Below are 117,303 nucleotides of genomic sequence, written 5' to 3' on the forward strand. Positions count from 1 at the left end.
TAAATTGAATTTGTATTTGCACTCCTTTTGTCCATTATTCTTACTGAAAATGTTAGATTACACATTCACATCTGACTGAAGATTGGCCCCATTTATTTGTGACGTTGCAAACTCTGCGGTACAAGGTACAGGTGTTGTGAAGCTCATAAAGTGAGGCAAATAGAATTAATCAGCTGATGGAGTGTAGATGTGGAAATAGGTGCATTCGATCAGCTGACTTCACAATAAAAGTAGTTTCTTAGTGAATGTCCTGTACTGGTCTTAACATCTCATAACATCAGCTTTTAATTTTCCTCTTGGATGTTCTTCTTGACCCTCAGAGAAGGAGAAAATGTTGAGTCGTGTCTTTCAGGCATGTCCTTTCCTAACAAAATTACAGGAAACATAAAGCATATTATTGCAGAACAAGTGTGTTATTTATGAAAGAGGTGTGTTTGTGTTTAGGGGCTGTAGATATAATTATTTTGTAATTGTAATGTTTTTTTTTATTTCAACAGTGAGCTACAAAGACAATCAGATTATGAATGAACAGTATGAAATTCATCAACATTGAAATGTATTTTATTATCAAAATAATATTTAACTGTTATTAAAACAAGCTTGCTCTGTTGTCTCACTGAAAGAATAACTTTTACCACGTTTTTACAGACAATATTGAGAGATAAATAGCAGTTGTCACTATGCGTTAAATATCTTTGCCTTCAATAGCTTAAATTAGAAAGCTGACAGTCATATTGCTTGTTAACATCTAAATGTAACCCTTTGCATGGAAAAAACCCTCAACTTCACTGATGTGTAGGTGATCTAGTATTTAGTATTGTTTAATGGAATGTATATCAGTGTATTAAAGTCAATACTTCATTTATTTAAACAACAAGGTTTGGGTTCGTTCTTCAGATGACTGTGACGTTAACGTGTAAGCTCAATAATGAACTCCAGCTCAACCAACCATATTGTAATATCTAAGTAATCATCTTGAAATATGACATTAATAATTGTAATATACACACATCTTATTGTGAGGTTGATTTCACATACACTACTTCGACGTTAGCTTGTCTACATACTTGAGCATAGCCAATTTAAATTAACCTTAGGATGCATAAAGTTCCTACCTACATAATAAAATATCTCTCTAAGTTACAATGATGACCTTATTTTATCAACCTCAAACAGAAGCCTTTTGTTCTACAGTATTATCCCACTTAACGCTTAACACTTGTCTATTTCGTTTTAACCTTTATATATACAGTCTATGGTTTTAAGTTAACTTGGAGGCTAAGATTAGCATCGTTAGCACCGATGTAGCTACCACTCGCTTACATGCTAACCCAAGCCTTAACATTCATTACGTAGCTGATTGAAATCATAAACACATAAATAAAGTACTCGAATTTCACTTACCGCAAAACGGCATTCATGCACCGTCTGTTTTAACCGCAGAGCGAGTCACAATAGTCCCATATATAAGCATGAAGAACAAACAAACACGGCCGGGGTCAAGTTGTGTTCCCTGGATGAACTGACCAGGCAGAGTCGCTGTAGCTTCACGGAGACGGAGCAGCTAGCAGAGAGACAAAAAGCTAACAGCAGCAGTCACTTGACAGAGCTGTCACTCAATGTGACCACGCCCTAATTTATGCAAAAACTTTAAGACCTAATATAAATAAAAGGGTCATGCTAGAAAACAATTCACTCACAGATTCATAATCATGAAGGTGGAATCTAACTATATACATAATAAAATGTATTGCAGCCAGGGCTAGAAACGTTTTTTTTCTGCTGTGAAAATGGGCATTTTAACATGGGGGTCTATGGAAATTGCTCCTTTCTGCAGTCATCGCCTATCGGCCAATATATGAACTGCAGTTTGTGGCACTTCCGTATTGGTGTCCCGGCTCTTCCCCAGAGTTTGCCGCTTGGTTTGAAAGGTCATTTGCCCCCTACTGGCCATCAAGTGATAAATAAAGCTTTAATTAAAATAGTTGGTTTTTTAAAATGTTATAATAGTATAAACATGTTCATTCAATCAGACAGCAATACCTTGTAGTAACTCCTTTATATGTAATAGGCCTTTTCCTAAAATCTTACATTTCCTCCGTGTTTTATCAGTTCTCCCAGTTCTTTGTTAGTAAATCAAACACACTCTCCCATGGACTTCTGATTGTTCATGCAAGTTATTCTATGCAGAGAGATATCGGCAGTCTCTCAACTTGTAAAACTGCTAATCTGTCCCATGGTTCTTGAGAAGAAACCGACAGAGATTGAGCCTCTTCAAATCATTAGTAGAATTAAAACAACAACCATTTCCTCATCAAATTAGGATGCCCATTAGCTGTTGTAATGAATACACTACTTTTGATTCTCCTGTTGAATCAATTTAGTATTTTGTTCTGCATATTAACTCTAAAGAGTCTCTTGTGTTAAAGGTGGGGTATGTAATTTTGAAGAAACCAGCTCGAGTGCGCTATAATTTGAAAATACACAGCTGGAAAAGATCTGCCACTTCCTTACAGAGCCCCTCCTCCAACACACACGAACGCGCACATGACCGATGAGGGCACGAGATAAGTCTGTGCACAGATGGAAGGCTGACAGGCAGGTAGGCCATCCAGTTATTTTAGCCGGGCCGGCTAAAATGATTGGTCGTGCTTTTTACAGTACTACGGCTTCCACAGATGACATTTTGTTATGGATTTTTTGTCAAAGCACTTAAGATATTCATTGCTATCGGGATGTTAAGAGCATTTCATGGAATATAACAAAAAGTGTATCTCTTGCCGGTTTCTCAAACTTACCTACCCTACCTTTAAACTAGGAGGTTCCTGATGAAATGTAGGGCAACAATTATCACAGTGTGCAATTAACGTGTAGTTAATTCCTCTGCAGTTGACTGCTGTTTCTCTACATGAATTGGAAACTTTTATCAGTAATTTACCGATCTAAATTGATTAAAACTGACACATACAATATGTATACCACTCCACAAGAGTCACAAGAAATTAAATAATAATAGTTATAGCTGGAAATAATTGGTTTTCTGCTTGTCCATGTGTCTTTGTAATTAAATGCATGAATACTCTTGGTTTAGGAGTGGGAGTAGTGAGAGCTTTGCATGTATTTACTCATAAACTGAAGTATAATGACAATATATAAATACTTTAAAAAAACAATACTCTTAAAGCAAATAAAAAAGTATTAAAAAAAAAATGTTAGGTACAAAACTCAACTTTATAGCAAATACAAATATAAAATGAATGCAACAATAAACTGAGACTAGAGACATAGAGACTAAGTCAATAATGTTAATGTTAACTATAATGTTAACTCACGTAAAATATACTGAATCACAATTGACATTGACGGTAAACTATTTTAGGGCATGTCAAGTAAATAATCGCTAAAAGTTTACAGAAGGTGCAGAATTATCCTTAAACAGAATGAAATGCACATTGATTATACGGTATGTGTAATATATTAATATATGAATAATGTACACTATAAAGATCATTGAGTCTGTCCTTGTTGTACTATAAAGTGAAAGAAGGCGTTACTGTCAGTAGAGTCCTCTGTTGTTGGAACTTAAAGATTATAAATCATGTTGCTTGGACTTTTTATGTCTATTCATGTAATTTCACTCAACCACAAATATAAACCTGTTTGACGCTACAGGAAAAAAGCCAGCAGGTCATCAAAGTTATGGGATGTAATGTCTCAACACCATGAATATGTGTACACATTTTCATGGCTGTGTTCTTCACTGTTCTTTCTTTTCTTGTTTGTTTTTGATTTGTAGTTGTGACTAAGCAGCTCAAAGTCTATTTTGATAAGTATAATATGCCGTATGAACACCATGAATTGCTTACAAGGAAGCATAAAAGAAAAAAACATGAAGATAAGAACCAGAATAAGGAAGAAGCACTCATAAAAGCTAATCAAATAAGTGAGAAAGATTATAGAATACCAAAAAAGGTTACGTTCAAGAACTGAACAACTAAAATAAATTGATTAACACAAATTGAGACGAGAGAGAAAGTCAATATCGGAAAAGGTTTTACAAAAATGTTCAGTTATCCTTAAACAGAATGAAATGTACATTTATTATATGTGTATTATATTAAAATTAAATAATGTACACAATACGATTTGTATTAGAGATATGATATGATAATAGATGTAGTCAGTAGTATTACAAATGCCCCTTCAATCACATTAGTATGCATAAAAAGTGACAGGTCACACCTGCCCTATCAGTACTACTACTTATGCTAAGTCCCGCCCCCTAATTATGTTAATGAGCCCCTTTGTTCGAGGTGTTATCACATGTAGGTGTGATATTCCCCCATTGTAGTAGATCCTTTGTTGTGTAATCTAATTAGCCTTTGATGTCTGATCCCTTTGTTGTCTATCCTTTGATGTGAGGGGTGAGGTGTTTGTGACATGTAGGTGTGATATCCCCTGTTGTAGTAGATCCTGTGTTGTATAATCTAATTAGCCTTTGATGTCTGCCCCCTTTGTTGTCTAATCTAATTACCCTTTGATGTCTATCCTTTGATGTGAGGGGTGAGGTGTTTGTAACATGTAGGTGTGAACTCCCCATTGTAGTAGATCCTTTGTTGTCTAATCTAATTAGACCCTTTGATGTCTGTCCTTTGATGTAAGGTGGGAGGTGTTATAACATGTAGGTGTGTGTGTGTACCGGTGTGTTATAAGCCTTTGATGTCAATCTAATTAGCCCTTTGATGTATGTCCTTTGATCAGTGTTTGTAATTAGTGTTAAGGTAGTCTCTTTGAAGTTGTGTGAGACTGTCTCGCACCCCGTCCTCCTCTCACCTCTACCCCCTCTCACCCCTTCCCCCTTCCTTTTGCCGTGATGTCAGAAGATAGAGGTGGAGGGTGGAGTTAGATGAAAAATAAATCCGTGCAAACTAGATAAAAAGCCACTCACCAAGTCACCTAAACTTTCAAAAACGAAAATGGCAAAGAGACGCATCGATATGGGTTTAATCAGCGAGACGCCTGTGACAACTTACCGCCATCCGTCGCGAGCGCCAGTCAAGAAACGGGTGCAGTATCTGTGCCGGGTTCAGACCCTCCGTCTGAGGCTCTTCATGAAAAATGGAGTCTGGATGTGTGAGACTGTCTCCCCTCACACCCCCTAACACCCCATCCCCTCCCCCCTGCCTGTCACCTCCTGATTTTCCTAACAGCCGTTAATTCTCATTCACTAAGTCACCTAAAACTTTTATTGTCCTCTCTAAATTAGATTAGTTTTTTAATATGATTTGTGTTAACTAAGGATGTTCTCTTAAGTTGTATGGCTTGTGAACTAATGTTTAATTACTTTATTAACTACAACAAAGTCTCTCTGAGAGGAAAATAATAATTTAAAATATGTTAATGACCCCCTGATATTGTATTTTGTAATGTTTAATTACTTCACACAACTATTAATGAATCCCTATATGAAGTTACATGAGGCTACATTTACTTGGGTTGAGCCCTGGATGATGAAAATAATCTAAGTGTCATGTTAGGGGGGCATTACGGAACTCAGGAGTCCGCCCTTTGAGATGTTGTTAACATTAATGCTTTTGTTTTTGTTACTAAGATACTTTTTAGATACACTTTTGAAGTGAGCAACACTTTACAACTGGTAGAAAGTTAAGTACTTTGTATGGAATTGGGTTTTCTTTAGAGCTGTTTTCAGTGAGACAATGCAGTTTCTGATCATTTTAAGTTTTCAAGTTTCAAGGCTTTATGGCATATGCCCATTAGCTACAGTGTAGATATGTCAATGAAAAACATAGGTCACAGGCTCCTCCAACAGTGCACATAAAACAGATAAAATACTGCAATAGAATGTTTTGATATGACAGATTTGTGCGTAATTCTCTCACAAAGGAACTGTAAGATATACGTTTATGTATGGAAAACTTCATAACTTGGTAAAATATTCATTCATTTGTAACGAATTGAGTTTTCTTCAAGAATCAAACTCTAATGGAGAGTTTATGATTTTTAACACTGTTTCGATGAAACAATGCAGTTTTTGATAACTTGACTTGACTAACATTACTTTTTTTAAATATATGTTTTTAGATGCTTTACTTTTGATTTCTTTCATGTTATTTTAACACATTACTTTTTTCATATTTTTCAACATACTGTGATATTTGTTTTTTTCTCTCCTTTTTCCATTATATTTTGAATATACAGACATTCAACGCAATAAGTCCCACCCCAATTAGCAAATCATCCAAAACTAAGGACCCCCACTAAGACGAACAGATTTTCTTTAAGACTGTGACTCTTAAAGGCACTTTGGGATTTTAGTAAAACAATCCAGTTTTCTGGAAATAACTTAAATGATTTTCGTTTTTTCTCCTACAAAGATACTTATAGTTACACTTTAATGGATGCAAAACTTTATAACTTGGTAAAATATTCATTAATTTGTAATGAATTGAGATTCTTAAAGAATCAAACTCTAAATGGAGAGTTTGTGATTTTAACACTGTTTCGATGAAACAATACCGTTTTGATAACTTGACTTGACTAACATTACTTTTTTAAATATATGTTTTGTTAGATGACTTTACTGATTTTTTCTTTTTTTTCTTCCTTGCTTTTGTTTGTGTTACTAGGATACTTTTAGATACACTTTGAAGTGTGCAACACTTTACAACTGATAGAATAGTACTTTGTAAGGAATTCGTTTTCTTGGTAGAATATAAAGTACTTTTGTAAGGAATTGGGTTTCTTAACAATCCTGCTCCACCATTAAATCACTTAATCTGCTACTTCCAGGCAAAAGCTTTTAAAACTTGCATCGTGTATTAAGTCATGTCTTGGCAAAAATGAGAGTCCTGGGTGCTTTAAAACATTTCTTAGAACATTTTGATATATTCAAACACATAATGAACTGCAATGACTCACTGCTGCATCAAATTGATTTTACACTGTTGGGAGGACAAAACTGTGAGACTCTCAGACCCTTTTGTTGTCAATCTAATTAGCCTGTCCTCATTTTAACTAAAGTAATTTAACCTAAGTGGAGCCAACCTAAGGAGTGGGCCCTACAGTCTGGGACTAGCTTACTTTTTAACATTCTACTCAAAGGGCCCGTAAATATTATCTCAGCCAATATGCTATATTAAAATATCATTTAAAAAATTAAATTAAACTCATTTCATGTTGAAATGATCAAGGAAAAGCCTGTCAATGTTATGTTAACACAAACAAAAGTTCTGTTTTATATGTTGAAATATAATTTACAAAACAACGATATAGTATTTTCAAGTCTTACTTTAGTATGGTAAAATTAAGAATAAGTCACATTAAAGTTTGTCATGATTTTCCGTAAAAAAGTCAAGTATAGTTTGTCAAAAGAATATGAAAAAATCATTTTGTAGAGGAGCATGTTGAAAATCTCAGTGTTTAACTGAACACATCTACATGTGATAACACCTCGAACAAAGGGGTAATTAGCATACAAAGGGGGGTCACTAGCATCAGTGGGGGAAAGATGCTACGGAAATGAACTTTGAGGAGGGGGAACTTGTAAGAATTTCCAAGGCGAGAGGGTCTTTGATAAAAAAAAAAATATGAACAGAGTTATACCGACTAATTATTTACGGCGTCCGAACGCATACCTCGTCAACCATCTGTTTACAAACTCAAAGATTATGATGGAGAAGAGATCAAGGGGACTTTTTTATGAGAAAGAGTTAAAAAAGTGAAGGTAGTACTTTTTTCTGAACAGATTTTCTTTAAGACTGTGACTCTTAAAGGCATTTTCTAGTAAGACAATCTAGTTTTCTGGAAATAACTTGAATGATTTTTGTTTTTTCTCCTACAAAGATACTTATAGTTACACTTTAATTGATGCAAAACTTTATAACTTGGTCAAATATTCATTAATTTATAATGAAATTAGTTTCTTAAAGAATCAAACTCTAAATGGAGAATTTGTGATTTTAACACTGTTTCGATGAAACAATGCGGTTTTGATAACTTGACTTGACTAACATAACTTTTTTTTTTTTTAAATATATGTTTTTAGATGCTTTACTTTGATTTCTTTCATGTTATTTTAACACAACATTACTTTTTTCATATTTTTCAACATACTGTGATATTTGTTTTTTTCTCTCCTTTTTTCCATTATATTTTTGAAAAACTACACAGTGATTTTTATCAAAATACACCATGCAACTAATACATTATACAATATTACGACTTTTTGCGATATTTTCAACACAATATACTTATACCTTTTTCTGTAGGGCTTCAGGATATTTGGCATGTCATGCATAAAAACCGGTGTCATCTTTCCTGAAACTGACGTGCTGTCCGTTTTACAAACAAGTTATCTTTCTGCTTCTTCACCCTCTGAATTTTCCTCCCCCGTCCCTATTCCTTCAGCCATCACAACAACAATCAAGTCAGATCTGTGAAATTAAACACCTCTCCCCAAAGCGTGACTTCCCTATTGAGGGAGTGGGGCAGTAGGGCCTAACCCGATTGGCCTAATATACTAACATGCAGAACGTATGGTATGTTTGAAAAAAGACTAACCATCTATCCAGTTCAAGCTGTCTTTAAGATGCGACATCGCGCTCTGACTTTTTCCGTAAAATCGTGACAAACTATTACTTATTCTTACATTTGACCTCTTGCTGCTTGGTTGAAAATGATAGATGAAAAAGCTACAACGCTTAAAGAACTTTCTAAAAACTCTCAATTCTACAGATGAATCCCCACAATCAACGCAACAAGTCCGCCCCCCACTCAGCAAATCATCTAAAACGAAGGACCCCACTAAGACGACCGTGGAAAACTAGCCAGGGATCTGAGAAAAACCAAGTCTCCCCCGCGAGTTGCAGCCAGGAACAAACTCCTGTCTCCTATCATCACCACCATTGTGGACACCCACATATTGCAGTACTACTGCTGCTGATGTTACTCCTGGGGCCAAGACGTCTCTGTTTATGAACATAGTGAAATCGGAGTTGGTTGATATTCTGGAGAGGGTGCTGCATCGGTACAGAGAAAAAATCTGCAATGGATGCCGAGTCAGTCACCCCGGCCAGAGGCAACACGATTGTCTGAATGACATTCCAGAATATTTCTTCAGAAACAATTACAACGCGTTAATGAAAAGTCTTTGGCTCGCCGACTTCATTACAGTGAATGACCAGAGTCTTAATGATAAAAAACAAAACATTTACACGGCTGAATGGAGGATCCAAGGCGCTTCGGAGGCTTTTCTGTACAATCTCAAAAACTGCAGACGCCTCAAGGAGAGACTTGAAAAGATCCATGCCGAGCTGGATGGATAGGAAGAAGACTAATAACCAGCGGTTGATTGAAGCCGGGGATTTTTTTTTTTTTCGATACTTTGACTTTTCTTTAAAGTAAAATAAAAAATGGGTAACTACTATGGAAAACAATCTGTATATATCTATCAGAATGCAGTCAATACCTGTTTAATAAGTGTGTTGTTGATGACGATTGAAAACAGAATGAATAGTGATCCCCGTGTAAACAGAACGGCTGAAGTTTGTAAACTAGAAGACATTTTGGATATCGTTCATTCTGGCAGTACTATTCCGGGTCATTGGGAAACGATTGTAAACGAAACTTTTAAAGTGGTACTGGAATCTTCATTTTCCGAAACATTCTGTAACATTACCGAAGAAATGAAACAAACACCAAAAGTGTATCATGTGCTCGCATTGTATGCTCTGTTTGTAGATGTAATGCATCTTTGTGTCAAAAACAGCATACACATGAATACTTTGGCCGAAGTGCAAAAACTCCATTATAATATTTCCCTTCATCTGGGGGATTCTGTGCTGGAGAAGATCATGGGGATGTTGCAATCAGTATACATGTATTACTGCTTCCTATGGGGTGAAAACAATAAATTGTAAATATGAAATTCTGCAAATAATAAAAAGTGTTTTTACATTTTTAAAAAACTGTTGTCTTCAAATCATAGTATAGTATTTCCTACATATCATTTTTAAAAAAAGAGTCACAGTATAGAATGTCTGAACATTTATTTTTAAAAGTACTAGTATAGTATGTTAAAAGTATCGTGAAAAAAGACCAAGTATAGTATGTAGTTAAGAATTATATTATATATTTTGTCTGCAATGTCAGTATAGGATCTCAAAAAAAAACAAAAAAAAAAAACAAAAAAAAATGAGAGAAAGTCATAGTATAGTTTGACAAAAAGATCTTGAAAAAGTCATGACATTGTGTGTTGAAATGGTTTTGAATAAACACATCAGTATTTTTAAAAAGTAAAATGGTATCAAGTGCATCAGACAACTCAAATTACTCAATTTGAACCATATTATAAATAAGTAAAGAATGGTCATAGTATATAACAGGGCTGTTTAATAGTTTTCGGCGTTTCAGTGTTTTAGTGTTTTCAGTGTTTCAGTGTTTCAGGGTTTGTGTGTCAGTGTTTCAGTGTTTGTGTGTCAGTGTGTCAGTGTGTCAGTGGTTCAGTGTTTTGTGTGTCAGTGTTTCAGTGTTTTGTGTTTTTGTGTTTCAGTGTTTTGTGCTTCTGTGTTTTTGTGTGTCAATGTTTTCAGTGTTTCAGTATTTCAGTGTTTCAGTGTTTTGTGTGTCAATGTGTCAGTATGTCAGTGTTTCAGTGTTTCAGTTTTCAGTGTTTCAGTGTTTCAGTGTTTTGTGTGTCAGTGTTTCAGTGTGTCAGTGTTTTGTGTGTCAGTGTTTCAATGTTTCAGTGTTTCAGTGTTTTGTGCTTCTGTGTTTTTTTGTGTGTCAGTGTTTTCAGTGTTTTCAGTATTTCAGTGTTTCAGTGTTTTTGTGTTTTGTGTGTCAGTGTGGCAGTGTTTCAGTTTTCAGTGTTTTGTGTGTCAGTGTTTCAGTGTGTCAGTGTTTTGTGTGTCAGTGTTTTTGTGTTTCTGTGTTTCTGTGTTTTTGTGTGTCAGTGTTTTGATGATGAAGAAACAAATGTTTCCAGCATCCGTTTGTAACTTTTTAGGAATCTGACTATCTTTTAGAATTGCATCAGATGCTATAGCCACCTCAAAGATACGTTTTTTTTTAAAAATGTTTTTCTCTCGTCCTGACTGAAACACTGAAAACACTGACACACAAAACACTGAAAACTGAAACACTGCCACATTGACAGACGAAACACAAAAACACTGAAACACTGAAATACTGAAAACACTGAAAACACTGACACACAAAAAACACAAAACACTGAAAACTGAAACACTGCCACACTGACACACAAAACACAAAAACACTGAAACACTGAAATACTGAAAACACTGAAAACACTGACACACAAAAAACACAGAAGCACAAAACACTGAAACACTGAAACATTGAAACACTGACACACAAAACACTGACCCATTGACACACAAAACACTGAAACACTGAAACACAAAACACTGAAATACTGAAACACTGAAAACACTGACACACAAAAACACAGAAACACAGAAACACAAAAACACTGACACACAAAACACTGACACACTGAAACACTGACACACAAAACACTGAAAACTGAAACACTGCCACACTGACACACAAAACACAAAAACACTGAAACACTGAAATACTGAAAACACTGAAAACACTGACACACAAAAAAACACAGAAGCACAAAACACTGAAACACTGAAACATTGAAACACTGACACACAAAACACTGACACACTGAAACACTGACACACAAAACACTGAAACACTGAAACACTGAAAACTGAAACACTGAAACACTGACATACTGACACATTGACACACAAAACACTGAAACACTGAAATACTGAAACACTGAAAACATTGACACACAAAAACACAGAAGCACAAAACACTGAAACACAAAAACACAAAACACTGAAACACTGACACACAAAACACTGAACCACTGACACACTGACACACTGACACACAAACACTGAAACACTGAAACACTGACACACAAAACCCTGAAACACTGAAACACTGAAAACACTAAAACACTGAAACGCCGAAAACTATTAAACAGCCCTGTTATATACTATGACCATTCTTTACTTATTTATAATATGGTTCAAATTGAGTAATTTGAGTTGTCTGATGCACTTGATACCATTTTACTTTTTAAAAATACTGATGTGTTTATTCAAAACCATTTCAACACACAATGTCATGACTTTTTCAAGATCTTTTTGTCAAACTATACTATGACTTTCTCTCATTTTTTTTTGTTTTTTTTTTTTGTTTTTTTTTTAGATCCTATACTGACATTGCAGACAAAATATATAATATAATTCTTAACTACATACTATACTTGGTCTTTTTTCACGATACTTTTAACATACTATACTAGTACTTTTAAAAATAAATGTTCAGACATTCTATACTGTGACTCTTTTTTTAAAAATGATATGTAGGAAATACTATACTATGATTTGAAGACAACAGTTTTTTAAAAATGTAAAAACACTTTTTATTATTTGCAGAATTTCATATTTACAATTTATTGTTTTCACCCCATAGGAAGCAGTAATACATGTATACTGATTGCAACATCCCCATGATCTTCTCCAGCACAGAATCCCCCAGATGAAGGGAAATATTATAATGGAGTTTTTGCACTTCGGCCAAAGTATTCATGTGTATGCTGTTTTTGACACAAAGATGCATTACATCTACAAACAGAGCATACAATGCGAGCACATGATACACTTTTGGTGTTTGTTTCATTTCTTCAGTAATGTTACAGAATGTTTCGGAAAATGAAGATTCCAGTACCACTTTAAAAGTTTCGTTTACAATCGTTTCCCAATGACCCGGAATAGTACTGCCAGAATGAACGATATCCAAAATGTCTTCTAGTTTACAAACTTCAGCCGTTCTGTTTACACGGGGATCACTATTCATTCTGTTTTCAATCGTCATCAACAACACACTTATTAAACAGGTATTGACTGCATTCTGATAGATATATACAGATTGTTTTCCATAGTAGTTACCCATTTTTTATTTTACTTTAAAGAAAAGTCAAAGTATCGAAAAAAAAAAAAATCCCCGGCTTCAATCAACCGCTGGTTATTAGTCTTCTTCCTATCCATCCAGCTCGGCATGGATCTTTTCAAGTCTCTCCTTGAGGCGTCTGCAGTTTTTGAGATTGTACAGAAAAGCCTCCGAAGCGCCTTGGATCCTCCATTCAGCCGTGTAAATGTTTTGTTTTTTATCATTAAGACTCTGGTCATTCACTGTAATGAAGTCGGCGAGCCAAAGACTTTTCATTAACGCGTTGTAATTGTTTCTGAAGAAATATTCTGGAATGTCATTCAGACAATCGTGTTGCCTCTGGCCGGGGTGACTGACTCGGCATCCATTGCAGATTTTTTCTCTGTACCGATGCAGCACCCTCTCCAGAATATCAACCAACTCCGATTTCACTATGTTCATAAACAGAGACGTCTTGGCCCCAGGAGTAACATCAGCAGCAGTAGTACTGCAATATGTGGGTGTCCACAATGGTGGTGATGATAGGAGACAGGAGTTTGTTCCTGGCTGCAACTCGCGGGGGAGACTTGGTTTTTCTCAGATCCCTGGCTAGTTTTCCACGGTCGTCTTAGTGGGGTCCTTCGTTTTAGATGATTTGCTGAGTGGGGGGCGGACTTGTTGCGTTGATTGTGGGGATTCATCTGTAGAATTGAGAGTTTTTAGAAAGTTCTTTAAGCGTTGTAGCTTTTTCATCTATCATTTTCAACCAAGCAGCAAGAGGTCAAATGTAAGAATAAGTAATAGTTTGTCACGATTTTACGGAAAAAGTCAGAGCGCGATGTCGCATCTTAAAGACAGCTTGAACTGGATAGATGGTTAGTCTTTTTTCAAACATACCATACGTTCTGCATGTTAGTATATTAGGCCAATCGGGTTAGGCCCTACTGCCCCACTCCCTCAATAGGGAAGTCACGCTTTGGGGAGAGGTGTTTAATTTCACAGATCTGACTTGATTGTTGTTGTGATGGCTGAAGGAATAGGGACGGGGGAGGAAAATTCAGAGGGTGAAGAAGCAGAAAGATAACTTGTTTGTAAAACGGACAGCACGTCAGTTTCAGGAAAGATGACACCGGTTTTTATGCATGACATGCCAAATATCCTGAAGCCCTACAGAAAAAGGTATAAGTATATTGTGTTGAAAATATCGCAAAAAGTCGTAATATTGTATAATGTATTAGTTGCATGGTGTATTTTGATAAAAATCACTGTGTAGTTTTTCAAAAATATAATGGAAAAAAGGAGAGAAAAAAACAAATATCACAGTATGTTGAAAAATATGAAAAAAGTAATGTTGTGTTAAAATAACATGAAAGAAATCAAAGTAAAGCATCTAAAAACATATATTTAAAAAAAAAAAAAGTTATGTTAGTCAAGTCAAGTTATCAAAACCGCATTGTTTCATCGAAACAGTGTTAAAATCACAAATTCTCCATTTAGAGTTTGATTCTTTAAGAAACTAATTTCATTATAAATTAATGAATATTTGACCAAGTTATAAAGTTTTGCATCAATTAAAGTGTAACTATAAGTATCTTTGTAGGAGAAAAAACAAAAATCATTCAAGTTATTTCCAGAAAACTGGATTGTCTTACTAGAAAATGCCTTTAAGAGTCACAGTCTTAAAGAAAATCTGTTCAGAAAAAAGTACTACCTTCACTTTTTTAACTCTTTCTCATAAAAAAGTCCCCTTGATCTCTTCTCCATCATAATCTTTGAGTTTGTAAACAGATGGTTGACGAGGTATGCGTTCGGACGCCGTAAATAATTAGTCGGTATAACTCTGTTCATATTTTTTTTTTTATCAAAGACCCTCTCGCCTTGGAAATTCTTACAAGTTCCCCCTCCTCAAAGTTCATTTCCGTAGCATCTTTCCCCCACTGATGCTAGTGACCCCCCTTTGTATGCTAATTACCCCTTTGTTCGAGGTGTTATCACATGTAGATGTGTTCAGTTAAACACTGAGATTTTCAACATGCTCCTCTACAAAATGATTTTTTCATATTCTTTTGACAAACTATACTTGACTTTTTTACGGAAAATCATGACAAACTTTAATGTGACTTATTCTTAATTTTACCATACTAAAGTAAGACTTGAAAATACTATATCGTTGTTTTTTAAATTATATTTCAACATATAAAACAGAACTTTTGTTTGTGTTAACATAACATTGACAGGCTTTTCCTTGATCATTTCAACATGAAATGAGTTTAATTTAATTTTTTAAATGATATTTTAATATAGCATATTGGCTGAGATAATATTTACGGGCCCTTTGAGTAGAATGTTAAAAAGTAAGCTAGTCCCAGACTGTAGGGCCCACTCCTTAGGTTGGCTCCACTTAGGTTAAATTACTTTAGTTAAAATGAGGACAGGCTAATTAGATTGACAACAAAAGGGTCTGAGAGTCTCACAGTTTTGTCCTCCCAACAGTGTAAAATCAATTTGATGCAGCAGTGAGTCATTGCAGTTCATTATGTGTTTGAATATATCAAAATGTTCTAAGAAATGTTTTAAAGCACCCAGGACTCTCATTTTTGCCAAGACATGACTTAATACACGATGCAAGTTTTAAAAGCTTTTGCCTGGAAGTAGCAGATTAAGTGATTTAATGGTGGAGCAGGATTGTTAAGAAACCCAATTCCTTACAAAAGTACTTTATATTCTACCAAGAAAACGAATTCCTTACAAAGTACTATTCTATCAGTTGTAAAGTGTTGCACACTTCAAAGTGTATCTAAAAGTATCCTAGTAACACAAACAAAAGCAAGGAAGAAAAAAAAGAAAAAATCAGTAAAGTCATCTAACAAAACATATATTTAAAAAAGTAATGTTAGTCAAGTCAAGTTATCAAAACGGTATTGTTTCATCGAAACAGTGTTAAAATCACAAACTCTCCATTTAGAGTTTGATTCTTTAAGAATCTCAATTCATTACAAATTAATGAATATTTTACCAAGTTATAAAGTTTTGCATCCATTAAAGTGTAACTATAAGTATCTTTGTAGGAGAAAAAACGAAAATCATTTAAGTTATTTCCAGAAAACTGGATTGTTTTACTAAAATCCCAAAGTGCCTTTAACCATTAGTTAATCTCATTTATCAAACTATAAAATCAAAACCAGCTTGCAGCTTAAAGATTTACTTCAAGGCAATAACTAGTCAAAAGCATTTTAAACTTAGGATCATAAGAGATCCAGCTAAGGTATAACAATTCACAGTGGTGATTTGATCAATCTGTAATCTGCAAAGTTGCAGTCACGGTGAGAGTTGGAGCTTTTGATGTCAAACACTGATGGGTTTATTCAGAGTATCGGCCGGAGAATTCACATCACAAGTCACGAGCACAGCAGCCAAGGTTACAGGTGTGTGTGCTCAGTCAGGACAGTATGAACTGATAAACTGGGTCAAAGTTATGGACTTTGGAAAATATTTCCCCAACAGTTTAAGGAAGCAGACAAAAGTATAAAACTCACAAGTCAGTACAGTGTTGCAAAAATCACTCTGACACAGGATTCAAGGTAAGATCAAAGCATGACAAACAATGCACAATAGAGAATTTAAACATGACTGAATTATCATTATTATCATTATTATTATTGCATTAAGTTTCAGCATGTTGTTTTGTTCGTCTTTGTCTTAGATGGCGTTGTATCTTCTACTGCTGATGCTCACAGCCTGTGCTGCCACTCCTCAAGGTGAACATTTCATCTTCATTTAAAAAAGAGAAAACCAAAGTAAAACATCACAAGAAAGATACATGCAAGTGGATCTTGAGTACAGGAGTTTGTTATCTTTAGACTTTTTGTTACTTACTTTTTGGGTATGTACAACATATTTAATCTAATTGACTAGGATTAATCAAATATAAGATTTACATTAATAGCAACAATTAGGCAACATATATCAATCATATGAGTAAGTTACCAGTAGGTCAATAAGAATACATCTAATGCGTTTGTCATAAAAAAAACCCGCAAATTCAACAATTGATTGTTGGCTTCAACTTCACTAAACATCTTTTTATGAAACATTCAGATCCAATTTGTCAACTGAATGTTTTTTGCTGATCCTACTTTCATATACTGATTTTAAATATCTCTCTTTTATAAAGATCTGTCAGGTCAAATGTTTACCTTCCCGAAATAAACTAACTCAGCTCATGTGAGGCTGACAACATCAAGACAGGTTCTGAGTGCTGTAACCCTCTGTTTCAGGTAGTGTTCAATATGAAATGACAAAGAAAGGAACATACTGTGTCTCTGATGGGAATCATCATGTGTGATGATGTCTTTGTTTTGCCTACAGGTCCTTTTCAGATCTCCGTAGATTCATCGCCTTTTTCTCTTTGTCCACACCTTCCACTGCCAATGATTTTGCAATTTTTAAGCTAGCTGCAACTGATGAGTTTAGCATGTGGATCAGGAATACACACATGGACTTCATAGGGCAGGACTACAAACTGAATACTTGGCACTCACTTTGTTCCACCTGGGACTCTGGATCTGGACTGTCTCAGATGTGGTTAGACGGACAGCCCTCATCTAGGAGATTCATGAGCGCTGGATCCAGCATCAGTGGGCCCATTATAATTGTTTTAGGCCAGGTAAAGTTTAAAGCACTTACAGGAATGTTTCTGCATTATGGGAAATGTGCTGACTAGCTTTTTTTGCATAGAGTTATATAAGAGGAATAACACCATAGTCATACAATAGGTTAATAAAGCTTTTCTCATCCAACTCGAAGGTCAGCAAATACATTCCCACAAATGTCAACTCATCCCTATCTTGTGATGTGTTGTATCTGTTTAAACTATACAGTAAATAATAAAAACCTAGCATTGCAGAACAAAGCTGTTGGCTCACATTTTTTTTTATTTCACAGGACCAGGATTCCCATGGTGGAGGGTTTGACATTGCTCAGTCTTTTGTTGGCATGATGTCTGATGTCCACATGTGGGACCACGTCCTCTCCCCCTGCGAGATCCAGAACTACGTGCATCATCTAAACTTCCCCCCAGGGAACGTGCTCAACTGGTACGAGCTGGAGTTCCAGATCATCGGAAGAGTGCTGATAGAAGATAAACAAAAAGTCGAGACCTGCTATTAAACCTTATGCATAGAAAGTCAATAAACAATATGAAAATACATTCACTTAAGAGAGAATAACATCAATGCATTCAAATGAACTTTGAATACATAAAACAAAGGTTTATAGATAGTCACCAAATTATTATTATTTATTTTATATCAGGCATTATTCATATTTGTATAGTACAGTTGTAGAGTTGTTTTGTGTTTAATAATAATAATAATAATAATAATAATATACCTGTACTACCAAAGCTTAACAAAACAATGTCAGGAAAATATGAGTTTTATAAACACCACAGATTATCTAAACTAAATGTCTATGTATGTCGTTTGCATAGGTAAGACTTTATAACTCTTTGACCATTTTTAAGCTTATTGTGTGATTTTTTTTAACTATCTTTAGTTGTTCGAAAATCTTAAGAATCGGATGGAGTTATTACAACCATATAAGTGTGTTTTTGTATACCATAAAAATAATATATAGTAAGTGTACATTTTACAATTCTGGGTAATTTCTTCATAAAATGTGGTCCGTGATCATTCTCCACAATGTCACCTGTTTATGTGGGTGCAGGGTTGCTTTGCTGTTTTAAAATAAACATGAGGAATTTCAACAACACTGTTTTATAACTTTTCTGTGGTAGATCTACATTCTTTGACCGGGAAATGTTGGAATATGTATCTAATCTAACACACACACACACACACACACACACACACACACACACACACACACACACACACACACACACACACACACACACACACACACACACACACACACACACACACACACACACACACACACTCACAGCAGGAAATGAAATCAAGACTAAGATCAACAGCAGTTCTTTGGTAATAGGAGGATAACACAAAGCGAGAGGGTGTAAGAGATTGCAGATTGTGTGCAGATAATGCTGTTAGATGCTAGATAACAGGAGGCCTCTGACTAAATGTTCTGCTTTGGTCAAAAAAAGGCGTTGCATATTTCTCTTGCTGCACCATCCAGTTTGCGTCCTCTGCATCTCCATCATCTGATTCATGCATGTATTTACTCATAAACTGAAGTATAATGACAATATACAAATACTTAAAAAAAACAATACTCTTAAAGCAAATAAAAAAGTATTACAAAAACTAAAAAGGTTAGGTACAAAACTCAACTTTATAGCAAATACAAATATAAAATGAATGCAACAATAAACTGAGACTAGAGACATAGAGACTAAGTCAATAATGTTAATGTTAACTATAATGTTAACTCACGTAAAATATACTGAATCACAATTGACATTGACAGTAAACTATTTTAGGGCATGTCAAGTAAATAATCGCTAAAAGTTTACAGAAGGTGCACAATTATCCTTAAACAGAATGAAATGCACATTGATTATACGGTATGTGTAATATATTAATATATGAATAATGTACACTATAAAGATCATTGAGTCTGTCCTTGTTGTACTATAAAGTGAGAGAAGGCGTTACTGTCAGTAGAGTCCTCTGTTGTTGGAACTTAAAGATTATAAATCATGTTGCTTGGACTTTTTATGTCTATTTATGTAATTTCACTCAACCACAAATATAAACCTGTTTGACGCTACAGGAAAAAAGCCAGCAGGTCATCAAAGTTATGGGATGTAATGTCTCAACACCATGAATATGTGTACACATTTTCATGGCTGTGTTCTTTACTGGTTTTTCTTCTCTTGTTTGTTTTTGATTTGTAGTTGTGACTAAGCAGCTCAAAGTCTATTTTGATAAGTATAATATGCCGCATGAACACCATAAATTGCCTACAAGGAAGCATAAAAGAAAAAACATCAAGATAAGAACCAAAATAAGGAAGAAGCACTCATAAAAGCTAATGAAATAGGTGAGAAAACGATTATAGAATACCAAAAAAGGTTACGTTCAACAACTGAACAACTAAAATAAATTGATTAACACAAATTGAGACGAGAGAGAAAGTCAATATCGCAAAAGTTTTACAAAAATGTCCAGTTATCCTTAAACAGAATGAAATGTACATTTATTATATGTGTATTATATTAAAATGAAATAATGTACACGATACGATTTGTATTAGAGATATGATATGATAATACATATATGTAGTCCATGTGAGCATTCTGTCATCGTTGTACTATAAAGTGAGATAAGGTGTTTATTTTCATGGCTGTGTTCTTTACTGTTTTTTCTTCTCTTGTTTGTTTTTGATTTTAGGTTGTGATTAAGCGGTTCAAAGTCTATTTTTTTAGTATAATATGCCTTATGAACACCATAAATTACTAACAAGGAAGGATGAAAGAAAAAACATGAAATTAACAACCACCATAAGGAAGCCAACAAAAGTATAAAACTCACAAGTCAGTACGGTGTTGCACAAATCACTCTGACACAGGATTCAAGGTAAGATCAAAGCATGACAAACAATGCACAATAGAGAATTTAAACATGACTGAATTATCATTATTATCATTATTATTATTGCATTAAGTTTCAGCATGTTGTTTTGTTTGTCTTTGTCTTAGATGGCGTTGTATCTTCTACTGCTGATGGTCACAGCCTGTGCTGCCACTCCTCAAGGTGAACATTTCATCTTCATTTAAAAAAGAGAAAACCAAAGTAAAATATCACAAGAAAGATACATGCAAGTGGATCTTGAGTACAGGAGTTGTTATATTTAGGCTTTTTGTTACTTACTTTTTGGGTATGTACAACATATTTAATCTAATTGACTAGGATTAATCAAATATAAGATTTATATGAATAGCAACAATTAGGCAACATATATCGATCATATGAGTAACTTACCAGTAGGTCAATAGGAATACATCTAATGCGTTTGTCATAAAAGAAATTACGCAAATTCAACATTACTCAAGTGATTTGATTGTTGGCTTCAACTTCACTAAACATCTTTTTATGAAACATTCAGATCCAATTTGTCAACTGAATGTCTTTTTGCTGATCCTACTTTCATATACTGATTTTAAATATCTCTCTTTTATAAAGATCTGTCAGGTCAAATGTTTACCTTCCCGCAAGAAACTAACTCAGCTCATGTGAGGCTGACAACATCAAGACAGGTTCTGAGTGCTGTAACCGTCTGTTTCAGGTAGTGTTCAATATGAAATGACAACGAAAGGAACATACTGTGTCTCTGATGGGAATCATCATGTGTGATAATGTCTTTGTTTTGCCTACAGGTCCTTTTCAGATCTCCGTAGAGACATCACCCTTTTCTCTTTGTCCACACCTTCCGCTGACAATGATTTTGGGATATATAAGCTAGCTGCAACTGATGAGTTTGAAATGTGGATCAGGAATACAAAAATGGACTTCATAGGGCAGGACTACAAACTGAATACTTGGCACTCACTTTGTTCCACCTGGGACTCTGGATCTGGACTGTTTCAGATGTGGTTAGACGGACAGCCCTCATCTAGGAGATTCATGAGCGCTGGATCCAGCATCAGTGGGCACATTATAATTGTTTTAGGCCAGGTAAAGTTTAAAGCACAGGAATGTTTCTGCATTATGGGAAATGTGCTGACTAGCTTTTTTTGCATAGAGTTATATAAGAGGAATAACACCATAGTCATACAATAGGTTAATAAAGCTTTTCTCATCCAACTCGAAGGTCAGCAAATACATTCCCACAAATGTCAACTCATCCCTATCTTGTGATGTGTTGTATCTGTTTAAACTATAGAGAATACATCATAAAAACCTAGCATTGCAGAACAAAGCTGTTGGCTCACATTTTTTTTCATTTCACAGGACCAGGATTCCCATGGTGGAGGGTTTGACATTGCTCAGTCTTTTGTTGGCATGATGTCTGATGTCCACATGTGGGACCACGTCCTCTCCCCCTGCGAGATCCAGAACTACGTGCATCATCTAAACTTCCCCCCAGGGAACGTGCTCAACTGGAACGAGCTGGAGTTCCAGATCATCGGAAGAGTGCTGATAGAAGACAAACAAAAGGTTGAGACCTGCTATTAAACCTTATGCATAGAAAGTGAATAAACAATATGAAAATACATTCACTTAAGAGAGAATAACATCAATGCATTCAAATGAACTTTGAATACATAAAACAAAGGTTTATCGATCGTCACCAAATGATTTTATATCAGGCATTATTCATATTTGTATAGTACAGTTGTAGAGTTGTTTTGTGTTTAATAATAATAATAATAATAATAATAATAATAATAATAATAATATACCTGTACTACCAAAGCTTAACAAAACAATGTCAGGAAAATATGAGTTTTATAAACACCACAGATTATCTAAACTAAATGTCTATGTATGTCGTTTGCATAGGTAAGACTTTATAACTCTTTGACCATTTTTAAGCTTATTGTGTGATTTTTTTTAACTATCTTTAGTTGTTCGAAAATCTTAAGAATCGGATGGAGTTAGTACAACCATATAAGTGTGTTTTTGTATACCATAAAAATAATATATAGTAAGTGTACATTTTACAATTCTGGGTAATTTCTTCATAAAATGTGGTCCGTGATCATTCTCCACAATGTCACCTGTTTATGTGGGTGCAGGGTTGCTTTGCTGTTTTAAAATAAACATGAGGAATTTCAACAACACTGTTTTATAACTTTTCTGTGGTACATCTACATTCTTTGACCGGGAAATGTTGGAATATGTATCTAATCTAACACACACACACACACACACACACACACACACACACACACACACACACACACACACACACACACACACACACACACACACACACACACACACACACACACACACGGCAGGAAATGAAATCAAGACTAAGATCAACAGCAGTTCTTTGGTAATAGGAGGATAATACCAAGCGAGAGGGTGTAAGAGATTGCAGATTGTGTGCAGATAATGCTGTTAGATGCTAGATAACAGGAGGCCTCTGACTAAATGTTCTGCTTTGGTCAAAAAAAGGCGCTGCATATTTCTCTTGCAGCACCAGACTCTGTCATGGAGACAGCTGCTCCATCCTCCTAGTTTGCGTCCTCTGCATATCACCTGATTCATTTCTGTGTTACCTATTAACTTTTCCTCTTATTCCACTCCTGCTATGCTGCACCTGCCCACAAGTTGTCCCTACTGAGTTTGAAGTCACCAAGCACCCAGCTGTTCATTGTGTGCTACCTAGTGCACTCCTCCGTTTTGCTTATTTGTCTTGCTTAGTGTGCATGGGTGTTTTCTGTAATCTGTTGTGAACTGCTTTATTTCCCTGAATTATTTTGTCTTGATATATATATTTAAATGATCACATGTGTTACATAAACCTCCAGTTACTTTTACGTAGTAACTAAAGAGCTCCAACTGGAGGTAATTCAATGTTATATGGTTGATAAAAGAGCATTAACTCCACACACACACACACACACACACACACACACACATCAGTGTCAGCAAGGTAATGACTTTCACTGGGTATAGAAGCAACGGTGTCTTCCTCCCTTTTCAAAGTCATATTTATGTCGGCCTCACTTTTGTTCTTTCAAGGAGATTTTCCTAAATGTGTTCTTGAATTTTTTCATAAAGGGGACCAATTATGCAAAATCCACTTTTTCATGTCTTTTATACACAAACATGCGTCCCCTCTGTGTAAAGAGATTCTGAAAGTTTCAGGAAAGAAGATTAGCTCTCTTTTTGTCCTGATCCATTTATATAAAAACCTGTCTGAAAATGAGCTGATTAGATTTTGGCCAATTTATGATGTCATAACGATGTTTTGGCTTGTGTAACCATTAGCCAATAACCAACCAAGGTAACCCCCGCCCACCTTATCACCTGAATCTCCTCCTAGAGCACCATTGTGTTCTTTTTTACCAAATATCTCTCAGAGGGGCGTGGGGAGTGGCTCCTTATTTTCATCTGAAGTAATAGACAGAGAATCAGCACTTTTGAAACAGGACTGAAACAGAGGGGATTATGGGATGCTACAATGCATGATCTGTTTGGTGTTTGGAGCCAAACACCTCAGAGACAGGTTTATATATATCTGAGAGCTATAATATATTGATGAAAAACAGTATAATAGGGGACCTTTAATTTGTTTGTCCCATTTTTTTTTATTCATTGTACAGTACATGTTTTAGTTATTGGTTGTATCAGCAGCAATGTGATTGGGGAAGTTCAATGGCTAAATATTAAGAGTAGTGGCTTTTGGATACTATATATATTCCTAATGTAGGAACAAGACTTTTCTAATATAAACGTATGTACTGTGTCTTGATTTGTTGTCCTTTTATTTGCATTTTTCTAACCAAAATATAAACATATCTTATTACAACTTTACTGAACTTTGACAAGACATTTCCAGTAAAACTGTTTTAAGATCATGATGCCAAGAAAATGTGCAAACACTCAAGGTATGTTCAGAGCACAATGTGGTAATTGTGATAATTGTGGATAGTTACGGGAATAGGTTGGAATCTTGTGTTACAGGTTGTCTCCATGTTGCTACAGGCACACACACGCAAACACACACACAGAGATACACACAAACATGTTTTACTTTTGGCCTATGTGTTGCTATTATTAATTGTCTAATGTATTCACTTGTACTCATTATGTCAAACAATCATCTGTCACATTTAAACTGCATTTCTCGACTTCTGTTAGTCCTTTTTCTTAAGATATTACTTTTGATAGTCACCCAATGATTTTATATCAGGCATTATTCATATTTGTATGGTACAGTTGCTTTGTGTTTAATAACATGTATATTAATATACCTCTACTAGCTTAACAAAACAATGACTACTGTAAGTCAGGAAATTGTAAAGAAAAGTACGAGTTTTATAATTTAACCTACATTTCTGTCAGTTGCATAGTTAAGACTTTATAACTATTTTAAGCTTATTGTGTGAGTTCTTTAACTATCTTTAGTTTTTAGAAAATCTTAAGAATCAGATGAAGTTATTACAACCATATAAGTGTGTTTTTTTATACAAATAAAATATTACCAAAGTGTACATTTTTCTATTCTGGGTAAACATTTGGTCCGTGCTAATTGTCCTTACCCACAATTCCATCTGGTTATGTGGGTGCTTTGCTGTTTTAAAATAAACACGAGTGAAAATCATGAATTTCAACTACACTGTTTTATAACTTTTCTGTGGTAGATCTACATTCTTTGACCGGGAAATCACACACACACACACACACACACACACACACACACACACACACACACTCACACACACACACACACACACACACACACACACACACACACACACACACACACACACACACACACACACAGAAATGAAATCAAGACTAAGATCAGCAGCAGTTATTTGGTAATAGGAGGATAACACAAAGCGAGAGGGTGTAAGAGATTGCAGATTGTGTGCAGATAATTCTGTTAGATGCTAGATAACAGGAGGCCTCTGACTAAATGTTTGTCACGGCTAGGCAAACCAGTATGAACCCAAAAGCATGACTCGACAAACAAAGTACAAAAGAAAGTCTTTTTTTGAAAAAAGTAGCACTGTGAGCTCTCCGTAGCGGTAACAGGTTAAGGTAACAAAAAACACTCTTTCGAGGAAAAGGTTAACATAGTATCAAAAATGCAAAGGATAAAATTAATTCCAAAACTCGGTTCTTAGCTCTTAGCAGAAAAAACATGGACTTCACGCTGGCAGTCAGGCACATGGGACGAAACGAACTGGCAACAAGACAAGGGAGACAGAGGGTGTTTCTCAATCGCGAGTACGCTTGCTTGGTAGCACATGTCTGCCGAGAATCTTGCTTCAGAAGCGAGTCAAGAATACTTCCTGGCATTCGGAAAACGAAGTGTGGAACACGCTAGCAAGTGTGCAGGTGTGCGTCATATGAGAGGCCCCGCATTACATCTTCCGCCACAGATTTGGGGAAATTGGTCCGTGCGCAAAGCATTGTGGGGATTTTAAGACCGCGAAGTCTACTCATGTGCAGACTCGATATTTCTCCAAACGGAGTACGCCGGGCTCGGTAGATTTCCAAGTATACTGGAGATTGGAACAGTACTTCGGCGGCACTCAATGACGTAGTATGCTTGAAATAGTGGCTCTGAAGCAGCTTTACTCGCGATTGAGAAACACCCCCAATCTATATATAGGCAGGCTAAGGGGGAACAGGTGCAGACAATTAGGGCGGAGTCGACAATCACAGTGGAGGGAAAACACACAAAGGGAGGAAGTGAGGTAATCTGCAACAAGAAGGAAAGGTTACTACAAAATAAAACAGGATACAAGACTGAACTAAAAACATTAACTTAACAGATTTTACGAGACATAACAGTACCCCCCTTCTAGGGACGGCTCCTGACGGCCCAGGCACTTGTGGATGGCGTCGGTAGAAATCGTCAAAAAGATCCTGACCCACAACAAAACTTGATGGAACCCATGAGCGTTCTTCAGGCCCATAACCCTCCCAGTCAGAGACATAACAATGTTCTGCTTTGGTCAAAAAAGCTGCTCCATCCTCCTAGTTTGCGTCCTCTGCACATCACCTGATTCATTTCTGTGTTACCTATTAACTTTCCTCTTATTCCACTCCTGCTATGCTGCACCTGCTGCAATAACTCAAGGTAAAATCAAATATATATTCTTTATTGAACAGAAAGACCCCATTTTAATTTGTTTGTCCGTTAAAGAAAATTCACAATCACATTTTTTTTTTTTATTGTACAGTACCTTTTTTAGTTATTGGTTGTATCAGCAGCAATGTGATTGGGGAAGTTCAATGGCTAAATATTAAGAGTAGTGGCCTTTGGATACTCTATATATTCCTAATGTAGGAACAAGACTTTTGTAATATAAACGTATGTATCTTAATTTGTTGTCATTTTATCTGCATTTTTCTAACTAAAATATAAACATATCTTATTACAACTTTGTTGAACTTTGACAAGACATTTCCAGTAAAACTGCTTTAAGATCATTTTGTTGCCAAGAAAATGCGCAAACACTCAAGGTATGTTCAGAACACAATGTGGTTATTGTGGAAAGTTACGGAAATAGGTTGGAAGTGAAAGATTATCTTGTGTTACAGGTTGTCTCCGTGTTGCTACATCTTAATTCTTTACCAGGGCGGTGTTGATTCTACAAACACACACACACACACACACACACACACACACACACACACACACACACACACACACACACACACACACACACACACACACACACACACACACACACACACACACACACACACACACACACACACACACACAGAGAGAGAGACAGACAAAAACACATACACACCACACACGCTCACACAAGTGTATGTGGAGTGTCCACAAATCTAAAGCATTCATGAATGGGAACATTTATTGATTGTTCATTGTGTTATTATGAGGGGTGTGTACAAGGAAGCAGCATTTTAAAATGTTGAGAGGAATGAGGTTGCAATGAGGGTATAAAACTCACTCAGATTCACTCTCCAGAACATCCTGACATAGACTTAAAGGTAAGATCTTAACATGATATCTAATGCAATATGCAGCACATTTGTATTTTACAGAAGAGTATGCAAGTTAATAGCAGCACAATAGAATTTGATTTTGTGCATGTGAACGACCATTTTCTGTCATCTCTTTTTATTTCTATCAGATGGAATTTGTGCTTCTCCTGCTGATGGTGACAGCATGTGCTGCAATAACTCAAGGTAAAATAAAATATACATTATTTATTTAACAGAGGTATTACATTAGGGAATTTCAAAGTGAAGCACGTACTGTACACAGTATATTTTAAAGTAGTAGTCTGAAACAATTATATTTTTGCCAAAGGGGAAGAAATTAATGTTTAAGTGTTTGAACCTTATTGGAGGATTTTGTTCAACTCATCAAAACTTTTTTGGAAAGACGCAACCAAGGAATGTAGTTTGTATGTGTGTGTGTGTGTGTGTGTGTGTGTGTGTGTGTGTGTGTGTGTGTGTGTGTGTGTGTGTGTGTGTGTGTGTGTGTGTGTGTGTGCGTGTGTGTGTGTGTGTGTGTGTGTGTGTGTGTGTGTGTGTGTGCGTGTGTAAACATACTGTAAATGACATTAACCTTAAAAACCTTTGATAATATTCCAACTGGACATTGGGGGACATTTTCAAACAGTAGGCCATTCATTAGGTCACTACAGTATTTGCACAATAATGTATAACTGTATTGTAAAACCTTCACAAACATTTAACTTTTATTTTTTGTTTTTGTTGATCTCACCGATAAAATGTTTACCTTCCCTCAGGAAAGCAACACAGCTTATGTGAAACTGACACCAAAAAGAGTGGATTTCGGAGCTATAACTGTCTGTCTCAGGTAGTGTGCAAAGTGTAAAGCTAATGAACATATCTATATAGAGTATAACTGAAAATGAATGTATTAAATTCTTTTTTTTTCAATTCCTTTAGGACCATTACAGACCTCAACAGGAACCACGGCCTTTTCTCTCTGTCTGCACCACCCTCTGATTCGAATGCTTTTCTCATATTCAATCCTGCTGCTGGTGGGATTCAAATCTATGCTCATAATAAACAGGGAACATTTCGGGGAGACTACAAAGTGAACACGTGGCACTCAATATGTTCTACATGGGACTCTGTGACCGGTTTGGTGCAGCTGTGGCTAGACAACAAGCCCTTCATTAGGAAATATGTTGGTGGAGCAAGAATCAAAAATCCTGTTATTATCATTGGACAGGTAAGTTTAATTTATAAGTAAAATAGTTGATAGAATTCCAGAAATGTCTCTTGATTGGTTAAATTCTGATTCATTTAATCTGTGAAGTATTGATTGTAAAACAAAACATTTACTGCATGGCAATGTTTTTTTCACAGCTCATTAAAGAGCGTTATCCCCATGGTGGAGGATTTGACAAAACACAGTCTTTTGTTGGCACGATGTCTGATGTCCACATGTGGGACTACACCCTCTCCGCCTGTGAGATCCAGAAGTACATGCTTGACAGAAACCTAACTCCGGGTAATGTGCTCAATTGGAAGGCGCTGGACTACACAACCTACGGAAGAGTGCTGACAGAACAAAAAACCACTTGCTCATGTACAGAATAAATACAAACAAATATATAAATGTCATACTCCTTATGAGGCTTTTTCTTTTGAGTATGAAATTCAAACACCCTGTAAACCTGAACAGTGCATTAATCAGCTTGATCAACACAATTACCTAATTTCTGAACACCATCTTAAATGTGTGTGTTTAATTTTATTATTAAATCTGCAAATTGTTATTTGTAACTAGATGACATTTGTGATATATCCTTTTGTCTGCCATGTTTGCTGCAACTTGTATGATGCTCTTCCTGACAGTTCATTAAAAATGGCACATTCTGCAGTCCTGTCTCCTGTCCGTCATTCTGACATAAATCATTTAATAATCTTAATTTTTCTTGCATTTATTGTATAGTTTTGACATTTTATTATTATATCATGGTCTTACCAGAATCAATGTTAATACAAAAGTTCAAGGCCCAGACCTTAAGAGAATGGCTTGTGACTACAACTATTACGTCTAGATATTGATCCTTATTTTGTGGGTTTTTCACCCAGCATTTTATAACTCCATTACATTTTTGTTCACAAGCCTTTTTCAAAAACACATGTTTAGATGGATTTAGGTTCAAGCTCTAACGGTTCAAAAGTGGTGTCAATCATCAAAATCGACCGATGGGTTCCAGAGATATGGCAAATCCACCCAAATGACCCCAGAAGTGGGTTTTTTCCCTAGACCTCTCTGAAAAAGTCATAATTCACTTGTTTTGCATCAATCTTGATACAGGGTACTTATTATATGTTATTGTTTGGATTCTTAAAGCTTTTAGTCTACTATCCCATCATTCAAGGGTGGTTTTCACTATAAGTAATGGTTTCTTTTGGGACGGAAACTATAATTTACATTTTTTTTCTATGTTCAATCTGAATTTACTTTAAAATAAAAACATCTATATAGATTCTGAATTTTCTACATCCAACTCACAGGTTTATTGTCACGAACGAGCTGAGAACCAAAATGCAACACACGGGAGACCAGGGAAAGTCGGTAACCAGCTTTATTATAAAATGTTTCCAATGAAAAGTTCTGGTGTAAGACAAACCAGCAGACAGTAGGCAAAGGGCTAGTCGGGGACAGGCGAGGGTTCCAGGAGTAGGCAAGACGGGAGACGCAGGTACCGGCAGGGTCAGGGAGCAGGCGAGGCAGAATAGTCCGGGTACAGGCGGGGTCAGGGAACAGGCGAAGCAGGCTGGTCAGGGACAGGCAAGGTCGAAACCGGGAGAGCAATCTGGGAGGTAATGCTGGAAATAACTGCATGCTGCGAAATACGATCTGGCACTGAGGTGAGAGTGAAGGGGGCCTATACTAGTGGAGCTGATGGGTGTAACAGAGTGTGAGAGAGAAACCGGGTGTGACTACCAGGTGACTAAGGTGGCTGAAAGATGCTAATGCAGAAAATAGGTGAGTGAGGGAGCAGACTGTGACATTTAGCATTGCTTTGAGAAAAGAGATTATTAATGTATCCCTTTTAGAAGTGAAGATATAGTCATTTGTTCTGGGAATGTCACTTTCCAGCCTGAGACCTGAAAAACAGGGTTAGGGTTAAAACCTGTTAAGCCCCAAGCCTGTTTTTCAGGTCTCAGGCTGCATTGAGGGTATAAAACTCACTCAGATTCACTCTCCAGAACGTCCTGACATAAGCTTAAAGGTAAGATCTTAACATGATATCTAATGCAATATGCAGCACATTTGTATTTTACAGAAGAGTATGCAAGTTAATAGCAGCACAATAGAATTTGATTTTGTGCATGTGAACGACCATTTTCTGTCATCTCTTTTTATTTCTATCAGATGGAATTTGTGCTTCTCCTGCTGATGGTGACGGCATGTGCTGCAATAACTCAAGGTAAAATAAAATATATATTCTTTATTTAACAGAGGTATTACATAAGGGAATTTCAAAGTGGTAGCATGTACTGTACACAGTATATTTTAAAGTAGTAGTCTGAAACAATTATATTTTTGCAAAACGGGAAGAAACGGGAAATTAATGTTTAAGTGTTTGAACCTTATTGGAGGATTTTGTTCAACTCATCGAAACTTTTTTGGAAAGACGCAATCAAGGAGTGTAGTTTGTATGTGTGTGTGTTTGTGTGTGTGTGTGTGTGTGTGTGTGTGTGTGTGTGTGTGTGTGTGTGTGTGTGTGTGTGTGTGTGTGTGTGTGTGTGTGTGTGCGTGTGTAAACATACTGTAAATGACATTAACCTTAAAAACCTTTTATAATATTCCAACTGGACATTGGGGTTGTTACCAACTTTTATTTTTTGTTTTTGTAGATCTCACCGGTAAAATGTTTACCTTCCCTCAGGAAAGCAACACAGCTTATGTGAAACTGACACCAGAAAGAGTGGATTTTGGAGCTATAACTGTCTGTCTCAGGTAGTGTGCAAAGTGCAAAGCCAATGAACATATCTATATAGAGTATAACCGAAAATGAATATATTCGATTTTTTTTCTTTCAATTCCTGCAGGACCATTACAGACCTCAACAGGAACCACGCCCTTTTCTCTCTGTCTGCAACACCCTCTGATAATGCTTTTCTCATATACAAGCCTACTGCTGATGGGATTCAAATCTATGTCCATGGTCAAGCTGAAACATTTGGGGGAGAGGACTACAAAGTGAACACGTGGCACTCAATATGTTCTACATGGGACTCTGTGACCGGTGTGGCACAGCTGTGGCTAGACAACAAGCCCTTCATTAGGAAATATGTTGGTGGAGCAAGAATCAGAAATCCTTCTATTGTCCTTGGACAGGTAAGTTTAATTTATAAGTAAAATAGTTGATAGAATTCCAGAAATGTCTCTTGATTGGTTAAATTCTGATTCATTTATTCTGTGAGGTACTGATTGTAAAACAAAACATTTACTGCATGGAAATATTTTGTTCACAGCTCACTACAGAAGCACTTTCTATCAAAGCTGTTATCTTATCAGTCTGATCATTTTACAGGAGCAGGATTCCCATGGTGGAGGATTTGACAAAACACAGTCTTTTGTTGGCACGATGTCTGATGTCCACATGTGGGACTACACCCTCTCCGCCTGTGAGATCCAGGAGTACATGCTTGACAGAAACCTAACTCCGGGTAATGTGCTCAATTGGAAGGCGCTGGACTACACAACCTACGGAAGAGTGCTGACGGAACTAAAAACCATTTGCTCATGTACAGAATAAATACAAAAGAATATATAAATGTCATACTCCTTACGAGGCTTTTTCTTTTGAGTATGAAATTCAAACACCCTGTAAACCTGAACAGTGGCATTAATCAGCTTGATCAACACAATTACCTAATTTCTGACCACCATCTTAAATGTGTGTGTTTAATTTTTCTTATTAAATCTGCAAATTGTTATTTGTAATTAGATGACATTTGTGATATATCCTTTTGTCTGCCATGTTTGCTGCAACTTGTATGATGCTCTTCCTGACAGTTCATTAAAAATGGCACATTCTGCAGTCCTGTCTCCTGTCCGTCATTCTGACATAAATCATTTAATAATCTTAATTTTTCTTGCATTTATTGTATAGTTTTGACATTTTATTATTATATCATGGTCTTACCAGAATCAATGTTAATACAAAGTTCAAGGCCCAGACCTTAAGAGAATGGCTTGTGACTACAACTATTACGTCTAGATATTGATCCTTATTTTGTGGGTTTTTCACCCAGCATTTTATAACTCCATTACATTTTTGTTCACAAGCCTTTTTCAAAAACACATGTTTAGATGGATTTAGGAACTCCGGTTCAAAAGTGGTGTCAATCATCAAAATCGACCGATGGGTTCCAGAGATATGGCAAATCCACCCAAATGACGCCAGAAGTGGGTTTTTTTTCCCTAGACCTCTCTGAAAAAGTCATAATTCACTTGTTTTGCATCAATCTTGATACAGGGTACTTATTATATGTTATCGTTTGGATTCTTCAATCTTTTAGTCTACTATCCCATCATTCAAGGGTGGTTTTCACTATAAGTAATGGTTTCTTTTGGGACGGAAACTATAATTTACATTTTTTTAGTATAATATGCCTTATGAACACCATAAATTACTAACGAGGAAGGATGAAAGAAAAAAACATGAAATTAACAACCACCATAAGGAAGCAGACAAAGTATAAAACTCACAAGTCAGTACGGTGTTGCACAAATCACTCTGACACAGGATTCAAGGTAAGATCAAAGCATGACAAACAATGCACAATAGAGAATTTAAACATTATTGAATTATCATTATTATCATTATTATTATTGCATTAAGTTTCAGCATGTTGTTTTGTTTGTCTTTGTCTTAGATGGCGTTGTATCTTCTACTGCTGATGCTCACAGCCTGTGCTGCCACTCCTCAAGGTGAACATTTCATCTTCATTTAAAAAAGAGAAAACCAAAGTAAAACATCACAAGAAAGATACATGCGAGTGGATCTTGAGTACAGGAGTTTGTTATATTTAGACTTTTTGTTACTTACGCTTACTTTTTGGGTATGTACAAAATATTTAATCTAATTGAATTTATATTAATAGCAACAATTAGGCAACATATATCAATCATATGAGTAAGTTACCAGTAGGTCAATAGGAATACATCTAATGCGTTTGTCATAATAATAAAAAAATGCAAATTCAACATTACTCAAGTGATTTGATTGTTGGCTTCAACTTCACTAAACATCTTTTTATGAAACATTCAGATCCAATTTGTCAACTGAATGTATTTTTGCTGATCCTACTTTCATATACTGATTTTAAATATCTCTCTTTTATAAAGATCTGTCAGGTCAAATGTTTACCTTCCCGCAAGAAACTAACTCAGCTCATGTGAGGCTGACAACATCAAGACAGGTTCTGAGTGCTGTAACCCTCTGTTTCAGGTAGTGTTCAATATGAAATGACAACGAAAGGAACATACTGTGTCTCTGATGGGAATCATCATGTGTGATAATGTCTTTGTTTTGCCTACAGGTCCTTTTCAGATCTCCGTAGAGACATCACCCTTTTCTCTTTGTCCACACCTTCCGCTGACAATGATTTTGCAATTTTTAAGATAGCTGCAACTGATGAGTTTAGAATGTGGATCAGGAATACACAAATGGACTTCATAGGGCAGGACTACAAACTGAATACTTGGCACTCACTTTGTTCCACCTGGGACTCTGGATCTGGAAAACAAAGGTTTATCGATAGTCATCAAATTATTATTATTTATTTTATATCAGGCATTATTCATATTTGTATAGTACAGTTGTAGAGTTGTTTTGTGTTTAATAATTATAATAATAATAATATACCTGTACTACCAAAGCTTAACAAAACAATGTCAGGAAAATATGAGTTTTATAAACACCACAGATTATCTAAACTAAATGTCTATGTATGTCGTTTGCATAGGTAAGACTTTATAACTCTTTGACCCTTTTTAAGCTTATTGTGTGATTTTTTTTAACTATCTTTAGTTGTTCGAAAATCTTAAGAATCGGATGGAGTTATTACAACCATATAAGTGTGTTTTTGTATACCATAAAAATAATATATAGTAAGTGTACATTTTACAATTCTGGGTAATTTCTTCATAAAATGTGGTCCGTGATCATTCTCCACAATGTCACCTGTTTATGTGGGTGCAGGGTTGCTTTGCTGTTTTAAAATAAACATGAGGAATTTCAACAACACTGTTTTATAACTTTTCTGTGGTACATCTACATTCTTTGACCGGGAAATGTTGGAATATGTATCTAATCTAACACACACACACACACACACACACACACACACACACACACACACACACACACACACACACACACACACACACACACACACACACACACACACACACACACACACACACACACACACACACACACACACACACACACACACACACCACACACACACACACGGCAGGAAATGAAATCAAGACTAAGATCAACAGCAGTTCTTTGGTAATAGGAGGATAACACAAAGCGAGAGGGTGTAAGAGATTGCAGATTGTGTGCAGATAATGCTGTTAGATGCTAGATAACAGGAGGCCTCTGACTAAATGTTCTGCTTTGGTCAAAAAAAGGCGCTGCATATTTCTCTTGCAGCACCAGACTCTGTCATGGAGACAGCTGCTCCATCCTCCTAGTTTGCGTCCTCTGCATATCACCTGATTCATTTCTGTGTTACCTATTAACTTTTCCTCTTATTCCACTCCTGCTATGCTGCACCTGCCCACAAGTTGTCCCTACTGAGTTTGAAGTCACCAAGCACCCAGCTGTTCATTGTGTGCTACCTAGTGCACTCCTCCGTTTTGCTTATTTGTCTTGCTTAGTGTGCATGGGTGTTTTCTGTAATCTGTTGTGAACTGCTTTATTTCCCTGAATTATTTTGTCTTGATATATATATTTAAATGATCACATGTGTTACATAAACCTCCAGTTACTTTTACGTAGTAACTAAAGAGCTCCAACTGGAGGTAATTCAATGTTATATGGTTGATAAAAGAGCATTAACTTCAAAACACCGTTCAGGGTCAGGGTCCGGATTGAATGATGATCAATAATGTTTTAAATGAGGGTGAAAGGATTTATAGTAATCAAAAGTCTTCCGTGCTTCCCTTACCAGTATCACAGAAGTGATCATTTAAAACATTGTTGATCATCAGTTAACCCATGACCTCTGACCCTAACCTGCCTGCAGATGGAGTTTGTAAGGGTTACATCTGCATGTCTCCTTCCCTTAATAACATGCATCAACGGCTGATCTAAACAAGCATAACCGGTAATATGGACTGTGTTTTCACAAGGAAATAAAACAGATCGAAGTTTCGAACGCAATTAGACACCGAGAAGGAATGAGGAAGCAGCGGGGGTTTAAAACTCTCCTATTCACTGTTGTGCAAATCATCATGACACAGACATATTGAAAAGGTAAGATCACAACATGATATCCAATGCAAATATAGAGCCAATTACGCTGCTTTGTGTCACTGCATTGCATGCTGTTGAAGTGTTAATAGCATTTTATTGTAAACTAGGGGTTCCCTGTAAAATCTTAGGCCCTTGGTAGTAGCTCAACAAGCCTTGCCACTTTTCTTTTAATCTTAAGCATGTTTCAGAGGCCCAATCCAGCTCTCATTCCCTGAGGTGCCACAAAGGCTCGATTTCATACATTTCATCTGTCTTCTTCAGCCTAAAGTCACTTCATGTACATTATAAGCAGGTGTGCACATAACTTTTTGAGTGAGTTACTCAGATGAGTACCAGGAGACAGCGTTTGGTACTCACCCCACATGAAGCGTGGTGTTAATAAGTGCAGTCTTCCTCACTGTCCTCCTCAGTGTCTCCTTCACTGTCCTCTATTTACACTTCTTGCATGCTAGATGATGAAGATGATGAAGATGCACCTCCCTGTCTCTTTGTAAGCCTCCGATTTGCTTTCTCCAAAACTTGTTGCCAAAACTGTGAAGTCCTTGCATTTCCTGAGGCCAAGTTGAAGGATCAAATACTAAGAAATTATCACATGACTTGAAGTCATATCTGATTTCAGAGGTGGGAAGTAACAAAGTACACTTATTCAAGTACTGTACTTAGGTACAATTTAAGATACTTGTAGTTTACTTGAGTATTTCTATTTTATGCTACTTTGTACTTCTACTCCACTACAGTTCAGAGGTAAATCATGTACTTTTCTTCCACTACATTTATTTAATACCTTTAGTTACTTTACAGATGTGGATGAATGATGTGAAAATATAATCAAGTGTTAAATCAGACTTTAGTTCCACCTGGAGTAAATCCACAAGCTACCCTGCAGTATACAAAGTCATTCAAACTAATTTTTTAAACACTTTAATGATCAATAATTATAAAACATATCATATACATTATTATGAAATGGACCAATCTGCAAAATGACTACTTTTACTGTCGCTACTTTAACTAGATTTTGATGATAATACTTTTCTAATTTTACTTGAGTAACACTTCTTCCACCTCTGTCTGATTTCAAACTCTTCCATTAACAGCCTGAGTAAGTTTGCAGCTGTGTGTTTTACTCCACTTTGTTGTAAATAAAACTGCAGCAGCTTGACCACAGAGCGTGAACGTTGTGATCAGCTGATTTTGCGCAGTTCTCCAGTGTGTGCGCGGGGCACAGAATGTGCACAGGGGAGTCTCCCACCGCAGCCAGTTGACGTAGTTTTGGTACAATTCTGTTGTACACACCGACGTTAACAGCAGCTCCGTCTGTGCACACGGCGACCAACTCTGTCGTCCAGTGATCTAAGCCTCTGCCTCCTGTGAAGCTTCACAGGTCCGTCGGTTATGTCCTGCGCGGCACGGCCAGCACCCAGTTCAATCAGTCATAGAAAGTCTGAAGATTTTAGCAGGTCTCCCTTGTAAAAGAGATCGTTGATCTCAATGGGATTTTTAACCTGGATAAATAAAGGCTACAAACAAACAAACAAACAAGGGAGCGAAACGGCAAAGTGGCTGCTTAATGTCTTTGTTTTTTTTGGACATGTCTAATAATTTACTCCACTGAGTATTGACAAGAAACATGTGTAGGCGAAATATGTGTTTTGTTTTGATGACCTATCAGGTACGCAAAGGCGCGTTGTGACACAAGTGACGTTACGCATTTCAGATTGTTGCCGCGCATGCGTACCTGCGTACCAGTTATGTGCACCCCTGATTATAAGCCTATGAAAACACTAGTTAGCACACACAAACACAAACACAGACACACACACACACACACACACACACCCACCCACCCACCCACCCACACACACACACACACACACACACACACACACACACACACACACACACACACACACACACACACACACACACACACACACACACACACACACACTAGTATGAAGAGTGTCCAAAATTCTAAAGTATTCGTGAATGGGAACCTTTATTGATTGTTCATTGTGTTATTATGAGGGGTGTGTACAAGGAAGCAGAATTTTTCAAATAGATCCAATATCGAAAGGAATGAGGTTGCAATGAGGGTATAAAACTCACTCAGATTCACTCTCCAGAACGTCCTGACATAAGCTTAAAGGTAAGATCATAACATGATATCTAATGCAATATGCAGCACATTTGTATTTTACAGAAGAGTATGCAAGTTAATAGCAGCACAATAGAATTTGATTTTGTGCATGTGAACGACCATTTTCTGTCATCTCTTTTTATTTCTATCAGATGGAATTTGTGCTTCTCCTGCTGATGGTGACGGCATGTGCTGCAATAACTCAAGGTAAAATAAAATATATATTCTTTATTTAACAGAGGTATTACATAAGGGAATTTGAAAGTGGTATCACGTACTGTACACAGTATATTTTAAAGTAGTAGTCTGAAACAATTATATTTTTGCAAAACGGGAAGAAACGGGAAATTAATGTTTAAGTGTTTGAACCTTATTGGAGGATTTTGTTCAACTCATTGAAACTTTTTTGGCAAGATGCAATCAAGGAGTGTAGTTTGTATGTGTGTGTGTGTGTGTGTGTGTGTGTGTGTGTGTGTGTGTGTGTGTGTGTGTGTGTGTGTGTGTGTGTGTGTGTGTGTGTGTGTGTGTGTGTGTAAACATACTGTAAATTACATTAACCTTAAAAACCTTTTATAATATTCCAACTGGACATTGGGGTTGTTATCACACAAAACCTTTTTTTCAAGCAGTAGGCCATTTATTAGGTCACTACAGCATGTGCGCAATAATGTATTTCTGTATTGTAAAACTTTCACAAACATTTAACCTTTATTTTTTGTTTTTGTAGATCTCTGCGGTAAAATGTTTACCTTCCCTCAGGAAAGCAACACAGCTTATGTGAAACTGACACCAGAAAGAGTGGATTTCGGAGCTATAACTGTCTGTCTCAGGTAGTGTGCAAAGTGTAAAGCCAATAAACATATCTATATAGAGTATAACTGAAAATTAATGTATTCAATTTTTGTCTTTCAATTCCTGCAGGACCATTACAGACCTCAACAGGAACCACGCCCTTTTCTCTCTGTCTACACCCTCTGATTCGAATGCTTTTCTCATATTCAAGCCTACTGCTGATGGGATTCAAATCTATGTCCTTGGTCAAAAAGAAACATTTGGGGGAGAGGACTACAAAGTGAACACGTGGCACTCAATATGTTCTACATGGGACTCTGTGACCGGTGTGGCACAGCTGTGGCTAGACAACAAGCCCTTCATTAGGAAATATGTTGGTGGAGCAAGAATCAGAAATCCTTCTATTGTCCTTGGACAGGTAAGTTTAATTTATAAGTAAAATAGTTGATAGAATTCCAGAAATGTCTCTTGATTGGTTAAATTCTGATTCATTTATTCTGTGAGGTACTGATTGTAAAACAAAACATTTACTGCATGGAAAGGTTTTTTTCACAGCTCACTACAGAAGCACTTTCTATCAAAGCTGTTATCTTATCAGTCTGATCATTTTACAGGAGCAGGATTCCCATGGTGGAGGATTTGACAAAACACAGTCTTTCGTTGGCATGATCTCTGATGTCCACATGTGGGACTACACCCTCTCCGCCTGTGAGATCCAGGAGTACGTGGATGAACTAAACTTCACTCCGGGTAATGTGCTCAATTGGAAGGCGCTAGACTACACAACCTACGGAAGAGTGCTGACGGAACAAAAAACCACTTGCTCATGTACAGAATAAATACAAACAAATATATAAATGTCATACTCCTGACGAGGCTTTTTCTTTTGAGTATGAAATTCAAACACCCTGTAAACCTGAACAGTGGCATTAATCAGCTTGATCAACACAATTACCTAATTTCTGACCACCATCTTAAATGTGTGTGTTTAATTTTTCTTATTAAATCTGCAAATTGTTATTTGTAACTAGATGACATTTGTGATATATCCTTTTGTCTGCCATGTTTGCTGCAACTTGTATGATGCTCTTCCTGACAGTTCATTAAAAATGGCACATTCTGCAGTCCTGTCTCCTGTCCGTCATTCTGACATAAATCATTTAATAATCTTCATTTTTCTTGCATTTATTGTATAGTTTTGACATTTTATTATTATATCATGGTCTTACCAGAATCAATGTAAATACAAAAGTTCAAGGCCCAGACCTTAAGAGAATGGCTTGTGACTACAACTATTACGTCTAGATATTGATCCTTATTTTGTGGGTTTTTCACCCAGCATTTTATAACTCCATTACATTTTTGTTCACAAGCCTTTTTCAAAAAACACATGGGGTGTTTCTCAATCGCGAGTAAAGCTGCTTCAGAGCCACTATTTCAAGCATACTACGTCATCGAGTGCCGCCGAAGTACTGTTCCAATCTCCAGCATACTTGGAAATCTACTGAGCCCGGCGTACTCCGTTTGGAGAAATATCGAGGCTGCACATGAGTAGACTCCACGGTCTTAAAATCCCCACAATGCTTTGCGCACGGACCAATTTCCCCAAATCTGTGGCGGAAGATGTAAGGCGGGGCCTCTCATATGACGCACACCTGCACACTTGCTAGCGTGTTCCACACTTCGTTTTCCGAATGCCAGGAAGTATTCTTGACTCGCTTCTGAAGCAAGATGCTCGGCAGACATGTGCTACCAAGCAAGCGTACTCGCGATTGAGAAACACCCATGTTTAGATGGATTTAGGAACGCCCCATCGATTCTATTGGCTCTAAAGGCCCCTACACACCAGGCCGATATCGGCCGTCTTGCGTTGTTGGGCGAAAACGGGTTCCTTGTCGCCCAAAGTCAATTTGGTGTGTCCCGAACCCTCGGCCGTGACACGCCTTATTTGGCCTTTCACGATCGACACCCGGCCGATTCAACATGTTGAATCGGCCGGGTGTCGGACACAAGCTATCGGGCCAAGAAACCACTCTGATCAGCTGTTCAGCTAGCAAATGAGAAGCGAAACGGAAGTGAGGGACGTAAACAAACGATTTAAGGCACAGGACAGCAGATAAACCCCAGCAGGTGATACTTAAAGACATCAAACATAGCCCTTAAATGTCCTCTCTTACCTCCCACACATAGCAGGGACATCTCTGATATCGGCGGGAGCGTCCCCGGCTGTCCTCTGCTGAGAGCTCCGTGATTTGTTTGGTCAAGTCCGGTTTTTCATCTCATCGTAAATTTAGCAAGAAGTGGCCATTATTACATTGCTGACTCAATAAACTACACACCCGCCAGAACACTGCGATCATCAGATGCAGGTCTATTAACTGTGATTTTATAGTATGTCTGCACTTTACAGTATGTACTCATTTCATCATGCATGTATTTTTATATTCTAAAACATGTTTTCGATGGACGAGAGTGAAAATGGAACGGCACCCGCTATTTGTTTGTATATCAGTCTGTTCTTCTTCTCTGTCTTCCGGTTGTTGCCTATTTTGAATGACGAATACACACTACCGCCGCCTGCTGGTAAGGAGAGTTATTGCCACTCACGCATGCGCAGTTCGTACGTGCTCGGCTGTAGTAAAGCGGTGTATTTCAGTGCGACACACGGCCAATACGCAGGAGAACTCGTCGATGGATCTGTCGGTGTCGGATGTCGGCGAGTTCTCTGGTGACTGCCTGGTATGTCAGGGCCTTAACGGTTCAAAAGTGGTGTCAATCATCAAAATCGACCGATGGGTTCCAGAGATATGGCAAATCCACCCAAATGACCCCAGAAGTGGGGTTTTTTCCCTAGACCTCTCTGAAAAAGTCATAATTCACTTGTTTTGCATCAATCTTGATACAGAGTACTTATTATATGTTATTGTTTGGATTCTTAAAGCTTTTAGTCTACTATCCCATCATTCAAGGGTGGTTTTCACTATAAGTAATGGGGTTTTTTTTGGGACGGAAACTATAATTTACATTTTTTTTCTATGTTCAATCTGAATTTACTTTAAAATAAAAACATCTATATAGATTCTGAATTTTCTACATCCAACTCACAGGTTTATTGTCACGAACGAGCTGAGAACCAAAATGCAACACACGGGAGACCAGGGAAAGTCGGTAACCAGCTTTATTATAAAATGTTTCCAATGAAAAGTTCTGGTGTAAGACAAACCAGCAGACAGTAGGCAAAGGGCTAGTCGGGGACAGGCGAGGGTTTGAGGAGTAGGCAAGACGGGAGACGCAGGTACCGCAGGGAGCAGGCGAGGCAGAATAGTTCGGGTACAGGCGGGGTCAGGAAACAGGCGAAGCAGGCTGGTCAGGGACAGGCAAGGTCGAAACCGGGAGAGCAATCTGGGAGGTAATGCTGGAAAGAACTGCATGCTGCGAAATACGATCTGGCACTGAGGTGAGAGTGAAGGGGGCCTATACTGGTGGAGCTGATGGGTGTAACAGAGTGTGAGAGAGAAACAGGGTGTGACTACCAGGTGACTAAGGTGGCTGAAAGATGCTAATGCAGAAAATAGGTGAGTGAGGGAGCAGACTGTGACATTTAGCATTGCTTTGAGAAAAGAGATTATTAATGTATCCCTTTTAGAAGTGAAGATATAGTCATTTGTTCTGGGAATGTCACTTTCCAGCCTGAGACCTGAAAAACAGGGTTAGGGTTAAAACCTGTTAAGCCCCAAGCCTGTTTTTCAGGTCTCAGGCTGCATTGAGGGTATAAAACTCACTCAGATTCACTCTCCAGAACGTCCTGACATAAGCTTAAAGGTAAGATCATAACATGATATCTAATGCAATATGCAGCACATTTGTATTTTACAGAAGAGTATGCAAGTTAATAGCAGCACAATAGAATTTGATTTTGTGCATGTGAACGACCATTTTCTGTCATCTCTTTTTATTTCTATCAGATGGAATTTGTGCTTCTCCTGCTGATGGTGACGGCATGTGCTGCAATAACTCAAGGTAAAATAAAATATATATTCTTTATTTAACAGAGGTATTACATAAGGGAATTTCAAAGTGGTAGCATGTACTGTACACAGTATATTTTAAAGTAGTAGTCTGAAACAATTATATTTTTGCAAAACGGGAAGAAACGGGAAATTAATGTTTAAGTGTTTGAACCTTATTGGAGGATTTTGTTCAACTCATCGAAACTTTTTTGGAAAGACGCAATCAAGGAGTGTAGTTTGTATGTGTGTGTGTGTGTGTGTGTGTGTGTGTGTGTGTGTGTGTGTGTGTATGTGTATGTGTGTGTGTGTGTGTGTGTGTGTGTGTGTGTGTGTGTGTGTGTGTGTGTGTGTGTGTGTGTGTGTGTGTGTGTGTGTGTGTGTGTGTGTGTGTGCGTGTGTAAACATACTGTAAATTACATTAACCTTAAAAACCTTTTATAATATTCCAACTGGACATTGGGGTTGTTACCAACTTTTATTTTTTGTTTTTGTAGATCTCTCCGGTAAAATGTTTACCTTCCCTCAGGAAAGCAACACAGCTTATGTGAAACTGACACCAGAAAGAGTGGATTTCGGAGCTATAACTGTCTGTCTCAGGTAGTGTGCAAAGTGCAAAGCCAATGAACATATCTATATAGAGTATAACCGAAAATGAATATATTCGATTTTTTTTCTTTCAATTCCTGCAGGACCATTACAGACCTCAACAGGAACCACGCCCTTTTCTCTCTGTCTGCAACACCCTCTGATAATGCTTTTCTCATATACAAGCCTACTGCTGATGGGATTCAAATCTATGTCCATGGTCAAGCTGAAACATTTGGGGGAGAGGACTACAAAGTGAACACGTGGCACTCAATATGTTCTACATGGGACTCTGTGACCGGTGTGGCACAGCTGTGGCTAGACAACAAGCCCTTCATTAGGAAATATGTTGGTGGAGCAAGAATCAGAAATCCTGTTATTATCATTGGACAGGTAAGTTTAATTTATAAGTAAAATAGTTGATAGAATTCCAGAAATGTCTCTTGATTGGTTAAATTCTGATTCATTTATTCTGTGAGGTACTGATTGTAAAACAAAACATTTACTGCATGGAAATATTTTGTTCACAGCTCACTACAGAAGCACTTTCTATCAAAGCTGTTATCTTATCAGTCTGATCATTTTACAGGAGCAGGATTCCCATGGTGGAGGATTTGACAAAACACAGTCTTTTGTTGGCACGATGTCTGATGTCCACATGTGGGACTACACCCTCTCCGCCTGTGAGATCCAGGAGTACATGCTTGACAGAAACCTAACTCCGGGTAATGTGCTCAATTGGAAGGCGCTGGACTACACAACCTACGGAAGAGTGCTGACGGAACTAAAAACCATTTGCTCATGTACAGAATAAATACAAAAGAATATATAAATGTCATACTCCTTACGAGGCTTTTTCTTTTGAGTATGAAATTCAAACACCCTGTAAACCTGAACAGTGGCATTAATCAGCTTGATCAACACAATTACCTAATTTCTGACCACCATCTTAAATGTGTGTGTTTAATTTTTCTTATTAAATCTGCAAATTGTTATTTGTAATTAGATGACATTTGTGATATATCCTTTTGTCTGCCATGTTTGCTGCAACTTGTATGATGCTCTTCCTGACAGTTCATTAAAAATGGCACATTCTGCAGTCCTGTCTCCTGTCCGTCATTCTGACATAAATCATTTAATAATCTTAATTTTTCTTGCATTTATTGTATAGTTTTGACATTTTATTATTATATCATGGTCTTACCAGAATCAATGTTAATACAAAAGTTCAAGGCCCAGACCTTAAGAGAATGGCTTGTGACTACAACTATTACGTCTAGATATTGATCCTTATTTTGTGGGTTTTTCACCCAGCATTTTATAACTCCATTACATTTTTGTTCACAAGCCTTTTTCAAAAAGACATGTTTAGATGGATTTAGGAACTCCGGTTCAAAAGTGGTGTCAATCATCAAAATCGACCGATGGGTTCCAGAGATATGGCAAATCCACCCAAATGACGCCAGAAGTGGGTTTTTTTCCCTAGACCTCTCTGAAAAAGTCATAATTCACTTGTTTTGCATCAATCTTGATACAGGGTACTTATTATATGTTATTGTTTGGATTCTTCAAGCTTTTAGTCTACTATCCCATCATTCAAGGGTGGTTTTCACTATAAGTAATGGTTTCTTTTGGGACGGAAACTATAATTTACATTTTTTTAGTATAATATGCCTTATGAACACCATAAATTACTAACGAGGAAGGATGAAAGAAAAAAACATGAAATTAACAACCACCATAAGGAAGCAGACAAAGTATAAAACTCACAAGTCAGTACGGTGTTGCACAAATCACTCTGACACAGGATTCAAGGTAAGATCAAAGCATGACAAACAATGCACAATAGAGAATTTAAACATTATTGAATTATCATTATTATCATTATTATTATTGCATTAAGTTTCAGCATGTTGTTTTGTTTGTCTTTGTCTTAGATGGCGTTGTATCTTCTACTGCTGATGCTCACAGCCTGTGCTGCCACTCCTCAAGGTGAACATTTCATCTTCATTTACAAAAGAGAAAACCAAAGTAAAACATCACAAGAAAGATACATGCGAGTGAATCTTGAGTACAGGAGTTTGTTATCTTTAGACTTTTTGTTACTTACTTTTTGGGTATGTACAACATATTTAATCTCCTAATTGACTAGGATTAATCAAATTTAAGATTTATATTAATAGCAACAATTAGGCAACATATATCAATCATATGAGTAAGTTACCAGTAGGTCAATAGGAATACATCTAATGCGTTTGTCATAATAATAAAAAAACGCAAATTCAACATTACTCAAGTGATTTGATTGTTGGCTTCAACTTCACTAAACATCTTTTTATGAAACATTCAGATCCAATTTGTCAACTGAATGTCTTTTTGCTGATCCTACTTTCATATACTGATTTTAAATATCTCTCTTTTATAAAGATCTGTCAGGTCAAATGTTTACCTTCCCGCATGAAACTAACTCAGCTCATGTGAGGCTGACAACATCAAGACAGGTTCTGAGTGCTGTAACCCTCTGTTTCAGGTAGTGTTCAATATGAAATGACAACGAAAGGAACATACTGTGTCTCTGATGGGAATCATCATGTGTGATGATGTCTTTGTTTTGCCTACAGGTCCTTTTCAGATCTCCGTAGAGACATCACCCTTTTCTCTTTGTCCACACCTTCCGCTGACAATGATTTTGCAATTTTTAAGATAGCTGCAACTGATGAGTTTAGAATGTGGATCAGGAATACACACATGGACTTCATAGGGCAGGACTACAAACTGAATACTTGGCACTCACTTTGTTCCACCTGGGACTCTGGATCTGGAAAACAAAGGTTTATCGATAGTCATCAAATTATTATTATTTATTTTATATCAGGCATTATTCATATTTGTATAGTACAGTTGTAGAGTTGTTTTGTGTTTAATAATTATAATAATAATAATATACCTGTACTACCAAAGCTTAACAAAACAATGTCAGGAAAATATGAGTTTTATAAACACCACAGATTATCTAAACTAAATGTCTATGTATGTCGTTTGCATAGGTAAGACTTTATAACTCTTTGACCATTTTTAAGCTTATTGTGTGATTTTTTTTAACTATCTTTAGTTGTTCGAAAATCTTAAGAATCGGATGGAGTTATTACAACCATATAAGTGTGTTTTTGTATACCATAAAAATAATATATAGTAAGTGTACATTTTACAATTCTGGGTAATTTCTTCATAAAATGTGGTCCGTGATCATTCTCCACAATGTCACCTGTTTATGTGGGTGCAGGGTTGCTTTGCTGTTTTAAAATAAACATGAGGAATTTCAACAACACTGTTTTATACTTTTCTGTGGTACATCTACATTCTTTGACCGGGAAATGTTGGAATATGTATCTAATCTAACACACACACACACACACACACACACACACACACACACACACACACACACACACACACACACACACACACACACACACACACACGGCAGGAAATGAAATCAAGACTAAGATCAACAGCAGTTCTTTGGTAATAGGAGGATAACACAAAGCGAGAGGGTGTAAGAGATTGCAGATTGTGTGCAGATAATGCTGTTAGATGCTAGATAACAGGAGGCCTCTGACTAAATGTTCTGCTTTGGTCAAAAAAAGGCACTGCATATTTCTCTTGCAGCACCAGACTCTGTCATGGAGACAGCTGCTCCATCCTCCTAGTTTGCGTCCTCTGCATATCACCTGATTCATTTCTGTGTTACCTATTAACTTTTCCTCTTATTCCACTCCTGCTATGCTGCACCTGCCCACAAGTTGTCCCTACTGAGTTTGAAGTCACCAAGCACCCAGCTGTTCATTGTGTGCTACCTAGTGCACTCCTCCGTTTTGCTTATTTGTCTTGCTTAGTGTGCATGGGTGTTTTCTGTAATCTGTTGTGAACTGCTTTATTTCCCTGAATTATTTTGTCTTGATATATATATTTAAATGATCACATGTGTTACATAAACCTCCAGTTACTTTTACGTAGTAACTAAAGAGCTCCAACTGGAGGTAATTCAATGTTATATGGTTGATAAAAGAGCATTAACTTCAAAACACCGTTCAGGGTCAGGGTCCGGATTGAATGATGATCAATAATGTTTTAAATGAGGGTGAAAGGATTTATAGTAATCAAAAGTCTTCCGTGCTTCCCTTACCAGTATCACAGAAGTGATCATTTAAAACATTGTTGATCATCAGTTAACCCATGACCTCTGACCCTAACCTGCCTGCAGATGGAGTTTGTAAGGGTTACATCTGCATGTCTCCTTCCCTTAATAACATGCATCAACGGATGATCTAAACAAGCATAACCGGTAATATGGACTGTGTTTTCACAAGGAAATAAAACAGATCGAAGTTTCGAACGCAATTAGACACCGAGAAGGAATGGAGGAGGCAGCGGGGGTTTAAAACTCTCCTATTCACTGTTGTGCAAATCATCATGACACAGACATATTGAAAAGGTAAGATCACAACATGATATCCAATGCAAATATAGAGCCAATTACGCTGCTTTGTGTCACTGCATTGCATGCTGTTGAAGTGTTAATAGCATTTTATTGTAAACTAGGGGTTCCCTGTAAAATCTTAGGCCCTTGGTAGCAGCTCAACAAGCCTTGCCACTTTTCTTTTAATCTTAAGCATGTTTCAGAGGCCCAATCCAGCTCTCATTCCCTGAGGTGCCACAAAGGCTCGATTTCATACATTTCATCTGTCTTCTTCAGCCTAAAGTCACTTCATGTACATTATAAGCAGGTGTGCACATAACTTTTTGAGTGAGTTACTCAGATGAGTACCAGGAGACAGCGTTTGGTACTCACCCCACATGAAGCGTGGTGTTAATAAGTGCAGTCTTCCTCACTGTCCTCCTCAGTGTCTCCTTCACTGTCCTCTATTTACACTTCTTGCATGCTAGATGATGAAGATGATGAAGATGCACCTCCCTGTCTCTTTGTAAGCCTCCGATTTGCTTTCTCCAAAACTTGTTGCCAAAACTGTGAAGTCCTTGCATTTCCTGAGGCCAAGTTGAAGGATCAAATACTAAGAAATTATCACATGACTTGAAGTCATATCTGATTTCAGAGGTGGGAAGTAACAAAGTACACTTATTCAAGTACTGTACTTAGGTACAATTTAAGATACTTGTAGTTTACTTGAGTATTTCTATTTTATGCTACTTTGTACTTCTACTCCACTACAGTTCAGAGGTAAATCATGTACTTTTCTTCCACTACATTTATTTAATACCTTTAGTTACTTTACAGATGTGGATGAATGATGTGAAAATATAATCAAGTGTTAAATCAGACTTTAGTTCCACCTGGAGTAAATCCACAAGCTACCCTGCAGTATACAAAGTCATTCAAACTAATTTTTAAACACTTTAATGATCAATAATTATAAAACATATCATATACATTATTATGAAATGGACCAATCTGCAAAATGACTACTTTTACTGTCGCTACTTTAACTAGATTTTGATGATAATACTTTTCTAATTTTACTTGAGTAACACTTCTTCCACCTCTGTCTGATTTCAAACTCTTCCATTAACAGCCTGAGTAAGTTTGCAGCTGTGTGTTTTACTCCACTTTGTTGTAAATAAAACTGCAGCAGCTTGACCACAGAGCGTGAACGTTGTGATCAGCTGATTTTGCGCAGTTCTCCAGTGTGTGCGCGGGGCACAGAATGTGCACAGGGGAGTCTCCCACCGCAGCCAGTTGACGTAGTTTTGGTACAATTCTGTTGTACACACCGACGTTAACAGCAGCTCCGTCTGTGCACACGGCGACCAACTCTGTCGTCCAGTGATCTAAGCCTCTGCCTCCTGTGAAGCTTCACAGGTCCGTCGGTTATGTCCTGCGCGGCACGGCCAGCACCCAGTTCAATCAGTCATAGAAAGTCTGAAGATTTTAGCAGGTCTCCCTTGTAAAAGAGATCGTTGATCTCAATGGGATTTTTAACCTGGATAAATAAAGGCTACAAACAAACAAACAAACAAACAAGGGAGCGAAACGGCAAAGTGGCTGCTTAATGTCTTTGTTTTTTTTGGACATGTCTAATAATTTACTCCACTGAGTATTGACAAGAAACATGTGTAGGCGAAATATGTGTTTTGTTTTGATGACCTATCAGGTACGCAAAGGCGCGTTGTGACACAAGTGACGTTACGCATTTCAGATTGTTGCCGCGCATGCGTACCTGCGTACCAGTTATGTGCACCCCTGATTATAAGCCTATGAAAACACTAGTTAGCACACACAAACACAAACACAGACACACACACACACACACACACACACACACACACACACACACACACACACACACACACACACACACACACACACACACACACACACACACATACACACACACACACACACTAGTATGAAGAGTGTCCAAAATTCTAAAGTATTCGTGAATGGGAACCTTTATTGATTGTTCATTGTGTTATTATGAGGGGTGTGTACAAGGAAGCAGAATTTTTCAAATAGATCCAATATCGAAAGGAATGAGGTTGCAATGAGGGTATAAAACTCACTCAGATTCAGAACGTCCTGACATAAGCTTAAAGGTAAGATCATAACATGATATCTAATGCAATATGCAGCACATTTGTATTTTACAGAAGAGTATGCAAGTTAATAGCAGCACAATAGAATTTGATTTTGTGCATGTGAACGACCATTTTCTGTCATCTCTTTTTATTTCTCTCAGATGGAATTTGTGCTTCTCCTGCTGATGGTGACGGCATGTGCTGCAATAACTCAAGGTCAAATAAAATATATATTCTTTATTTAACAGAGGTATTACATAAGGGAATTTGAAAGTGGTATCACGTACTGTACACAGTATATTTTAAAGTAGTAGTCTGAAACAATTATATTTTTGCAAAACGGGAAGAAACGGGAAATTAATGTTTAAGTGTTTGAACCTTATTGGAGGATTTTGTTCAACTCATTGAAACTTTTTTGGCAAGATGCAATCAAGGAGTGTAGTTTGTATGTGTGTGTGTGTGTGTGTGTGTGTGTGTGTGTGTGTGTGTGTGTGTGTGTGTGTGTGTGTGTGTGTGTGTGTGTGTGTGTGTGTGTGTGTGTGTGTGTGCGTGTGTAAACATACTGTAAATTACATTAACCTTAAAAACCTTTTATAATATTCCAACTGGACATTGGGGTTGTTATCACACAAAACCTTTTTTTCAAGCAGTAGGCCATTTATTAGGTCACTACAGCATGTGCGCAATAATGTATTTCTGTATTGTAAAACTTTCACAAACATTTAACCTTTATTTTTTGTTTTTGTAGATCTCTGCGGTAAAATGTTTACCTTCCCTCAGGAAAGCAACACAGCTTATGTGAAACTGACACCAGAAAGAGTGGATTTCGGAGCTATAACTGTCTGTCTCAGGTAGTGTGCAAAGTGTAAAGCCAATAAACATATCTATATAGAGTATAACTGAAAATTAATGTATTCAATTTTTGTCTTTCAATTCCTGCAGGACCATTACAGACCTCAACAGGAACCACGGCCTTTTCTCTCTGTCTGCACCCTCTGATTCGAATGCTTTTCTCATATTCAAGCCTACTGCTGATGGGATTCAAATCTATGTCCTTGGTCAAAAAGAAACATTTGGGGGAGAGGACTACAAAGTGAACACGTGGCACTCAATATGTTCTACATGGGACTCTGTGACCGGTGTGGCACAGCTGTGGCTAGACAACAAGCCCTTCATTAGGAAATATGTTGGTGGAGCAAGAATCAGAAATCCTTCTATTGTCCTTGGACAGGTAAGTTTAATTTATAAGTAAAATAGTTGATAGAATTCCAGAAATGTCTCTTGATTGGTTAAATTCTGATTCATTTATTCTGTGAGGTACTGATTGTAAAACAAAACATTTACTGCATGGAAAGGTTTTTTTCACAGCTCACTACAGAAGCACTTTCTATCAAAGCTGTTATCTTATCAGTCTGATCATTTTACAGGAGCAGGATTCCCATGGTGGAGGATTTGACAAAACACAGTCTTTCGTTGGCATGATCTCTGATGTCCACATGTGGGACTACACCCTCTCCGCCTGTGAGATCCAGGAGTATGTGGATGAACTAAACTTCACTCCGGGTAATGTGCTCAATTGGAAGGCGCTAGACTACACAACCTACGGAAGAGTGCTGACAGAACTAAAAACTATTTGCTCATGTACAGAATAAATACAAACAAATATATAAATGTCATACTCCTTACGAGGCTTTTTCTTTTGAGTATGAAATTCAAACACCCTGTAAACCTGAACAGTGGCATTAATCAGCTTGATCAACACAATTACCTAATTTCTGACCACCATCTTAAATGTGTGTGTTTAATTTTTCTTATTAAATCTGCAAATTGTTATTTGTAACTAGATGACATTTGTGATATATCCTTTTGTCTGCCATGTTTGCTGCAACTTGTATGATGCTCTTCCTGACAGTTCATTAAAAATGGCACATTCTGCAGTCCTGTCTCCTGTCCGTCATTCTGACATAAATCATTTAATAATCTTAATTTTTCTTGCATTTATTGTATAGTTTTGACATTTTATTATTATATCATGGTCTTACCAGAATCAATGTTAATACAAAAGTTCAAGGCCCAGACCTTAAGAGAATGGCTTGTGACTACAACTATTACGTCTAGATATTGATCCTTATTTTGTGGGTTTTTCACCCAGCATTTTATAACTCCATTACATTTTTGTTCACAAGCCTTTTTCAAAAACACATGTTTAGATGGATTTAGGAACTCCGGTTCAAAAGTGGTGTCAATCATCAAAATCGACCGATGGGTTCCAGAGATATGGCAAATCCACCCAAATGACGCCAGAAGTGGGTTTTTTTCCCTAGACCTCTCTGAAAAAGTCATAATTCACTTGTTTTGCATCAATCTTGATACAGGGTACTTATTATATGTTATCGTTTGGATTCTTCAATCTTTTAGTCTACTATCCCATCATTCAAGGGTGGTTTTCACTATAAGTAATGGTTTCTTTTGGGACGGAAACTATAATTTACATTTTTTTAGTATAATATGCCTTATGAACACCATAAATTACTAACGAGGAAGGATGAAAGAAAAAAACATGAAATTAACAACCACCATAAGGAAGCAGACAAAGTATAAAACTCACAAGTCAGTACGGTGTTGCACAAATCACTCTGACACAGGATTCAAGGTAAGATCAAAGCATGACAAACAATGCACAATAGAGAATTTAAACATTATTGAATTATCATTATTAGGGTCTGAGACCTAGGTCGGCGAAGACCCTATTGAAATCGGTCGCGCATCGACCGATAAACCTTTGACCCCCGCAACATATGTGAAAACTCACCAAATTTTGCACGCGCGTCAGAAGTGTTGCAACTTGCGATATGTAATTGGTTCCGGAACTTTGCGTAAAAAATTGCGTAGGCCACGCCCACTTCCGTTTTTAACGTAAACGCCCCCCACTTTAACTTTCACGTAAACGAACGAAACTCGCTACGCATATCTAGGGTGCAGAGACGAACAAAAAAGCCTCTTGGAGGGGTATAAAATAACGTACAGGAAGTCGGCCATTTTGAATTTGGCGTCGGAAAAACGCGATTTATCGCGTTTTTCGTCCTCCGCACGAAATCTATCTTCTCCCAGGGACTTTATCCATATGACTCGAAATTCGTCGGGTAGCGTCTCGAGACATGGGCAATTCAAAGTTATCACGGAAGTTTTTTTCTTTCGCACGGCGTAGCCGGGATTTGGCGCCAAAGTTCGCGTTCGCTTGATGCTAGGCGATCCCTCGCCATGGAATACAATGATGTCATAACTCAAACTGACATGCTCACAACGCCACCAAACTTCACATGATGGTTAACACTGCGGCCCTGAACAGCTCTACGTCAAATTTGATGTTACTTAATATGGCGTTACCATGGCAACGAATCCCTCGCCATAAAACACGGTGTCGCCGTAACTCCAATGGACACGGTCCCATCGTCCCCCAACCTTCACTTTTATATCACTTGTCCATGCCTCAACAGCTCTACGTGAAATCTGAGATCTCATCGTATGCCGTTTCCATGGCAACGAATCACTCGCCATAAAACACGATGTTGTCTTAATTCAATGGAAAATCGTCCAAACAGCACCATACTTCATATGATGGCTAATGGTCCGGCCCTCAACAGCTCTAAGTCCATTATGGGGTGTCATCATATGCCGTTTCCATGGCAACGCATCCCTCGCCAAAAAACACAATGTTGTCTTAAGTCAATGGAAAATGATCCAAACTGCACCACACTTCAGATGATGGCTAATGGTCTGGCCCTCAACAGCTCTACGCCGATTATGGGATGTCATCATATGCCGTTGCCATGGCGACAAATCCCTCACCATGAAACACAGTGTTGTCATAACTCGATGGAAAATGGTCCAAACTGCACCAGACTTCAGATGACAGTTAATGGTCCGGCCCTCAACACCTCAATATGACAATAGTGAGTTTTCCTCAAAAGCTGTTGCCATGGCAACGCATCCCTCGCCGTTAAGCACGATATTGCTATAACTCCTGTGTAAATGGTAAAAAAGTGTTCAAATTTCACATGTGTGCTAACCATCAAGCCCTCGAGACATATATGTGTCAGTTTTGAGATTTCATCAAATGTCGTTGCTATGGTAACAAAATGGTCGCCATGAAACACGGTTTTCTCATAACTCGAGTTAACATGCTCCAAACGGCCCAAAACTTCACAGGTTTGATAACGATGCATCCCTCAACACATCTAGGCGTATTATGGGGTGTCATCAAATTCCGTTGCCATGGCGACAGATCACTCGCCATCAAACACAATGTTTATGATACTGCTGTAACTCGTACGTATGTATGTACGTTGTCCGATCGGCCTGAAACTTCCCACGTTTGCCAACGGCCGAGTCCTCGAGACACCTACACACACACCTCGACGTGCGGACAACAGTTTGCGGAGCGTCGAAGACCCGCTCAACGCTGCTTGCAGCTTTAATTATCATTATTATTATTGCATTAAGTTTCAGCATGTTGTTTTGTTTGTCTTTGTCTTAGATGGCGTTGTATCTTCTACTGCTGATGCTCACAGCCTGTGCTGCCAGTCCTCAAGGTGAACATTTCATCTTCATTTAAAAAAGAGAAAACCAAAGTAAAACATCACAAGAAAGATACATGCGAGTGGATCTTGATGGAGTTGTTATCTTTAGACTTTTTGTTACTTACTTTTTGGGGATGTACAAAATATTTAATCTCCTAATTGACTAGGATTAATCACATTTAAGATTTATATGAATAGCAACAATTAGGCAACATATATCAATCATATGAGTAACTTACCTGTAGGTCAATAGGAATACATCTAATGCGTTTGTCATAAAAAAAAACCCGCAAATTCAACATTACTCAAGTGATTTGATTGTTGGCTTCAACTTCACTAAACATCTTTTTATGAAACATTCAGATCCAATTTGTCAACTGAATGTCTTTTTGCTGATCATACTTTCATATACTGATTTTAAATATCTCTCTTTTATAAAGATCTGTCAGGTCAAATGTTTACCTTCCTGCATGAAACTAACTCAGCTCATGTGAGGCTGACAACATCAAGACAGGTTCTGAGTGCTGTAACCCTCTGTTTCAGGTAGTGTTCAATATGAAATGACAACGAAAGGAACATACTGTGTCTCTGATGGGAATCATCATGTGTGATGATGTCTTTGTTTTGCCTACAGGTCCTTTTCAGATCTCCGTAGAGACATCACCCTTTTCTCTTTGTCCACACCTTCCGCTGACAATGATTTTGCAATTTTTAAGATAGCTGCAACTGATGAGTTTAGAATGTGGATCAGGAATACACACATGGACTTCATAGGGCAGGACTACAAACTGAATACTTGGCACTCACTTTGTTCCACCTGGGACTCTGGATCTGGACTGTTTCAGATGTGGTTAGACGGACAGCCCTCATCTAGGAGATTCATGAGCGCTGGATCCAGCATCAGTGGGCCCATTATAATTGTTTTAGGCCAGGTAAAGTTTAAAGCACAGGAATGTTTCTGCATTATGGGAAATGTGCTGACTAGCTTTTTTTGCAGAGAGTTATATAAGAGGAATAACACCATAGTCATACAATAGGTTAATAAAGCTTTTCTCATCTAACTCGAAGGTCAGCAAATACATTCCCACAGATGTCAACTCATCCCTATCTTGTGATGTGTTGTATCTGTTTAAACTATACAGAATACATCATAAAAACCTAGCATTGCAGAACAAAGCTGTTGGCTTACATTTTTTTCATTTCACAGGACCAGGATTCCCATGGTGGAGGGTTTGACATTGCTCACTCTTTTGTTGGCATGATGTCTGATGTCCACATGTGGGACCACGTCCTCTCCCCCTGCGAGATCCAGAACTACGTGCATCATCTAAACTTCCCCCCAGGGAACGTGCTCAACTGGAACGAGCTGGAGTTCCAGATCATCGGAAGAGTGCTGATAGAAGACAAACAAAAGGTCGAGACCTGCTATTAAACCTTATACATGGAAAGTCAATAAACAATATGAAAACACATTCACTTAAGAGAGAATAACATCAATGCATTCAAATGAACTTTGAATACATAAAAAAAAGGTTTATAGATAGTCACCAAAAGCACGGCTGGATGAAATGTTATTGGATACCTGTCAATGTAAATAGGTTGCTAATGTATACCCCTGTAATTATGTTGTGATGTCCTTTTGTTTTCTGTTTGTTTTTATGTGTAACTAATGTACCGCAGGTCTCCCTTGAAAAAGAGATCGTTGATCTCAATGGGATTTTTTAACCTGGTTAAATAAAGGCTACAAACAAACAAACAAATGATTTTATATCAGGCATTATTCATATGTTTATAGTACAGTTGTAGAGTTGTTTTGTGTTTAATAATTATAATAATAATAATATACCTGTACTGCCAAAGCTTAACAAAACAATGTCAGGAAAATATGAGTTTTATAAACACCACAGATTATCTAAACTAAATGTCTATGTACGTCGTTTGCATAGGTAAGACTTTATAACTCTTTGAACATTTTTAAGCTTATTGTGTGATTTTTTTTAACTATCTTTAGTTGTTAGAAAATCTTAAGAATCGGATGGAGTTATTACAACCATATAATGGCGCGTTTCCACTACAGCGCGGAGCACGGTTTAAGAGGGCTGTGACGTCAGCGGCCCGTCTTTGGTTGCGTTTCCACTTGGCCTAGTACCGGCCGGCGGGTCCTAATTCACAGTTTTTCTGGCCTCATAAAATCGTGGGTCTAGGGCCAGAGACAACGAGGCTGAGTCGGGCTGAGTATGCTAAACTAGAGAGAGAATCGCTGGCAAGGGGGCTACAACTACAACAAGATGGACATATTTGACCGTGATTTAATTGTAATACACGTTTCAAAATGATGCCGAAGTAACAACATACTGATACCGGTTAGTAAAAACCATGAATTAATGCTTAAGTCTGCAGACAGACGGCAGGCGAAAAACCTTTTAAAATGCGTGTTTTCTAAATGGAGATTGGCTAAGCTAACGCAGTATATGCTCCGACCGTCCACACTCACAACAACGGCCTATACAGACATAAATAAAGCAGCGACTGTATTCGCCATGACACAGGCAGTCTGTGGTGTGTACTTGTTTAACTTTTGTCTAGTTTCTGAACATATATGAGGAGCTGTGAGCTCTGAGTGCTAACAGCTAACGGCTGTGTTGTTTTTCTGGGGTTCTCATTGAAGATGACGTCACGGCTCCGCCTACACTGCGTTACTATAGATACTACCCCAGTTCCTAAACTGTAATGGAAATGCGCCATAAAGTGAGCCAGTCCTAACGAGGCCTAGCCATACCGAGCGAGGCCGAGCGAGGCCGTGTAGTGGAAACGCGCCATTAGTGTGTTTTTGTATACCATAAAAATAATATATATTAAGTGTACATTTTACAATTCTGTGTAATTTCTTCATAAAATGTGGTCCATGATCATTCTCCACAATGTCACCTGTTTATGTGGGTGCGGGGTTGCTTTGCTGTTTTAAAATAAACATGAGGAATTTCAACGACACTGTTTTATAACTTTTCTGTGGTACATCTACATTCTTTGACCGGGAAATGTTGGAATATGTATCTAATCTAACACACACACACACACACACACACACACACACACACACACACACACACACACACACACACACACACACACCCACACAGCAGGAAATGAAATCAAGACTAAGATCAACAGCAGTTCTTTGGTAATAGGAGGATAATACAAAGCGAGAGGGTGTAAGAGATTGCAGATTGTGTGCAGATAATGCTGTTAGATGCTAGATAACAGGAGGCCTCTGACTAAATGTTCTGCTTTGGTCAAAAAAGGCGCTGCATATTTCTCTTGCAGCACCAGACTCTGTCATGGAGACAGCTGCTCTATCCTCCTAGTTTGCGTCCTCTGCATATCACCTGATTCATATCTGTGTTACCTATTAACTTTTCCTCTTATTCCACTCCTGCTATGCTGCACCTGCCCACAAGTTGTCCCTACTGAGTTTGAAGTCACCAAGCACCCAGCTGTTCATTGTGTGCTACCCAAGCAGCAAACTCTGGGGAAGAGCCGGGACGCCAATACGGAAGTGCCACAAACTGCAGTTCATATATTGGCCGATTGGCGCTGACTGCAGAAAGGAGCAATTTCCATAGACCCCCATGTTAAAATGCCCAATTTTACAGCCTAAACAAACATGTTTCTACCCATGGATCCAATAAATATTATTATAGATATAGTTAGATTCCACCTTCATGATTATGAATCTGTGAGTGAATTGTTTTCTAACGCGACCCTTTTATTTATATTAGGTCTTAAAGTTTTTGCATAAATTAGGGCGTGGTCACATTGAGTGACAGCTCTGTCAAGTCACTGCTGCTGTTAGCTTCTTGTCTCTCTGCTAGCTGCCTGCTCCCTGCTCCGTGAAGCTACTAGAGATGGCAAATCCGGATCCTTTTACAGACTCAGGGTCTTCTGAGTCAGTCATTGAAGAGATCCGGATCATACGAGTCATTTGAGTCATATGAGTCAGCATCACCAAGACCGTAGAAATCCTATCGGTGAAACCGAAAAGTTGTTGCATTTCACGAGCATATTATTATTCCATATATTTTGAATATATATATATATATTTGTATATATATATATATATATAATATCTGCATGTATATTTTCTATTTCGACATGTATATTTTATATTTTATATTTTATTTTTATTTCTATTCTTGTATATTTTGTAGTTTTGTTTTATTGTAAAATGCCTTTTATGCTGCTGTAACAACAACAATTTCCCAATTTGGGATCAATAAAGTACTATCTATCTATCTATCTATCTATCTATCTATCTATCTATCTATCTATCTATCTATCTATCTATCTATCTATCTATCTATCTATCTATCTATCTATCTATCTATCTATCTATCTATCTATTAAACTGACGTTATATTAACCTCCGCTACACAGTGTATTTTGCTTTAATAAAAAATGTTGATCACAAAAAAAAGGGTTATTTTGCGATTTGGCAAATCTGAGTCTGCTGTTGACTCGTGCATGAGGACGAGTCTGCTGGATCTCTGGATCTGCTGCTATATACGGCTCTCAGTCCGCACGAGTCTGCTCTGCTGTGTGTTGCGCACAGTGAGTCAGGATTTGCGAATCCGAGTCTGCTGTTGACTCGTGCATGACGACGAGTCTGCTGGATCTCTGGATCTGCTGCTATATGGCTACGGCTCTGAGTCCGCACGAGTCTGCTGTGTTTTGCACAGCGAGTCAGGATTTGCGAATCTGAGAATCTGCGAGTCTGCTGTTGACTCGTGCATAATATAGCGCGGGAGCCGGGTGCTGGAGGAGGGGCTATGCTCGTGCACATGACGAGTATGGATCTCTGGATCTGCTATGCTATTACGGTTAGGAGCCGTCGGCTCCTCTGAGTCCCCACGAGTCTGCAGGAAGTTTCACTGATCCGCGTCCCCTCCCCTGAGCCAAACGATCACTTCTGGCAGCTATCCTACTTGCTAAAGGGTAGGTAGATGGACTGGGGTACGTTGTAATGTGATTTTACATGTTATAAAGAGAGTAGCGAGTGACGCAATTTATAGTTTTAATTTGTATGTCACACCAAGTGTGGGACTCAAGGACTCGGGTTAATGGAGAGGGGAGACTCGTCACGACCAGCTCATTTCTAGGATCCGGGTTAATGATCCGGATGAATCAGGACTCGCCCATCTCTAGAAGCTACAGGGACTCTGCCTGCTCAGTTCATCCAGGGAACACAACTTGACCCCGGCCGTGTTTGTTTGTTCTTCATGCTTATATATCGGACTATTGTGACTCGCTCTGCGGTTAAAACAGACGGTGCATGAATGCGGTTTTGCGGTAAGTGAAATTCGAGTACTTTATTTATGTGTTTATGATTTTAATCAGCTACGTAATGAATGTGTTAGCGTGTAAGCGTGTGGTAGCTACATCGGTGCTAACGATGCTAATCGTAGCCTCCAAGTTAAAACCATAGACCGTATATATAAAGGTTAAAACGAAATAGACAAGTGTTAAGCGTTAAGTGGGATAATACTGTAGAACAAACGGCTTCTGTTTGAGGTTGATAAAATAAGGTCATCCTTGTAACTTAGAGAGATATGTTATTATGTAGGTAGTAACTGTATGCATCGCTAAGGTTAATTTAAATTGGCTATGCTCGAGTATGTAGACAAGCTAATGTCGAAGTAGTGTATGTGAAATCAACCTCACAATAAGATGTGTGTATATTACAATTATTAATGTCATATTTCAAGGTGATTACTTCGATATTACAATATGGTTGGTTGAGCTGGAGTTCATTATTGAGCTTACACGTTAACGTCACAGTCATCTGAAGAACGAACCCAAACCTTGTTGTTTTTATTAATTGCATTACCAAATTGGTATCAAATAAATAGTAAGCATTGGTAACACAACTTCCAAAGTTACAGTAAAATAAAAAGGACCCTGACTCGGGGAATACACAATCCAACATGTTCAACAGAAGAGAATAAGTTATATTGTTTGTACACATGGTACTTTACATATATATCTGTTTGTTTAAAGTGTCCAGGTGATGCAGACAGGCTGGACCAGAGAGTGAGAGACAGAACTGGACTCCTCACAGCAGTGAACTTCAGCACAGGTACAAATACTCTTTTTTCATACTGTACAAAGAATCAAGAAAGATATTGGTTTAAATAAATGAAGTATTGACTTTAATACACTGATATACATTCCATTAAACAATACTAAATACTAGATCACCTACACATCAGTGAAGTTGAGGGTTTTTCCATGCAAAAGGTAACATTTAGATGTTAACAAGCAATATGACTTTGTCAGCTTTCTAATTTAATGTATTGAAAGCAAAGCTATTTAACACATAGTGAGAACTGCTACTATTTATCTCTCAATATTGTCTGTAAAAAAACGTGGTAAAAGTGATTCTTTCAGTGAGACAACAGAGCAAGCTTCTACAGTTGCACTACGTTTTGATAACAGTTCAATATTATTTTGATAATAAAATATATTTCAATGTTGATGCATTTCATACTGTTCATTCATAATCTGATTGTCTTTGTAGCTCACTGTTAAAAAAAAACAAAAACATACAAAACATATAAAATAATTATATCTACAGCCCCTAAACACAAACACACCGCTTTCATAAATAACACAATAATAATATGTTTTATGTTTCCTGTAATTTTATGTTAGGAAAGGACATGCCTGAAAGACACGACTCAACATTTTCTCCTTCTCTGAGGGTCAAGAAGAACATCCAAGAGGAACATTAAAAGCTGACTTTATGAGATTTTAAGACCAGTACAGGACATTCACTAAGAAACTACTTTTATTGTGAAAACACAGTCAGCTGATCGAATGCACCTATTTCCACATCTACACTCCATCAGCTGATTAATTCTATTTGCCTCACTTTATGAGCTTCACAACATGTACCTTGTACCACAGAGTTTGCAACGCAAATAAATGGGGCCAATCTTCAGTCAGATGTGAATGTGTAATCTAACATTTTCAGTAAGAATAATGGACAAAAGGAGTGCAAATACAAATTCAATTTATTGAAATGTGAACCAAAAGTTAATCAAACATGTTTTAAATAAAAAAGCACATATGGACAGAAGGTGTAAACCTATTAAATGTATAAGTAAACACATTTAGTCAAATAAAGTGACAGACTAGGCCTGTGCAGTTGGTATCAGCTATGCCCAGCATGGGCTCCTCCATCAGACCTGGTCCTCCTCGCTGAGGAAAGACCCTCAGTCCTCTCCGGCCAAACCAACAGACAGGACGTCCATCACACGGAGGTTTCTCCCTGAAGTCTCTGCAGCTCTCTGGACACCACGCTGTCTCAATCCATCCACACTGAATATGAGAGGGGAAAATGAAAATAATAAATGCTTTAGACAATAAGAAATATAAAGTTGACTGTTGAGTTGCTCAGTTTTTTTAGATTGTCAATACTATTACTGTATAACTAATATCTCAGGTTAAGAGGCACATTCAAATAAAGATTGGTCTTTAAATACATTTTGTCTTTTGAATTGTTTGTCTAAAGTCAAGGATCTAGAACTGGTACTTATAGTTTTAATGGTACAGTCTGTTTATAATGCTGTTTGGAGGAAGCCTCACAGGTAAGAGCACTAACTAGCTACCATCACATGTACCTTAGCTTGACTTAAATGTATTAAACATATAATTAAGTGATAGCAAAATATAAATAACTAATGTCATGCAAACATATTAATAATTTGCTTGATTCCAGTGTTGCATTTAGCACATTGCATACAAACGTTAAGGGATTTTAAGATTCTGAAGTATTATGCTAAAAACTCAATAACTTAGATTATTATTTATAGTTTTGCTGAATAGTTTCATGTCCGCTTACCTTAGAAACGTAAAATGTGACGGCAGTGTGCAGATGGGGAGCATGTTAGCTTAGCTTCTTAGCTTGAGCTAGCTCTGTTACTTCCAGCTCGGAGGCAGCAGGTCCCGCCTCAGCTCCGCCTCTTTGCCCTTATTTGGAGCAGGCGGGAGTTAGACTCTGACGTCACTGTCGAGCCGTTAGTGGCCGACTCCGCCTACTAAGGGCTTCTCGGCAACTCTGCAGAATCCTATGGGTGACGTCACGGACCCTACGTCCATTTATATATACACAGTCTATGGTGCTACCTAGGGCACTCCTCCGTTTTGCTTATTTGTCTTGCTTAGTGTGCATGGGTGTTTTCTGTAATCTGTTGTGAACTGCTTTATTTCCCTAAATGATTTTGTCTTGATATATATATTTAAATGATCACATGTGTTACATAAACCTCCAGTTACATTTACGTAGTAACTAAAGAGCTCCAACTGGAGGTAATTCAATGTTATATGGTTGATAAAAGAGCATTAACTTCAAAACACCGTTCAGGGTCAGGGTCCGGATTGAATGATGATCAATAGTGTTTTAAATAAGGGTGAAAGGATTTATAGTAATCAAAAGGCTTCCGTGCTTCCCTTACCAGTATCACAGAAGTGATCATTTAAAACATTGTTGATCATCAGTTAAAACCTGTTAAGCCCTAGAGCCCCCTGTACAGGGGGCAGTGGGGTGTTTTTTCACGAAACTGTGTCTCAGGGCTTCTTAATATTTAAAAACCTATTAATGTGTCATACCCATTTAACGGGAAGAAACTCAGCTAACTGACTATACGAACCATTTTTACCGAAACAAAACACAAGTCTCACAAGAAGCGTCTAAATGAGCCCTGAGCGAAAAAATGCTAACACACTTACCACAGAACTCAAGGTAAAAATACCCTTATTACTTATCGTAACTGCAAAAACAAGATATCAAATTAAAGCTGAGATTCCACAGATTCTATAGGTATAAGTGTAATCACTGAGCGATCAGAACTCGTGACAGGGGAAGCAAACACAGACGTCACAACACGTGAATTACGGAACATTCACGGGAAATCATCTCAAATTAGCTGTTATTCTGATCAATAGTCGTGTTCAATGGCATTAAAATGATAAAAACGCCGCTGAAGGTTAATCCATAGGTTAATCCAATGTGTCTGTGTCACTTTGAAAGGATTACTGATAATCCATCATTGCATTTTTATGTAAAAAACGGAGATTTCATATTATTTTTATTTTTATAAATCTCTCTAAAGAGGTCAAATGTCACTTGTTTTGCATCAATCTTGATACCGGGTACTTATTATATGTTGTAGTTTGGATTCCTAAAGCTTTTAGTGTACTAACCCATCATCCAAGGGTGGTTTTCACTATAAGTAATGGGGTTTTTGTAGGCGGAGGTAAGAATTTACTTTTTTTTACAATGTTCCATCTGAATTTACTCTGACACAGAAACATCTATATTGATTCTGACACTTCTACTTCCACCACAGGTGTAACCTTGCTTTGAGAAAAAAGATTATTAATTGAACCCTTTTAGAAGTGAAGTTATAGTGATTTGTTCTGGACATGTCATTTTCGAGCCTGAAACCTGAAAAACAGGCTCAGGGCTTAACTGGTAACCCATGACCTCTGACCCTAACCTGCCTGCAGATGGAGTTTGTAAGGGTTACATCTGCATGTCTCCTTCCCTTAGTAATAACATGCATCAACAGATGATCTAAACAAGCATAACCGGTAATATGGACTGTGTTTTCACAAGGAAATAAATGTAAAAAAAACAGATCGAAGTTTCGAACGCAATTAGACACCGAGAAGGAATGAGGAAGCAGCGGGGGTTTAAAACTCTCCTATTCACTGTTGTGCAAATCATCATGACACAGACATATTGAAAAGGTAAGATCACAACATGATATCCAATGCAAATATAGAGCCAATTACGCTGCTTTGTGTCACTGCATTGCATGCTGTTAAAGTGTTAATAGCATGTTATTGTAAACTAGGGGTTCCTTGTAAAATCTTAGGCCCTTGATAGCAGCTCAACAAGCCTTGCCACTTTTCTTTTAATCTTAAGCATGTTTCAGAGGCCCAATCCAGCTCTCATTCCCTGAGGTGCCACAAAGGCTCGATTTCGTATATTTCATCTGTCTTCTTCAGCCTAAAGTCACTTCATGTACATTATAAGCCTATGAAAACACTAGTTAGCAAACACAAACACAGACACACACACAGACACACACACACACACACACACACACACACACACACACACACACACACACACACACACACACACACACACACACACACACACACACACACACACACACACACACACACACACACACACACACACACACACTCACACTAGTGTATGAAGAGTGTCCAAAAATCTAAAGCATTCGTGAATGGGAACCTTTATTGATTGTTCATTGTGTTATTATGAGGGGTGTGTACAAGGAAGCAACATTTTTCAAATAGATCCAATATCGAAAGGAATGAGGTTGCAATGAGGGTATAAAACTCACTCAGATTCACTCTCCAGAACATCCTGACATAGACTTAAAGGTAAGATCATAACATGATATCTAATGCAATATGCAGCACATTTGTATTTTACAGAAGAGTATGCAAGTTAATAGCAGCACAATAGAATTTGATTTTGTGCATGTGAACGACCATTTTCTGTCATCTCTTTTTATTTCTATCAGATGGAATTTGTGCTTCTCCTGCTGATGGTGACGGCATGTGCTGCAATAACTCAAGGTAAAATAAAATATACATTATTTATTTAATAGAGACAACATATCTAGAGGTATTACCTAAGGGAATTTCAAAGTGAAGCACATACTGTACACAGTATATTTTAAAGTAGTAGTCTGAAACAATTATATTTTTGCAAAACGGGAAGAAACGGGAAATTCATGTTTAAGTGTTTGAACCTTATTGGAGGATTTTGTTCAACTCATCTGAACTTTTTTGGAAAGATGCAATCAAGGAGTGTAGTTTGTATGTGTGTGTGTGTGTGTGTGTGTGTGTGTGTGTGTGTGTGTGTGTGTGTGTGTGTGTGTGTGTGTGTGTGTGTGTGTGTGTGTGTGTGTGCGTGCGTGTGCGTGTGCGTGTGTAAACATACTGTAAGTTACATTAACCTTAAAACCTTTTATAATATTCCAACTGGACATTGGGGTTGTTACCACACAAAACTTGTTTTTCAAACAGTAGGCCATTTATTAGGTCACTACAGCATGTGCGCAATAATGTATTTCTGTATTGTAAAACTTTCACAAACATTTAACTTTTATTTTTTGTTTTTGTAGATCTCTCCGGTAAAATGTTTACCTTCCCTCAGGAAAGCAACACAGCTTATGTGAAACTGACACCAAAAAGAGTGGATTTCGGAGCTATAACTGTCTGTCTCAGGTAGTGTGCAAAGTGCAAAGCCAATGAACATATCTATATAGAGTATAACTAAAAATGAATGTATTCCATTTTTCTTTTTTTATTCTTGCTGGACCATTACAGACCTCAACAGGAACCACGCCCTTTTCTCTCTGTCTGCAACACCCTCTGATAATGCTTTTCTCATCTTCAAGCCTACTGCTGATGGGATTCTAATCTATGTTCATAATAAACCGGAAACATTAGGGGGAGAGGACTACAAAGTGAACACGTGGCACTCAATATGTTCTACATGGGACTCTGTGACCGGTGTGGCACAGCTGTGGCTAGACAACAAGCCCTTCATTAGGAAATATGTTGGTGGAGCAAGAATCAGAAATCCTGTTATTATCATTGGACAGGTAAGTTTAATTTGTAAGTAAAATAGTTGATAGAATTCCAGAAATGTCTCTTGATTGGTTAAATTCTGATTCATTTATTCTGTGAAGTATTGCTTGTAAAACAAAACATTTACTGCATGGAAATATTTTGTTCACAGCTCACTACAGAAGCACTTTCTATCAAAGCTGTTATCTTATCAGTCTGATCATTTTACAGGAGCAGGATTCCCATGGTGGAGGATTTGACAAAACACAGTCTTTTGTTGGCATGATCTCTGATGTCCACATGTGGGACTACACCTTCTCCGCCTGTGAGATCCAGGAGTACATGCTTGACAGAAACCTAACTCCGGGTAATGTGCTCAATTGGAAGGCGCTGGACTACAGAACCTACGGGAGAGTGCTGACAGAACAAAAAACCACTTGCTCATGTACAGAATAAATACAAACAAATATATAAATGTCATACTCCTTACGAGGCTTTTTCTTTTGAGTATGAAATTCAAACACCCTGTAAACCTGAACAGTGGCATTAATCAGCTTGATCAACACAATTACCTCATTTCTGACCACCATCTTAAATGTGTGTGTTTAATTTTTCTTATTAAATCTGCAAATTGTTATTTGTAATTAGATGACATTTGTGATATATCCTTTTGTCTGCCATGTTTGCTGCAACTTGTATGATGCTCTTCCTGACAGTTCATTAAAAATGGCACATTCTGCAGTCCTGTTTCCTGTCCGTCATTCTGACATAAATCATTTAATAATCTTTGCATTTATTGTATAGTTTTGACATTTTATTATTATATCATGGTCTTACCAGAATCAATGTTAATACAAAAGTTCAAGGCCTAGACCTTAAAGGTAGGGTAGGTAAGTTTGAGAAACCGGCTCGAGATCTTTAGAATTTGAAAATACACAACCGGAGAAAAACTGCCACTTCCTTACAGAGCCCCTCCTCCAACACACACGAACGCGCACATGACCGATGAGGGCATGAGATAAGTTTGTGCACAGATGGAAGGCTGACAGGCAGGTAGGCCATCCAGTTATTTTAGCCGGGCCGGTGAAAATGATTCGTCGTACTTTTTACAGTACTACGGCTTCCACAGATGACATTTCTTTATGGATGTTTTGTCAAAGCACTTAAGATATTCATTACTATCGGGATGTTAAGAGCATTCCATGGAATATAACACAAAGTGTATCTCGAGCCGGTTTCTCAAACTTACCTACCCCACCTTTAAGAGAATGGCTTGTGACTACAACTATTACGTCTATATATTGATCCTTATTTTGTGGGTTTTTCACCCAGCATTTTATAACTCCATTACATTTTTGTTCACAAGCCTTTTTCAAAAAACACATGTTTAAATGGATTTAGGAACTCCCCCTCGATTCTATTGGCTCTAACGGTTCAAAAGTGGTGTCAATCATCAAAATCAACCGATGGGTTCCAGAGATATGGCAAATCCACCCAAATGACCCCAGAAGTGGGTTTTTTTCCCCTCTCTGAAAAAGTCATAATTCACTTGTTTTGGATCAATCTTGATACAGGGTACTTATTATATGTTATTGTTTGGATTCTTAAAGCTTTTAGTCTACTATCCCATCATTCAAGGGTGGTTTTCACTATAAGTAATGGTTTTTTTTGGGACGGAAACTATCATTTACAAACCGGCAGACAGTAGGCAAAGGGCTAGTCGGGGACAGGCGAGGGTTCCAGGAGTAGGCAAGACGGGAGACGCAGTTACCGGCAGGGTCAGGGAGCAGGCGAGGCAGAATAGTCCGGGTACAGGCAGGGTCAGGAAACAGAGAGAGAAACAGGGTGTGACTACCAGGTGACTAAGGTGGCTGAGAAATGCTAATGCAGAAAATAGGTGAGTGAGGGAGCAGACTGTGACATTTAGCATTGCTTTCAGAAGAAATATTATTAATTTACCCCTTTTGGAAGTTTAATTTATAAGTAAAATAGTTGATAGAATTCCAGAAATGTCTCTTGATTGGTTAAATTCTGATTCATTTATTCTGTGAGGTACTGATTGTAAAACAAAACATTTACTGCATGGAAATATTTTGTTCACAGCTCACTACAGAAGCACTTTCTATCAAAGCTGTTATCTTATCAGTCTGATAATTTTGCAGGAGCAGGATGCCCATGGTGGAGGATTTGACAAAACACAGTCTTTTGTTGGCATGATGTCTGATGTCCACATGTGGGACTACACCCTCTCCGCCTGTGAGATCCAGAACTACGTGGATGAACTAAGCTTCACTCATGGGAATGTGCTCAACTGGAGCGCGCTGGATTTCCAGATCACCGGAAGAGTGCTGACAGAAGATAAACAAACGACCTGTCACTAAACTTGTAAAATTTGAAAAAGTGAATGCTTTCATTTCTGATTAAACCTAATGATGTCAGCATGTTAAAGAGTTTTTGATGGTTCAGATCAATTGTTTCCTGCCTGTGCTAGACTGAGCAAAACATTACTCCAAGGTTCAGCTCAGCCTACAACAAGGTCTGTGTAGGCTAGAGTTACCCGAACCATGTTTCTTTTGACACCATATTTTTCAATAAATGTGTTCTACAAAAGTTTTGCTTCAATTCCAGTGTAGAGATAATGAATGTTTATTCTGACCCCCAGCAACACATATAGGGCTCAAGGAAGAAATGAACCCAAATGCACAAATTATAAGCAAGTTAAAGTAAAAGGTATGTTTACTTTGTCGTTGAACACTTAAGTGCTTTGTCACAGGAAAATAAAAGGACATGGTCATGAGAAATATGTTTGATGAGGATGTAACAGGAAGAATGTGGTTTGGAGGTCACGTGACACGCAAGACTGGAAGAAAACCAGCAGATTGGCAACTGTGATTAAAAAGTTACAAATAAACTGACATGCTTGTGTTAAGACTTAAAAAGACTACAAACCGATTACGTATGTCTTTCAACAATGAACATTTCAAAAGGCCATATTGATTTATCTCAAATATCATATATTCAGAAGTGTATTACAAGGTGCAGAGAAACAGTTCTCAATTGAACGTCAATCTGCCATTGAGTTTTCTTGCTAACTTTTCTTGCTAAATGACCACATGTGTACAATGCTTGTGGTGATATTCAGACAGAGAGTAATCACGGCATCTTTACGCAGACATTTAAACAAACTACCACTTGGCCCACAGCACATGTTTTGTAAAGTTCAGTGTTACTCCCCACTACTACTTATTTCGGTTTTTAAAATAAAGGCAGAGATGCTGCTCCAAGACTGCTGTGCAGGGCCGGCCCTAGACTTTTGGGGGCCCTAAGCGAGCTTTGGCTTGGGGGCCCCCCTCACTCTAGCACGTTCTCACTTCACACAACACAGAACCAACTTTTGTCTTATGATGTTAGCATAAGCACACATATTGTATAAATAAGCATGTAAACACCGTGGACCTAACATCCTCTAGGGGGGTCCTCACCTCCTCTAGGGGGGTCCGGGGGCATGCTCCCCCGGGAAGATTTTTTTTTAAATATTGAAGTTAAAAGCATCAATCTGGTGCACTTTGAGAGCAACATTAAGAGATCTATGGATACATCTCTCAACACCCATATGAAACAGAACTGTAAACAGATTTTTCTTTATGGATATTTTACAAATCACTCCCCTTTTAAACTGTATTCTTGTTTTGTCATATAGTATTTCATAACTGTTTTTCATTTATTTTCTCTGGCTGTCCATCTCATAATGTTCACATAAAAACAAAAAGAGTTTGCACATTTAAATTCAGGTGTTGTTATGGCAACGTCAGTGGCCAAACAGCCACATTACTGCTGCAAATACGTTCAAACATGCTGTCGACACGTAAAGCAGTGGCAACTATGCCACCATTTCAGCTGACTTTTTCTCAGAAATACTGTCACATAACATCCATATGTTTCAGTGCTAGGTTGATGCTTAGCTAAGCTAACTATGAAACACTTTAACTGACAGGACTCAGGATCAACTGTGTACTGTAAGGTAGCTTCTAGCTTCATGTCGAACAGTAAGTCAACATTTCCCAGAGAGCGTTCTTTGAAATCACCAGGTAACGCTAAAAAACATTACATTTAGATTGTATGACAAAGCGTTTATTTAATATATCTGGCTAGCTATAGCTACTTGCTAACGGTTTAGCTTACCCCCGCGATTCAAAGTAACGTCAACGCAGCTGTAATTTCTCCTGGCTCAAGTGCTGGCTCTGGGGTTGTTGTGTGAACCACCACTTGAGAATTGTCGTCTTTTTTAAGAACAAATGTTCTTATGTCCATCTTCAAAAACTCTGAGTCCGACTGACAGTTTATTTTAAACATTGTCACAGCTCACAGGATAGGTACCTGTCAGCCAGACAGATGTTTATTTCCATTCAACTCTCTGGTTGGTCTGGTGTCTTGCCTCTGTTGCATTCACTGAACACGGGAAATGACAATCCTGCCGTCCTCTCTAGTGTCATGATGAGGTTCAGGTAAAGCACGGTTAATGTATTATATGATTGACTCAATAATATATATATATTTTTTCAATTTTTGCTAGGGGGCCCTTAGTGGCTGCGGGGCCCTAAGCGGCCGCTTATGTCGCTTAATGGGTCGGGCCGGCTCTGCTGCTGTGTATAATACCCTGACAACTTCACATAGAGATAATATTGTGCTGTGGAGCTGTCAGCTTGTTTGAAAGGTCATTTGCTGGCCAACAAGTGATAAATAAAGCTTGAATTAAAATAGTTTTTTTTTTAAATGTTATAATAGTATAAACATGTTCATTCAATCAGACAGCAATACCTTGTAGTAACTCCCTTATATGTAATAGGCCTTTACTAAAATCCTACATTTCCTCTGTGTTTTATCAGTTCTCCCAGTTCTTTGTTAGTAAATCAAACACACTCTCCCATGGACTTCTGATTGTTCATGCAAGTTATTCTATGCAGAGAGATATCGGCAGTCTCTCAGTTTGTGAAACTGCTAATCTGTCCCATGGTTCTTGAGAAGAAACCGACAGAGATTGAGCCTTTCTGTACCTCTTCAAATCATTAGCAGAAGTAAAACAACAACCATTTCCTCATCAAATTAGGATGCCCATTAGCTGTTGTAATGAATACACTACTTTTGATTCTCCTGTTGAATCAATTTAGTATTTTGTTCTGCATATGAACTCTAAAGAGTCTCTTGTGTTAAAGGTGGGGTATGTAATTTTGAAGAAACCAGCTCGAGTACACTATCATTTGAAAATACACAGCTGGAAAAGATCTGCCACTTCCTTACAGAGCCCCTCCTCCAACACACACGAACGCGCACATGACCGATGAGGGCACGAGATAAGTTTGTGCACAGATGGAAGGCTGACAGGCAGGTAGGCAATCCAGTTATTTTAGCCGGGCCGGCTAAAATGATTGGTCGTGCTTTTTACAGTATTACGGCTTCCACAGATGACATTTTGTTATGGATTTTTTGTCAAAGCACTTAAGATATTCATTGCTATCGGGATGTTAAGAGCATTCCATGGAATATAACAAAAAGTGTATCTCGAGCCGGTTTCTCAAACTTACCTACCCTACCTTTAAACTAGGAGGTTCCTGATGAAATGTAGGGCAACAATTATCACAGTGTGCAATTAACGTGTAGTTAATTCCTCTGCAGTTGACTGCTGTTTCTCTACATGAATTGGAAACTTTTATCAGTAATTTACCCATCTAAATTGATTAAAACTGACACATACAATATGTATACCACTCCACAAGAGTCACAAGAAATTAAATAATAATAGTTATAGCTGGAAATAATTGGTTTTCTGCTTGTCCATGTGTCTTTGTAATTAAATGCATGAATACTCTTGGCTTAGGAGTGGGAGTAGTGAGAGCTTTGCATGTATTTACTCATAAACTGAAGTATAATGACAATATACAAATACTTTAAAAAACAATACTCTTAAAGAAAATAAAAAAGTATTACAAAAAAAAATGTTAGGAACAAAACTCAACTTTATAGCAAATACAAATATAAAATGAATGCAAAAATAAACTGAGACTAGAGACATAGAGACTAAGTCAATAATGTTAATGTTAACTATAATGTTAACTCACGTAAAATATACTGAATCACAATTGACATTGACAGTAAACTATTTTAGGGCATGTCAAGTAAATAATCGCTAAAAGTTTACAGAAGGTGCAGAATTATCCTTAAACAGAATGAAATGCACATTGATTATACGGTATGTGTAATATATTAATATATGAATAATGTACACTATAAAGATCATTGAGTCTGTCCTTGTTGTACTATAAAGTGAGAGAAGGCGTTACTGTCAGTAGAGTCCTCTGTTGTTGGAGTTTAAAGATTATAAATCATGTTGCTTGGACTTTTTATGACTATTTATGTAATTTCACTCAACCACAAATATAAACCTGTTTGACGCTACAGGAACAAAGCCAGCAGGTCATCAAAGTTATGGGATATAATGTCTCAACACCATGAATATGTGTACACATTTTCATGGCTGTGTTCTTCACTGTTTTTTCTTCTCTTGTTTGTTTTTGATTTGTAGTTGTGACTAAGCAGCTCAAAGTCTATTTTGACAAGTATAATATGCCGTATGAACACCATGAATTGCCTACAAGGAAGCATAAAAGAAAAAAACATGAAGATAACAACGAGAATAAGGAAGAAGCACTCATAAAAGCTAATGAAATAGGTGAGAAAGATTATAGAATAGCAAAAAAGGTTACGTTCAACAACTGAACAACTAAAATAAATTGATTAACACAAATTGAGACGAGAGAGAAAGTCAATATCGCAAAAGTTTTACAAAAATGTCCAGTTATCCTTAAACAGAATGAAATGTACATTTATTATATGTGTATTATATTAAAATGAAATAATGTACACAATACGATTTGTATTAGAGATATGATATGCTAATACATATATGTAGTCCATGTGAGCATTCTGTCATCGTTGTACTATAAAGTGAGATAAGGTGTTTATTTTCATGGCTGTGTTCTTTACTGTCTTGTCTTCTCTTGTTTGTTTTTGATTTTAGGTTGTGATTAAGCGGTTCAAAGTCTATTTTTTTAGTATAATATGCCTTATGAACACCATAAATTACTAACAAGGAAGGATGAAAGAAAAAACATGAAATTAACAACCACCATAAGGAAGCAGACAAAAGTATAAAACTCACAAGTCAGTACGGTGTTGCACAAATCACTCTGACACAGGATTCAAGGTAAGATCAAAGCATGACAAACAATGCAAAATAGAGAATTTAAACATTATTGAATTATCATTATTATTGCATTAAGTTTCAGCATGTTGTTTTGTTTGTCTTTGTCTTAGATGGCGTTGTATCTTCTACTGCTGATGCTCACAGCCTGTGCTGCCACTCCTCAAGGTGAACATTTCATCTTCATTTAAAAAAGAGAAAACCAAAGTAAAACATCACAAGAAAGATACATGCGAGTGGATCTTGAGTACAGGAGTTTGTTATATTTAGACTTTTTGTTACTTACTTTTTGGGTATGTACAACATATTTAATCTAATTGACTAGGATTAATCAAATATAAGATTTATATGAATAGCAACAATTAGGCAACATATATCAATCATATGAGTAAGTTACCAGTAGGTCAATAGGAATACATCTAATGCGTTTGTCATTAAAAAAACAACACAAATTCAACATTACTCAAGTGATTTGATTGTTGGCTTCAACTTCACTAAACATCTTTTTATGAAACATTCAGATCCAATTTGTCAACTGAATGTCTTTTTGCTGATCCTACTTTCATATACTGATTTTAAATATCTCTCTTTTATAAAGATCTGTCAGGTCAAATGTTTACCTTCCCGCAAGAAACTAACTCAGCTCATGTGAGGCTGACAACATCAAGAACGGTTCTGAGTGCTGTAACCGTCTGTTTCAGGTAGTGTTCAATATGAAATGACAACGAAAGGAACATACTGTGTCTCTGATGGGAATCATCATGTGTGATAATGTCTTTGTTTTGCCTACAGGTCCTTTTCAGATCTCCGTAGAGACATCACCCTTTTCTCTTTGTCCACACCTTCCGCTGACAATGATTTTGGGATATATAAGCTAGCTGCAACTGATGAGTTTGAAATGTGGATCAGGAATACAAAAATGGACTTCATAGGGCAGGACTACAAACTGAATACTTGGCACTCACTTTGTTCCACCTGGGACTCTGGATCTGGACTGTTTCAGATGTGGTTAGACGGACAGCCCTCATCTAGGAGATTCATGAGCGCTGGATCCAGCATCAGTGGGCCCATTATAATTGTTTTAGGCCAGGTAAAGTTTAAAGCACAGGAATGTTTCTGCATTATGGGAAATGTGCTGACTAGCTTTTTTTGCATAGAGTTATATAAGAGGAATAACACCATAGTCATACAATAGGTTAATAAAGCTTTTCTCATCCAACTCGAAGGTCAGCAAATACATTCCCACAAATGTCAACTCATCCCTATCTTGTGATGTGTTGTATCTGTTTAAACTATACAGTAAATCATAAAAACCTAGCATTGCAGAACAAAGCTGTTGGCTCACATTTTTTTTCATTTCACAGGACCAGGATTCCCATGGTGGAGGGTTTGACATTGCTCAGTCTTTTGTTGGCATGATGTCTGATGTCCACATGTGGGACCACGTCCTCTCCCCCTGCGAGATCCAGAACTACGTGCATCATCTACACTTCCCCCCAGGGAACGTGCTCAACTGGAACGAGCTGGAGTTCCAGATCATCGGAAGAGTGCTGATAGAAGACAAACAAAAGGTCGAGACCTGCTATTAAACCTTATGCATAGAAAGTCAATAAACAATATGAAAATACATTCACTTAAGAGAGAATAACATCAATGCATTCAAATGAACTTTGAATACATAAAACAAAGGTTTATCGATCGTCACCAAATGATTTTATATCAGGCATTATTCATATGTTTATAGTACAGTTGTAGAGTTGTTTTGTGTTTAATAATTATAATAATAATAATATACCTGTACTACCAAAGCTTAACAAAACAATGTCAGGAAAATATGAGTTTTATAAACACCACAGATTATCTAAACTAAATGTCTATGTACGTCGTTTGCATAGGTAAGACTTTATAACTCTTTGACCATTTTTAAGCTTATTGTTTGATTTTTTTAACTATCTTTAGTTGTTCGAAAATCTTAAGAATCGGATGGAGTTATTACAACCATATAAGTGTGTTTTTGTATGCCATAAAAATAATATATAGTGTCACCTGTTTATGTGGGTGCAGGGTTGCTTTGCTGTTTTAAAATAAACATGAGGAATTTCAACAACACTGTTTTATAACTTTTCTGTGGTACATCTACATTCTTTGACCGGGAAATGTTGGAATATGTACCTAATCTAACACACACACACACACACACACACACACACACACACACACACACACACACACACACACACACACACACACACACACACACACACACACACACACACACACACACACACACACACACACACACACACACACACACACACACACACATCAGTGTCAGCAAGGTAATGACTTTCACTGGGTATAGAAGCAACGGTGTCTTCCTCCCTTTTCAAAGTCATATTTATGTCGGCCTCACTTTTGTTCTTTCAAGGAGATTTTCCTAAATGTGTTCTTGAATTTTTTCATAAAGGGGACCAATTATGCAAAATCCACTTTTTCATGTCTTTTATACACAAACATGCGTCCCCTCTGTGTAAAGAGATTCTGAAAGTTTCAGGAAAGAAGATTAGCTCTCTTTTTGTCCTGATCCATTTATATAAAAACCTGTCTGAAAATGAGCTGATTAGATTTTGGCCAATTTATGATGTCATAACGATGTTTTGGCTTGTGTAACCATTAGCCAATAACCAACCAAGGTAACCCCCGCCCACCTTATCACCTGAATCTCCTCCTAGAGCACTATTGTGTTCTTTTTTACCAAATATCTCTCAGAGGGGCGTGGGGAGTGGCTCCTTATTTTCATCTGAAGTAATAGACAGAGAATCAGCACTTTTGAAACAGGACTGAAACAGAGGGGATTATGGGATGCTACAATGCATGATCTGTTTGGTGTTTGGAGCCAAACACCTCAGAGACAGGTTTGTATATATCTGAGAGCTATAATATATTGATGAAAAACAGTATAATAGGGGACCTTTAATTTGTTTGTCCCATTTTTTTTTATTCATTGTACAGTACATGTTTTAGTTATTGGTTGTATCAGCAGCAATGTGATTGGGGAAGTTCAATGGCTAAATATTAAGAGTAGTGGCTTTTGGATACTATATATATTCCTAATGTAGGAACAAGACTTTTCTAATATAAACGTATGTACTGTGTCTTGATTTGTTGTCCTTTGATTTGCATTTTTCTAACCAAAATATAAACATGTCTTATTACAACTTTACTGAACTTTGACAAGACATTTCCAGTAAAACTGTTTTAAGATCATGATGCCAAGAAAATGTGCAAACACTCAAGGTATGTTCAGAGCACAATGTGGTAATTGTGATAATTGTGGATAGTTACGGGAATAGGTTGGAATCTTGTGTTACAGGTTGTCTCCATGTTGCTACAGGCACACACACACAGAGATACACACAGAGATACACACAAACATGTTTTACTTTTGGCCTATGTGTTGCTATTATTAATTGTCTAATGTATTCACTTGTACTCATTATGTCAAACAATCATCTGTCCCATTTAAACTGCATTTCTCGACTTCTGTTAGTCCTTTTTCTTAAGATATTACTTTTGATAGTCACCCAATGATTTTATATCAGCCATTATTCATATTTGTATGGTACAGTTGCTTTGTGTTTAATAACATGTATATTAATATACCTCTACTAGCTTAACAAAACAATGACTACTGTAAGTCAGGAAATTGTAAAGAAAAGTACGAGTTTTATAATTTAACCTACATTTCTGTCAGTTGCATAGTTAAGACTTTATAACTATTTTAAGCTTATTGTGTGAGTTCTTTAACTATATTTAGTTTTTAGAAAATCTTAAGAATCAGATGAAGTTATTACAACCATATAAGTGTGTTTTTTTATACAAATAAAATATTACCAAAGTGTACATTTTTCTATTCTGGGTAAACATTTGGTCCGTGCTAATTGTCCTTACCCACAATTCCATCTGGTTATGTGGGTGCTTTGCTGTTTTAAAATAAACACGAGTGAAAATCATGAATTTCAACTACACTGTTTTATAACTTTTCTGTGGTAGATCTACATTCTTTGACCGGGAAATCACACACACACACACACACACACACACACACACACACACACACACACACACACACACACACACACACACACACACACACACACACACACACACAGAAATGAAATCAAGACTAAGATCAGCAGCAGTTATTTGGTAATAGGAGGATAATACAAAGCGAGAGGGTGTAAGAGATTGCAGATTGTGTGCAGATAATTCTGTTAGATGCTAGATAACAGGAGGCCTCTGACTAAATGTTTGTCACGGCTAGGCAAACCAGTATGAACCCAAAAGCATGACTCGACAAACAAAGTACAAAAGAAAGTCTTTACTGAAAAAAGTAGCACTGTGAGCTCTCCGTAGCGGTAACAGGTTAAGGTAACAAAAAACACTCTTTCGAGGAAAAGGTTAACATAGTATCAAAAATGCAAAGGATAAAATAAATTCCAAAACTCGGTTCTTAGCTCTTAGCAGAAAAAACATGGACTTCACGCTGGCAGTCAGGCACATGGGACGAAACGAACTGGCAACAAGACAAGGGAGACAGAGGGTGTTTCTCAATCGCGAGTACGCTTGCTTGGTAGCACATGTCTGCCGAGCATCTTGCTTCAGAAGCGAGTCAAGAATACTTCCTGGCATTCGGAAAACGAAGTGTGGAACACGCTAGCAAGTGTGCAGGTGTGCGTCATATGAGAGGCCCCGCATTACATCTTCCGCCACAGATTTGGGGAAATTGGTCCGTGCGCAAAGCATTGTGGGGATTTTAAGACCGCGAAGTCTACTCATGTGCAGACTCGATATTTCTCCAAACGGAGTACGCCGGGCTCGGTAGATTTCCAAGTATACTGGAGATTGGAACAGTACTTCGGCGGCACTCAATGACGTAGTATGCTTGAAATAGTGGCTCTGAAGCAGCTTTACTCGCGATTGAGAAACACCCCCAATCTATATATAGGCAGGCTAAGGGGGAACAGGTGCAGACAATTAGGGCGGAGTCGACAATCACAGTGGAGGGAAAACACACAAAGGGAGGAAGTGAGGTAATCTGCAACAAGAAGGAAAGGTTACTACAAAATAAAACAGGATACAAGACTGAACTAAAAACATTAACTTAACAGATTTTACGAGACATAACAGTACCCCCCTTCTAGGGACGGCTCCTGACGGCCCAGGCACTTGTGGATGGCGTCGGTAGAAATCGTCAAAAAGATCCTGACCCACAACAAAACTTGATGGAACCCATGAGCGTTCTTCAGGCCCATAACCCTCCCAGTCAGAGACATAACAATGTTCTGCTTTGGTCAAAAAAGCTGCTCCATCCTCCTAGTTTGCGTCCTCTGCACATCACCTGATTCATTTCTGTGTTACCTATTAACTTTCCTCTTATTCCACTCCTGCTATGCTGCACCTGCTGCAATAACTCAAGGTAAAATCAAATATATATTCTTTATTGAACAGAAAGACCCCATTTTAATTTGTTTGTCCGTTAAAGAAAATTCACAATCACATTTTTTTATTTTATTGTACAGTACCTTTTTTAGTTATTGGTTGTATCAGCAGCAATGTGATTGGGGAAGTTCAATGGCTAAATATTAAGAGTAGTGGCCTTTGGATACTCTATATATTCCTAATGTAGGAACAAGACTTTTGTAATATAAACGTATGTATCTTAATTTGTTGTCATTTTATCTGCATTTTTCTAACTAAAATATAAACATATCTTATTACAACTTTGTTGAACTTTGACAAGACATTTCCAGTAAAACTGCTTTAAGATCATTTTGTTGCCAAGAAAATGCGCAAACACTCAAGGTATGTTCAGAACACAATGTGGTTATTGTGGAAAGTTACGGAAATAGGTTGGAAGTGAAAGATTATCTTGTGTAACAGGTTGTCTCCGTGTTGCTACATCTTAATTCTTTACCAGGGCGGTGTTGATTCTACAAACACACAAACACACACACACACACACACACACACACACACACACACACACACACACACACACACACACACACACACACACACACAAACACAGAGAGAGAGACACACAAAACACATACACACCACACACGCTCACACAAGTGTATGTGGAGTGTCCACAAATCTAAAGCATTCATGAATGGGAACATTTATTGATTGTTCATTGTGTTATTATGAGGGGTGTGTACAAGGAAGCAGCATTTTAAAATGTTGAGAGGAATGAGGTTGCAATGAGGGTATAAAACTCACTCAGATTCACTCTCCAGAACATCCTGACATAGACTTAAAGGTAAGATCTTAACATGATATCTAATGCAATATGCAGCACATTTGTATTTTACAGAAGAGTATGCAAGTTAATAGCAGCACAATAGAATTTGATTTTGTGCATGTGAACGACCATTTTCTGTCATCTCTTTTTATTTCTATCAGATGGAATTTGTGCTTCTCCTGCTGATGGTGACGGCATGTGCTGCAATAACTCAAGGTCAAATAAAATATATATTCTTTATTTAACAGAGGTATTACATAAGGGAATTTGAAAGTGAAGCACGTACTGTACACAGTATATTTTAAAGTAGTAGTCTGAAACAATTATATTTTTGCCAAAGGGGAAGAAATTAATGTTTAAGTGTTTGAACCTTATTGGAGGATTTTGTTCAACTCATCAAAACTTTTTTGGAAAGACGCAACCAAGGAATGTAGTTTGTATGTTTGTGTGTGTGTGTGTGTGTGTGTGTGTGTGTGTGTGTGTGTGTGTGTGTGTGTGTGTGTGTGTGTGTGTGTGTGTGTGTGTGTGTGTGTGTGTGTGCGTGTGTGTGTGTGTGTGTGTGTGTGTGTGTGTGTGCGTGTGTAAACATACTGTAAATGACATTAACCTTAAAAACCTTTGATAATATTCCAACTGGACATTGGGGGACATTTTCAAACAGTAGGCCATTCATTAGGTCACTACAGTATTTGCACAATAATGTATAACTGTATTGTAAAACCTTCACAAACATTTAACTTTTATTTTTTGTTTTTGTAGATCTCACCGATAAAATGTTTACCTTCCCTCAGGAAAGCAACACAGCTTATGTGAAACTGACACCAAAAAGAGTGGATTTCGGAGCTATAACTGTCTGTCTCAGGTAGTGTGCAAAGTGTAAAGCTAATGAACATATCTATATAGAGTATAACTGAAAATGAATGTATTAAATTCTTTTTTTTTCAATTCCTTTAGGACCATTACAGACCTCAACAGGAACCACGGCCTTTTCTCTCTGTCTGCACCACCCTCTGATTCGAATGCTTTTCTCATATTCAATCCTGCTGCTGGTGGGATTCAAATCTATGCTCATAATAAACAGGGAACATTTCGGGGAGACTACAAAGTGAACACGTGGCACTCAATATGTTCTACATGGGACTCTGTGACCGGTTTGGTGCAGCTGTGGCTAGACAACAAGCCCTTCATTAGGAAATATGTTGGTGGAGCAAGAATCAGAAATCCTGTTATTATCATTGGACAGGTAAGTTTAATTTATAAGTAAAATAGTTGATAGAATTCCAGAAATGTCTCTTGATTGGTTAAATTCTGATTCATTTAATCTGTGAAGTATTGATTGTAAAACAAAACATTTACTGCATGGCAATGTTTTTTTCACAGCTCATTAAAGAGCGTTATCCCCATGGTGGAGGATTTGACAAAACACAGTCTTTTGTTGGCATGATCTCTGATGTCCACATGTGGGACTACACCCTCTCCGCCTGTGAGATCCAGAAGTACATGCTTGACAGAAACCTAACTCCGGGTAATGTGCTCAATTGGAAGGCGCTAGACTACACAACCTACGGAAGAGTGCTGACAGAACAAAAAACCACTTGCTCATGTACAGAATAAATACAAACAAATATATAAATGTCATACTCCTTACGAAGCTTTTTCTTTTGAGTATGAAATTCAAACACCCTGTAAACCTGAACAGTGGCATTAATCAGCTTGATCAACACAATTACCTAATTTCTGAACACCATCTTAAATGTGTGTGTTTAATTTTATTATTAAATCTGCAAATTGTTATTTGTAACTAGATGACATTTGTGATATATCCTTTTGTCTGCCATGTTTGCTGCAACTTGTATGATGCTCTTCCTGACAGTTCATTAAAAATGGCACATTCTGCAGTCCTGTCTCCTGTCCGTCATTCTGACATAAATCATTTAATAATCTTCATTTTTCTTGCATTTATTGTATAGTTTTGACATTTTATTATTATATCATGGTCTTACCAGAATCAATGTTAATACAAAAGTTCAAGGCCCAGACCTTAAGAGAATGGCTTGTGACTACAACTATTACGTCTAGATATTGATCCTTATTTTGTGGGTTTTTCACCCAGCATTTTATAACTCCATTACATTTTTGTTCACAAGCCTTTTTCAAAAACACATGTTTAGATGGATTTAGGTTCAAGCTCTAACGGTTCAAAAGTGGTGTCAATCATCAAAATCGACCGATGGGTTCCAGAGATATGGCAAATCCACCCAAATGACCCCAGAAGTGGGTTTTTTTCCCTAGACCTCTCTGAAAAGGTCATAATTCACTTGTTTTGCATCAATCTTGATACAGGGTACTTATTATATGTTATTGTTTGGATTCTTAAAGCTTTTAGTCTACTATCCCATCATTCAAGGGTGGTTTTCACTATAAGTAATGGGGTTTTTTTGGGACGGAAACTATAATTTACATTTTTTTTCTATGTTCAATCTGAATTTACTTTAAAATAAAAACATCTATATAGATTCTGAATTTTCTACATCCAACTCACAGGTTTATTGTCACGAACGAGCTGAGAACCAAAATGCAACACACGGGAGACCAGGGAAAGTCGGTAACCAGCTTTATTATAAAATGTTTCCAATGAAAAGTTCTGGTGTAAGACAAACCAGCAGACAGTAGGCAAAGGGCTAGTCGGGGACAGGCGAGGGTTCCAGGAGTAGGCAAGACGGGAGACGCAGGTACCGGCAGGGTCAGGGAGCAGGCGAGGCAGAATAGTCCGGGTACAGGCGGGGTCAGGGAACAGGCGAAGCAGGCTGGTCAGGGACAGGCAAGGTCGAAACCGGGAGAGCAATCTGGGAGGTAATGCTGGAAATAACTGCATGCTGCGAAATACGATCTGGCACTGAGGTGAGAGTGAAGGGGGCCTATACTAGTGGAGCTGATGGGTGTAACAGAGTGTGAGAGAGAAACCGGGTGTGACTACCAGGTGACTAAGGTGGCTGAAAGATGCTAATGCAGAAAATAGGTGAGTGAGGGAGCAGACTGTGACATTTAGCATTGCTTTGAGAAAAGAGATTATTAATGTATCCCTTTTAGAAGTGAAGATATAGTCATTTGTTCTGGGAATGTCACTTTCCAGCCTGAGACCTGAAAAACAGGGTTTGGGTTAAAACCTGTTAAGCCCCAAGCCTGTTTTTCAGGTCTCAGGCTGCATTGAGGGTATAAAACTCACTCAGATTCACTCTCCAGAACGTCCTGACATAAGCTTAAAGGTAAGATCTTAACATGATATCTAATGCAATATGCAGCACATTTGTATTTTACAGAAGAGTATGCAAGTTAATAGCAGCACAATAGAATTTGATTTTGTGCATGTGAACGACCATTTTCTGTCATCTCTTTTTATTTCTATCAGATGGAATTTGTGCTTCTCCTGCTGATGGTGACGGCATGTGCTGCAATAACTCAAGGTAAAATAAAATATATATTCTTTATTTAACAGAGGTATTACATAAGGGAATTTCAAAGTGGTAGCACGTACTGTACACAGTATATTTTAAAGTAGTAGTCTGAAACAATTATATTTTTGCAAAACGGGAAGAAACGGGAAATTAATGTTTAAGTGTTTGAACCTTATTGGAGGATTTTGTTCAACTCATCGAAACTTTTTTGGAAAGACGCAATCAAGGAGTGTAGTTTGTATGTGTGTGTGTGTGTGTGTGTGTGTGTGTGTGTGTGTGTGTGTGTGTGTGTGTGTGTGTGTGTGTGTGTGTGTGTGTGTGTAAACATACTGTAAATTACATTAACCTTAAAAACCTTTTATAATATTCCAACTGGACATTGGGGTTGTTACCAACTTTTATTTTTGTTTTTGTAGATCTCTCCGGTAAAATGTTTACCTTCCCTCAGGAAAGCAACACAGCTTATGTGAAACTGACACCAGAAAGAGTGGATTTTGGAGCTATAACTGTCTGTCTCAGGTAGTGTGCAAAGTGCAAAGCCAATAAACATATCTATATGGAGTATAACTGAAAATGAATGTATTCGATTTTTTTTCTTTCAATTCCTGCAGGACCATTACAGACCTCAACAGGAACCACGCCCTTTTCTCTCTGTCTGCAACAACCTCTGATAATGCTTTTCTCATATACAAGCCTACTGCTGATGGGATTCAAATCTATGTCCATGGTCAAGCTGAAACATTTGGGGGAGAGGACTACAAAGTGAACACGTGGCACTCAATATGTTCTACATGGGACTCTGTGACCGGTGTGGCACAGCTGTGGCTAGACAACAAGCCCTTCATTAGGAAATATGTTGGTGGAGCAAGAATCAGAAATCCTTCTATTGTCCTTGGACAGGTAAGTTTAATTTGTAAGTAAAATAGTTGATAGAATTCCAGAAATGTCTCTTGATTGGTTAAATTCTGATTCATTTATTCTGTGAGGTACTGATTGTAAAACAAAACATTTATTGCATGGAAATATTTTGTTCACAGCTCACTACAGAAGCACTTTCTATCAAAGCTGTTATCTTATCAGTCTGATCATTTTACAGGAGCAGGATTCCCATGGTGGAGGATTTGACAAAACACAGTCTTTTGTTGGCACGATGTCTGATGTCCACATGTGGGACTACACCCTCTCCGCCTGTGAGATCCAGGAGTACATGCTTGACAGAAACCTAACTCCGGGTAATGTGCTCAATTGGAAGGCGCTGGACTACAGAAGCTACGGAAGAGTGCTGACGGAACTAAAAACCATTTGCTCATGTACAGAATAAATACAAACAAATATATAAATGTCATACTCCTTACGAGGCTTTTTCTTTTGAGTATGAAATTCAAACACCCTGTAAACCTGAACAGTGGCATTAATCAGCTTGATCAACACAATTACCTAATTTCTGACCACCATCTTAAATGTGTGTGTTTAATTTTTCTTATTAAATCTGCAAATTGTTATTTGTAACTAGATGACATTTGTGATATATCCTTTTGTCTGCCATGTTTGCTGCAACTTGTATGATGCTCTTCCTGACAGTTCATTAAAAATGGCACATTCTGCAGTCCTGTCTCCTGTCCGTCATTCTGACATAAATCATTTAATAATGTTCATTTATTTTGCATTTATTGTATAGTTTTGACATTTTATTATTATATCATGGTCTTACCAGAATCAATGTTAATACAAAAGTTCAAGGCCCAGACCTTAAGAGAATGGCTTTTGACTACAACTATTACGTCTAGATATTGATCCTTATTTTGTGGGTTTTTCACCCAACATTTTATAACTCCATTACATTTTTGTTCACAAGCCTTTTTCAAAAAACACATCGGTCTCATTCATGAATGCTCATTTCACCTTTTAGGCTACAAGCAAAACCAGAACCTTTTCAAATGTCTGTAGCTGAACAACTGCTGTACTTAAGCAAAACTGGACAATAAAAACAGCAACAAAATAAAAAAAAAACGAGTTATTTGAGAGATCTGTATATTTCTGACTATGTTTAATTGTATCCAGTGTTACTCTCGAATAAATCATTTCCAGATTTAAACAGTTTGAGGATCCCCCTCTTAGTAACCTGTGAAGTTTGGAATACGAAAGAAGAAACAAAATATGTCTCGAGGTGTGATTCATAAAGATGTGTTGTGGATTGTTTGATTATCTCGCTAGAACGTGAGTCTTTCTCAATTTCCTAATGTTTCTTGACCACATTTTCTATTAAGAATGAATGTGCTCTAACTATATGCACTAGTCTAGTGAGTCTGAAGCAGTGGTGTAACAAGGTTGTGATTGGCCCCGGTGCAAATATTGTTTTGGTCCGGGGGTAAGCCCCCCCGCGAAGAAAATGCTTCAATCTGGTGCACTTGGAAATATGTGTTTCCATAAATTGTGATCAAAACGTTTGAGACCCACTGAGATAACTTAGACTAAAGTGAACTATCTAAACACTGAGAGAGTCCTTTACCTCGCTGAGCTGTAGTTATCAGCCTCTCAGTCTGTCAGGAGAGAGCTCCCCTCCACCTTTGTTGTAGAAACATCTTCTTCTTATATCCGTTAGCGCAGCTAGCACCAGGTGCTAATAACAACAGCGCCGGTACCTCGCTCCCACGCTCACTCGCACTTTGGCTGTGAGCTGCGGGCGCCAGATAAGCCAACATCCCCCACTTTCATCACTTACAGCGCCCATCGTACAGGGCAAATGAAAAGTGTAACCGGGGTGAAAAGGGTGTTACATTTACTTAATTATGAATGTTGTTACATCAAGGCCGAAAATTAGGATGAGCGCCAACGGTCAAAAATGTTTTTCCCCTCCCAGAGCTGCCAGCGCAGCGCCCCCCAGATCTGGCGCCCTAGGCGAACATCTATAACGCCAATGCTAAGGACCGGCCCTGCATGAAAGGGAGCAAGGTCATCGGACAGACAAATTACAAATTAATTTAGGTTGCTTGGTTACTTTGAAGACTGCGTGAACCGGTCAATGCCATTGGGGCCCCAAAATAAAAAAAATTAATTAAAATCTTTTTTTTTTTTTAAATCTTTTTTTTTTTTCTTGCATGGGCCCCTGGCTGGCTCTGGGCCCCGGTGCGTTGCACCGGCTGCACCGTCGATAGTTACGCCACTGGTTTGAAGGCTACTTGCAAACATCCAGGGAATGCCACAATACATAGGCTGCATATAGGAGCTGTAGCAGTAACACTACTCACCTTAAACGCCTCTCTTTTGACATTCTTGCTGAATCAATTAAGCATTATGTGCTGCGTGAGAACTCAGAAAAGCCCCTTGTGGTACGGTAGCTACTTGCTGATGAAATGCAGAGCAACTTTTACCTCGACTGACTGAGAGTTTGAGAGTTAGGCATGTGGTAAAAGTTTAATTCAGCGGACAATGAGGATCACTGTCACATGGGACACCCTTGTCCTCCTTGATGTCCTGCCCTTTGCTGTACTGAGTTATACAGTTTCAAATTAAGTCCTGTGGCTTCTGAAATACATTTAAAAAAACATTTTGATTCACCATAAAGGTGAAGGTTCATATTTAATCTATTTCAGGTAAAAAGACACACAATTCAGAGCTTACAGAAGGCAGAGCTTACAGAAGGCAATTGACTTTAAGAATCCATATAGATTTAATAGATTTTGACAAACAGGTTTTTTCATAGTTAAAGTGTATTCCTTTAGAAATGGTGTAGTAAGGTTTTAAAACTGTTCAGGTTACCCTTAGCTTGGCAGCTGGATTCTGGTGAAATATCACGTGAAAATCCACCCTGTCCGGCTTCAAGTAATGTGTTTGAGATGTTAGTGTTGTGAACAACAATGGCAGCTCCTAAGGTGAGCATACTTTATGAACGATAGCATCAGTTATAGTAATGGGACTTTGTTTTTTTGGGAGGAAATTAAAAACCAGCACTCTAGCAACTGAAGCGGTTTTTCTGTTAACCTGACCTTTGGTTAGAGTTTCAATGACAGATTGTTCGCAAGATAATCGAACATTTTTAAAGTGCCTGCCCTTCCTTAACAGTGTCCAATGACAGCTTCTCAGATGGTTCTGTGAAACAAACCAGTTGGGGGATGTTAAAACGGGGATCTTAGGATCAACAAAAAAACAATGCAATTAAGGTTCAATGTAATCAGCTCAGATGTGATTTTTAACCTGTGTAAGCGATGAGATAGTAAACATCTTAATTTAGTAGCATTTTATTTGCTTTTTTAAAACTTCACAATGAAATAATTATACATAGTAATGTCTTGCAACTTTACAGCACTCCGACAAAGAATTCAAGTAATTTAGTGTCAAGATCATGTTGGTGCCGATCAAATGTGCGAACACTCAAGCTATGTGCAAACTTTGGCATCCCGGCACAAAGCTATCCAGGTCACCCAGTTGTGTTAAATCAAACACGAGTAAAAAGCTAGCTTTTTTCACAAGTTCTCTGTATGTTGCTACATCTTAATTCTTTCCTAGGGCAAGGTTAAAATGCTCTATCTTATTAATTCATCAGCACGCACACACAGACACAGAAACACACTCACAGCAGGAAATAAAATCAAGACTAAGATCAACAGCAGTTCTTTGGTAATAGGAGGATAATACAAAGCGAGAGGGTGTAAGAGATTGCAGATTGTGTGTGCAGATAATGCTGTTAGATGCTAGATAACAGGAGGCCTCTGACTAAATGTTCTGCTTTGGGCAAAAAAGGCGCTGCATATTTCTCTTGCAGCACCAGACTCTGTCATGGAGACAGCTGCTCCATCCTCCTCCCTTGCCTCCTCTGCATCTCCATCATCTGATTAGTGTTCTACATACTAACATATCTTGGTGTTCCAAACCTGCCACCCTGCACCAACAGCAATCACCATTGGCTCTGTATCACCTCTGCTCATCATCTGATCAAGTCGACCGCATAAACGTATGTGCCTTTATTGGCTATGAGTTTAGTTAGAGGGCAACATAGAGATTTTACTCCAAACTCTCTATATTGCTCTTTACTGGTTTATAAAAAAGATGTTTTAATACTGTAACACCTGTTCTTCCTCCTGAGGTTACTTTGGCTTCCAAATATGTGATGCTTTGAGGTGTTAGCACTGGTTTACATTAGTGTGCATGTGTGTTTACTCTGCATGTGGTAATATGGCTTTACCTTACTCTCCTTTACATTGTTTATGTGCAACTCTAAGCATAATGTGTTAGTGTGCGAACAATAGTAATGTTTTCATGCCTTTAAGTGGCAGGCAGTTTTGGGCAGAGAGGTATTTGTGTTAGAAAACAGGGAGATCAATAACATCCTGAAAAGAGAGAACCTCAGGGATACAATCGCACAACTTGAAGAGAGTGGAGAGAGGTAAGCGGAAACTGTTGTCTATGTTTATCAAAACAACGAGAGTCAGCAGGGGATATCAATCTATTTTTCACCACATTCTGTGAAAAAACTACAGCACAAACATGAAATCAAAGCTCAAAGTAAATAGACATTAAAAACATTTATATCCACAGAGACCTGTCCATTTGGGTGAAATAAAGTCAACTTTGTTGTTGTGTTTGGCTATTGTCTGACACAATCACACACCAAATGAGCATTGCAGTATTACTAATTCTGCATACCAACATGAGTAATATTTTTACATTTACAAAAAAAAAATGTCTTTGCAAAACCGAACCATGGAATATTGTAAATCCTTTGCCCACATACAATTAGATTTTTCTTTTACTTACGGTCATTTGAACTTTGATTTCTGTTCAAAATGCACAGTTGCAAGAACTCTCAAAATAATCATTGCATAAAATTCAGAAAGTTAGCGACCCCGGCGGCTTCAGAGATCACAGTTCACAGGTTGGTGACCTTACCGATCTCCTCCGTCGGCTGGTTCCTCTCCCAGCCTTGTCGAATGCGCGTTAGGGTCCGATCCACGCAGGGGAGGAGGACCAGAGCTTTGAGCACCAAAACCACAGAAGGCACAATCAAACAGAGCATGTAGCCTGGAGGAGTGTACCATTTGTAGGTAGAGGGACGAAGAAATTTATTCCAGCCGTAAATGTAGCCATGTGCTGTGCATATGAACAGGGTCAGATGTCCCAGCTTGGACTGAAAAAGAAATGTTAAAAAGACAGTGAGATATTTTAGGAAATGTACTTATTCGCATTTGCTTTGTAGAGATCGATACCACTCTCGTTAGCACATCACCACCACTAAATGTATAATGCGTTGTTTATACACTTGGTAATTAACGAGCAGCTGGTGGGCACATTGTTTCTCAGATTGTGTTTTTTTTAATATAGTAGGTTGATATTTGGTGAACCTACATGAGACAGATATCATTTAACTTTTTTAAAGCAAGAAAGCAAACGAGTTAATATGAGTTTTACTCAGGGCCGTCCCTCCCTACAGGCCGATCACGCAGACTGCGTGGGGCCTCACCTTGCGGAGGGGGCCTCACCTTGCGGAGGGGGCCTCATCTTGCAAATGCGGCGCACCTATGCGCTTACTGTATGCCGCGCAATTAGTGTGGCTCCACAAGCACCCCCCCGTCCCCCGTCGGCGCTCGCGAAACAGAGGGCCTCATCATATAACTTTGCGTGGGGCCTCAAGCTGGTTTTACTCCAGGATTTGAGATTCACGGACATGCACACATGTAACACACAATGGGCCTCATGCAGGAAGCGATATTTAGTATTAAATATAGGATAGATTTGTCTAATATTTCTTATTTTGATAGCACCCTTTAACTTATTTACCAATCTTTTCTTATTGTTGCTCTTCCCTTAGGTTAGGAATTATTTCGCGAGATTTTTTAACCGTCCACAATTGTTTGTCCAATGCAAGGAAAATAAACATTATACATTTGAACACAAAAAAAGCACATGAATTTCTCTTAATAAAAATGAAAGTAAATTGTTTTGTCAGATTTGTTGGCTAAAGAAATACTCTTAGTCCATTGATCCTAATGAAGACACAACCCTTGGAAGACGAGTGCCTTACTGTACATAAAGCTCTTTGATGATTTTTTATTTCTGTGTAACACCAATACTGACACTTTCAAAAATGACATGTTTGATAATATAAACACTGAACTTTTCTTTGGTATTTTCCTGAAAGATCTGTCTTGCCTTTTTCTGTGCTTGTAGTAATCCACAACAATAAGCTAAAAATACAAATAGTTTCACAGCCGTTCCAGAGTAATTGGTTTTGTAGCACCAGTGGCCTGGTTATTGTTAATTACTTGAATAATGTGCTTTCATTTACATTTTTAGCATTCAGTTGCTGATCCACAGTGACTAAAACAGAACAATAAGGAACATTCATATTAATGTGAATGTGACTGTAGTAATGAACAGTGCCCCTACAATGATAATTAGGGATCTTATTTAACCCATTAAGACTAGCAAATCCTTCTGCTGAGATCATTTACAGTCAGTCATTTACAGTCCTCTGTTTATGTTAATGTACACCTGTTATTATATGTCTTTCAAAACTCTTCTAACCAGGTCATAAGGTTTATTTTGACCTAGACCGCTAACTCTAGATCTCCTGCCCTATCTGAGATCTACCTATGGACCTGACCTTTACACAAATGCACCTGTGACCTGTATTAACAATGTCCTCCCTTAAGGATTATACCAGGTATCATCATTTTATTTAATGAATAACTTAACATTTAAGATCTTGGGCTAAAGCCAGCCAGGCTTTCACTCTGTGTGCCTGTGTTAGGCAGTTAGTTAGTTAGGCTCGGGGGAAATGATTGCCAGTGACATATTGCTTTTACAACACATTAATAACTGATGAAAACTTGGAAATTCCAAATATAGATTATCAAGGCGCTAAATTACTTTTTTTTGTACTGATAGCAGGCACATGACTGATACTAGGCACTTGACTGATAGCGTCTGTAGGCCTTAAGGTGAACACACACACACACACACACACACACACACACACACACACACACACACACACACACACACACACACACACACACACACACACACTAACTAACTATCTAACATTTACACATGCGAATAAAGCATATCCAGCTGCGCTCTGACCTGAATGAAGTTGAACTCTCTCCAGCTGAGAGAGCCTCCCACAGAGGGCAGGGATGTTAGTCCTAGCAGGACATAAAGAAAGAAGCCAAGGATTCCTAGCGCATAGAATGAGTCTTGGCCCCATGCCTCTGTGTTGTCAAAGTAAAATGGAGTGGTTTTATTGTTCTTCATCTATGGGAGACAGAGACACAGTACTTTAAGAATTGTAAGCTTGATGTCATTATTTTCTATGTACAAAACACTGGAAGGTTTAAACCAGTCAGCTGTACCTCATCCACCACAAGTGTGATGAGTTTGTGTCTGACAGAGTAGCGAGTAGGAATCATGAAGGTATGGATGACATGGAGAAAAGCAAGTCCCAGCGCAATCAGACCCATCTGCTTCCTGCAGAGCATCCAGCGATCCAGCCAATCAGGGAAGCGTCTGGAACATGAAAAAGTGAGTTAGACCTCCAAAAAGGATACACCCTTTTTACAACAAATTGCACAGGTAGTGAAAAAGCAGCCTCTTGATTTCAAACTCTCAAATACTTTCGTATGGTCATCAATTTTACTGCATGGGGTAGTCCCATGAGTCAAACCATGATACTCCACTACTGTTGCTGTTTAAAACACGCAGTTAACGGGCCACCGGATAGCTCAGTGGTCAGAGCCCATATGTAGTCACCCCTGCCTAGTAGGTAATACCGAGTCGGCCGCATATTTCATGTTGGTTTTGTTTAAAATAAGTGTTTTTTTAAGGAGCTTGAATTAGTCATGAGCATAGGTTAGTCACATTCAATTTTGGTTTCACATGGGCTACAAGCAGTGACCTCCTGAGTTTTTAACGCATCTATGAATCTATCTATGAACTCCCCATAACTTGGACCTTCAAGCTTATATAGTAAGGCCCCAAACTTCTGGAGCCCTTGCTGTTATATTGCTGCCAATGGTTTACATTGGAGAGTTACACACTTGGTGCTTCTCATTGAAATGCTAAGGGTGCATTTTGTGTGTATCAGACGCAGAAGGCCTGGACAAAACATAATTTCTGAACAACCTGAAGATGAGACCATGCTGGGACATATTTTTCCATGGTTTTAATGTCTGACCTGTACTTGGTTCCTCTGTAGAGCTGAAGGAAGGCAGCTATGACACCAGGCAGGTAACACAGAGCCAGCATGATGAGAGACACAATGGGAAACACCTGAAAGATGGGGGACAAACACAGAACACATCCTTTAAAAGGAGCACAAAACACCATTCACAGGAAACTAAACCAGGTGGGGGGAGGTTTACCTTGTTGGCCAGGGAGACCATGATTCTGTAGGAGATGTCTTTGTCTTGTTCAACATACTCGTAGATGACATCTCTAATAACTAAGTAGAAGAAGAAGAAGGCGGTGAGGCAGACAGCCACGCGTAGAGGCAGCCTCCACTCTGGGAACAGCTGCAGAGGAAAGTCCTCCAGCTCTCCAGCCGCTGACAGAGACCCTTTATCCAGAACAGTGAGGCCCAGCTTGGTAGACATCTCTGCTACTGCTCGCTTTGCTTCTGCACTGTTCCCACACAGGTACACCTGGAGCATGGAGGAGTGGTTTATTTTAAAATGGGCTGCAATTGAATCATCATTAAATACAATAAATAAGAAAATTACAAAAAGTTTCCTTAAAAGAACTGGACACTTGTTTAAGCAAACAGTTTCTAACAAGAGCATAGATGGATCTGCACAAAAACATTAACTGCATGAAGGATCATGGTATATGAGATGAGCTTTAATATTTAATGGAGATCTATGGGACAAAAGCTTCTCAGGCTTTGACAGAGACAGTCCTTGTTTTTGGGATAAGCTCATTTCAGGGTTTTCTTTTCATGCAATGTGTGATAAGAAGAAAAATACAGAATATGCCAGACTCATCAATTAATATTATGTCATCATTAATAATTGTTTACACAGATGTGAACGTGATCAAAATAAAAATATTCATATACATAAAATATGTTCTTGTCAAATTTAAATTAACATTGGATTCACTAGAATTTCTAGAAATCCAAAACGTTTCAGCCTGTGCGACTTATCTGAAATGATTTAGTTTGTAAGTCAGTGATATCAAGTACATCTTATATTCAAAAATACTTTGCCCGTGCTGAATTCTGCTCAGTGATGTTTTCCTGTTGCTAATAATTACTCTAAGATTATTGTTGGATGACTCACCCTGTTTTGAATATCTAGCGCATGACTGCACCGTGTACACCTACAGTGTCTGTCTACAGAATTACCCTTTTTCCTGTTGATCTCCACTGTGCTGTTTCAGTCATTATTGAGATGAAGCCCCTGGAAGCATATGACTATGTAAAGACACATGCATACTCAAACACTGCTCAAAATGTAATCCCATTTCTAGATCTTCATGCTGAAGGTTATTACCCCACTCACGGCTCTGTGATAAGACGATTAAGTTGTTTGTGAAGGGGGGAAAACAAGTCTTAAAGAGGGAGAAGGATAGAGAGAAAGAGAGAAAGAGAGAGAGCAGTTTGACAAGCATATAGCGGAGTCAGTGGGATTGAGCAGTTTTACCTGCAGGTGTGTGTATAAGTGGACCGGGCAGCCAGCCATGTCTCCCCACATTACTGCACCAGTAACAGCAGGGGACGGCCGACAGACTAAATCTCCATCTGAATGTAAATGTGACAGAGCCACAGCCAGCTGTGTATCTAATCAAATTGCTGGCTAAGGAATAGCAGACACTTAAAAACATATGCATGTGGATATATACAGTACCTACACATGCACTAATAAAGACACAAACCTTCAAACACTTCAGTTCTCTCACAGCTACCTGTTTTCAAAGAAAATAGAGCACTGCAGTGGTATCTGTGTGTGTGTGTGTGTGTGTGTGTGTGTGTGTGTGTGTGTGGTGTGTGTGTGTGTGTGTGTGTGTGTGTGTGTGTGTGTGTGTGTGTGTGTGTGTGTGTGTGTGTGTGTGTGTGTGTGTGTGTGTGTGTGTGTGTGTGTGTGTGTGTGTGTATGGGGGGTTGTTTGTGTTGAAGAGGATTGGAGGCAGATTCAGGTTTGGTCTCCAGAGGTTCCAGCATGTTTGTGTTTCTCTTTGTAGCTGTGAATCGGAAGCTGCAATAAACATTGGTCTTTTCTACTTTGTAACATCATTAAGTGTGTTTGTTTGTTTGTTTGTTTGTTTGTCTGTTTATACAAGCACTGTCCTGGTTTTCTTTGCATTGTTATTGAAAGACGGCAAAATCAATCATCCTTATCAACACAAAATGAAGTCAATTCTCCTCCTATTTTTTGTGATCTACGGTGAAGCCTTATCCCATCGTATTCCAGGAAATGTTGAAATAAGTTATTGTTTCCTGGTTTTAAGTCTTACCATAAAAATATCAAGTTGTTTATCTCCCTTCCCATGAGGCTACTGCTCTGTCTTTGTATTTTTACTCCACTTAAACAAAGCCTTCCTTAAGGCACAAAAGCTCTGTTTTGCTTGATCCCACTGACGTCTGTTAACAGATGTCTTATATTCAGTCCCCTCTCACCTGTTTTCCTGCCAGGAGTCCATTCTGCAGGGCCCAGGCAGACAGCGTGTTTAGGCCTTTTACCACAGCAGCTCCAGGGACCAATCTAAAAAAGACACAGCAACGACTTTAGTTTCTATTTACAAATACACAAACAGGGAAGGAAGGGCGTCAAAATGATGAGAATCAATGTTTCCACTTCGGCTGAATAGACACACAGCGGGCCGTCCTGCCAAGGGATCTGCAACCTCGCAATTTCTTTCATTTCTTTAGGATTCACTTGAGAGTTTTGATGTCTCACGCTCTAAATGTTTTATAAAAAAGACATCCAGCATTCGAAAAAAAGGGACACCTGCTGTTTTAAAGTGATTGTAAACCCATATTTGAAAAGAAAAGTTAGCCCCATCTTTGACATCATGATAAGAATAAAAACATTAAAGCTATGAGGATGGGAGCATTTACATGCAGAGAATTTGAATGAATGACACTGGTTTTCTTTATTTTACAGGAGTATGTTACCTCTGCAAGTAGGCGGCGTTGGGTTCTGGGTATATGCCTTTCTTCAGGTTGTTACTAAGGTCCACCAGCACCTTGTAGTGAAGCCATCAGTATTGAGAGAGCGGAGGAAACAAAAGAAAACAGTTCAGTTTGATAGTTATTATATGTATTGTTATTATAATAAAGGGATAATGTTATAAGTTATTCCAACCGAAATTCTGAAGTAAAAACTATAGTGCTGCAAGAAAAATATTTTCATACATTTTAGAATGAATCGATACTTGATGTGTAATTCATAACTTTTACAGTGACGCTAGGTTGTGATTCCAGTGTAATTATACAACATGGAGAAAACATCCAAAACATTTGCTGTGAAAAGAATCATCTGGAATTAAACGAGCATTAATTAATATCTAACCTATTTCAAGAAGTATTTTCTGCAGTCTCTAAGTCAATAGGTAAATAAGACTTTAAGTTTAAACCTCCCTCTAATTTGAATAAGTTGAACTCTTGAAAATATTTGATCCATATGAACTTTTCAATCATTAAAAAATACCCTGTATCCTAATCATTTGTACATGATAAATTAACGTGTTTTAAAGCTGCATGATTTAACGCTATCAATACCTGAATTATATATAATTAATTATAATTAATTATATTTGTATTTTGTCTTTTTGTATGTTTTGGGGAAATGTTCTATTTTAATTATATTTGTTTTGTTTATTTTATGCTTCATTTTATGTTAAATGTACTATATTGTCATATTGTCGTTCAGGACCCCCCTTTAAACCGAGATGGTAAATCTCATAGGGTTATCCCGAAAAATAATTGAAACATACTATTATTTTGGAATCCCTTCATATTGAGTATCAACGGAAGAAAAGCATCATCAGTGTCCCACATTGACCTTAGATTTAATTGTTGTTTTACTACTGTACCTTTCACAAGGGGATTTTCCTGATGTGGAAATATTGACACACAACTGGTTAATTATTCATATCTTATCAGTCAGAAGTGACTAGGTGCATTTTGATGATTGTCAATATGCAGATTCATACATGTGAGAGAACCAAAAATATGTTCTGGTAAGCTATCCAACTATTTGTTTTCAAACTTTACAACACTCTCTGATTAAAATATGAAACTGCTTTCACTGTGTTATTTGTTTATGATTAAGAATTAACTAAGAATTGTGCATGTTATTGTTACATATCCATAATCAGACTTTGACTCACCTTTCCAGCAAGATGAGGTGCCATTGTTTCCAGGAATCCATAATGTTCTCTGTGAACACAAATAAAGATCAAACTGGCTGATTGGGCTGCTGCTTCGTGGCTCATCACCTGTACAAAAACACAAAAATCGAGACATAACAAATATTCTTTAAGCTGCATACAAGCACTGTTTTGTGCATTTTGAAAGACTCAAAGTGCTATGTCATGTGTCGTACCTGAGATCCCTGGGGCAAGGGTCCACAGCTGTGCGGTCTGCGGCTGCCGTACACCACCCTGTAGCCAGACTGGAGCAGACGCAAACCCAGAGAGCGTCCTAAATCCCCCGTCCCGAAGATACACAGCATCTCTGGCACAGGGGCAGCAGCTGCACCCAGAGGATGCAGCGACACACTCTCTGGCTTCATCATCTCTGATGAGCCATTCGCCACTGTCACGTTCTCACTCTAAGTTTGGATGGTTAGTGTTCCCTGCTGTGTCGTTTTATTGCTGTGGAATATGACCTGTAGCCTCTCCCTCCTACAGTGTGTATATTTGTTTATTACACTGGCAATCAGCGCCTGGAATCACATGCATATGAGTGTGCGAGCGTGTGTCCTGTCTTATGATTGTGTATTTGTCACTGAGTCATCATTCCACCAAGCAATTATAGTATTTCAAGTGTATTTATTATCATGTATACCACTTGATTGATGATATCACTGGATTGGGCGATCCAGAAATGGACTGATACAGCAAGATTTTAAACTTTGATTCTGTTGAATGGGAAAGTATCTGCAATATACACGTGTAATTGTAACCTCAGATTCACCTTTTCTTTTACATAAATTATCGCCTCTTAGAAACACAGACCGCTTTAAAGGCACTATCTAGTTCAGCCAGAATTTGATTTTTTACATTCGAGAGAAAAAAATGAATCTCATTCTGCTGCTTTCCAGGGCTGCCTTATTCTATTTCTTCTTTTTTTCTACTCCAGACATGGTGCCATGTGGGAGATCCTGGCCCACAGATTCATTATCATTTCAAAACCCACTGTTCCAACCAAACGACTGGGAAGAGAGAATTTGTGCAAATGTAGTGTTCATGTCCCCATGGCTAAAACATCTGCAAAGTTGTGACACGAACAGACGAACAGACTCAACAGAGCAGAAATGAAGCCTGGCACATATGTAATTGTTTTGTGTGTGGCTGCTTTACTTTGTATGAATGCATGGCTCTGCTCGCAAGTGTTTGTATGTGTATGTGTGCCTGTGTGTTCCCATGTGTTTGCCTTTGTGTGTGTGTGTGTGTGTGCGTGCGTGCGTGCGTGCGTGCGTGCTGAAATGGCCGGGTCAGGACGATCAGAGCTGAATAGAGTCTCAGCTGTGATCCACAGTACCTTGGGAGTTGGCTCTGCAGACAGGGTGCTTTACCTCGCTGTAGAAATGACACACAGCATCACATCAACTTTACTGACTCTTTGCACAAAAATACACTCTTCACCACAAAAGCAGCCTCATTAAAATCACAATGTGCATAAAGAGAGCCGGCTATATTTATGGCAGACAAGCAGCGCATTACCCCAGGAGATTTTGCAGTCAAGTCCATAACTAAAGCATTAATGTCTACCTTGGGGGATATCGTAGCAAAATGAGAAATCATTTTATGCCTAACCTTTAAGGCATCTATTCACTTGTAGCACTGCTAGAATAGACCTGATATCAGATCCACTCCGATGACTCATTTACTCGCTCTGCCTCCGGGACATCTCTCTTTTCTTCTTCTCTTCCTTCTCTAGTATGCCTAAAAGTCACTCCCTCTCTCTCCTATGGTATCTGCTCTTCTTTCTTTCTTTTTCTCCCTTTACTCGGTCCCTAGTGCTCCCCCACTTCTCTTTTACCAATGTGTCTTTAAATTAACAACTCAATTAATTGAGTCAATTCAAGTAAAGCCGGCTGTAATGTTTTTCACTGTCTGTTTAACAGATTAGAGTAGGATGCCTCTTTGCTCTCAAGGTTATGAGTTTGCCTTATTCTTCTCACACAGGAAACATGCAAGTTGAACAATTTTAAGGACACTTATTCCTTCCCTGCAGGCTTGCTCCAATCCTTGAGATTTCAGTAGTGGTGATGTGATGTGGCGACACTTGTGCTTAAATGTGCTTACTGGTAGTTGCAACACTTCAGTTTTGCATATTACTACAGATTCCAAAGTGACATTGAACTACACGTGTCGACCACTGGGGGCAGCAAACAGACCTCAAAAGCCTCATCTACCATTGATGCAACCAGAGAAGAGCAACTTGTGAATCTGTGAGCTGAATCAAGATGAAAAGAAGACTACAGAAGACAGTCGACAGAGGTCTGTGACACCAGCTTTTGTTTTCTGCACCACTTCCAGTATATGCATGCAACATTTCCTGTAAATCCCTTGTGCTTGAGTATGCAATTTGTAGTCTGTGCAAGACTTTGCAAGTGACAATGAAAACAGTACAGAATGCAGATAGACTGAATGTCTGCTGCTGAATTTGAAGTTGTGCTAAAGGGGCCAACATTCTCTCCAGGGGTTAAAGGACACAGATAGGATGATAATTATCTATTGACCACTTTTAAATTAGAAAGTCATTTGATCCGTTAATAAAAACAAAATGTAAGCAGATTTAAGGATTACAACTTAACTGTAACCAATATTTCAAAAGCTAAATATGGCCATGACATAAACCAAACAGGCATGGCTTAGAAAAATTCATTTACCAGTTTTCCTGTTTTGAAAGCTGTTCCCTGCTCAGCTAGTGTGCAGTCCAAAATGTGTCTCCATTGTGGCAAGACAAACGCACACTCCTACACTCACAAGTACACACCTCTTCAAGACCTGAGTCCTTGAAGGCTTCTAAAGAAGTCCAAAGAGGATTTCAAAGCATGTCAGTGTTTTGTGCTTATCCGAAAACATCTTGCGACATTTAACAGTGATGCGCTCAGGGGCTTGTTTACATCAAACACATGCTGAACCACCATTTTATAAATGTCAGGGTGAAGTTGCGGACTACAGCTCACGTGAGACACTGAGCTCAAATTGTGTCAGTGTTGTGTTGAATCAGCCAGCAGTGCATTGTTGAAAGAACATGCAATGATGCAATAGTGAACATTAAACACTCATCCTGCCAGTTCAATATATTTTTTTTCCATTTGCAACTCTCACTGACAACACTGCACCGCATTCACTTCAAGCAAGAGCGAGCTGCTGTGGTGTTGAGGTTCAATTCCCGAGGGGGATTATTTTGAAGATTCCAGCTGTTTCCAGATCTGAGAGGGCACACAGAATGATATGAGGCACAGTTAATAAAGACAGTTTCGAGTTACAGCGTGCATATTGTAAAGTTCCATGCTGCTACAGTGGACTACGAAAAGCCTGCAGGATTGATGAGTTCTGCAGGATTTCTGTTGTATGATGGCTACTACTGTAATGCATTAGGTATGAGCTTCAGATTGAGGTTCTGCCTGAGCTCAGGTTTGAGGTTGTTGAAAAAGCAGAAAGAGCAAAAGGTAAGAAGGCACAGAGAATTGTACTGTATATACAATGAGACACAGTGACAGCAACAGAGAGAGAATAGCAGAGAGAGTGGGACACAGAAAAAGAGACAAAAGGAGAAATGCAACTTAGGAGAGCTGAAATGTTGCCTCAGTAGAACAAAGATGCTTGTTCCAACCAGAGTTTCCCACAAGTATTCGCAGAAATATTCTATAAATATTCCATTACCAGCTTTCCAGACAGACACGCCTGGGATGTTCATTATGAAACATTTAGAATAGGTTTAGGAGATTCAGAAACAGTTTGGATGAAAGTGTAACCCATTTCTGCAGATGTTGTATGTTATAAACATGCTGCTTTAAAATAATAGTTAGTATGCCTATATATATATATAGATATATATATATATGCACATAATAACCTCTCAATGTTATGTGTTATGTTTCTGCAACTTGTCCTGTTAGTATAAAGAAACTATATGTGTATGTGAGTTTATATTCAATATTACATTATCGCCGTCCCCACAGCAGGCCTTCATACCATCTCCGAACTCAAAGAGCCTCATCCGCTATCTCTGCTTTAACAGGATGAGCATTGACTGCATGTTTGAAGTTCAGAATGTTATCTGGCAAGCCAAGCGGCAGAAATCAGAGGCGGGGAGGAGCTGCATGAAACTGGAGATTTAGAGATTTCCCTCTTTCGTCCGACACACATCGATGCTGAATTATATGGCCTTGCTCATTTCAGAATCCAGCCTTTTCAACAACACATGGGGCTGTGACGCTTTGAAAATATCTCCACACAGACAATGCTTGCATGGGATTGTTTTATCCTCTCCTTGGAAAGCAAGATTTGACAATCTTATTGCCTCATCTAACTCCTTCCTTCCCTCTCCCAATCCAAGTCACTCTTTGTCTGATCTAAGATGGATGAAACTGAACAGAGCCATTTTGGTTGCCATGCTGTGATGAATCTGTGTCATTCTATATAATCATAACTTTGATGAACAGCTGGGGCCTGCAAATAGCATGCGTCCACACAGCTCCTCCCTCGTGGCTGCAGGGAAATCGGCAGCCTATTATAAGGCTGAAATAGGCCTAAAGAATTGTTCGCCTCATCTCCTCAGCCTCACCTCCAGTCGAGTGAAAGAGCTGACAAGGTAGGAAAAAGCTGACACAGAAGTTAGAAGAAATACCGAGGAAAACCTCGTGCTCATCAGAGGTGCAATTTCCCTGCTCTGTATTTTTTAAAGCAGGAAGGGAAGAAGAGAGTGGGCTCGGCAGCATGCAATTTGCACACATTTAATGAGTAGTATGGTGATTAATGGTGATTAGGTAAATTGTTGTTACTATGTGTATTTTCAAACTGAATCTATAGTTAACAAGGAGGAAGAATTCTCCTAACAAGGGAGGATGCCATTTATTCTCAAACTGCCTTCTGGGATACAATGCCACAATGAGGCGACTCACATGATTGGTGAAAAATAATTACGAGCCTACAGCAGGTCTGTAATATCAGTAGCATAGTTACTAAGTTTAATTGAGGCCTTGTCTGTTGTGTCAGTCTAGTTTCTAACTGCCTGTTTCTCCGTCTCTCTGTCTTTCTGATATGCATCTATATCTGTTTACTGGCCGAGTTGGATTTTTAAATTCATACATTCATGCATTTAATCCCATAATAACAGCTTCACTGTCTACTCTTTACTATTATTAAAACGTAATAGAGCTGTATTAGTATACTTCCGATGCAATTCATCTGAGTTAGAGTACAGTAAGTTGTTTTTGTGTTGAAAATATCCAAGCTAACATTTCTCTCCTGACATCCATTATACTACCGTATGTTGTGTGGTGGTTTATTTATCAAACCACTATAAAGTTAGCTTTAAACATTTTGTCGACCTGCATTCTCTGCCTTTGGAGTGCTTTGTGGGTGCATTTCAAAACAAATAAATGTTCAATATAAAAAAGGTATTTGTTTAACAGTTAGTCGTCTATCTTTCTCTTCATTGACAGTAAATGTGTATCTTTGCCTGTCTCTCTACCTGCCTGTCTATCTGTTATGTGAGTTTTGTCACCCGTCCATTTATGTCTCCTGTGGATGTAGTGATTCAGGGAGGAACATCATTTTCAGGGATTTTCTTTGAATTGAAGTGTATTGTGATGTTAATGTAAACGCTTTGTTACTTAAATGTTTTTGTAATGGCAAAAAAAACATTCTCAGTAAATCAGAACCACCCTGCCTTTCCGTGTCTCGTGATTCCCTGGAGGAAATATAACCATACAGAATGCCGGTGCTGATAAGACACCACTTTGTTGTGCATTTTGCTGTCTCGTGTGGAGTTTTTAATAGAGAAAGAGAATCATTCATTGTCTACACCATTGTGTTCTACTGTGCTGAACAGTCCTGCGCTTTCATACAAAATTGTGTTTCCAAAATAGCAGATGGTTTGCTTGCAGCGATAAGAAACAGACATTTAGCAGATAAATGAATAATAAAAATGATGATTGGGTGTAATATCTAATATTCATACTGCCAAGCTCCCATAAAAGAACATTACTGTGTTTTTTTACTCTCTTTCTGTGTGTGTGTGTGTGTGGTGTGTGTGTGTGTGTGTGTGTGTGTGTGTGTGTGTGTGTGTGTGTGTGTGTGTGTGTGTGTGTGTGTGTCTGTGTGTGTGTGTGTGTGTGTGTGTGTGTGTGTGTGTTTGTGTGTGGATCTTTAAAGTGGGAGATAGAGAGAGAGACACACAAAGAGAGAGGCGAAGCAGGTTTATGTCCTTGTCATTCAGGAAAAATCTTGAGCGAGCACCAATTACTGATGACTTTCAACACACAAATATTCGAGAATTCAAGCATGAATGATGTTTTTAGTGTGTGTGTGTGTGTGTGTGTGTGCGTGCGTGCGTGCGTGCGTGCGTGCGTGCGTGCGTGCGTGTGTGTGTGTGTGTGTGCATTTTTACAAGTGTGTGTTTGTGTTTGTGAGAGAGTTAGTGAGTTTGCATGAGGCAGCGTCCTTGCTAGGCATCTGGGTGAAAAATGCAGTGCATGCAAACCAGAAATGGCACACACTTATGTGTGTGTTTGTCTGTGTGTGTGTGTGTCTATGTTTGTTGGATAGAGATAGTTAAGCACAAAAAGCCTGTAAGGAAGCAGGAACAATATTTGACAAAGGTTGGCATGAAACCTGCTGTACACATCGTTTACATTAGATACTATTCCCTCCAGTGTGTAAATGACTCTGCTAAATTATTCCATTTGATAAAACTGACCCCATTAAGAAGGGCACAGATGGAAAAGGAGTGGAGAGGGAGATATGCCGTTCAAATTTGCATCAGTTGCACTTTATGCAAGTGTGCATACGTGTGTGTGTGTAAGAAATAAAGACATGAAGACTGCAGGCAGTAAGGAGGAGAGGCAGTTTGTACAGTGTGTGTAGGTTAATTACTGTGTGACCATGCTGAGAGCAGTGAACTGTGACCTGTCCAGGGTCAGGCATGGTCTTCACTGATTGGCTTGCAGAAGAGAAAATGTATAATTACTCTGAATACCCTTGCTATTGACCTTCATATTCAGCTTAACACATTCAAGGCATCCCTGTATAGACAAAGGATATGCACGATAGTCGCCAGGAACTCAATACTAAATGCGTCCTTTCTCTAAAGATGTTTTTAATCTAGCAATGTGTCTAACAGGGATCAGTTAGTATACACTGTCCTGGAACGTGTAGTATAGCTCCAGTGTGTGTGTGTGTGTGTGTGTGTGCGTGTGTGTGTGTGTGTGTGTGTGTGTGTGTGTGTGTGTGTGTGTGTGTGTGTGTGTGTGTGTGTGTGTGTGTGTGGACAGTAATCCCCCTGGATATGCCCATGTCACGTATCCTGTCAGGTAGCAGCGGAGATTCAAAGAAAGAGCCAATGGAACGTCTTTTTGTCAGCTGGGGAGAGTAATTATTCCCTGACTTCCTGAGCTAAAGATTGACATTTAAGTGTCATCACACTACATCCTCTTGAGGTGTGTTTCTCTGCACAATTGTAAGTGTGTATGTGTGTGTTACTGTGTATGTGGGTGTGTGTTATATGATTGTTTCAGTACTCTATCGGTTGCATTGGTGATACTGTACACACAAACTGTACAAAAAGCCGCAGGATGTGATCCCCTCATGTCTGAAGCTGGCCGTAATGTTACTTGACAAGTTATGACAGAAACTATGACATGATACAATATCCTCTCAGCTGGCAGACCCCTCACAGTGACAGCATGTCTGCGTTCAATACTAAATGGATGAGGAAATACACATGCAGATGCAGAGTACCTTATTCTAATATATGGTGATGTTTTGTATTGAACACAGTTTGTATTGTGCCGCATCATATTGTATTGTATGCTAATTTTATCTATTGTGTATGGTAATGCACTGTGCCTTTTAGAAGATCGTTTGGAGTGTGTTTTATTTCATTGTGTGGGTCCAGAGGCTAATTTACCTGAGTGCAGCTGACATGTCGTGAAGACTGTCTGTAAATGTTAATGTTGGAAAGACTCAATATTCCTTTATGTTGGTGTGTGTGTGTGTGCGTGTGTGTGTGTGTGTGTGTGTGTGTGTGTGTGTGTGTGTGTGTGTGTGTGTGTGTGTGTGTGTGTGTTTGCTTCTCTCAGTGTTAATGCCATGGAGGAATGTGTGAAAGCTGTCAGAGAACATCAGGTTCCTAAAATAGACAATCCCCATGGGAAAGAACGGGGAAGAGAAAGAATAAGAATGAGAGAGAGGGAGAGAGAGAGAAATTGTAGACTAGGTATTCACATTTGCAAGACAAAAAGCTTGGATTCTAGGACAGTGACAATGATTAATTATGATTAGAGATCACAGTAAACAGACTTGCACATACGTGCAAACAGATATCCTCACACATCAACAAACACAATGCCTTGTGGAGTCTCTGTAAGCCTCCTGTCATAGTACACCGGAGGAAGGCCACATGCTAAAGACACAGAAGCTCTCCTCAACACACACATAAGAAAGTCTAAAATTAGTATTTTCAAATGATTCAAAACATTGAAATAAAGGGAGAGTGAGGAAATAAAAGAGGTTAGGATGACAGGAGTTTTCCTACCATTCAAAGCAGATTACGGTTTCCATTTTATGACAATCAATTAGCACACTCCTAAAAAGCTTGTGTTGTGTAATCTTTCACAGTCACCATTAAGTCTGCATAATAAACCCATCTCATGGAGAAACTAGAAGAGGCTCTTAAGATGCAGATAATCAATTTACAACATGAGCCAAAGGTGACAACATCTGGAAAATGTGTAAACATGAGGGACACATCATCAACTGCACAACTCAGAGAGCTTGAGAGAACTTCGATTGTCATGGCAGACTTTTTTTTAAAACTGATCTGCACATCAACTGCAATAACAAGCAATGACAAAGTAATGCTGATAAAAACATAATAAACTCAAGCAAGGTTCATGTGTCCGCATTTGGATTTTCCCGTCATTCATACATGATAAGAGAAATGCTTGCCTCAAAATGTTCCCAACAATGTAAACCAGGGGTGTCCAAACTTTTTTCACCGAGGGCCACATACAGAAAACTATACGAAGGGCTGGGCCGCTCACTAGAGGTATATTGCCTCATAAGTTCAGTTATAAGTTAGCGAAATCCATCAAATGTAGGTACATTATGCTTGTGAGTGTTGGCAGATCATCCATTAAAACAGAAGCCTCAGATTGATTATAAAAAGGAGAAATAGGAAGGGTGTATTTCAAGCTTGTTATGAATGTTTCCAACTTTAATTGACTGCATTTATTTGAAAAGTGGTCTTATGAACACATGAATACTACTGTGTAATATATTTTTACATGTATAGTTAATAAGTACCATATAAGAGAAGCACACGTTTCATTTGTGGGCCATATTCCATTATACTTTTTGAATTTGCTGAGGGCCGATTCAAAATAGTCCGCGGGCCACATTTGGCCCCAGGGCCGTAGTTTGGACACCCCTGATGTAAACCAATGTAAAACATAAATACATTTGTATTATCATTTAAAAAGTGGTATGGTCCGTCAAGATCAGGGGTGTCAAACTCAATTTCATCGCGTGCCACATTAGCATTATGGTTGCACTCAAAGGGCCGGTTGCAACTTTAAGACTATATAAATATACATATATAAATATATAATATATATTAAATAATGTATTATATTATATAATTGGCTATATATTATTATCAGTCCTGGTAATAACTTCATAAATAACTACGTCTGAAAGCAGAAGTCTAGGGCAAATAATTGAAAGCAAATATTCAACAATTACATCAAAACTTTTGAAAGAACATCCATAACATTAATCTGTTTGCAACTTATATATCAATATTCCAACTACTTAGACTATTCTGCACTATTTCTATTATATTATATTTTATTTTATTTACTTGCACAATTGTTTCTGTTTTATTGTGTTGCACTGTTGGAGGAGCCTGTGACTGTCATAACTACACTGTAGCTATGTACATATGACAATAACATTGTATTGAATATTATATTCTTTGCAAGCTCTTGCGGGCCACATAAAATGAAGTCGCGGGCCGGATTTGGCCCCCGGGCCTTGAGTTTGACACCCCTGGTCAAGATGATCTTCTTTAACAGATCTCACTAAGGCAGGTCTTCTTTATCAGAGGCTCAGTGAATAAGCTCCAGTGACTCAAGGGTCAAGGTAAATATGAAACCATTGAGAGTGATTCATGGCATGGTGGCACATTTCGTAATGCTTTCCTTCAATGAATCCTGCCATGAGAGATTCAGTTGTCTATAGATCATATTTCGAAGGTGCATTCAACATTCTTCACATGTTCTTCTGTTCTTGTTCTCTGTGATCTGTGCTTTCCTTTATTCTCATGTCTGACTAACGCCTTCTCCCTGTTGAACAAAAAGGAGTTCTATAGGTCATGTTAATATGTCTTATATATGCAATGCACTGCAGTAGGTATATCGAATGCAAAAGACTGATAGTGAAGGTATAGGGGAAGATGGAGGGGAGACAAACGTTTCAGAGACTCTTTAAAGATGACAGAGAGTAAGGAATACTCTATTACAGTATTACACATAAGAAAAAAGATACAGAGAGAAAGAGAAAGAGAGAGGAGGGTGACTCAATCATCAAATCATCATACACTTCTGGCAGGCAGCTGATGAGGGAATGTAAGCCACTACTATCTCGTTTTTCCATAACAACCCTCTGCTTTACACAGGAGTGGTGGATAATTAAAAGATAGGCTGATAGCACGGGAGAGCAAGAGGGCCACTGCGACCTCATCTCTGTTCCCCACACTCTGACATCATTAAAATAGAGACTTTATCAAATCATTCTCCAGCATTCGTCCAACTGCAGTTTTCTTTCTTCTCTCTTTTCAACCACACTCACTTAATCAACGGAAAACATTTTCAGACTTAATTACTCTGCTTAACAACACAGAAAAGCGGACCTGTTAAAGACACTGTTATTTTATGGGTGCAATCATGGGAGCCTTTTAATTGCTTCAGGCCAAGTAGAGAGAGGTTCAATGTGTTATCGTGGTCTCTATATAACCAAAGCCAGCTCCTCAGGGGAGGGTTTACAGCAGTTGTTTATTGCTCTGCTGTCATTATGGCTACTGTCATTTGTATTTCTAACCAGTAATGTGCATGTTTGCATGTTATCCTGGAAAACTGTGGCTTGTAGATGATCATAGTCTGGCAAAGTAGAGCAACGTGACCAAGCTGTCTTTATAAATAGCTTGGTTACTTTGAGGCTTAACTTTCTATAGTGCAGATTTGTCTACTTTGCTTTACAGTGATGGAAGGTCTGTTGAGTTTATTTCAATTGATTGATTCAGTTTTCTGTAAGAGGTTTTCTTAAAGACTCTGAGTAAATCTATATGAACAAAATTCCTGTTTTACAATTGCAAATGCTTTCCATTGACAAGACAAGAACTACAAGTCAACCTAAGGTTTACACTCTAATGGGATCTAATGGGGAAGGAAGGATGTTGGGTTCAACAAGGCGGACTGTTGACTTGCTGCCACCTTACATTGAACTTAAGGGGCATTCAGATGGAAACTGACCTCACCGAAAAACAACCAACATTGTCTGTTTGTTCAAAAGTCAGGCAAATAATGACTTTTATCTTTCAGATGCAAAGGCAGAGATAGTGTGGTGCCGTTGTCATGCTGAAAACCCAAACCCTCACAGTGCCTTGTGGAATTTCTTAAACGCTTCTGTCATGGTACACTGGAGGAAGGCCAAATGCCAAAGAAACATCAGCTTTGCTCACCACAAAAATAAGAAAGTCTGAAATAAGTATTTTTCAAAGCAGTCAAAACATTGAAATGTGTGAAGAGTGAAGTAAAAGAAGTCCTTGATAAAAGAGGCTAGTGTGTGTAAAGGATGTGCAAGACTTCAAGTTGAGTTTTACCATTGAACCAATTTTAAACCTGCAGACACTGAAATAACAAAACGATCTGCAGAGGAAACAATTACCAAAGAGGTCTCATTCACCTTTTCAAGGTTTCATACTAAGGTTTAGGTACAACTCGGTTATCAAACATGTGTTATGACTTCAACAAGGATGTAGAACTTTATGGAAGTTTTCATTTTAACTAAATGATAATAAGATAAATCAAGGCCACAATTTGTTTGATTGGCCTTTGCCAGCGAAGATTACCTGCCTGGATGTGTAAGAGTGAAACCGTTAATTAGAACATTCTGAAAATTATCATCATCAAGAGATGAAATGTGAAAATGTCCCTCTAAAATGTGTTTCATTTGCTCAACCTTAATATGATAAAATGGAAGTTCAAGCTTCTTTAATACAGGACCTGATTGGGTGCAGGGTTTGATCAAAATACAATTCACCCAGGAGTACAAAAACACATTGGATCTTTTCAAATGCATAATGTACAATTTAGGATGTGTCCTATCACTCCAAGCAGATAAATGTTTCGTTGCCATGGAACTCAATTAGCAGACTTCTGAAAAATGGTTGTGTTGTGTAATCTTTCACAGTTAACATTAAGGCTGCATGATATTCCCATCTCGTGGCGAAACTAAAAGAGGCCCTTCAAATTCTGATATAAATACAGTAATGTACTGCATGAGCAAAAGGTGACCAAATGTGAAAAACTGTGACTAAATGGATTTTGAGTGGAAGTGGTTTTGTCGGCTTAGCCAAATGGTTTCGGTTGCTTTGCTAAGCAGATGGCAAATCAATCCTTTGATTCTATTTAGTAATGCACCGGGTTGTTTTGGACAGCACTGGCAACCCATTGTTGTTTAGTTATAAAGTAAAAGTATTGTACAATTATTTTGGGGATAACGTATCTTGTGTGGGCGATTGAATTATCTTTGCCATGAGAACAGATGGACTTCCTCACACATTCCTCCTCTAAACCCCATTGACCACCCTTGGTCCCCTTGTCGCCTCTCTTCAGCCTCAGAGATAGATGGATCAATTGTGTCTGGAACTCAGCTCTCCCCATCTCTTGGAGAAGCTTCATAGCGTCTCTCGCTTGTCCTGTCATCCCGCTCAATTCGCAGCGTTCCCTGTTGTAATCCCTCTCCGTCTCCTTGACTCTCATTCACTTACTCTTCTTATTTTTCTCTCCCTTCCTCTCTCAATGTACAGCCTTTGCTACCCCTATTTTGTGTGTGTGTGTGTGTGTGTGTGTGTGTGTGTGTGTGTGTGTGTGTGTGTGTGTGTGTGTGTGTGTGTGTGTGTGTGTGTGTGTGTGTGTGTGTGTGTGTGTGTGTGTGTGTGTGTGTGTGTGTGTGTGTGTGTGTGTGTGAGAGAGAGAGATTTTCTAAATCCCAGGTAAGAGAAGAGCTTTTCTGTGGGAGAATTTCATTTCAACAGCTCTCATCTTGCACAGAGAGCAGGACGATAGGAGTCTTCCAGTTATGAATCCAATAACCATCGTGTGTGTGTGCGTGTGCGTGTGCGTGTGTGTGTGTGTGTGTGTGTGTGTGTGTGTGTGTGTGTGTGTGTGTGTGTGTGTGTGTGTGCGTGTGTGTGTGTGTGCGTGTGTGCGTGTGTGTGTGTGTGTGCGTGTGCGTGTGTGTGTGCGTGTGTGTTGTCGACTGCAGTCTGTTTATAGGATTGGAGGTTACTCTCATAAACTCAAACTGAAGGTCAAATCGAGAAAGAATTCGCGTATAGAGAGAAAAGGAGCACAGGAGGTATACTTGTAGGCTTTTCCATGACTGAGTGTGTGTATTTGTGTGAGTGTGTGTAGGTGTGTGAGTGTGCTGGGTTTGAATGTATGTGTGGATGAGGGACCTAAAGAGCACAGGGGGGGAAGTCAAGGTGGCATCATGACACAAAAGCACATACTCACTGTCTTTATGTTAAATGGCTTGTATTGACATATAAGCAGGCATGCTCTTACACACACACACATTTATATACACACACACATGCACGCTGCAGCTCAGTGGGAAAAAGTGTATTGAGTTGGAGAGCTGAGGTCAGCTCTAAATCATTACAGGTCACCATGCCAGGCCTGGCTACCAGATTAGATTAAAGTCTAGCTGATAGACCCAGCCAAGCACATTAAAACACACACACACACACAAGCACACACACGCACATAGACGTGTGCATGGCATACACACAAAAGTGGATACCCCAGCACATTCATCACAGAGAGCCTGGGTGTAACGTGCTGTGATGTAGCTTTGGTTTCTTGTCGAGAAAGAGAAGCAACAGCCACACAACAGATCAAAGCAGAAACCGTCCCTGTGGAGCAGACTGTTGGGAAACCAGCCTATTAGTTAGTTGAAGAGACTTATTAGATTAAAGCAGCCTGAGAGTGGGTCACTGTGCCGGTCCTCTGGCTCCAGAAGATCTCACCACCAGGGCGACATGGCCACAGATACTCGCCTGTGTTTCATCCTCTGGGAAATACATCTCTTTTGTTGAGATGAAAAGGTGTTAGTGTGTTTGTGCGTGTGCAGTTGGGTGGAAGAGAGGATACAATGAATAGAGGAGCAGCTGCTGTTTATCTGCATGGCATCTCTGCTTTCAAGCACAAAACAACACTATAAAACTCCCTTGGTGGGCTATACGTTACTGCTCTCTGTGTCACGTGCACTTCTCTTTCAACAATACAGTGAAAGATGGAAGATCGCCCCTTCCGTTGTCTCCCCTCTGCTATCTCTGTCTGCCCCAGCAGCACGCCCATCTCTCTCTGAGAGGTGATGTATGTCTGACCTTCAGTGGGGAATCTGCCTCTTGCTGCCAAGTGGATCTTTAACTGCTTCCATGATTCACATGACCTCACTTCCTCTGACCCTGCTAGGCACTGCTCCACGTGGCTGGCAGCAACGAGCGGGGGGGGGGCAGCCAGCCAGGCCAGATAAGGGCATCTCCAAATCAGCTTGGACTGCTAGCTCTCCTCTCCCATCCTCCTCCTCCTCCTCCTCCACAGGGCGGATGAGCTTCTTTACCACCATATTTAATCTTAACTGTCATTGCTTTGAAGTACAATAACTGTAGATGAGAGGACTCTTGAGTGTGCTCCCGTGTTTGACTCAAATTGGCTGAGCACAGTGCGTTTCCCTTTGTCCTCTGGGATGAACTAGAGACCCCCATCAACAGACCGTATCTATTATTTAAGCAGCAGCACTGATATTCTGATAAATAAACTGCCTTTCCAAACAACGTTTATACTGTCACAAACTAAAGGAAACATATTCATATTTTCCCTGGCACCCAGACGCAGCGGATTCAGTCAATAGCATTTTAAATTAGGCTTCACAAAGCCGAGCAAGTATGGCGTCGAGGTTGGTTAAAGTTCATGGAACCCATGCTAACAACACAAACCAAAGAAGAAGAGAAATGCAAAAGAAATAGGCCAGGTAACACGACCGAGCAAACAGACTGAGCGTTGTCAATATTCCTGGACATGGTGTAGTGCATTCCTGTATTGGTGCTAACTCTGAGGGCCATTACTTTCATCTGAAGTGTAATATATTGAAGCAAGTCATGGGAGGAGAGAGGGCTGCTGAGAGGGCAGAAGAGGGAGGAGGAGGAGGGGGGAGGGGATTTTAAGATATGTGTAACCTATAACAACAATTGCATAAAACCTACATCTTGAATATCAACCCCACCAGAATTAAGTAAATGGAGTTTAAACAAATGCAAGCAACGTCAGGTATAAACCCAAGAAGAAAACCGAAAGGAGAAAGAAGTACAGACACATTTGAGTCCTTCTCCGCATGCGTATGAGGAAGAGATGCAGTCTCATTAATAGTGTTAGCGCAGAAGCACACCTTAATGATCCCTATCTTTCTCCGTTCCACTCCCTCTGAAACCATTTCCCTTTAACTGCAGGACCAGCAGGGTTCAGTTCAGGGCAGAGCATAACTCACACACTTTCCACTTATCAAAGACCTATCAGAACCCGTTACCAAAGAGTGAATAATTGACCAACACCCGGGAGATCATGCCCAAATCCAAAGCCAGGTTGTCAGCTCTGACAGGCCCAAATCTGGCCCTCATCCCATATGTTACCCCCCGCTTCTCTCTGTTTAATGCTGAACAAAGGCATACAGTGTTTTGATCTGAGGTCACTTTATTTTTCTTCTACCTCAAAAGACTCTTCTCACCAGATTTGACCAACTTCTTGTTTCCTATTTCCCTCTCACTATGCAGTGAGCTTGTGCCTACACTGCTCAACCATGAAACCATAACTAAATATAAATCATCCCTTCTCTCACTCTGTCACTCTGATAGCCCCTCCACACTCGCTCACGTGCTCTCTTTATTTCCCCCTTCATCCCTCTCTCTTTCTCTCACTCTAACTTGCTCTAACCCTTACACAAACACAACTCTAATAAATTGTGGCACTGGTAATTACATAGAACCCACCGGTAAATTTCACTTCCATTTACATTTAGATTACAGAATATTTCATTCCTATCAATCTGCACTGCAAGACCAATGTGTGCATGGCTTTGCCCATATGCAGACACAACTGTTCATGGCATTTTTATATTCTTACTGGTGCATGTGCAGACACTCAGCGATGAGCGCACATATGCTCGCATTCAGAAAGACAAAGTGGGCAAACGCTTGCAAGAGCTCACACACATGCAGGTGAGGAGACACACACACACATAGCACCCACACACACACATTGAGCAATACATCTTAATGTTCACCAGCACACATGGACAAATGCACATATTAGGGTAGTAAATCCTAACTTCACTGCCCACGTACAGTATGTGCACATATATGATGGTATCTTAAAGTATAAAAAAATCTTTGTTGATAAATTGATTGCTGTTTTGAAAAAGAGCCACAATTTACCTTGAACTGTGCAATATGTATCTGTGAAAAAGCAATCAACATCTCAGAAGAGCTCTGGGCTCTTGTTTGTAAGAGTAGTAAAGAAATGTGTTTTTTGAGAATATCCATCTGCCCCAAAATTAAATACGAAATGTTTTAAATACTATTTACAGTGATGTTATGGTGAGTCTTTGGAGGGAACATCCTGTCCAACACAGACACACCACACACATTGTCTTTACACACAAACTCACCCACTTCTGGATCATATTACATTCAGATGCAATCTCATCCACTTCGCATAAAAGACAGCAATATGTGCCCAAAACTGTAATATTTGCGACTGTTTATAAGGAGAGAGGGAAGTGAAAAGAGCCAGAGGCGGCAACTTGGGAAAACAGATATCACCAAGATGTTGCCTACTCTCGATCTTTTCTCTCCTTTTCTTTAGGTCTGTCCCCTAGTCTGTCTCACGCTCTGACTCACCCACTCTCCCACCCACCCCCATCCTCTCAGTATTACTGCATCATTTCCAACAGTAATGAGTGCACCAGGAGCAGGGAGATAGCAAGGGAGAAGGGGAGGTACTTGAGGGAATTAGAGTGTTTAAAATATACACAACGGGTTTCCTCTTGTGAATAATCAGTGCAAATACCCCCTCCCTTAAGGTACTGAATCACACACACACCTGTACCATTCAATGTGCTTTCAGACCCGTGACATTAGAAGAACATGATTAACAAATACAATCCCTATCGAGGAGCCTTAAGTGTCTGCCATTGTATTTTGCATTACTTGATTGTTCTGGATGCTCTCATTACTGCCGCTGCTTCACTCTTAGTGGCACTCCAGGACACAGAAAATACATTACCTAGCAGTGGTTAAGTGTATGAGACATTAACTAAAGCTTTTGCCAGAATATAGTGTGGAGGTAATTTCCTGCATAAAATTGGTTTTCTTTCTTTCGTGTGAGAGAAGTGTATTACCAGGTGGTAATGTGGCCAAGAGAAAGCATAAAGATGCTTCCAATACTGAAACAGGACACATACGATTTCCCGCAGGTGTTTATATTTCCGTCTACGTGTTCGGGTGCAGACATGAGTGTGGGTTTTTTTTTCTCCCACCCAGACAGCTTTATTGTCATTAGGAACTTGTGCTGATATGATCTGCCGAGGTTTGGGCTAGTGCGGCTGCAGGAAATTGGAGCAGCGGGGTGGCATTAGAGTTTAAACTGAAGAGCAGTGGGAAACTAACAAAGCTGGCTATTGGGACAGATCAGCATCAGTACACTGTAAACATCCACACACGAATACACACTTACAAACACTGGAGAGAGTGGAGTTCAATTGAGCAGAGGAAAACTGCTGTACTTATGTAAGAGCATACAGACCTTAAGGCTCATGCAGAAAAACATGATCAGCATCGCTGTGCAATAGCTAGCATATTATAAATACTAAACTCATGAACCCAGACGCCTCCTCCTTCAGGCAAAGTTGACCAGACAACAACATTAATGTTTTAAGTAAAACAGTCATATGTTCAGCTTTGTGACAATGCATTTCTCAAATAACTCGATGGGTTTTAAAAGGCTCTTTAGCCTAAGAAATAATATAATAATCATTATTGGAAATCCCTGAAAAATGCAAAACCCACCAATTGTGGATATTTTACAGGACAGTGCATTTAAGGTAGGGAATTCTACTTTTTAAATTAGTAAAGAAATCGTTATGTTGTCGAGGTCACTTTGGAAGAAACTTAATACAATGTCTTCTTATGTAAGAATATGCAATAACAGACACAGGGAAGTACATCTTTGAAGGCTTTCCATACAAAAAGCTATAGTACAGTACAATCCTCCAACCATTAAGGCGCAAGGGAAATCCATCACTGAGGAACCTCTGTCCACAGACTTGAGAGATGCGAGAGAGGGTCACTGTCTCATCATAGCAGTAAACATTTTTTTTTATTGCTATACAGGACTCTGCTCACACACTTGAGCGTGTGTGTGTGTGTGTGTGTGTGTGTGTGTGTGTGTGTGTGTGTGTGTGTGTGTGTGTGTGTGTGTGTGTGTGTGTGTGTGTGTGTGTTTGTTTGTAGTGTATAATGGTAGAGGGGGCATAAGTCTGTTAATAGGCCCACATCTGAGGATATGTATACAGACAGACGCGTGCTTCTTTCGTTCTTTGTTTACTGTAACTGAAAGCTGCAGGGTCCCTGCTGAACAAACCTCTCACAAAGGAGGGCATGCATATAAAAAAGCACCATCACACACCCTCTGAGCATTAACAGATCAAAACTAAAATGCTACGTTGCTTTGAATAAAATTGCTCTAAGGCTAGTTTATTTAGTGATGCAGGCAGCTACAAAGGGCCGTGGTTAGAGAGGGCTGTGAAGTGGCAGCACCTTGACAGGAAACTTGGTAAAGTGTAAGAAAGTGCTGTAGAATGGGAAAATGAGTAGGTTGTAGCAACAGTTTGACAAAGAGTAGGAGGTTGCCAAGAATAATATGTTTGCAAAAGCTGCAAAAGCACAAAGATCAGCCATATTTGTATCAAAAGTGTTTGGAGGTTTCATTGCCTCGGAAAAAGCGATAAAAACAGGGATTTGCAAGTTACCCTGTGGTTGTTTTTTGAGTGAAAGATAAGAGAAAGTTTAGTTCAGGATCCTTATTTATGTGCATCAAAACAACAGCAGAGCCTTTCTCTTAATGCAGTTGCTGAAAGCTGAATTGACTGCACTAAATCTAAAGACTTGGAAGTAGCCATATCAGCTACATTTTTGTTTAGCTATAACTCATCCACACTGAAATATGTCCTACCGTAAACAAAGCTTGAACATGATTACAGAATAAAAGTTGTTCTAACCTGAAAGATAAATCTCTTTGTGGGTTCTTATCTAGTTATAGGGAGCAGAAATTGGACTCTCTCCCCAGTGTGGGACTTGTGACTTGTCCTTCTGTGTCTTTCGACCTCATGTTTACCTCTATAACCCAGAGCTGTCTGTAGCGTTCAGTGTTGACGTTGAGCACAAAAGGCACCCTAATCCCGGGCTGAATATGCATGACGCGCAACGCAGTGCTGTGGCTGCTCGCAGTTTAATAGTTTCAGCACCACGTTGGTGAACAGCGCCATACGCCGCTGAGACACACAGGCTCAGCTGCAACGAGTTCCGAGCTGCTCTTTGACGGCGCAGTTTGACAGGCCGAGCCGGAGAAAGAACCTTTTATCTGTAATCAAATCATTGGCCCCGGGGTTGCAGCTGAGTGTGATTCCCTTTCCCCTGACGATACCGAGACCTTGTAAAAGCACGGCACTTTTATTTTGATGCCCACAAAAGGAAAAGAGAGTCAGACAGGGGTGAGGTGGACCAGAAGACAAGAGAAAGGGAGAGAGAGATTGACACACACATATTTTGGGTGGCTCATTTAAAGATATTAAGTGAAAAAAAAAAGATTCCTTGTCAATAAAGTTGAACCCAATTCCCTTTTAAAAAAGAGAAGAAGAAACTGAAAGGACGGGGAATTGTGAAGATGGGGAGAAGGGGGCACTGTAATTCGGAGTTACTCAAGCAAAGCGGGGACAGAAGTGATCCCCAA

At 38.4% G+C, this 117,303-nt stretch overlaps 12 protein-coding genes, 1 long non-coding RNA gene and 1 pseudogene across 22 annotated transcripts; 13 read left to right on the forward strand and 1 right to left on the reverse strand.

Moving 5' to 3' along the window:
- The first annotated feature begins 16,702 nt into the window (after nt 1-16,702).
- LOC117480252 lies at nt 16,703-18,354 on the forward strand (annotated as a pseudogene).
- Nucleotides 18,355-20,513: 2,159 nt separating this feature from the next.
- LOC117480238 (serum amyloid P-component-like) lies at nt 20,514-22,297 on the forward strand. The gene is made up of 5 exons (XM_034127493.1): nt 20,514-20,564; nt 20,687-20,741; nt 21,171-21,273; nt 21,365-21,662; nt 21,939-22,297. The coding sequence occupies exons 2-5, from the start codon at nt 20,687-20,689 to the stop codon at nt 22,161-22,163; spliced, it is 681 nt and encodes a 226-aa protein (XP_033983384.1). The 5' UTR covers nt 20,514-20,564; the 3' UTR covers nt 22,164-22,297.
- Nucleotides 22,298-26,603: 4,306 nt separating this feature from the next.
- On the forward strand, nt 26,604-32,701 carry LOC117480237 (C-reactive protein-like). 6 transcript variants are annotated; one of them, XM_034127490.1, is made up of 5 exons: nt 27,442-27,644; nt 27,788-27,842; nt 28,380-28,482; nt 28,575-28,863; nt 29,001-29,517. In XM_034127490.1, exons 2-5 carry the CDS (start codon nt 27,788-27,790, stop codon nt 29,232-29,234), a joined length of 681 nt encoding a protein of 226 aa, XP_033983381.1. In that variant the 5' UTR covers nt 27,442-27,644; the 3' UTR covers nt 29,235-29,517. The 6 variants fall into 6 exon arrangements, with proteins under 6 accessions (XP_033983378.1, XP_033983381.1, XP_033983382.1 ...); XM_034127491.1 differs by lacking the exons at nt 27,788-27,842; nt 28,380-28,482; nt 28,575-28,863; nt 29,001-29,517 and adding exons at nt 31,027-31,081; nt 31,512-31,614; nt 31,707-31,995; nt 32,192-32,701 and having other exon boundaries at nt 27,456-27,644; XM_034127492.1 differs by lacking the exons at nt 27,442-27,644; nt 27,788-27,842; nt 28,380-28,482; nt 28,575-28,863; nt 29,001-29,517 and adding exons at nt 30,822-30,883; nt 31,027-31,081; nt 31,512-31,614; nt 31,707-31,995; nt 32,192-32,701.
- Nucleotides 32,702-33,217: 516 nt separating this feature from the next.
- On the forward strand, nt 33,218-34,900 carry LOC117480248 (mucosal pentraxin-like). Its single transcript, XM_034127506.1, has 4 exons — nt 33,218-33,417; nt 33,540-33,594; nt 34,012-34,114; nt 34,206-34,900. The coding sequence occupies exons 1-4, from the start codon at nt 33,310-33,312 to the stop codon at nt 34,489-34,491; spliced, it is 552 nt and encodes a 183-aa protein (XP_033983397.1). The 5' UTR covers nt 33,218-33,309; the 3' UTR covers nt 34,492-34,900.
- A 3,190-nt stretch (nt 34,901-38,090) lies between these two features.
- Nucleotides 38,091-40,210, forward strand: LOC117480243 (C-reactive protein-like). The gene is made up of 5 exons (XM_034127500.1): nt 38,091-38,303; nt 38,447-38,501; nt 39,022-39,124; nt 39,216-39,504; nt 39,701-40,210. Exons 2-5 carry the CDS (start codon nt 38,447-38,449, stop codon nt 39,923-39,925), a joined length of 672 nt encoding a protein of 223 aa, XP_033983391.1. The 5' UTR covers nt 38,091-38,303; the 3' UTR covers nt 39,926-40,210.
- Nucleotides 40,211-42,848: 2,638 nt separating this feature from the next.
- On the forward strand, nt 42,849-44,780 carry LOC117480250 (C-reactive protein-like). The gene is made up of 5 exons (XM_034127508.1): nt 42,849-42,908; nt 43,052-43,106; nt 43,591-43,693; nt 43,786-44,074; nt 44,271-44,780. The coding sequence occupies exons 2-5, from the start codon at nt 43,052-43,054 to the stop codon at nt 44,493-44,495; spliced, it is 672 nt and encodes a 223-aa protein (XP_033983399.1). The 5' UTR covers nt 42,849-42,908; the 3' UTR covers nt 44,496-44,780.
- A 514-nt stretch (nt 44,781-45,294) lies between these two features.
- LOC117480253 lies at nt 45,295-47,144 on the forward strand. Its single transcript, XR_004555646.1, has 4 exons — nt 45,295-45,496; nt 45,619-45,673; nt 46,109-46,211; nt 46,303-47,144. It is a non-coding gene; the product is annotated as an uncharacterized LOC117480253 (long non-coding RNA).
- Nucleotides 47,145-50,084: 2,940 nt separating this feature from the next.
- Nucleotides 50,085-52,212, forward strand: LOC117480244 (C-reactive protein-like). The gene is made up of 5 exons (XM_034127501.1): nt 50,085-50,293; nt 50,437-50,491; nt 51,024-51,126; nt 51,218-51,506; nt 51,703-52,212. Exons 2-5 carry the CDS (start codon nt 50,437-50,439, stop codon nt 51,925-51,927), a joined length of 672 nt encoding a protein of 223 aa, XP_033983392.1. The 5' UTR covers nt 50,085-50,293; the 3' UTR covers nt 51,928-52,212.
- Nucleotides 52,213-55,313: 3,101 nt separating this feature from the next.
- On the forward strand, nt 55,314-56,391 carry LOC117480249 (C-reactive protein-like). Its single transcript, XM_034127507.1, has 3 exons — nt 55,314-55,398; nt 55,490-55,787; nt 56,063-56,391. Exons 2-3 carry the CDS (start codon nt 55,596-55,598, stop codon nt 56,285-56,287), a joined length of 417 nt encoding a protein of 138 aa, XP_033983398.1. The 5' UTR covers nt 55,314-55,398; nt 55,490-55,595; the 3' UTR covers nt 56,288-56,391.
- An 8,673-nt stretch (nt 56,392-65,064) lies between these two features.
- LOC117480246 (C-reactive protein-like) lies at nt 65,065-67,275 on the forward strand. 2 transcript variants are annotated; one of them, XR_004555645.1, is made up of 5 exons: nt 65,065-65,337; nt 65,481-65,535; nt 66,087-66,189; nt 66,363-66,569; nt 66,766-67,275. XR_004555645.1 is itself a non-coding variant. In XM_034127505.1 (5 exons), exons 2-5 carry the CDS (start codon nt 65,481-65,483, stop codon nt 66,988-66,990), a joined length of 558 nt encoding a protein of 185 aa, XP_033983396.1. In that variant the 5' UTR covers nt 65,073-65,337; the 3' UTR covers nt 66,991-67,275. The 2 variants fall into 2 exon arrangements, 1 of the variants encoding a protein (XP_033983396.1); XM_034127505.1 differs by having other exon boundaries at nt 65,073-65,337; nt 66,119-66,189.
- Nucleotides 67,276-73,745: 6,470 nt separating this feature from the next.
- LOC117480241 (serum amyloid P-component-like) lies at nt 73,746-75,503 on the forward strand. 2 transcript variants are annotated; one of them, XM_034127496.1, is made up of 5 exons: nt 73,746-73,795; nt 73,906-73,960; nt 74,391-74,493; nt 74,585-74,882; nt 75,157-75,503. In XM_034127496.1, exons 2-5 carry the CDS (start codon nt 73,906-73,908, stop codon nt 75,379-75,381), a joined length of 681 nt encoding a protein of 226 aa, XP_033983387.1. In that variant the 5' UTR covers nt 73,746-73,795; the 3' UTR covers nt 75,382-75,503. The 2 variants fall into 2 exon arrangements, with proteins under 2 accessions (XP_033983387.1, XP_033983388.1); XM_034127497.1 differs by lacking the exon at nt 73,746-73,795 and having other exon boundaries at nt 73,868-74,085; nt 75,157-75,416.
- A 1,152-nt stretch (nt 75,504-76,655) lies between these two features.
- On the forward strand, nt 76,656-81,997 carry LOC117480236 (C-reactive protein-like). Of its 3 annotated transcripts, none has more exons than XM_034127485.1 (5): nt 76,656-76,707; nt 80,261-80,315; nt 80,859-80,961; nt 81,054-81,342; nt 81,480-81,997. In XM_034127485.1, exons 1-5 carry the CDS (start codon nt 76,663-76,665, stop codon nt 81,711-81,713), a joined length of 726 nt encoding a protein of 241 aa, XP_033983376.1. In that variant the 5' UTR covers nt 76,656-76,662; the 3' UTR covers nt 81,714-81,997. The 3 variants fall into 3 exon arrangements, with proteins under 3 accessions (XP_033983376.1, XP_033983374.1, XP_033983377.1); XM_034127486.1 differs by lacking the exon at nt 76,656-76,707 and adding an exon at nt 79,926-80,117; XM_034127483.1 differs by lacking the exons at nt 76,656-76,707; nt 80,261-80,315 and adding an exon at nt 79,118-79,271.
- Nucleotides 81,998-83,297: 1,300 nt separating this feature from the next.
- Nucleotides 83,298-85,160, forward strand: LOC117480251 (C-reactive protein-like). Its single transcript, XM_034127510.1, has 5 exons — nt 83,298-83,365; nt 83,509-83,563; nt 83,971-84,073; nt 84,166-84,454; nt 84,651-85,160. Exons 2-5 carry the CDS (start codon nt 83,509-83,511, stop codon nt 84,873-84,875), a joined length of 672 nt encoding a protein of 223 aa, XP_033983401.1. The 5' UTR covers nt 83,298-83,365; the 3' UTR covers nt 84,876-85,160.
- A 2,045-nt stretch (nt 85,161-87,205) lies between these two features.
- LOC117480235 (metalloreductase STEAP4-like) lies at nt 87,206-98,133 on the reverse strand. The gene is made up of 9 exons (XM_034127482.1): nt 97,096-98,133; nt 96,881-96,988; nt 95,664-95,734; nt 95,166-95,250; nt 92,914-93,192; nt 92,727-92,821; nt 91,906-92,059; nt 91,637-91,807; nt 87,206-89,678 (listed from the first exon to the last, which is right to left on the reverse strand). The coding sequence occupies exons 1-9, from the start codon at nt 97,285-97,287 to the stop codon at nt 89,421-89,423; spliced, it is 1,413 nt and encodes a 470-aa protein (XP_033983373.1). The 5' UTR covers nt 97,288-98,133; the 3' UTR covers nt 87,206-89,420.
- Nucleotides 98,134-117,303: the final 19,170 nt, after the last annotated feature.

The sequence above is a fragment of the Trematomus bernacchii genome, unplaced genomic scaffold, assembly GCF_902827165.1.
Source record: "Trematomus bernacchii unplaced genomic scaffold, fTreBer1.1, whole genome shotgun sequence".
In the NCBI taxonomy this organism is placed as follows: domain Eukaryota; kingdom Metazoa; phylum Chordata; class Actinopteri; order Perciformes; family Nototheniidae; genus Trematomus; species Trematomus bernacchii.

What these genes read in the sequence shown, in the direction of transcription:
- LOC117480237 (XM_034127487.1), top strand. Translation starts at nt 26,619, where the DNA reads ATGTTCTGCTTTGGTCAAAAAAGCTGCTCCATCCTCCTAGTTTGCGTC. An exon ending in ACCTGCTGCAATAACTCAAG is followed by an intron (nt 26,758 to 28,379) that starts GTAAAATCAAAT and finishes TTGTTTTTGTTG; the next exon opens with ATCTCACCGATAAAATGTTT. An exon ending in CTGTTATTATCATTGGACAG is followed by an intron (nt 28,864 to 29,000) that starts GTAAGTTTAATT and finishes TTTTTTTCACAG; the next exon opens with CTCATTAAAGAGCGTTATCC.
- LOC117480246 (XM_034127505.1), top strand. Translation starts at nt 65,481, where the DNA reads ATGGAATTTGTGCTTCTCCTGCTGATGGTGACGGCATGTGCTGCAATA. An exon ending in GCTATAACTGTCTGTCTCAG is followed by an intron (nt 66,190 to 66,362) that starts GTAGTGTGCAAA and finishes CTCATCTTCAAG; the next exon opens with CCTACTGCTGATGGGATTCT. An exon ending in CTGTTATTATCATTGGACAG is followed by an intron (nt 66,570 to 66,765) that starts GTAAGTTTAATT and finishes ATCATTTTACAG; the next exon opens with GAGCAGGATTCCCATGGTGG.
- LOC117480250 (XM_034127508.1), top strand. Translation starts at nt 43,052, where the DNA reads ATGGAATTTGTGCTTCTCCTGCTGATGGTGACGGCATGTGCTGCAATA. An exon ending in ATGTGCTGCAATAACTCAAG is followed by an intron (nt 43,107 to 43,590) that starts GTAAAATAAAAT and finishes TTGTTTTTGTAG; the next exon opens with ATCTCTCCGGTAAAATGTTT. An exon ending in CTGTTATTATCATTGGACAG is followed by an intron (nt 44,075 to 44,270) that starts GTAAGTTTAATT and finishes ATCATTTTACAG; the next exon opens with GAGCAGGATTCCCATGGTGG.
- LOC117480243 (XM_034127500.1), top strand. Translation starts at nt 38,447, where the DNA reads ATGGAATTTGTGCTTCTCCTGCTGATGGTGACGGCATGTGCTGCAATA. An exon ending in ATGTGCTGCAATAACTCAAG is followed by an intron (nt 38,502 to 39,021) that starts GTAAAATAAAAT and finishes TTGTTTTTGTAG; the next exon opens with ATCTCTGCGGTAAAATGTTT. An exon ending in CTTCTATTGTCCTTGGACAG is followed by an intron (nt 39,505 to 39,700) that starts GTAAGTTTAATT and finishes ATCATTTTACAG; the next exon opens with GAGCAGGATTCCCATGGTGG.
- LOC117480236 (XM_034127483.1), top strand. Translation starts at nt 79,133, where the DNA reads ATGTTCTGCTTTGGTCAAAAAAGCTGCTCCATCCTCCTAGTTTGCGTC. An exon ending in ACCTGCTGCAATAACTCAAG is followed by an intron (nt 79,272 to 80,858) that starts GTAAAATCAAAT and finishes TTGTTTTTGTAG; the next exon opens with ATCTCACCGATAAAATGTTT. An exon ending in GCTATAACTGTCTGTCTCAG is followed by an intron (nt 80,962 to 81,053) that starts GTAGTGTGCAAA and finishes CAATTCCTTTAG; the next exon opens with GACCATTACAGACCTCAACA.
- LOC117480251 (XM_034127510.1), top strand. Translation starts at nt 83,509, where the DNA reads ATGGAATTTGTGCTTCTCCTGCTGATGGTGACGGCATGTGCTGCAATA. An exon ending in ATGTGCTGCAATAACTCAAG is followed by an intron (nt 83,564 to 83,970) that starts GTAAAATAAAAT and finishes TTGTTTTTGTAG; the next exon opens with ATCTCTCCGGTAAAATGTTT. An exon ending in CTTCTATTGTCCTTGGACAG is followed by an intron (nt 84,455 to 84,650) that starts GTAAGTTTAATT and finishes ATCATTTTACAG; the next exon opens with GAGCAGGATTCCCATGGTGG.
- LOC117480249 (XM_034127507.1), top strand. Translation starts at nt 55,596, where the DNA reads ATGTGGATCAGGAATACACACATGGACTTCATAGGGCAGGACTACAAA. An exon ending in TTATAATTGTTTTAGGCCAG is followed by an intron (nt 55,788 to 56,062) that starts GTAAAGTTTAAA and finishes TTCATTTCACAG; the next exon opens with GACCAGGATTCCCATGGTGG.
- LOC117480241 (XM_034127496.1), top strand. Translation starts at nt 73,906, where the DNA reads ATGGCGTTGTATCTTCTACTGCTGATGCTCACAGCCTGTGCTGCCACT. An exon ending in GCTGTAACCGTCTGTTTCAG is followed by an intron (nt 74,494 to 74,584) that starts GTAGTGTTCAAT and finishes TTTTGCCTACAG; the next exon opens with GTCCTTTTCAGATCTCCGTA. An exon ending in TTATAATTGTTTTAGGCCAG is followed by an intron (nt 74,883 to 75,156) that starts GTAAAGTTTAAA and finishes TTCATTTCACAG; the next exon opens with GACCAGGATTCCCATGGTGG.
- LOC117480244 (XM_034127501.1), top strand. Translation starts at nt 50,437, where the DNA reads ATGGAATTTGTGCTTCTCCTGCTGATGGTGACGGCATGTGCTGCAATA. An exon ending in ATGTGCTGCAATAACTCAAG is followed by an intron (nt 50,492 to 51,023) that starts GTCAAATAAAAT and finishes TTGTTTTTGTAG; the next exon opens with ATCTCTGCGGTAAAATGTTT. An exon ending in CTTCTATTGTCCTTGGACAG is followed by an intron (nt 51,507 to 51,702) that starts GTAAGTTTAATT and finishes ATCATTTTACAG; the next exon opens with GAGCAGGATTCCCATGGTGG.
- LOC117480235 (XM_034127482.1), bottom strand. Translation starts at nt 97,287, where the DNA reads ATGATGAAGCCAGAGAGTGTGTCGCTGCATCCTCTGGGTGCAGCTGCT. An exon ending in CCTTGCCCCAGGGATCTCAG is followed by an intron (nt 96,989 to 97,095) that starts GTACGACACATG and finishes GTTTTTGTACAG; the next exon opens with GTGATGAGCCACGAAGCAGC. An exon ending in GAGAGTTCAACTTCATTCAG is followed by an intron (nt 89,679 to 91,636) that starts GTCAGAGCGCAG and finishes TTTCTTTTTCAG; the next exon opens with TCCAAGCTGGGACATCTGAC.
- LOC117480238 (XM_034127493.1), top strand. Translation starts at nt 20,687, where the DNA reads ATGGCGTTGTATCTTCTACTGCTGATGGTCACAGCCTGTGCTGCCACT. An exon ending in GCTGTAACCGTCTGTTTCAG is followed by an intron (nt 21,274 to 21,364) that starts GTAGTGTTCAAT and finishes TTTTGCCTACAG; the next exon opens with GTCCTTTTCAGATCTCCGTA. An exon ending in TTATAATTGTTTTAGGCCAG is followed by an intron (nt 21,663 to 21,938) that starts GTAAAGTTTAAA and finishes TTCATTTCACAG; the next exon opens with GACCAGGATTCCCATGGTGG.
- LOC117480248 (XM_034127506.1), top strand. Translation starts at nt 33,310, where the DNA reads ATGAAAGAAAAAAACATGAAATTAACAACCACCATAAGGAAGCAGACA. An exon ending in CTGTGCTGCCACTCCTCAAG is followed by an intron (nt 33,595 to 34,011) that starts GTGAACATTTCA and finishes TCTTTTATAAAG; the next exon opens with ATCTGTCAGGTCAAATGTTT. An exon ending in GCTGTAACCCTCTGTTTCAG is followed by an intron (nt 34,115 to 34,205) that starts GTAGTGTTCAAT and finishes TTTTGCCTACAG; the next exon opens with GTCCTTTTCAGATCTCCGTA.